Source organism: Macrotis lagotis, chromosome 4, assembly GCF_037893015.1.
Source record: "Macrotis lagotis isolate mMagLag1 chromosome 4, bilby.v1.9.chrom.fasta, whole genome shotgun sequence".
Classification (NCBI taxonomy): Eukaryota; Metazoa; Chordata; class Mammalia; order Peramelemorphia; family Peramelidae; genus Macrotis; species Macrotis lagotis.
The window spans coordinates 93,793,106-93,937,284 of NC_133661.1; the positions used below are offsets into that span (position 1 = coordinate 93,793,106).

Here is a 144,179-nt window from a genome sequence, read left to right on the forward strand (position 1 = left end):
GTGCCATCTAAATGTATATTAATTTATCAACTTAGTGAATGACTAGGGAGATGGAGCAGTCAGACTGAAATTTTGAACCTTATGATGACTGACTGGAGGTAAAAAATCATTCTTGTAACATAAAAATGAAATCAGTAAGAAGAGTTGATTTTGGTTGAGAAATGATAACTGATCAGAAATGTCCATCAGATAGTTGGAAAAGTAAAACTAGAGCTTGGAGAGAGGTCAGGGCTTTAAACTTTTCAAAGTACTTTCACACATCACCTTATGTAGTGACCAGGTTAAACTTTTGAGGTAAGGTTTAGTTAAGGAAACCAAGGGAACAGAAAGGTTAAATAACTCACCTGTCAAGCAGTAAAGCTGAGCAAGGACTGGATCCCAGGCCTTCCACCATTTTCTCCTCTTTTTCCTCTCAGGACTCACCAAGTGTCATATATTTGATGTTCTCAGTTAACTTGTATGAAATGAACTGTCCATTTAGTTCAATTACAATTAGATTTTCAAACAGTTGATTGTGTTATAAAATCAGATTAAAAAAACTTATTTTAAGTTAAGATTGAATGTAAAGATTCATGACACTTCTAGTCAGTCTTTTAGAAAAATAATTGTTAAAATTTCACAAATGCTCAGCATAATTCTTCCCCTTTTTGCTAAGGTAGAATGTATAACTGGTTATTCTAACCACCTCCCCCCTTTTTAATAACTGGCTATCTTAAGGGCATCCAGAGTATCCCTCTGTCCTGTACCAATCGATGTCCACAGTGTGGCAGCCTAGCCCAGTGCTCATTGGGTCACAAAGCTCAGATGGAAATAGTGCCAGGTCACACTGAAGTTGCAGCCCAGGTGGCATTGTAGCTCTTCTCCAAGAATATTTGGGCTGAATGATCCCCATGTCCTTCCCTTCTCTCCTGCTCTCCACTGCAGTTTCAAAGGTAACCTCTTTAACAGATCTATTTAGGAATGGAACTCAAGGTCAGAGAAATGTTCCCTTGTCTTTTGGGGAAGAGTGAAAGGAATTTAGTTTTTGTTTATTTGTAATTCAGCATTTATTTTTCTTTATTTAAAATATTTATTAAATTTATACTGATATCAGTTGTTTTCCATCACTTTTATTTCCCCACATATGCTTCCCTGTACTCCAATTACAGGGTCATTCCATATGACTAAGAAGAAAAAAAGCAGAAAAAAAGACAGATGAACAAAACTAAACTACACACATATTCACAAAGTCCAGTAGTATATGCAGTGTTCCATACTCATAGTTCCCCACTTGGTCTATTATATTACTCCCCCCCCAAGGCTAAGTTCTATCATTAAAAGTAGACAGCATTTAATTTCCTTTTCTCTCCTATTTACATTGTTGTCATTTTGCATATTGTTTTTCTGGTTCTGATGACTTCAGCAGTTCATATAAATTTTTCTGTGCTTTGTTTTTTCATATTAATTATATCTTATGGGATTTAATATTCTGTAACATTTATATACCACAACCTATTTTGGAACAGATAGGTAGCACAGTGGATAAAGTGCCCAGTCTGGAGTCAGGAAAGCTAGTTCAAATCTGTCCCAAGACCCTAACTGTATGACCCTGGACAAGTCACTTAATCCTAGTTTGACTCAGTTCCCTCATGTCTGGGTAGGGGTAGTCTGGTAGACACTGGAAAATCCTTCATGTCCGCAGCAGCATTGTCAATAGTCTGGTATTGCCAAAGGTGTTTCCTTGTCTCCAATGGGATTCCAGTGTAAATTCAGTGGGATGAAGAGAATGAGAGAAGCTCTTCTGCAGGGTAGTCATTTTCTTCCCTTACTTGCTTCTCCACTCTAGTTTTTTCAGCTTCCTAACTTCCCATAAAGTCTTTTGATAATGTCAACTCTTATGGTATATCTGTAATAGGGAAATATATTTTCCTTTGGGGAAAGGAAAGCTCTAATCCCATAACTTTTCTCTCTTTTCCTTCATTGATTCTTAGAGATGGTAGGATTCTAAAGGGAGATAATTGATTGGGAAAAATCTTTGCATTAAATATCTTTGATAAGGTCCTGATATATAGGGAATTCACAGAAATATTCAAGACAAAGAACCTTTCCCCAATGAATAAGCTGTCAAAGGATATGAACAGATGCATTTCACAATAAAGAACTGCAAATTATTGACAAATAAAGGACTGCTTCGAATCATCAACAATAAGAATTACAAAATGAAACAATTTTGAGGTCCTATCTCAGATCTAACAAATTGGTAAAATGGACAAAAGATGCAAATAGTTGATGTTTAAAGTCTATGGAAGGACAGGCACTCTACATAGCTTCGAATTGGTTTGAACATTCTGATTTGATTTGAGACTATGCCAACAAGTGACTAAAATGTCAATACCTTTGAAACAGAGATTTCCCTACTAAGTATATGTCCCAAGGAGGTAGCAGACAGAAAGAAAACTCCCATATAAACCAAAATATTCCTAGAAGCTCTTTTTGTGTGTACTAGCAAAGACGGGAAAGCAAAACAGATGTCCATTAATTGGGGAATGACTAAATAAATTGTGTATATGTATATGATGGAGTTTACTATGCTGTAAGAAGTGATAAATATAAAAATTTCAGAAAAACACAGAAAAAGATTTATTCAGAATAACAGGTAGAGCCAACAAATCTGTATTTGTAATGTCTAAACTTGATATCCTATGGACATGAAGTATTGCATGTACTATCAGATATAACTGATATGTTGGAGATTATTGAACTATTTTATTTTTCTTTTAAAATCTTTGTTACAGTGAGGGTAGGGGAAGAATCTTCAGAAATGAATACAAAAATGTAACATAAAATGCAATGTAAAAATGTAGTACAAATGCAGATGTAATGTAAAAAAATAGTTTTAAAGAAAAGGAGGGGGCTGCTAGGTAGCACAGTGGATATAACACCAGGCACTTAATAATTACCTAGCTGTGTGACCTTGAGCAAATCACTTAATCCCATTGCCTTGCAAAAATCAGAAAGGAAAAAAAAAGGAGGTGGATTGCTCATGTGACAACAAACAGGTAGATACCTTCACTGGTACTTGTGAAATGTCAGAAGACATAGAGGAAGGCCAGACAGCAAGAAGTTCATTAGGTGGTTCTTCCCAAATGATCTCCCTGCTGATAGAGATGACAGGTTGTTCTTGGGAGGTCAGGGCAGGTATGGGTGACCTTGGGGCAATCACTTAACCTCGGGATTGCCAGTCTCATCTGTGAAAGGAGAGGGTTGAATGATTCCTCATGTCTTTTCCAGCTAGGGCTCCTATGCTTCTGGATCTGGGATGTATTCTAAAGGGATCTGATGGTAAATATGATAAAGACAAGGCTGTAAAATGACTATATGCCAGCTCTCTCAGAGGAGTCAGCTCTCTCAGCATTGTTTTTTAGGTACCAGCCGTGTCACAGTCATTGAGCTTTCCTTGGCTGCCACTGATCACAGGGTCATCCACCCTAACCCCACCATATCCTCCTTCCCAGCATGGACCTCTTTATCAGTAATTAACCCCTAATTACTAAAACTGGACATGGAGCATTAGTATTACAGGTATCTTTACCTAGGAGAAGAGTAAGAGCAGATTTCTCTGACTGTCTCTCTCTTTCAATGCCAGCTATTAAAAGAATCACTTAAAAGAAAATAAAGCCTCTGAGAAACCCAACTGAAATAAGGTGTTCCTCCTTGGCGAATTTCTTATTTGTCTTACTTGTCTGAAGCTTATAGTTATCCTTTTCTTTAACATGCGGTTCTTTTTTACCTGGTCCACTGGAAGACCTCACTCTGAAGGCTCTTCTCATTATTTTTCACAGAATTTATTGAGCTGAGTCTTTATATCTCTTCTATCTCTGTTGGGGAGCAGGCTTTCACTTATGATCAAGGGTGCACCAACACACTCTGACATAAAAAGAAATAGACCAAATAGAAAATGCTCCCCCGAGTGGTTACATGTATAAATTGTAAGTAATAATCTTCACAAGGAGCTTTTGAATTTTGAATTATTTACATTTTCATACCTTCTAATCAAGATCATTACAATAGCTTCAGAATCAACTTTCCAACTGTATTAAATATTTGCAATTAATTTCTTTGTCAGTTATTGTATTGGGAACTTTTACAATCTCAGTACATTAAAAACACACACAGACAGAGTTTCATCCTACTGATTATTCTCTATTGTCTCTCATCTTTATTACCACCAAAGACCATGTTTTAAAGTGGTCCCTGTCAATTCTTACACTGTTATGTCAATACAAAATGGTAATAAAAAATATTAAGAAATTAAACACAAATGTCTTTCACAATCACCTTTTAATTCAGTTTGATTCTTTCTGCCTTATTTGGGATATGATTATTCACTCCTTCATTCCTTAAGTCATTTGTTCAGGTCCACAAGTATTTGTTAAATCCCTATTTTGGAAGTACCATGGTGAAGCAGGGATCCTAAATACAAAGAAAAAAAATATAAATCCTGATCTCTAGGAATTTGTATTGGAGGGAAACAAAATGGACAGTGATAAATACAAAATAAAAAACAAATTAAATTGGAAGACATTCCAAAAGCAAAGGCACTGGCACCTGGGAGAATCAGGATGGGCCCTCCTTTAGGAACAGGACTTGACCCTCAAAGGAAGCCAGGCATTCTCCAAGGATGCATTCCGGGAGGGGGATTGTGCAGAAGCATGGGGGTGGGGGTGGCAAATATGATAGGGTGGCCGGAATATAGAGTACTTGGAAAATAATGTCCCTGGGAAGACAGTCAGGAATCAAGCTAAAAAGGATTGTTAAACTCATCCTAAAGACCAGAGGCAAGCTCTGGAGGTTCATGAGCAAGACCCTCAACTGAAGAACAGTAAATGTTGATTACAACTGTCTAAGAGAGTAAATATCTTTGAGTTCCATTTAATTCCACAAATATCAAGTACTTATGGTCAGGAAGAGATCTGAAGTTTAGATGAGACACCATACACACCTTCCTGGAGTTGAAAGTCTAGTAAAGAACCACATGTGAATATAACAATAACAGAAATTCACATTTATATTGTGTTTTGAAGTTTGCGCAACTCTTTATAACCACTCTAGGAGGTAGGGGCTATTATAATTCCCATTTTACAGATGGGGAACTAAAGGCTGACTTGAGGTTAAGTGATTAGCCCACGGTCAGATAGTTGGTGAGTCAAGATTTGAATAAAATTCTTGCCTACACACCAGATTTAGCACTTTCTCCATGTGTGTATGGAGAGGGTTAGAGAACGGGAGGATGGGGAGGTGGGAGGTGGGAGAAAGATACACTTAAATCAAAATTGGAGGGATAAAATACATATATACACACATTAATTTGTCAAAGTATACTATATACAGGCTTGCAGGCAGCACTTTGTCCCCTAGGTGCCTTCTAGCTGAACAATGTAAAAGTATAAACCAGGTATCAGACAGTCTGAGAAAGGGAAGGATGGGAGGGAGGTTTGCTCCACTGAGCTAGTGAAACTAAGTGAAACTGTAGCCGAGCCCTAAAGGATAAATAGGAATTGGGTAGGTAGAGACAGGAATATGGAAAACGGGAGAGTGTGAGCAAAAATGGGAAGCCCTGGCCTCTGGATTTTGTGGAGCAGGGAGTAAGGAATCATTTAAAAGTGTAGGGGAGTACACAAGCATATTCTGCTGGCAGCAACGCTGGGGAGGGTTTGGGTTTGGAAGGGCAAACCTGAATCATCAGGTGGGAAGACTGTGGTGATGGAGACCAGGGCAAGGTGGTGGTGAGCAGAGAAAGGACAGAGGGAGAGAGAGTTCAGAGGAAGAGAGAGGCCTGCCGCCTTGACCACTGTCTGGTGAGGGAGGTGAAGGAGGCATGAGAGGTAAAGGCAGCAGCCATGGTTCAAACATGGGCCATTAGGTGAGTGGTGGAGCCAAGAGTACAAACAGGGAAATCAAAGGGAGGAGGAGATAATAATGCTTCTTAAAACTCTTCTTCCTTTTGGTTGTCATTCTCTGGGCCATGTGACCTGTTTGTTCACATCCTAGGATTAGATGTAGAGATTGAAAATTTCTAAAAATAAATTTTGCTTTTTATTAAAACAGAATATTATTAGAGATAGCAAAGGGAAAAATGAAACCAGATTGATGAGACAGATGGGAATAGTTAATTATTAAAGTGCTCTTTTTGCATATGTACTTTTCTTTTTGCTTATCTTTTGTAAAAATTATTGTAAAAAATATGGCTTACCACTGTTAGGAAACAAAAAGACAAAATCCAAGAAATTCATACTAATTCATTAGGCTGACTCTGAGACTGTAGAATATCAAATGTTTTTAAATGTCCAAGCTTTCTTTAAGGGTGCCTCAAATGAGGCAGACTCACGACTAGGTTCCTGCAGTGATGAGTCTCTCTGGACCTTGGCTAGATTAATCCTCAGACAACAGGATGTTTTATTCTTGCTGGGTTCATACTCGAGGTCTTTCCTGCCTGGCAAGATCTGCTGGTGTTTGTGCTCCACCTTTGAGAACCCAGTGCCATCTCCATTCCATGATTAAGGCCTTGGAGTAGACATTGGTGAATATATGCTATCTAATGTTATGGTATTTAAAGCAATGGGAATACTATTTCCTATTTTTAAATTTATTATTTTTTTGTTTTTGCAAGGCGATGGGATTAAGTGACTTGTCCAAGGTCACACAGCTTGGTAATTATTAAGGTGTCTGAGATGGATTTGAACCCAGGTCCTCCTGACCTCAGGGCTGGTGCTCTATCCCCATACTATTTCCTACTGATGCAATTTTCTTGCTCTTCTTCACGCCTTTTCTAAATTAAAATATTCTATTAAGCCTCATTATATATTAGTTCAAATCCAGCCTCAGACACTATTAGATGTGACTATTTGCCTCAGTTTTCTCAGCTATAAAATGAGTTGGAGAAGGAAATGGTAAACCACTGCAGTTTCTTTCCCAAGAAAACCACAAAAGAGTTAGATATAAACTAAACAACCAAAATTTAATGTAGAATGGGGGGGGGCACATGTAACACTTGGTTCTGCAATGAATTATCTGTGTGACTTTGGTCAAGTCACTTGGTTTATTTAGGTTTCAGTTTTCCTGAACATATTGGGACAGATAATATCCTCCTCCCTTTGATTTCCCTTTTTGCACTCTTGGCTCTACCACTCACCTCTACTAATTTATGATTTATAATTATGTCTTATCTCTTCAAAATTTTATTTTTGAGGGAATTCAGAGACAATTGGAGTTGAACCCAGGATTATGGACTGAGAAGGTTTTGGGGATTCTGCAAAGTGGAGTCTTTAGATACAAACTGCAGCAGGCAATAAAGTCAAATGGTGGTTTTTGAAAGTTAGAGGAGACCTATGTTTCAAAAGAGAGAAAGGGACCAAAGGAAAGAAAGAGGTCCTAGATACTGGAGCAGAAGAATCAGTCTGTCAACAAACATTTATTTCACACTTATGAGCTAGGTAACAAGATAAATGTAGGGATATAAATAAAGGCAAATATAATCTGTCTTCAAGAGGGTCACAGTCTAATGGGGAGATGATGTTCAAACCAGGTACATATACCATAGATTATAATCAGATACCATAGATTATAATCAGATACCATAGATTATAATCAGAGAGAAGATAGGATTAAGAGAGAATCAGGAAAATTTCTTGTAGAAGGTGGGGATTTTAGCTGAGACTTGAAAGAAACTAGGGTAGTCGGGAGGCAGAGATAAAGAGGGAGAGCATTCACTGCTGGAGGCACAGGCTGGGAGATGAAGAATCTTGTGCAGGGACCACTGGATGGAAGAGTATATGGATGGGAAGGAATGTGAGGGATGAGAAGACTAGTAAAGAAGGAGGGAGAGGTCAAGTCATGAAAGGCTCTGAATACCAAACAGAGAATTTTACATTTGATCCTGGAGCTGTCAGGAAAACCTGGAGTTAACTAAAGTGGGAGAGGAGGTAGCACTGACATGGTCAGCCTGTACTTTAAAACTACCATGACAACTGAATGGAAGATGGACTGGAGTGGGGTGATCTTTGAGGCAAGGAGACCAACAGAAGACTCTTGAAAGATTCCAGGGGTGTGGTGATGGGGAGCCTGCACCAGGTTGACTAGAAGAGAGAAGGGGGTGTTTGAGAGATGCTATGAAGGTGAAATTAAGAGGAGTTGAAAACAGATTGAATATGTGAGGAGAGAGGCAGGAGTCAAAGATGCCACCTCGGTTGTGAGTTGGCTGTTGGAAGAATGGTGGTGCCCTTAGTAATGTTAAAGAAGTTGAGAAGAAGGGTTTGGTGGGAGAAGATGAGTTCAGTTTGAAGATAAGAATAGGAGAAAAAGGATGGAGAAGGAAGGAATTCATGGCATAGTAGGAAGGTTTAGCTTTTAAGAAGGGGGTTACCATGAGACAGGCAGGAAGGAGAAGTAAATAGATCGCAGAGAGAAGAAAAATGTTAAGTGAAAATGAGAGTGGTTGAGTGAGAAACAATGGAGAGCATCAACTTTTTAAAAGAAGGTGACAGGCAGTCTGGATATTTTACTGTTGAGAATGAGGATATGAATCTAGGTCTTGCCAAAAAAAAGCATCAAATTTGGAACAACTACACAAGCAGATAGTTACTGAATCTATAAGATACACACAAAAATGTGTCACTGTACTCATAGTACAGCTCAGATTAGACAAAATGAATTTGGAATGGATCCAGTTTGGATGGTTCTGAGTATTAGTTATCTTTGCAGTCACAGATATACAGGTAGCAGCACCAACAACAAAAAAGCTCATTAGGTAAATTGCAATTTAATTCCATAAATATTCATTATAGGCTTATAATGAGCAAAGTACTGTTCTAGATACTAGAAATAGAAGGAAAAAATGAACAATTCATTGCCCCTAAGCCTATATTCCATTGGTAAGATAAAACATGCTTAGATGTTGCTAAGTCAAAGTATAATCAAATCATATGAAGTAAATTCAAAAAGAATCAACATTATTAACTAGAGAGATCAGGAAATATCTTGTGAAGAAGGAAGCAACTGAACTGTGCTTTGAATGAAGCTGAGGATTCCAAGAGAAGTGAAAAGGGAGGGTATTCCAACATGGGGGAATCTTAGTCATCTGATTCCTTTATATGTACACAAATGCTACTCCTCCATGTTCACCTTCTGACTATTAAGCCAAGCAATTATTAAAAAAAGCAATTACAATATATTTTAAAAATAAGGAATACTGTAGCTCCCAATGAAGGAGCAGTAGGTACAGGGCTAATATAAAAAATTCAATGAAATAGAGAAAATCCTAGAAATGTGAAAGAGTTACTTGTTTTAACTTGTATTACTCTTTTTGTTTTTTTGATTTCTTTATATAGAAAATTGAATTCACACTCCTTTTCTTCAACAAAAATGAACAGATTGAAATAAAAGCAAAGAAAAAAAGCAAAAAAGCAATAATTATATCATAACAAATGACTGTGAAGAAATGCATTTTCTTTAAGGGAGGTAGAGAAATCTAAGACATGAAAATCACTCACTTTTTGGAGTACATATATAACATACATGTATTTGTATGTATACACATATACATGCATACATTCAATTTTATCAGGTGTATTATTACTCCCACTTTATAGATAACATTGAGACCCAGAGAACTCAAATGATTTGCCCTTGGCAGTCACTCAGTATTAGTATAAGGAATTATATAACCAGGTTTTCTAACTCCATGTATGATGTTGCTATTTCCACTAAGCCTTGCTGCTTTTCAGAAGGAGCTCACCAAGGTTGAGTTATTTATTCTGACAAGTTACCTTACCCCATTTAAAGTGAGTGATAAGATGCTTAATCAGTCAACCAATCTCAACCAGGTTTTAGATTTAGTAAGGAAAATCCTTAGAACTGGATTTACTGTACAGGAATCATTTTCAAATTGGTTGAGGAAACTTGGTTTTGCCATGGGCTCTTCTTTGGTGAGCTAGTTTAGAACCAGAGACATTTGAGATGTTAGAAGATGCATGACTTTCCAGTAGACCTCCTGAAATGGAACTGCCTAGGGGCTGGGATGATTTGGGTGAAGGAGATTCTTCAGCTTAAGCTCTGGTCCAGGTCTCATTCATTTGCTTCATCCCCCCTCATCTCTACCCCCTTGTTTCCAGCTGTGTTCTAACAGCATCCCCCAGTTCAGGTGACAGAAGCCCAGGGACAGGCCAGAAGTAGATTCACAGCTTTCCAAGGAACCCAGCAAAGAAGCTATACCATCTCTAAAGGGAATGTCTTATGTTCTCTATGGGGAAAAAGGGACTTCTAGCACCTTTGACAAATTTGAGGTTTTTTCCTGGGTTCTGTTATGTATTTGTGGGAAAATGTATCAGAGGCTCTTAAGGTGATGCTTTGTAGCTACTTAAGGCTGAATGACTAAATTCATCTCCAAGATAATACTGGGAGAGCACACTGGTGGGGACCAGTCTTATGGTATTAGAGAATTCTTCCCATCTCCTTAGGGATATCCCTAGGACCTTAATGGCAAGGTGTGGTCTTGCATGAGACTCATCTGTGAGAATAGGAATTGGGATAAGGATCCTCATAGCTCTTATGGTTTATTATGGTTTTAATATAATAACAAACTGTAAATAAATATCCCAATTAATGTGATAATAAAGCAATAAACAAACATTTATTAAGCTCTTGCTATATATACTGTGCTATACACAGAAAACAAATACAAAGAATGAAACAATCCCTAACCTATTTCTAGGACTACTTCCAGTATGTAAGTATATCCACAAAATTTCTATTCAATTTATCATGGTTTTAATGAATGCTTTCTTTGTAGTTTTGTATCAAAGAAGGAGATAAAGAGTCCCTGATATTAAGGTATAGTACTTACCCAGGTAATTTGTGATTTACTAGAATAAGAAATAGTCTTTGGGTCATAAACAGCTCTAGTCCCATCCAACTGATTCATTTTAAGAAACTTCTGTTAAAGTTTGAATTTCTTAATTTGTAAAATGAGAATTAGTAATACTTGTCCTAATTAAATCTTTGAGTTAAGAAAATAATAGTTTTCAAGAATATGAGCAAAAGAAGAAATCTTAGGTATCATAAACTAAACCCTTTAAAGATGAAGAAACAGAACAGACTCATTAATCCTTAATACCTAAGGTCATTTAGCCAGTTAGTGACAGAGTTGGAATTAAAGTCTCCAGATTTACAGACTAGTATTATTTTTCAATTATTTTTTCCAAAACTAATGTGCTATAGTTTATTCTCATTGTGCTATTCAATATTGATATAACTAAAGTGATAAGACATAAACTCAATAAAAAAACAACTAGAGAACAATTGTAAAGTATGTGTGTGTGTGTGTATATATAAAAACATTCCTTATATATCTTATTGTTGCACATCTTTTGTTTTTGAAGAGAACCAAGGATGTCATGGAGTGACTTGCCAGTGAATGAAATTTAAGTAAGGGAAAGCTGCACAGTCTTCAGCTTCACTTTCTTTTCCTGAGTCATCAAAACCCAGTTTCAAGACAAAAGTCAAAGGACCAGCAATGGCCAGGGATGGAGGCATCTTCCATGCCTGACCAACCTTTAAGAACCTTCGTGGCTCTTGGAACAGATTGTTCTCATTTGCCTAACCCATCCCGGGAAGATGTTGCTCTAGATCAATGGGTTTGAGGCTCAGCTTCACTCAACCTGCCAAGATGGTTTACTAGCACATGGCTGCTGTGCATGCTACAGTTCTTGGGGCCACAGGTGAGAGTTGGACATCATATCTACATATAGTCTAAGTAGTTACATATAATTGGATGTTGGTGGAGCAAAGATTGCATATCTTAGGTCCTAAGAGATATTCAAAGTAAGGGTTAGGGTTAGCATGGGGGGAAAACTTTCATGACCAAGATCAGTTTCAAGCAATGATTTAAAAGATTATGGCATTCTAGATAGATGGCATGGGTATTGGTGAATAGAATGAGCAAAGGCAGCAGAGTGCCTTGAAATATTTGTTGTTTAAGTAAAATTATTACCTAGGGACAGTAAGCAAATCAGCCTATAGGGATTAACAGGAATATAGGTTGTATTTGTAAAGCAAGGCCCTGGATTATAAAAGTTGAAGAATTTTAGTCCTGGCTTTGTCACAGAAACATGTGTGATCCTGGCTAAGTTGCTTCATCTCTCTGAGCTCTCAATTTTTCTCCTTTTTCTTGATTTCTAGGATTTGGCCCTATACACAAATAGGGAGTAATTTTAGTTTTTGAACAGGGGAACAATGTTTTTCAAAATATTATTCTGGAAACAGTACATAGGATGGATTAATATGGTGAGACTGGAAGCAGTGATGATGTTATTGCAGTCATTAAGCAGCAGGGGGTTTAGGACCTGAATTAATAGCTGAATCCAGGTAAATAAATAAGTACTTGCTGAAAAACAATTGTAAGGACTGGATGACTAGTTAGGAATGGAAGGGAGGGTCAGTCAATCATGGATGTTGCTCCAGGGTTCCCCCTTTCTATATGTCACAATTCTATGTGGTGCAATAGATAGAGCACTGGCCCTGGAGACAAGAGGACCCTAGTTCAATTCAGTCTCTGATACTTACTAGCTCTGTGTGATCCTGGACAAGTCAATTAATTCTTGAATGCCTCCAAAAAATTAAGTCAATAATTAATGTGAATTAAGTCTTGTCTGAAAGAAATCATGGACTTTATTTATATTCATGTTCTACTTCACAGAAATACTTAGGAACATAAGAAGGAAGTAAAATAGGTGGATCTGAAAGAGGTAGAGCAAAAGGAGACCCAGGGAATACAAAGAAGAAAATGTGATAATTTGGTTATTGTGATGTCCTCATACCACCATCCAAAATGCTGAGATTTCTTTCCAGACCATAACTATTCCTTCTATCTTTGTACCTATTATCACTTCTCCCAAACTATTCTTGAAACTCATTGGCTTCAGTAACTCATCTATCTGCTTTCTCAGTCTATCTTTTCTTTGACTTCCCATTCCTCGCTTTCCAATTTTGACGCTACAGCTACCTAGATCAGCTCAACACTACTCTAACCCCATTCTCTTGCTCCACTGTTCTATCATAGCACATTGTTTAAGCCTGATGCTGAATTAGCCCCTCTATCTTCTCTGCTGGATTTGCAGGCTGCTCAATGTTGCTGCAGGAATTGCACAATGGTGGTACTAATTTATTTTTCATTCAAACCATCTAGACCATATTCTCATTCCTCCCTTCCTGCAGATATCACACTATATTGAGAAAATGGAGTTCATTTGTCACGAACTCTACCTCTCTCCAATTCTATACTCAAGTCCCCTCATTATCTATCCTTCATTCTCCCCTGCTTTGCTCCTGTATCAGAGGAAACTGTGATCCTTCTTGCCAAGGTCAATCTCTTCCTGTACCCTCAATCCTAACCCTACTCCCCTTCTAAAGGGGTTTGGCTTTTTAATCATTTCCTTTCTAATCTTCAATTTACTTTTATCCATTAGCTCCTTTCTTGTTGTCAACACAAATGCCCAGATTTCCATCCTTAAGATACCTTCCTTTGTCTCTGGTAGTCTCACATTATACTATATTTCTTCAAGTATAAGACACATCCTTTTTTTGAAAAATTTGAGATCTAAAAACTGGGAGTATTTTATACAGTGGTTGTAGATTTTTTTTACTTGCATTTCCTGCTTTGAGATTGTTGTCTTTGTGCTCATTGTTTCACATTTGTTACTGGTGTATTAGGTTACATTTTGCCCAGAAATGACTCAGAAAAGGTTTTCATCCAGGGCTGAATTCAAGTTCAAAGTGATCCAGTTTGCAAAAGTGAATGGAAATTGTGCTGCTGAATGTCAGTTTGGTCCTCCTCTGAGAACACAATCTGAGACTGGCTACAGGAAGAAGAAACCCTACTGAAGATGCCACGGCAGAAGAAGGTCATGAGAGGCAAGGCAGCCAAATGGTCTGAGTTAAGAGAGGATGGATTGAAGAGCAAAGGGTCATTGGAATTTCTGTGTCCACAAAGATGGTTCAGCAGGAGAACAGAGGAATTGCTGATGAAAAAGAAGTGACTGATTTCAAAGGAGGACACAATTCGTGCTTTAGGTTCATGAAACAGAATGGACTAAGCATGTGTCCACACACCAGACTTGCCCAAAAGCTAACTGAAAACTATGAGCAGGTCCTTGAATTTCATGATAAATATAACTTGAGTTCTATAACTTTATGTAATACATTTCTTTTCAAATTTTGGGACCCCAAATTAAGGTGCATCTTATACATGGGGAAATATGGTAGTTTCATGACTGCTCTTTTTCAAGTCAAACACTTACAAAAAGCTAATTTTGATAATGGAGTTGCCATTACTCATTTCCTGAACTTCATTTTCTATTCTCTTTGTAAAAAATATTTAGTATTTTATTTTCTCCTCTAGTTACATGTACAATTTTTGAAAATCTGTTTTTAAAATGTTGAGTTCCAAATTTTCTCCTATCCTCCCTCTCCCTTCTTCCTCACTGAGAAGAAAATTTGATCTAAGTTTACATGAACTATTTCCATAATAGTCATGTTGCTTCCACTTTCTTTGTAACCCTTTTCAGGCTGGCACCAATCTAACCTGGTTTTCTTCCTAGCTGTTGACTATCCATCCATATTAGTTTCCTCTGCAGGATCTTCAGCTATCTGGTACCCCTTTCTTGGGCACATCCCTGGAATCCAGCTGGAACCCTCTTTTTTTTGACTCTGATCTCTTTCCATCTCTCAATCTAGGTGGTCTCATTAGCTTTCATAGATTTGTCATCTCTACACAGTTTACTCACAAATTGATAGAGCCTACTTTCATCTCTCACCTGAGCTCCAAAGCCATGCCACAAACTGCCCATTGGACATCTCCAGGGGGATGTTCCATAGATCCCTGAAAGGTAGCACATCTGATATATGGAACTCATGGCCTTTCCCATAAATCCTTTCCCACTTTCTATTTTTATTACCAGATTATTTATAACTGTGGGATCACACCCAACTATCCCTCCTTCCTATAGGCAGTTACATATATGTCTAAATCCATTTAGCTGCCAGGCCTTGATCCCACCTTGATGTTGACTTTTGCGTCCACCCCCATCTCTTCACTCCTACCCTCCCCACCCCACCCCCACCCCCACATCTAATTCACTTACCTGGGCCTGGTCTGGTAAAGCAGTCTTCTTACCCCTCCCCCACCCCATTCTCCACAGAGCTGCTGAAATAACGTACGATTGCTTCATTTCCTCTCAAAAAGGCTCCAGGAACTCTCTATTGACTCTAGGATAAAGCGCAAATGACTCTATTGGAAATTGAAAGCTGCTCACAATGTGGTTCCCTCTTTCTAGATTGATTTTTACAATAATGACCTTCACATGCTACAGTCCAGGTAAACTGGTCTGATTGCTTTTCTCTATACAATACTGTCTCTGCCATTCTCCCATGCTAGTGTAAGGGAGGGGTCAAAACTATGCCACCCCATTTTAGCCTGAGTATCTTAGTGAGATCATGGGCTTTGGTGCAATGGACGGAGTACTGGGCCTAGAATCAGGAAGATCTGAGTTCAAATCCAATTTCAGACAATCACTAGCTGAAACTATGGATCATAATAGCCCCGATCTCCCAGGGTTGCTGAGAGGATAAGATAATAATTGTAAAGCACTTTAGAAACCTGAAAGTGCTATATACATTCTAGCTGTTACTATTGTGACATTGCACAAGAAAAGATCATCCTTAAATGACTAAGCTAGTTAGAACCGGATGCATTTGGAAGTTTAGGACAAGTGTGCATTTACCCAGTCCCCTGGAGAAGGAACTTCTTGAGGGGGAAGGAGAGGACTCCTTTCTGGCTTGGGTCCAAGTCCTTCCTCTCTCTCCCACTCTGGTCAGAGGAGGGTCTTGGGAGGTCTGAAGGATCCATCCACAGGATGTTGAACTTCCCATCTTCCCTAGAATGTCCCTGGATCATCAGTCCAGCAAATAAACTGCACTACACTAAATGGACACAGTCAAGTCAGCAGGACTGTGTGTTTGCCATATGCCCTCTAAGCTCCTACCCATTTTGTCCTTGATTCTGTATGTACAGACTTTTAGGGAGACCTTTTGCAATAAATGTTTTTTACTGCACCACCACTTCAGTAAATACCACTTTTTAGTTGACTGACAAATATTTTTTTTCAATCAATAACCTTGGTGAGAAGGTCAAGACTGAAAGGATCACCCTTAACTTCTCCCGGCTCCTCTAGAACTTTGATGGGAGATAGAGTCAAGCTCTGGGAATACAATTCATCAAGGAGTTGGGATAAATACACCCTGAGCTTTCATGGGCAATACTCTTCCTCTGAAACTGTTACCTCCCTTCCTGGCTCATTTAAGAGCTACTTCCTTCATTAGAGGCTTTTGCTAATTCCCCAAGTTCTGAATGCCCAAAATACAAGTATTATGTGTGTGTGGAACCTCCTTTTAGCAGGACCTGAGTGGTCCAGCTTCCTTGATGCAGCCTCCTGAGCCTCAGATGTAGTGGGTGCCTAAGTCCATAGGACTTACATTTTTAGATGGAGACAAGAAGGGGCCATTTCCATAGAGGCTAAGAGTCCCTATATACTTGTTACAAATTCTTAATTTGTTAAGGAAAGTAAATCTCCTTTGTTAAATGTTTAATGACTTTTGAGAGTCAACATTTATGCTAAATGAAGAGAGTGCTAATGTTGGAGCTCCTTCCAGCACTCCTCTTATGCTATTTCCCAGTCTCTTGTTCAAACTGGCTTCAATTGCTCTATCACTAGACTGGTTTGCTGTGTTACCCATAAGGTCCAGAGATGTGTCTGATTCCTTCAGCAATTCATGAGATAAATGTTGTGTGATTTCATCTTCTTCTAATGAACCAAATATTTTAGTCTTTCCATACTCATTAAGGATTTACAAGTACTTTACACCTCTGATCTACCACAAGACTAGAGAAATCTGGGCCTTCTGCATTTACATTATGGTGGGGGTATCCCATCCTTTTTATAATCTATTTTCTGGATCTTTACTAGTTTTTCAAATGCTTGTTAGTGATCTTTTAATTTACATTGTTGAAGTCATTATGCATATTGTTTAAATTTAGTCATGCTAATTTCAGTCTGTATCAGTTCATAAATATCTTCCCATGTTTCTCTGAATCTCATATTCATTTTTTCTTATTTAGAAAGTCTCTTTTATATTCATATACCAAATATTTTCAATCATTTCCCAATGGATACCCGTTTTGTTTCTAGTTCTTTGCATGCTGAAAGATTGCTGCCATGAATATTTTGATGCTTGTCAGACATTTGTTTCTGTCTGACTTTTGTGGAGAACTCCAAGCCCACATCTCTACCTTAAAATCAATATATACAAAAAAGAACGTATTTTACCTCCAAATCCACCCCTATCGCTTTTCTTATCAAGAGCACCGCAATCCTAGACAACCAAGTCTGTTAGTTCAGAATCATCCTGGACTTTTCATAATCACTTACCACCTCCAATCATGACTCTAGTTTTGATTCTCCTCCCTCTCTCTCTCTCTTGTCCTCTTCTACTTGTGTAGTTTCTACTTTAGATTAGGATTTCCTATGCAAAGTCTTTCTCTTCTCTAATATGTCCCCCACAGTATAACCAGATTGTTATTTTTTTTTTTTTTTTTTTTGCAAGGCAATGGGGTTAGTGGCTTGCCCAAGGGCACACAGCTAGGCAATTATTAAGTGTCTGAGGTCAGATTTGAACTCAGGCACTCCTGACTCCAGGGCCGGTGCTGCTCCAGATTGATATCCTTAAAGCACAGGATTGACTGTGTCACTTCCTTGCTCTAAAAGTTCTTGGTGCCTTTCTATCTGCTAGAGGATAAAATACAAATTCTGCTCTTTGGCATTTAAAGTCCTTCACAAGCTGGTTCTAGACTATCATATTATTCTCTACCAGCCAAACCAACAAATGCAGTATTCTATCTCCAGCCTCTTTACGGCTGTCTTAAGTCCTAACTCAAACCCAGCTTCTTCCTGTTCTCACTTCCTCATCACTTTATATTTGGCATCTGTGGTATATATGCATACACCGTTCTCTTTGTACACCTGGCAGTTTTCTCTTTCACATCCGCAATACTGGGCCTAGTGACTAGCTCAGTACTGGCAGGCCCAGGCGAGTGCATAGTTGGACTATCTCTCAATGACTTGTCTTCCTTTTCTTGATCATCCTCGACAATTTTCAAGGTGTGCAGTGAAACCTCAGAATTTTTTTAAAATTTGCATCTCACTCACTAATTGGTTTTCATAAGGATCACTTAGGGTTTACACTTTTTATTTTTGATGAATGTTCCTATCTAGAGGAAGCGGGCCTCCGGCGGCTCCTTTTTAAAATACAGGAGCCGGACTAGACTCTAGATGATCTAAGGTTCTTCTGTCTCTAGATGTCTGAGGAATCCCACCACCACACCACAGCCCCTCACTCAAATCCTCTCCATGGCTTGTCAAGGCGTCAGCCCTGGTGTCCCGGTCTTCAAGAATGAAGGACAAACATCAGGGACATCAGCAGCCTCAATAAGCCGCTGGGACTTGGGTAAAAGGGGCAGCTAGGATAGAGCACCGGCCCTGGAATCTGGAGGACCTGAGTTCAAGTGCGGCCTCAGACACTTGCCACTGCCTAGCTGCTGTGACCTTGGGCACGTCCCGTGGCTTCGCCGCCTCCCCTCCTCCCAGCCCCAGGTCCCATCGGCGGGACTTGGATGCCCTGAGACGAAGGGGGGTGATGGCAGATCTGGAGCTCCGTCGCTACACAAACTATCAGCCCGGACTGGCGCCGCAGGGGTGACGGCCCCCCGAAGCGGCAAGGCAAGCAGGGAGGGGAGCCTCTGTGTGGGCGGAGCTGTCCAGGCCGCGTTGTCCCGGCAACCGCGGGGGACGGGGCGGGGCCAGAAGCCATCGAGCCCCCCCCCTTCATCGATTTCCAGCTCCAGGGATTGCGCAAACGCAGTTCGCTTCCTCCGTCACGTGCCGCGGAGCTCGTCGCGGGCGGCGCCGCCGGGGGGCGGAGCTCCGCCGAAGCCGCGCTACGCCGTCCCCTCGACACGTGACCCCCGCGAAGCCTTCCTGCCGATCCGCCCGCCAATAGTGTCCCGGGGGGGGCGGGGCGCACGATGGAGGCCCGGCCCCTCCTCCTTTTCCCTTCCGCCCGCACCACGTGTTCCGCCGGCCCGGCTTCCCTCCTCCCTTCCTCCTCTCGCCCCTTCCCTCCCCCCCCCCCGGCCGGCCGGAGCTGCTGTAAAATGTCGTGAGCGGCCCGGCGGCTTTACGGCTCGGCCGTTCGGGACCCGCCGCCAGCGCCGGTCTCCCCGAGTCTCCCCCGACGCCCCCCGGCCCTCCCTCGGCCTCCCGGACTGCTCGGCCCGCCCCCCCGCCCCTCCGCGATGTGAGCGCCGCCATGAGGCTGCGGCGGCCCCCGCCCCGGGCTTGAGGCGGCAGGTGTCGCGGGCGGCGGGCGCGCGGAGCCGGCGGAGGGCGCGTCCCGCGAGGCGCCCCGGGGCCGGAGCCATGGAGGAGAGCATGGAGGAGGAGGAGGGCGGCGGCGGCGGCGGCTACGAGGCGATGATGGACGACCAGAACCACAACAACTGGGAGGCCGCCATGGACGGGTACCGGCGGCAACCGCCGCCCCAACCGCCGGCCCCGGCCTCTTCGTCCTCGGCCCGGGAGCCGCCGGGGGCGCCGCTGCTGGCCGTGCCGGCCGCGGCCCCCGAGAGGAAGGGCCCCAAGGAAGGGCCGGGGCCGCCGGCCGAGCCCAACGGCGTGACGATGATGATGCTGAAGGGCTGCGACGCGGCCAAGGCCGCCGCGGCCCCCCCGGGCGCCACCATCAACATCAACACGTCCACGTCCAAGTTCCGTGAGTCCGCGCCGGGCCCCGGGGCCGCGGCCCGCGTGTGTCCCGGGGTGGGGGAGGGCCCGGCCCGGCCCGGCCTGTCTGGCCCGGCCCGGCCCGCGCGCGGCCGGCCCTGGGCTTGGCGCTCCAAGCTTGACCCACCCGGTACCCGACATGGGGGTCCTCGGATCTCCTCGGTGTTGGAAAAGCGCCTTCTCGAGGAGAGGCGCCCGTCATAACGGGGCTAGTCTAGTTTGGTTCTTTTTGGCCATTCAAAGGAGTTTGTTTTCAGTGGCATCTGGCGAAGCAACTTTGAGACTAGGTTCCCAGTTACTGATTAATTTTCTGCAGCTGTGCTATAATTGCCCAATTTGCTATGTAGAGCAAATATTTGACTGAATTACAGTGCCTCATTATAGCATGATACAAATTTTACTGATAATGGATCATATTGCTCCCCCCCCCAATAAAGATGATGTTGATTGTGGTGGAAAAAATCCTTGAATTTCTAATAAGGTCCACGGAAGCACTTCTCACAGTAGGCAGGTTGGCTGAACGACTTGTACCACAGCTAAGAAAATTTTCTTTTGATGCTTAGTGTTAACACATGAATATGAAAAATACTCAGGTTGAAGATAAACGAAAACGAGTGCAGGCAAAAGCGTTTTTGATTTCATTTCATTTTGTTCTAATTAGGAGATGTTTGAAAGTCATTTGATTTGGAATTCAGGGGATTTTTTTTTTCCTTTGGTAAGTCCTGAATAAGGTTTTGCCACATCATTTTGTAGGGGAGTTGTATCTATTTGCAAAGAGGTCAGTTAACGCAATCAGACCTTAATGAACATATATGTATTCCCTTTTGGCAGTTTGTCTTACCGGTTGCTTAAAATGCTTGCTAGGACTGAACTTCATTTCTGAGTGATAAATGATAGGTTTGTGCACCGGTTGATCTCATGCAGAGGTATTTTATAGCTGTAAAGCACCACTGACGTTGTCTTATGTCTTTACGTTCTTGGTTCCAGTCTATCCTTGTAGTTGCCTCTTTTCATCACTCCCTACAACTGATATTTTACCGTTAACTATTTCTGCGTGTTTGGTCCAGTGGAGCTGTGCCACCACAATCATTATCCTTTTTAAAAAAGTAGATTTGAGGGGCAGCTAGGTGGCGCAGTGGATAGAGCAGCGGCCCTGCAGTCAGGAGGACCTGAGTTCAAATCCCATCTCAGACACTTATATTTACCTAGCTGTGTGGCCTTGGGCAAGTCACTTAACCCCATTAGCCTTGCAAAAAAAGCCTAAAAAATGTAGATTTGAAAAAAGGCAAGTTTGAAAGAGGCTGCATTCTAAGACATTGTTGGTGATCCTCTGCCAATCAAGCATTACTTTAAGGAAATTATTTTATTGATTTTTTTTCTAATTCGATAAACACATTTCAACATAATTGGTTTCCTTGGTAATCCTCTGTATTTTATTTTATTTTTATTTATTTTATTTTTGCAATGCAGTGGGGTTAAGTGACTTGCCCAGTGTCACATAGCTAGGCAGTTTTTAAGTGTCTGAGGTCAGATTTGAACTCGGGTCCTCCTGACTCCAGGGCTGGTGCTCCATCTGTTGTGCCATCCTTATTTTATGCATTTAAAAAGATTACTTTGAGAAATGGTCCATAGACTTCTGTAGGGTTCCATGACACAAAGTTAAGAAGCCCTGCTCTAAGATGACACTGATGAAACTTCCTGAAAAAGCTGGATGTATTGTTTGCAGAAGGTCCAATTCCTTGTCTGTAAGCTTTATGGATCCAACTTGACCTGGAGCTAATTATGTTGATCTCTGCTTGCTAGTTCCAAAATGCAAGTTTTCCTAACATTTCTTAATCTTTTTTCACTCTAACTTTTGGCACATTGTTGTAATCTAAATATTAGATGTTAGGTTGCTAGCTTGACCTCTTTCAGTCTTGTGTAACTAACACCAAAGATTTTCATGTCTTGCTTCTCTGGTTTAGGCCAATATTTGACTTCGTTGAGGTTTGTCAACTGAAAATGTAGATAGACTCCATTCACTATTGGTATGTTTAGTCTTACTGTAGGATAATTGTCAACACCTGCTTCATTGTATCTTTATGTACAGTGTCTAAGTTTGACTAAAAAAGGACTGACTTCTTCACTCATTGATTGTGTTATAAGAGGGAAGGATTGATTGACTTTGGCTATAGAGAATTCCTTAAGATCCTAACCTTTCAGATTCAAAGTTATAGAAACATCAAATCTTTTTTAGTGAATTTTTGATAGGAGTTAATGTTTCAGATTTACTCTGCAAAGATTTATTAGATTGTTACTGCAAAGCCCTTGAAAGTACATAATCTCACCATAGTTTCAAGTAGTATCATTTTTATTTTTCCCATTTTACGGATGAAACAGACTTGTATTGAAGTAACTTTTCCATCACTGTACAAGTATTAAATAACAAAGCCAGGGCTTCAAATCCAATTTGTTTCTTACTATTTAATTTTTGGACAAGATCTATAATTTCTCATTGTAGAAAACTCCTACCAATGGAGAAAAGAAGTTTCTCTGCATCTACTAGTTTTAGAGAGTTGCCTGGGGCAACTGGCTTAAATCTATCCAGGAAGTGTCGGGAACAGGACTTGAACCTATGTCAACCTTGACTCAGCCTATTTCTCTCCCAACTTAACTGTCCTGTCACCTCTAAATTAGTACTATGAAAGATAAGCAATTATCAGAACTTTAAGTATGACATCTAGCAATTCAAATGATGAATCAACTTTTAGTAATTTTTTTTTGCTAAATTTGATATTTGAATTGAACCTTGGTATCTAGTCCATACAAAGGTTGATGATCCCGTGCTTTTCCTTTAACTATCTTGTAGAGATTGTGTTCACTTCACATTGCTACATTACAGTCTAAAGAACCATGTTGTAACTTTAGAAGTACATAGTTGTGTCATACAGTAGCTGTTCCAGAAGAACTCAGATGATGATCTTGCCAATTGTAGAAAGTGGCAGGCTCTCATAAGCAACTTTCCATTCTTAAAAATACTTAGTGAAACTTTATCAAATTCCAAGACTTCTCCTCAGCAGAAAACAACCATATCTAAGTGAGACCTGCAAACTTAAAGGAAAAGACTGGACAAGAACATGTTTTCTGTGCAATTTTCAAGTGTATTGTCTTCTGAAGTATCAGTTGGAGTGAGGGAAGTCTACTGAGGCCTTTCAAGTAGCTAGAATATTAGACTGTCGGAAATGTAGATTATATATGATATTGATATGGAAAAGATTTTAGAAATGTTGTCTAACCTCTGCATATTACATCTGAAACTTAAGGCCCCAAGAGATTGGGACTTTTGCCAAAATCACTAAATAGCAGAGTTAGAATTTGCTCCCAGAACTTACCTATTATCATCATTGGTGGGAGAAAGGGTATAGAGAGGACTAAAGGAATCTGATGGAAGAGGAAATATGTAAATTTTGTTTAATCTTGTCAGATACCCTGTGCTCTTAGGAAACATTTTGCTTGAACCAAGTCTTTACAATAAATTCAGAGATTTTTGCTTTGTCCAGAATTTCTATATTCAATATTGCTCAAAAAAAAAAGCAAAAATAAATACTAAGAAACCTCTTAGAATAGTCTTTCTTAGCTTACTTTTAACTGTTTTTGTTTCCTTGGGACTTAGTAACATATCTGCAATGATTTGGTTTGTAACTTGGCAAAAAAGCAAGAGCAATAAGTGGGGCATGATAGTGTTTTTTTTAATAATGCAGAAAGTAGATTTAAATGATTTTATTTCCCTTTTAGAAACAATTATTAATCCCATATTGTACTAAAAATGTCAAAAGAACTTAGTTTTCATTATCAGAAAGAAACTGAAATGATGTAGATTTTAAAGACATTTAAAACATATAAAATATAAAAACAAATATAAAAAATTTCTACTTTTAAAATTCTAATAAATTTGAGGGTTACCCTAACACTTGACTTTTGTGCCTTGAATATATCAGAGCAGTAGAATATTTGGATTGTTTAAGCTGTATATAAAAAACTATGAACTACATGTATAATAATCATTATTATACATATCTATTACTTCATTTTTATTTTTTCTAAAAAGTCATTGTTGACTGATTTCTTTATAAATTTAGGAAACTTTTCTTATTTTTCATTCTCCTCTATGGCAACTGAAGTTGACTAATCCACTCCTCATTGAAATTCTATAAAGTTTGAAAAAAAAAACGAGGATAACCAAACATTCACAAAACTGTGGAAGTCAAGTGAGAAGAGAGTTTCAAGGAGGAGTGGTTGGTTGTCAGAGAGGTCAGGAAAATGAGGACTGAGAAAAGTGCCCCTAGAGATACTGCTGAGACAAAGTCTAGTGTCAGGTTAGTGGTGGGCTTAAAAATGCAGAAGATTTATGCTCTAGTTCTACTTCTTTACATGTATTACTTTGAAACTCCCTAGTCTTTCTCTTTCTCTACTAAGACCTTATGTAATTATACTAAAGTTGATGGAGGAGTTGTCTCATGACAGAACCAGAGCACATTCTTGTTTCTCCTTTGCTGGTAATTTTTTTTTCTTTCTCTTCTCTGAAGATCTCTCCTAAATTTCTATCTCCCATACTTTAATCTGTGTCCCTATCCAGTTTTTTTTTCAGCACCCTGTAAGACAGTTTATTTGAAGAGTTTGAGATGAATTGGGTTCATCAAGGAACAAAATAGAATTTGTATTTTCAAATTGCTTCTCTCCTCAGAAACCATTTCTTCTTAGGTATTCCAGTGGTCAGTTTGTCTTTTGTCTCCCGGATTAGAAATCTTGGAAGTTCAGGATCATGAATTTAGAGTCAGAAAGGAACCTTAGGTTCATCATAAAGTCTAAGTCTTTCATATTATAAACAAGAAAAACTTAAAGTCCTACAGAAAGTAGAGCTGGGATTACTTCCCATTTCAATTTATTTCAAACTTTTTACTAGTACCTATTTATCTCTTTTGGAATGTGTCCAAACCCTTCTTATTCTTAGTGCTGCCACTCCAGGCCAAATTCCTATGCCTTAGAGTAGGAAGGGACCTTCCAGCCTTTGTTTTACTTAATATTTATATTATTGTAGTAATCTTAATGGTCATCCTCCACAACCTCCTATCTGTGTGTGTGTGTGTGTGTGTGTGTGTGTGTGTGTGTGTATGTGTGTGTATGTGTGTGTGTATATATATATATATATATACATATATATATATGTTTTTGACTAATCCTTCTAAAACATTTTTTCTCATATTTTAACTTGCTCAAGAGGCAGAGTGGAGTAGTGGGAAGAATATTGAAGTCAGGAACTTGGGTCAATTTGTGTGACCATGGAGTCTCTGCATCCATTAAATGAGGGGTTTGGATAACATTATTTCTAATAGCCTATTGATTTAAGTTTATGAATTTATGTTGCCTTTTTTTGGGGGGGCTTAACAACTCTGTAATTGACTGAGTTGCTTGCCAATCTTTTTTTCCTTTTTGTCTTTAACTTATATTATTTTATTTTGTTTAGGTAGATCCTTCTCCCTTGTATGAGAAATCTGAAATACCCAACCTCTTGGGATTTTATTTACAATTGAGAGGGCTATGTTGAAGTTTTTGCTTGAGATCATAAAAAGCAAATCAGAAACTAAACTCTTTCTGGTACATTATTATAGGATTGTAGATTTGGAACGGGAGGGAACCTTGAGACCAATCCCAATTTCCTTGGCATGCTATAGATGAATAGAATTGATCTGGATACTCATCACATTTGTGACAATGATTGTAGGATGAGCCTAAATAAAATTTCGGGCCAGTATTAATTTGCCTTGAGTCTAATGTAGCTAAAATTATCATAGCCCCATTGTGTACTTAAAGGTGACACTTGCAAATTATGGACATTTAAAATTTTTTTTTAATTTTAGAGGGGATGAGTGGGTAGGATTTTGTGGCTCTCTAAATTTGACTAAGGGAATGAAGTGATATTGCCAGGGCCAAAATAGTAAAAATAGCTTCTAGTGGCTCCATTCCTTTTTTTTTTTCCTTTGTGCTTGCCATTTAGGAAGAAGGTATGCTTTTGCAACTCTTACTTGAAGTTTCATTTGAAATTGTTTAGACTTGTCTGAGCTTTGCCTGATGAGACATGTTGATGATAGTCAAAAGATTTCAAAGATTAAAATTTGGAGTTATGATATTAGTTTTTCATGGAATATTTAACAGTGACCACTGGCTGACTTTTCAGGAGTTGCTGAGATTGAGTAGAATGATATAGAAGTAAATTGGCAGTGGCAGTGGCAATGAGTCCACTACTGTAGTTAAGACCGACCAAGTCTGAATTATTAAAATTTTCTATGATTTCTGAACCAGTTTAATTTAATCCCTGTGCTAAAAGTTGAACCAGCCAATTTGAATCTTTTAAAATTTAAAACTGATAAATTGTGAAAATCTAGGCAATTACAAAAGATATTATGGACTCTCATTGTTTTCCCAGGTAACTTGGTTTAACAGGCAGGACCAAACTAGTTAGCTACTTTACTGAATGGCTTCAACTTACATGTTGATATCTAAACTCAGACTGTTTGATATATAAACATTTAATTTGGCAAGGATTTCTGAAGTTGTGTGGGAATTGAGAATGCTTTTATTTATGTTGGAATAAATTATATTTTAATCGTTATCTAATTACTAGTAATCTGGTTTTTCTAAAACCTCATAAACTGCCAAATGTATTTTAACCAGTTCTACCTACTCCCAAATTTATCATATGATTTCTGGTCTGAATCACTTGAGTGATAAGTAAGTGTATTATATTTGAAATAAACCATACTTTTCACTTTATAAAATATCTATTTGATACAAACTCCTTGAGAGTAAGGATGATTTCATTGTTTGTGTTTGTATCCTAGGGTCTTGAAGTCTGTTGTAGACAATAAATATGTTTCTTGCTATAACAGAAATATTTTTTTTACTAAGTACATTGCTAATCATTTTTGTCAAGATTCTTATTACATCATGCTAGACTAAATGTATGTACATGTATGCATATATTTGGGATCAAGGAAATGCTGTAAGTATAGTTCTTAAATTTTATTAAAGAATTTGAGAGTTATTTCTTGAGCATCAGTAATATACTTAGGTCTATTTGAAACTGGGATAATACTTAGACTTATTTGTTAATGGTTGGGAGCAAGTTTCTGGTGAAGTGCTTGGACCTGCACTGCTTAACATTTTTATAAGTGACTTGGATAATTAATCCAGATTTAGCAGTCAAAAAAAAAAACCTCAAGAAGCTTGAGAGAACTGTCCCAGAAATCCAAGTCTTTTTTTTCACTTAATTTTTAAAATAATGAAGTCTCCATTATGTAAATTATAGCTCCCTTTTCTTTTTGAGAAGTAGTAAACCCCCCAAAAAAGCCTTTTGTGGATAAAAGTCAAAGATTTTTAAAATGTCATGAAATTAAAATCTTGGTATAAAATTCAAAACTGTTATTCTGACTGAAAATATTGACTATAAAATTGCATGAGCTAGGCTAGCAGATTTTAGAAAATCAACTATCAAGTTAAGATTAGAGAATGAGGAAATGATACACACTCTTTACTGTTACTTTAATTTTATTTTTACTCTAGAGATTTTGTCATATAGAACTGAACCCAAATTGATAAGTATTTCCTTTGGGTAGCAATACTGTTCCCATCAACTAAGCCATGGGAAATAAACCATGTTGCTGTGTTTGTGATACTTGCCATTTTAAGTTCTGCTGCTCTGATAACTTTTTCAACAATCAATCTTTTTTTACTTTTTAAAATTGTTTTTTGAATTTTACAATTTTTCTCCCCAATCTCACTTTCCTCCCCTCACTCCCCACAGAAGCCAGTCTGATTGTCTTTGCATTGTTTCCATGCTATTATTGATCAAAATTGAATGTGCTGAGAGAAAAATCATATCCTTAAGGAAAAAATAAAATATGAGATAGCAAAATAACATATTAAGATACCTTTTTTTTTTAAAAAAATTAAAAGTAATAGTCTTTGCTCTTAGTTTAAATGCCACAATTCTTTCTTTGGGTACAGATGGTATTCTCCATTGAAGATACCCTAAAATTGTACCTGATTGTTGAACAGGTGAAATGAGCAAGTCCATTAAGTCCATCAACCTCATGTTGCTGTTAGGGTGTAAAATGTTTTTCTGGTTCTGCTCATCTTGCTCAACAACATCAGTTCATGCAAATCCTTCCAAGCTTCTCTGAATCCCCATCCCTCCTGGTTTCTAATAGAACAATAACATACATATGTCACAATTTGTTTAGCTATTCCCCAATTGATGGACATCCACTCAATTTCCAGTTCTTTGTCACCACAAACAGAGCTGCTATGAATATTTTTGTACAAGTGATTTTTTTTAACCTTTTTCCTGATCTCTTCAAGGTATAGACCCAGTAGTGGTATTGCTGGATCAAAGGGTTTGCACATTTTTATTACTCATTGGGCTCAACAATGAATCTTGATGGTTTTACTAAGAAGAAAACTTTAGCAGGGCAGGGGTTAGCTTGGAATTTAGTTGACATTTATAATTCATTCACAAAAGGATCACAAACCTAAGAGTCAGAAAATACACAATCTAACCTTTTTGCTGAGTGGGATACTGGCCCAGTCAAATTGATTTCCTAGCTCTTGGGTAGTAAAAAAAATATTGAGGTAGTTATCAGCAATTAAGTATTTTTTTTTTTTAGCTTTTGTTTGATGTGGAATTAATCATTAAAGTTCTCGCTTCCTGCTTTTATTTTTAAAAGTAACTTTGGAAATATCCCTGAAACATAGCAGTTGTGAAAATGTGATATACTTTTTGAATTTAGAATGAAATTTAGAATGTTATAACACTACTATAACAAGATTTTAATATATTGCTTCTTAGTAAAAATCTATCCTCAGTAAATTTGTTTTCTTATTTAAGTTGTAGGTTTTGTTATTTGAGAAGAAATGTCTTTTAACATGATAAGATATTGTCTAATTATCATGTAGATGTTTAAATAGGAAATTTTGTGCTTAGCTCTACCTTTTTTAGTTTCATTTTGGGCATTATCCTCTCACAGTCATCTCATCTTTGGAGCAGAACTAATAATGATTCACCTTTTAGAATTGTGTGTGTGGGGAAAAAAAAAACTTGGAAAAAAATGTGAAAGCTTGAAGTGAAATAGTAAATCTAAAGGAAAGGGTTATCTGTCAACAATACTGTCAGAGTAATATTATTCTTATTGACTTTTTCCCTTGTAATATTAGTGTTAATCACTGTAAGGGCTCTGAGGTATTTGCTTCAGGTTCTGTCACAGATCTCAGCAGGATTCTTGAAGACTATCTCTAAATTATCATGGACACTTAGTCTCCCCATTCCTGCTCTGAGTTCATTTTTGGGTATTTGATCTTACCTTCTTTTGAACTTTAAAGTATACCAATAGGAGTATATTTGCCTTCTTAGTTATAGTGAATGGATTATGAATTAGAGTTTGAGAACATTTTAATGGCATCTGAAGCTTTGGGAAAAGGAGCAAGAGAAACTAATGATATCAGCCGAATTTGCCAAATACTTTAATTGTCAAAGATGAACTGTTTAATTTCCAGGATATTATTTTTTTGAAGCATAATTGATAGCTATTTTAAATCAATGATTTGACAATTTTTCTTTTTTGTTGAAATGGGATGGATATTAGGAATGGAGTCATGATTTGAAAATACAGGTCAAGTTCAAATGGGGAGTAGATCAGATATATCCAAAAGTATCATAATGAAATTGGTTCACAATTTTAAATGCCATATTTGAAAATGATTTTTTTTATTTTTAGTAATGAATGTTATAACTATTGAAGATTATAAGAGCACATACTGGCCAAAATTGGATGGTGCCATAGATCAGCTTTTAACTCAGAGTCCTGGTGACTATATCCCTATATCATATGAACAGATATACAGGTAAGACCATCTTTAAAGGACTGAATTTTTTTTTAACCATGATGTATTTATTGGTCTATTTGTAATTTAAATGAGATAGTTTTTAATTCATATTTGTAGTGTAATTTGGTCAATTTCACAAACTACAAAATTATTATCTGTCCTCATCCAAAATCTTTCTCAGAGGTGTTGTCAGAATTCTACTTCAATCTAGGTTTCATTCCCCCCCCCCCCCGCCCCCCGCCTTGCTCTACTTTCTTTGCAGATATCAGAGTTCCTCACTCTAGATTGAAGCCCATTAAAATCTTAGTGTTCTTTGCAGTGAGTTATCTGGTGACTGACAGATTTTTTTGTTCCGAGAAAGTTGGTTTCTTTCTAGCCCTCAAGGGTACAAGAGTCAAATTCTTTATTCCCAGATTTATAGGAGTAGCCATTATGGACATTTTTTAAAATTTATTTTTATTAAAGATGTTATTTGAGTTTTACAATTCCCCCCAATCTTACTCCCCCCCTCCCCCACGGAAAGCAATCTGTCAGTCTTTACTTTGTTTTGTGGACATTTTTTCTATCTAAAATGTTTGAAACATGCATCTTATTAGCCTCACATAGGCTTAATATACATAGATAGTCTACTTGCCCAGCACTGTGCTAAAGGTTGGTGAAACAAAGTAAAAGCATTTAAAGAGTTGTAGACCCTAAGGGATCTTATATTCTGATGGGGGAAGATGACTTCTTATAGGTGGAGCTGAGCAAAGGGAAGAAGGGTTTGTTCTAGAGTACTAAAGCTGCAGATAAGAAGTGTTTGAGAGAGTTTGGTCAAGAATGAAGTGAAATGTGGCACCAATAGGGAGGTACTGATTAAGCACCTACTCAGACACTGTGCTAATAAAACTCTGGGGATACAGAAAGGGGGAAAAGAAATCAGCTATTATGATTTGGATCCTGCCAGGATTTTCACTTCATTCTTGCCAGTCTAATACTAACTGCTCTACAAAATAGCCTTGCTTCCAAACTCCTGGTAGCTAAACTTTATAATCACCTTCTAACTTAATTGACAAGAGTTGTCAGAAATTGTTCACTTTCCAGCTTTGTTCCTATTAATTCCTTCCCAATTAATTCATTTTCCAAAGGTTTGTTGTCTTATACCAATGCTATTTACTGTCTTCCTCAGTTAGGAGGTAGGATAGGACTTAGGATGGGACACTTTTAACATCTTTATGTTCAGTTTTCATGGGAAATTAAGAGAAACTGTAATTCCTCTTAAGGCTAACTAGTAGGGCTAATATGCAGGCACCTTCCTAGCAAGTTAGGCAAGAAAGGTTGTTGCTTTATAGCCACAACTTCTGTTGTATAATGGATCTAGATTAAATGAAATTTGGATGAAAATTTTAATAGTTGCTTTTCAGTTGCAAGTGTTTTACATATATATTGAAGTAAAGTAATAAACAGTTTATCTGGACATCAATCTCCTTTCCCATCCCCATTTCAACTATCTAGAATGTTGTTAAAAACATAGATGAGTAAAAAAATAACCCCCCCAAAAAGCTGCTACAAAGACCATTCAATTACAATTTATCAACATAAACATAAAATTTACAAACATAATTACTATGTTTAAGGTGATACAAAGATGAAAATCTAACATAACCCCTTCTAAGATTATAATATATTAAAGGATATATGCCACAAACACATTAATAAACATTTCATTGTAGGGAAGGTACATACAGAATGACATGAGATGTAAGTGGATTTCTAGTTGAGGGATCAGGGAAAGCTGCATGGTGGAGTTTGTGATTGAGCAGGTCTTTCAGGGATGGAAGGATTAAATAATTGAAGATTAGGCATTTTAGATAAGTCACATCTACAAATGTATAGAGGTTATGGGTAAATCGAGATTGAGGAATGGTGTATAATCATTTGAAACCTAGACAAAGTAAAAGGGCTAAAGTGTGACATAAAGACTATAAATAGATTGGCTTTAAAAGTTCAGACTGAGAACTTTGTATTTTGTTTGATAGGCAGTGGGACCTCCCCACAGGCTTTTGAGATGAGGAAGAGTTTTGTTGGGAGTGGAGGATAGATTAGAATTTTGTTGGGAGTAGAGGATGGATCAGAGAAGTAAGTGGTGGGAAGAAAGGGAATCAGAAATTTACTTCATTTTCCCAAGATAATATAAGGGCCTATATTAGTTTGGTGGCCCCTGAAGTGAAAGGAAAGAAATAGTTGGGATAACTATTGCTGAGGTTGAATTGAAAGGATTTCAACTTCCTTTATATGTAGGGGATTAAAAAGAGAAGGGGCAGTTGATTCTCACTTTAATCTTGTTGAGAATAATAGTGCTATTAATAGAAAACTTGGAAATTAGGGTGGGGGGGACATGAGTGGCAGGGGAGATGATCAAGTATTCTATTTTGGAGAAATACAGCAGTAGAAATTATGATTCTTTGCTTTTTTTCCTATGAAAGTTTGCTCTGATTCTGTTGACCCTTCTCTACCCAGATTTATCAGAGCTACAAGTAGTCTGATTTCCTGATTCTTTACAATTTAGAAGCAGTAAATTAGAGTGGTGGAGAATGGAGGTGATAGGCAATAGGTATTGCTAGCAACTATGATAGCTGACAGTGATAGAAAAATTACAAAAAGACACAGTTATTAATGCATTTAAATGCTCATCTTCATGGTCTTAGACACTTAATAGCTGTGAAACCCTGGACAAATCACTCTATTTGCCTCAGTTTCCTCATCTGTAAAATGATCTGGAGAAGGAAATGGTAAGCCACTCTATAGTATCTTTGCCAAGGAAATTCCAGACGGGATCATAAAGAATGGTATATACCTGAAAGACAACTGTAGTCCAGAGCCAGAGCTTGTTCTGTGCCTTCCCGTAAACTGCTATACATTTAATTTTTAAAGTATAAAAATATGTTTACTTGTAAACTGCAAATTGGTTAAGCTGAGTTTCTTTTGGGGTGGGGAGATGAACATTATCATTTTGGAACACAGATTCCTAGCATTTGAAACTATTTGTTTGAATTTTAAGTGTATTTCTCTTTGAAAACAAATATTTTAAGATCATGCTATGTACCAAAAGTTTGTGACTTGAGAATTGCTATGTAATAGTTTGCATCCTTTCCCACTTACAGATGCTGTTCTGGTGCTCTTGAAGGGAGAAAGTATAATAAGCCTTTTAGTGACATTTACAAATTTAGATTTCCCTTCCAATTTATTGTCAACATCTTTGCAAGTCATAACCTTAGATTTAGAAACATTTTGGTCTAGTTGGAAGTTGCTTGAGGGCAAAAGTCAAAACTTATTTGGGCCAGTTTTTTAAGGTTTCAATTAATTTTCTGTTGGCTGCTGTCCATTTGCATAGTTGCTTTAAGTTTAAGTTGCTTGTAGGCACTTCACTGTTAAAGGTTTTTTTTTTTTTGTTTTTCTGCAGCTGTGTGTATAAATGTGTATGCCAGCAACACTCCGAACAGATGTATAGTGATCTGATTAAAAAGATAACTAACCACTTAGAGAGAGTCTCAAAGGAGCTGCAGGTAAGGAATCACTTGATCTCTTCCCTGCCCCCCCCCCCCCCCCCCCCCCCCCCCCCCGCCAAATTCATTGTAAATGGTACAGCATGCATAGTATAGTTTTAGGGAAATATCCATTTAACTGGGCACAATGCACTGTCATTATCAAGGCTTTCAAAATTGATTAAATCATATCATTCTTATTGTGGGGATGTACATCTTTTTTTTTCTTTTTTGTGTACATCTGTTTTTAAAGAGTTGAGCTATAGATGGTGATGATTTTTATATTAAGTCTTTCTTCTCTTGTCCTTCCCCTCCTCATAGTCCAAAACAGCACAGGCAGTTGATAAATCGAGTCTCAGAGAATTACTTTTTGACCCTGGACAAGTCACTTCATCTCTGTCTCAGTTTCCTCATCTTCAAACTTGGAGAAATAATAACACCCACCTCCCAGAGTTCTTGTGAAGAGTAAATGAGATGTTTGTAAAGTACATTACAAATCTAAAATGCTATATAAATGTTATTAGCATTATTAACTATTTTTTTTTGCTGTAATTCCATACTTTATAGTTAAGCTGCATCCTCCCTGTACCCTTTTTATTTAATCTGCTTTAGAACATGATGACTTTCTTAAATACCTCTGGGTATAAGTCATATTGAGGTCCATATCATCATTGTATCATAGATATTAACTTGTAATTCAACATCAAACAAATCAACAAGCTAAAATTTGCTTAAGACCTAAGTGAAAGGTACTGAGTGAGTTGGTCCTACAAATATAAGCACATCCGACTTCAGACAGTTACTGGATGTTCCATGGTCCTGGAAAAATCATTTAAATCTCTTTTCTGCCTCAATTTCTTCATCTGTAAATTGACAATAATAGTATCACCTACCTCCCAGGGTTGTTATGAGGATCAACACAGTGCCTGGCACTTAATAGATGTTTCATAAATCCATATTTCCTTCTTTTATCCTTCTCATCGTTCAGGGTTTTTTGAAAAATTTTAAAACAAATTATGACTTGTGTTCTAGTATCAGATTATTTTTGTATTTGGAAAACAGTAAAACTTTTTACATAATAGATGCATACAACATCTCAGAGTAAGTTGGGCAAGTTACTCTGCTGTGAGGAGTCCACCTAAACTTTATTTTACTGCTACCATGGTAAAGTTTTGAGTGATAGGTATCATTTTCTTCCCCCAGTGCTACTTAAATGTATACAGTAATTGAACTTTCAGAAAAGTCTGCAGTTTGTCTGTAGTTTATTGCTTCATAACTATATTTAAAGTTTAAAGGCTATTGAAGCATTTCAGCACTTGAAGAAGATTCATTGTACTGGAGCAAAAGTGTTAACTAGCAGTTTTTGCTCTATAGAAGTTTATGTATGCATAACCTAGGTGTAGACTATTACAATTAGGAGGATGGTACCTATCCCAGTATTCTACATTGATTAGGGGCCAGGGAATAACTGGCTTTCTAGGGAACTTAAAATATGGGGGGAGAGAGAGAGAGAGAGAGAGAGAGAGAGAGAGAAAGAGAAAGAGAAAGAAATGAGAGTGGAATGAGAGTGAGTGTGTGTGTGTTGGGAGTTTGGAGAGGGGTGGGAGGGATGGTATTAAGTATCCTGTGATGGTATTGTTAACACTCTCTAAATTTTCCCCTCCTGGCACCCATTCTGATTGGACTGTTTCCATTCTCCTGATTATCTTTAAGGACTTTATTTTTTTAGGTTAGAGATAGCCTCACAGTCTATTATTCCCTTACATTTGCTCACTCAAATAGCCATTGTGATCTTCAATTACTTTATATCAACTATAGAAAGCTATTATTTTTCTCTACAACTTTTACATAACATCTTTTTCTCTTAGTTGTATTTTCCCCCCTTGATTGTTGGAAATTGTTTATAACAACTCTAAATTTATTATTTTTTTCGTAAGGCAATGGGCTTAAGTGACTTGCCCAAGGTCACACAGGTAATTATTAAGTGTCTGAGGGTAGATTTGAATTCGGGTCCTTCTGACTCCAAGGCTGGTGCTCTATCCACTGAGCCACCTTAGCTGCCCCTCTAGATTTAGTTTTAATGAGAATGTTGACTTTTATGACTAGAAACCTAATTTTTTCATAAAAATTCAATATATAATTATATAATATTCATTAAATTTGCTTCCCAGGAGATAGTTCTTAATAAAATGATGAAAATTACTACCTTTCTAGGGTCAGTGAAATATTTTAAAAATAGTAATTTGCTTCCATGCTCTATTTTGTATAAAACGTTGTAATTGAAAACTTATAGACAAAATACTGTAGTTTGACATGCTTTCTTACATATTTTATTTGCAGAAAAGTAAAAATTCCTGTTTTACAGTTGTTTGTTATTCTGGCTGCTGAATTGCAACATACTATTATGAAGTTACTATTAGACTATAGTCTGTTAGTAGGGGTGTGTGTGTGTGTGTGTGTGTGTGTGTGTGATTATGTATTAGACTTATTTAAAAAAAATTCTTACAGTTAGATGGCACTATAGTACTATACAACCAAACTCTTCCTTTTGGAAGGATACATTTTCAAAAGACTTTCTTGCAAGGATTTAGATTATAATAACTTATTTGTGCTCTATTCTTTAAATCAGTGTAGGGACTTGATAGCACTTATTCAGTAAACATTTGATACTATTTAATTATTTTTAGAAATATCAATCATTTTTGCATTTTCTAAATTATTCACTTTGAAAATTCAATTTTAGATTATTTTTCATAAAATTGAAAATTCTATATTTTTTTTGTGGTTATTATAGTAGTATAAGGCACACTTGACTGGAAATAAGGAGACTTGGGTTCTAGTTATGGCTTTTCCATTATCTGACTGTGTGATCCTTATGCAAGATATTTTATATATTTTATGGGTTGCACTTTTTGACTCTCTAAAATAACATAGAGTTAACTACCTTTAAGTTTTGTTCTGGTTCTTAAAATTTCTATGCTTGAGTATTAGTTAAGGAATTATTTTAATAAATTCACATTTATATAGTGCATTAGGATTTACAGAACACTAATAACAATCAATAAATACATTTGTGAGATAGGTATACCAACTGGCAAATGAGAAAACTGACTCCAAGAGGTTAGTCTTATTTTTGAAGCATCAGTCAGTAAGAATTCAAACCCAGATCTCATGTCCTCAAATTGAACAATATTGTGCTGTACTGCCAGCATAGTGGCCTTTGGGTTACACACACACACACACACACACACACACTTCTGTGTTCTCTAAATTAGTAAATATTATGTGAAAGGTCTTAAGGCAGTTTTTGTGTTGTAATGCTGGTGCCTGTTATCTCTGGGTTCTTCGTCAGTCTTTCTGTCGCTTCCTCATCTCTGCCCCTCTCAGTTTGTGTCTCTTTATATTCTCTTCTATCATTTCGTTCTTCCCTCTCTCTTGGTTTACTAGAGCATATATGGAGGTTTTTCTTGGGGGTAGGGGGAAGGAATAAAAGGAAGAAAACAACTTTATTATTATTATATTGGTTTAGTTGCAGCTGTATTTCTTTGCTTTCAATATTCTTATCCTAATATAAGTAAAAAGGTGAGATAAGAATTGCAATTGCATCTACATTGTGTCACCCCCTATCTGTCATGCAGAGCAGTACTTAGTCATTTTGGCATGTGGGCTATGTGAGCTTGCTTATTGTTGCTCCCTAAAAAATATTTTGTTGGAGATTACTGAACATTGAAACATTAAATGAAGAAGTCCTGAAATAGCACTCTAAGATATTACCAGTTTTCCCAAGAAAGAGTTTCATTTTTGTATTCCATTATATTTCATTGAATCTTTCTTTTTGTAAACTGAGAAGCACTGTCTATTTGAAGTTTAAAATTGAAGCAAATGAGGAAAACTTTGTCATCAGCATTTTTTTTCCTCTATGGAGGATGATAACATATTAAAGTTTTGTAAAAGATTTTAAAATCTGTAATCTAACTTGAAGCCACTGCAAAATCCAAGCAAAAATTGGGGGCAGCTAGGTGATGCAGTGGATAGAGCACTGGCTCTGGAGTCAGGAGTACCTGAGTTCAAATGCAGCCTCAGACACTTAATAATTACCTAGCTGTGTGGCCTTGGGCAAGTCACTTAACCCCACTGCCTTGTTAAAAAATAATCCAAGCAAAAACCATTAAAGTTAATTTTCAAAGTATATTGGCTCACTCCATCCTTTCTAGAGTTTTTAAGGTAGTATATTTTTAACTTGTTTACAACATTTCACAAGTGTCAAGTAAAGTGGGTCATTGTTGAATAGAACATTTGAAAGTTATGCCTTTTGTCAAAACTTGAAACCAGCTATCTTAGAAAAATACTCATTTTGCTTAAAAATTATTTAAGTCTGTTAAAGAGACATTAAAATAGGAATATCCATGATGAGGGCTTGTATGAATTTCATGTGGGAGAATGAGTAAAAGTGAAAATGTAATAATGTCTTATTTATAAGTATGCTTACTACTTACATCATCTCTCCTGTTTTGGTATCAAAGATTTATTCCCCAGTCAGTTTCCAGTAGAAAATGCTTAATTGTATTTTGTCAGTTACTTTAAATCCACTCTATACATAGCAAACTGAAGGTGATAGGTTTACATCTGCTCTCTAAATTAAAGTTAGAGAGGCAAAGCTATAAAATTACTCTTTAGGAAAATGAAATGACGAAGATTAAGTCTAATCACAAAGTTAATTTTTGTATTTTTTATATATTTATTTTTTTTGTTAAGATTGTATTACTTTTTGTTAGACTATTTTTCAGTTTCATTATGCTCTATCTTCTAGTCTTGAAAATGTATATTAATACTATTTTAACATACATGAAAATTAAAAATATTTTTATATTTTTCAAAGTACATTAATATTTATAATGATGAATCTGGAGTTATGGAGAAAAGGTTGAATTATGCTAATTGTATTGTTTAAGAAGACAGTAAATCATTTATGTTAGATTTTTCCTTAAAATCAGTTTAAATTGAATAAATTTTCATGATAAAAGAGGGAAAAACTAATTATCTGGAAATTGCAATTATTTTGTTCAATTCAATTTCTTTGTAGAAATGTATTTTCTTTTCATTTTGGGGTATTTGTGTAATACAAAATGCGTGGGCTTAACAGCTGATCTAAATTCTGTGGTTGATATTTGTGTTGTACCATTAAAATGATCTTTGCTTTTTGAGGACATGTTTTTATGTTCTCCTATAAAAGCAATTGTGTTGGCTTCAGACTCCATAGAATTTTTAATGAAGTGAACTTGAGGACATTTTCACTCCTGACATAGCATTTTAAAATTGAAGTAAAACAGCCTAAAAAATCTTTACTCCTTTTATGGTATATGGTTGAAAATGCTGATGCTGCTGTTATAAAAGTTTAGAGGTTGAGTTCATTGCTAACTGAATTACCTAAGGCTTATATTAATGTGAAATAGTTTTTCTGCCCCTGCAGTGGAGAAATTAGAGAGAGAAAATTAATAATTGTGTTAGTGACATTTTAAGTTAGAGTTTGGTGGAAAAGATATCATTTTTCATGTCATTCTAGTGTTTTGCTCTACTGTAATAATTCAGATTTTTATTTGGCTTAGATTTTTATTATACAATATTAGTTTCTTTATACTAGACCATAATTATATTTCTCCTAATACCAGTTGTTGTTTATAAAGGGTGTCACTTTTTGCAAACAAGAATTGTCAAATAAATTATGGTAGCCATATCTGACTGGGAGAATAGATTGACAATAATTCGGTGAGAATGAGTAGACAACTGTATAGAATGGTGTATTGAAATTGTCATGACATTAAAGGGAGAATATTTCAGTGAATTGGACAGATTCTTCTTGGAGAAATTAAAGGAAAATAGCAGAGAAAATTGGACAGTATGTGAAGGCATACAGGAGTTGGGAGGTTTCCATGGGAGAAAGTAGAGTGGATGCCATGCTGATATAACTGACCTGTGACCTTTTATTTTATGTAATAGAATAATTTGAAGTCATTTGGTAGAAACAGAATAATTATTCATTAATAATAATAACAGCAGCTAGAATTTATATGGCACCTATTATGTGCTAGGCATTGTATTAAACTTATATTAGCTCATTTGATCTTTCAACAACCTTGGGAGGCTTTTATTATTTCCATTTTACAGTTAAAGAAACTGATATGACAAAGGGTAACTGACTTGCCCAGAGTCATACATACAGCTAGTCATCTTTCGGAGGACTTTGAACTTATTTTGAACTTCTTGCCTTAAAGCCTAGTTATCATCTAGTATCTAGCTTAGTATCATCTGGGTACATCCCTATTAGTTTTCCTATCTCTTTACTTTGGTGCTTTTCTCTAAAACGTCTGTGAACATCTCATTTATCCTTTAAGACTTCTTTCCTATGTCACCTAGTCCACAACTTATCCCCCAATATCTCTAATATTTAGTTAGAAAACTTAAGTTAGACTTTCTTTAATATATTTGCCAGGATTGTTCTGAAGCTTAAATTAGATAATATATGTTAGATAATTAGTTAATATATTAGATAATGTACTTTTTTAGCCACCAAGTTATATTTTTATTTGAATATATGACCCCCTACTAATTTATAAATTTCTTGAGGGCAAGGACATTGTTTTATCCTTAGGTTTCTCATATCATAAATTAATATGTAGAAGATACTTAAAATGTATGTGAGTTATATGCTAAAGGAGACCTCATAGTTGTGGTTAGCTAGTTTAATTTTGTAATGTTAAACAAGTGGGATATTTTGAATGCCAACTAACAGATTATTTAACCCTATTTTTTAAAAATAGTTTAGATATTCAGTTTGAATTCCAGAATTTTGAAAATGTAATAATTTAGATTTAAAACTACTGATAAAACAATTTATTAATACTGCAAGAAGTGGGCAATAACAAGAATGTCTTGTTTATTAGTTTTTGTCATTTATTTTTGTTCCTTTGTCATTAACCTCATCCGGCTTAGAAGAGACAGGCACTTAGTGTTTTGTTCAAATTTGCTATTGTAGTCCTCTAGGTAGTTGCTTGTAGTATGAAATGTAGAATCAAAATAATGTATTTTTTTTTAAGTTTGTAGAAGGGCCATGAAACTTCTTTTCACATGAAGAAAGTTGTGTTTAAATGACTTCCCTTGCTTCTTAAACAGGATTATAGACCAGTGAGTGACCTAGAGACAAGGTCTGGTTCAACTCCCTTTAATTAAGAATAAAGATAGAGAAATTCAGTTTTAATTTTCAGGAGTAGTCTAGGGTTGATAGTGACACTAGTTAAATCCAAAATAGGATATTAGAATGCAAAATATATAGACTGGACCTGTGATTTTATTAGTATAGAAAACTCCTCTCTATCAGAGTGGGTTAGCAGCTTCTTTAACGTTTTCAGTGAAACTAAGACAATAGCGTAGAACACTGAGAGGTTTAATGACTTGGACAGGGTCACACAACCAGTAAGAATCAAAAGATAGAAAGAAAAGTTCAGTCTTGTTTCCCTTTCACCTTTCCTTACTCCTCCCTTCAGTTGAGAAACAAGAAAACAAAATCTCTTAAAAATAGGAATACTTAAAGCATTAGCTATGTTCAAAAATTATGCCTCATTCTGTACTGAGGTATCCTTAAAATGGATAGCAGGTTTCATCATGTTCTCTAGATTTAAAGTTGGTCCTTGTATTGATCAAACCTAAATTTTGTAGAGTTACTTGTCCTTATAATATAATATACTATAATTAGAACTTATTGCCTAAATTGTTTTCCTGGTTCAGCTCACATCACTATATTAGTTTATACAAGTCTTGCCAGATTTCTTTAAAACTTCACCCTTCATCGTTTCTTAGAGCTGAGCTGTATTCCATCACATTTATATATCATAACTTGTCAGAAGAAGCATTACTGGGATATCTTGAAGGTCTCTTAAAAACTTTAGAATTGATCATACAGCATGGGAGACACTGGCACAAGACCACCCAGCATGGCATGCCCTCATCATTGAGGGGCTGTACTCTATGAGGAAGGCAGAAAAACAGCTCAAAGGAAACATGACATTAGTAAGTTTAGAGTAAGCATTCCAGGTGTTCACATGGATTGTTTGTGCCCAACTTGTGGTAGAGAATTCTGACCTCATCTGATCAGCCAGAGTTGGACACACTATGATTCATCTCAAACATAGTATGTCATTTTGGTCTTCTTTGATAATGAAGGATAAACAACCATATTGTAAGTTATTGAGCCATTCCCCATTTGATGGACACCTTTGTTTTCAATTCTTTGCCACCATGAAAAGAGCTGCAATAAAAATTTTTGTACTCTAGAAACCTTTCCAAAAGGGCATGAATGTCTGGTAAGACTCTTTACTATTTATTATTGTAATACACCTTCATATGACCATTACTATTAAGTCTCATAGTAGACGTGCTACTTTATATTAAGGTAAGAAAAAGAAATGGATCTTTTAGAGGTTGTAGACTTATTGGTGGCATATTGAGTTAGTTTTTGAAATGTAATTCCAAATTGCTTTCCAAAATTTCTGGACCAATTGACAGGTCCACCAACAGTGTGTTTTATGTAACTGTTTCTTATCACCCTTCCATATGTCACTTTCCTTTATGCTAGTTTTGCCCATCTAATGGGTGTGAGATGGTACCTTAGAACTATTAGCATATTTTTAATTTATTAGTGATTTAGAGCACAACAATCAATAGAATGGATTTCTTCCTCTGAAAACTGTCTCTCTCTATAATCTTTTGACCATTTATTAACTGAAAAATGGCTCTTATCATCAATTTGAGTCAATTCTTTGTGAATCTTAGAAATGAGACTTTGATCAGGGAAATTTGGCTGTAAAGTTTTCTCCCTCCGCTTCTCTTCAATTTCCTGCTTCTCTTCTCATTTTAGCTGCATTGAACAGTAATGATGGTAATGGACATTATTATTTTTCCTGATTATTTCTGAGAGGTCTTTAGGCTTATTTTCATTACATATTGTGCTAGCTTTTGGTTGTAGATAGATGCTACTTATAATTTTAGGAAAAGCTTCATTTATTTCTGTACTTTCTAGTATTTTTAATATGTATTGTGTTTTGTTGAAAGTTTTTTCCTTTATTAATGCAGTCATTTGGTTTTTGATTTGTAGAGTTTCTCTTTTTTTTGCCTCTTCTTGATTTAGGTATCAAGATCATATTTATGTAATAGAAAGAAATTGAAAGGAACTGTTTTTTTATTCAGACAATTCATGTAGTATCCTAATTAGTTGTTTTTCACACATTTAGTAGAATTCACTTGTAAATCCTTCTGGTGCTGTGTTTTTTTTTTTCTTTGGGATTTTCCCTTTCCCTCTCATTTTCTTATTGAGGTAGGGGTGTGTGTGTGGGGGGAGGTGGGGGATGTGTGTTTTCTCATCTTTTCCTTTAGTTCAGATGAGAATGAACTTCAAATGTTTCTGTCCTTCCCCTTTTATTGATTTCTACTTCTATATCCATTCATGTGTGAAAATTTCCCCATTCTTCCTCTCTCTGTCCCAGTGTATTTTTTTTTTTTTTAGGTTTTTGCAAGGCAAACGGGGTTAAGTGGCTTGCCCAAGGCCACACAGCTAGGTAATTATTAAGTGTCTGAGACTGGATTTGAACCCAGGTACTCCTGACTCCAGGGCTGGTGCTTTATCCACTACGCCACTTAGCCGCCCCTGTATTTTGTTTTTTACTCTACTTTTTTTTTGGCAAGGCAATGGAGTTAATGACTTGCCCAAGGTCACATAGGTAATTATTAAGTTTCTGAGATCAGATTTGAACCCAGGTCCTCCTCTCACTCCAGGACCACTGTTCTATCTACTGTGCCACTTAGTTGCTCCATCTATTATTGTTTTAAAATCATCAAAGAATAAAGAAATCACTCCTAGGCCTGCCGTCTAATTAGAAGTATGTTATGACTACTGATACTGAGAAGAGTTGTGAGAAGTTACATACATCATCTCTCATAAAGGAATATAAACAGTGCTTTATGATTGTATGCTTAAATATTTAAATTTATACTTCTTGACTCCTTTGTCAGATTATTTTTTTGTCACATTTTTGTCACATTTTCATCAGGACTGTGTGCGATAACAACCTCAGAAATCAAGAGTATGGAGTCTGAGTTGGAGAGTGGAAAAGGTTTTTAAAAATTTTTCTTCTCCTGAGAAGGGGGCACCCCCCCCCCAGTTGTTCAAGCAGCATCATCCAGGAAGTATCCAAAGATAGAAACTTGAAGGCTACTTTTATACTAATCCTACCTCTGAATTCTGTTTTATCCCACCATTGACTGGTAGGACAAGCTTCTTAGTAATATTCAACTTATGCAAAGCAAATTCAATTCTCATTATCCTAATTATTCATAACTAGTCTCTATCCTTTTTAGAAAGTTATAGTTTTCAATCCCTTATTACCATAATTATTCATAACTAATCTATACCCTATTAAAAGTGATGTTTCACAGAACCTTGTGCATTTCCTCTGACCAAATTTGGAGGCAACTAATCAGATAGAAAGCCAGTTCAGTTCTTCTTGAAATTGCCTCATTTTCTGAGAATCATAGGTACTGTGGAAACCAGACAGTTTTAGCTTCCAAGTAAAGAGTAAAGATAAAATGAGGAAGCTTTACTGAAAGTCATTTTCACAATTGTGTATAAAAGTGTTTTTATGAGGAAACCTCTCTGAAGGCCATCTCTCACAGGAATGCTTGGCAGCCTTCTATTTCATTAAAGATCCATTTTTTTTTCCCCTCTGAAGGGATTATACTCAGTTTTGTGGAGTAAAGTTATCCTTGGCTTTAAGAATAGACTCATTTTCTCATTTTCCAAGCTTTCTGCTTTTAGGATGGTGGTGACTGCTAAATCATGTGATTTATGATCACATGATCCTGACCGAATTCTTGAAGTACTCGAATCCTTTATTTCTGGTTGCTAGCAGTATTTTTTTTTTTCTTGGACCTGCTAGTTCTTGTTTTTTGCAATAGAATTGCTGGGTTTTTTGGTTTTTCCTCCTTCCCTATAGCAAAAGATTTTTTTTTAAAAGGGGTTATGGTTCTTTTTGGTCCTAGATTTTAAGTTTATTTTAAAATTTTTTTCTCCTTGATCTGTTTTTTTTTTCTTTTTTAAAATTTGTTTTAGTTTTATTTACTTAAGACAGTGGGGTTAAATGACTTGCCCAAAGTCACACAGCTAGGTAATTGTCTGGGCTTGAATTTGAACTCAGGTCCTCCTGACTCCAGATTCAGTGTTCTATCCACTGCACCATCACCACCACCACCTCCTTGATCTGTTTTTTAGATTGTTTTTTGCTATGAGATACTTCAGATATTTTCTATTTTTTATTACTTTGAATTTTTAAAAATTTTTTTATATTTGATGGAGTCACTTTTTCTTTGGTCAATTTTATTTTTAGTGATTTATTTTCTTGGATGAGGTTTTGTATCCCCTTGTTCAAAGCTGTTAATTCCCTTTTCATATTTTTCCCATGATTCTCCTTTTTCTCCTTTTTTCTTCTATTACTCTTAATTGATTAAAAACAATATTTTAAGTTCTTTTTTTAAATGCTTGCTTTAACTGTAAAAGTACTTCTGGTTGGATTTATGTTCAAGTTATGTTTTTCTTGAAAGCTTTACTTTTCGGCACTTTAGTTTGTATCTTGAACCTCTCTATTGCCATAATAGCCCTTTATGTTGGGATTTTGTTTGTTTATTGGTTCACTGAATTCCAGGTTACTTTTTCATTTTGGATTTTTATGTCAGGCCTGAGTTCTGTGCTGGTGTGGGGGAATGTCTCCTGAGCTTCTATCTTGCATTCTTTTTCTGCATTCACAGTTGGGGCTGGGAAGCCTGCAACTCCTCAGTGGAGTCTGATCATTATCCCCTGATCCAAATTATATATTGACCTGGGTTTGAGTTTGTCAGTGTTTTCTTGGTTGGCAATTTCAGTAGTCTACTAGTGGGCTCAACCATTTTTTTGCCCACTGGGAGACTTTTGGTTTAGTGACTGAGTTACAAAATTCCTTTCGGTCAAAGACTTTTGCTCTGACTATTCCACTACAGTTTTCAGCCTGACTAGAGGTTAGAAACAACACTACCAGCTCTAATTCCAGGCTGAACCCTGGAATGTACTACACATAGTGTTCTCCTGACCAGTGACCAAAGATTCCTTTCTCCTAAACTTGCTTAGACTGGAAAAATGACTCTGACTTTTTCTTGAATTTTCCCACCAGGATGTGGTACATTTTCTTTCTTTTTAGTTTTTGCAATGGGGTTAAGTGGCTTGCCCAAGGCCACGCAGCTAGGTATTAAGTGTCTGAGGCTGGATTTGAACTCAGGTACTCCTGACTCCAGGGCCGGTGCTCTAATCCACTGCGCCACCTAGCCACCCCCATTTTCTATCTTTATTGGGGAGGTTTGGTGAGGAAGCTAGGCTGTTATTTTTTCTGTTATACCATCATTTTTTACTCTGCTTCTGAACTTAATGGGTTGGAATGTAAAATTCATGAAGAAGAAGAATATTAGAGAAATCTGTATGAGTGGGTTAGAGCTAGATTTTTGAGGACTTTGAATGCCAGGATCAGTAGGAGTTTATATTTAATTTGATGTGCAGATGGGGACCAGCACAAGAAACAGGAGAAATGGTCAGATCGATGGAGAACCATGAGGTTGATCAGTTTGAAATTTAAAGGAATAGAGAGAGATCAAGAAGTATTGGGTAGCAGTACCCAATAGTCAGCAGTGTTAGCTGCTATATAGAGATCATTCAGGATGAGAATAGGAAAAAAATGCCATTGGATTTAGTAAGACTATAGTGATTAGTGATTTTGAAGACAATTTTCTCTTAATGGAAGCAAAATTTCAAGAGATTCAGACATAAAAACACCTTTCCCTTTCCCCAAAGAAAATAAAAGTCGAACTCTCATATTCAGTAGATGCTTGCTTTCCAAGTGATGCTTACTGAACTTTTGAACCAGCAGTTCAATGTGCTGCTTTCACCTTTGTTTTTTTTTTTTTTTTTTTTTGCCTTTTGGGTAATCCCAAACTGTCCTGGACTTTGATAGTACAACTGTAGTTAGTTGTTTAGACTACTAGTCATAGGGATTCTATCCTATCCAGCCAGGTTTGTACAAGAATCTCCCCTAAACCTTACCTCTGACTGTCTGTCTGTCTGTCTGTCTTTCTTTCTTTCTCTCTCTCTCTTTATATATATATATATATATATATATATATATATATATATATATATATATATATATAAAATGTATTATCCCTTTCAAACTTCTCCACAGTTTTCTTAGCAAAATTAATTCTTTCCATGCCATAGCGAAGTGATAAATCAATTCACACAAAATATAAAAAAATATTTTTGAACCATTAAATTTGGACACTCTGGAATTAGAACAAAAAACTCACATTAAAATACTTAAATGCAAAATGTATTTCTTGGATTGAAGTGGAAGGGAACAAGATGAATTGAAAAAAGATCAACTGCTTAATGTTTTCCTTCATTTTACTCTAGGTTTCTTGAGAACAATTTTCTTCAAACCTATTATACTAACAGTAGTGATGAAAGGCTATCTGATCTTGAGGTAGGGAAGGTTATTTCAGCTACATTAATAGGACAAATTTTTTAGGGAGTAGAAAAAACTACAGTTAAAGAATTATATCCTTTGATTTACTGTTTTTACAAATGACATTGTATCCTATTTAAGAATGTTTGAAGCTGTGTGTGTGTGTGTGTGTGTTATATCGTACTTAAGATTTTGATCAGCAATAAGAAAATCATGAATTAGGTAAATTAAAATCCTAGATCAATAGAGTATGATCTTAAATTTGTTTTACAAGAGGTGAATTGTACAAAGCAAAAATATTTTCAGGTATTTTATAAAACAATATATTGTACTGATAAGAAGTGATATAGTACTTGAAGTCATAGAACCTGAGTTCAAATTCTATCACTTTCACTTATTATTTGTGTTACCTTAGTTCAAGCTGTATTTTATTTCTTAGATTCTTTCCAACTTTAAATCTGTAATGCTTAAATCCTTGTGATTTTCATTTCATACTTCCAAGTATATATATGTAGCATATAGGATATATTATTTTACCACCTTTCATATAGTTGAATGAATAGCTATGAGACTTAAACCCATTTGATCTAGCTTCCTTGTTCTATGCATGAGGAAACTTGAGATCTGTGGAAAATGTATCTTGCTCAAGGTCAAAGCTGAACTAAATAAACTAGATCTTTCTCCAAATTCTGTGCTTTTCTTATGTAATATTTTCTTAGGTGCATAATTAGATTGAATCTAACAATCCCTTTACATACTAGATTTTACATACATACATTTCTAGATGTTAATCTTGACTTGACTTACAGAGAAAAATACATATGTCCCTGCTTTAATCTTGCCTTGAAACCCAAATTATGAATTGAAAATAGCCATAGGAAGTTAAGGAAAAAAGGTTAGATTAAAAAAAGATAATTGGTTAGGCCTGCATCTCTATTTAGTCCAGTGTCTCTGCTTATGGTAAGCATGTGAGTTTTAAATTTTGAGAGCAGAACAAATAAAGCAAATGTATGATAAATGGATAATTATTTTAGTTCCAAGTACTTGACAAGTAATTTAGGACTTAGAAGAAAGTTTTTAGATTGGAATTGGTTTTATAGTAAAGGAAAAATTTTATAAAGAATAGCCTTTAACTTCAGTGAATAGAAGATAATGAAATAAATCCTTTTTTATATACTAAATAAGATAAATATATAAATATAAATATATATATATATATATATATTTTTTTTTTAGGTTTTTTTGCAAGGCAATGGGGTTAAGTGGTTTGCCCAAGGTCACACAGCTAGGTAATTATTATTAAGTGTCTGAGGTCAGATTTGAACCCAGGTACTCCTGACTCCAGGGCCGGTGCTCTATTCACTGCTCCACCTAGCTGCCCCCGAGATAAGCATATAGTGGTGTAATATAAACAATTATAGAACCAAAAGAATTTGGGCTATAAATTTGAGTAGCTGACAACATCTCTGTTCTTTGATGCCCACAGGAATTAATTTCATGGACTTTGATATTAATTTTAATTTTCAGAAGTCTAAATTCTAAAAATTGTCATTTTTTCTTTTAGGTTGTGTGTGTTTTTTTTTTTTTTTTTTTTTTGCAAGGCAAATGGGGTTAAATGGCTTGCCCAAGGCCACACAGCTAGGTAATTATTAAGTGTCTGAGACTGGATTTGAACCCAGGTACTCCTGACTCCAAGGCCGATGCTTTATCTGCTACGCCACCTAGCCGCCCCAAAATTGTCATTTTTGACCTTTTCAAAGGTCAGTGCTTTTCAAAGACTAATTTGAAGAACTATGAAAATGAAAAGTTAAAACTAGAAGCAGCATATATAATTGCACAATCTTTTGAGACTTTAAAAATATCTTAGGAAGTGAGAAAATATTTTGTTTTTGTGCATATGCACAATGTGTGTGTTATGTGTATGTATGTATATATGCCTATATGCACAAAATCTAGAAGATAATTTTAAACTTATATTGTGATATTGGCATAAAGGAAACCACCTTATAGAAGGCTTGGCAAGAGATTCAGAAAAGCAAGGTCAACCTGAGGATATTTAAAAGTGGAAAGTAGACAAAGTCAGAAAAAAAAGGCAAAAATTTTTGCAATGATTTTCAGAATCAAGGAAATAAAGCCACAATGGTGTTATGGAAGAGATAGAGACGACACTAGCAAGAAAGAGGACAGAAGAGTTTCCACTTGGGGATTAAGTGGAATACATGGTCATTGACAGAGAAGTTCCATTCACTTGATATTTGAAGGATACTGAAAAAGTTCTTGAACTTTATTAATATCAATAAGAGGAAACCAAGAGAATATTAACAACTGTTGAACTATATTATTGTTTTATGCACTGCACAAAACATTTGAGGCTCATATACCAAAGATTTCATGAATGTTATGGCCTTAGGACAAAGGCAGACTTTCACAAGCTATATTGTGCTCTGTACCACATTTTTATCCTTCATACATTTGCCTGAGTGGTGTAGAAATACATGATCCTTCTGTGCTTATTGTGGATAATGAAAATGCTTTTGATTGAGTAGAACAAAATACCTTTCTAAATGCTGCCTTCCAATAATTATATGGAATATTCTTTTCATATTTTTTGAAAGCCATGGTAACCAAAATAACTGTCGAATGACATTTTGATCGCAAACATCAGGCAAAATATAAAATAGGGAAATAGATATATTTCTGTTAAGGATGGTTGACACCGATGAAGGAGATTAATTCAGGATTTGACAAGTGATTCCCTGTAGGTTGTGAGGTTCCCTAGATGCTTCTGTTTGTGGATTATATTATATTGTGGATCATATAATATCATATATCCTATTCAGGTCCTATTAACTCCAGGGCCAGTGTTCTCTCCATTGTGCCACCTAGGTGCCCCAAATATAACCAAATATAGCCTTATGGCATTTATGAGCACTAGGCAGCCTTTTAGCACTATGTTTGAGGGTCAGTTTAAATAGAGACATCTCCAACAAAAACATGAATTTTAAGACATGGCACTAAATACTACAAAAAAGACACTTGTTAACAGTGTGATAGCTGAAACAAGAAGACAGAATATTGCCATGTTTGATTTCACCTGGGAATGTACCCATCATCTGCAAAGTTTATCACTGTATAATTGAAAACATTGTATTGATTTTGGGATTAAAAATTTTAGTGAGTAGATGAATTTGCAGCTATGGGGCGGCTAGGTGGCGCAGTGGATAAAGCACTGGCCCTGGAGTCAGTACCACCTGGGTTCAAATCCGGTCTCTCTAGCTGTGTGGTCTTGGGCAAGCCACTTAACCCCATTTGCCTTGCAAAAACTTAAAAAAAAATCGCAAATATGGAACTTGAAAATAATGAGAATTAACTTAGTTTTGTAATAATTGATGCGTGAAGTTTTTGTCTTCATACTGGGCATAGTTATTCTTTAATTTCTTTTCTGTAGTTATGGCATAATATATCATACTTTATTAATGAATAATTTATCAAACTCTTGTATATGTAGATGAATAGGTCTTTTCTAAGAAAAATTTCTATGCAGTCTGCAGAACTGCATGTTTTGATAACACTGTTTATAAAAATGCATTATAACTCTAACTGTCATATGAAAGGGTAGCTAGTAACTATTTTAGTTTTTTATATGAAATAACTTAGACTTAGGGTATTTAAATACACTTTATGAAGTCATATGTCAAGAGTTGAAAGTGAAATTTTAACAAAGATAGATTATGGCAAACTAAAGCAGATAATGACAACCTCAATTAGCCAGAAGTTCTTGAGGAGGACAGTTCCCTTTTGTAGTTTTTGAAGGGTGTAGAAGAAAGTACAGGACTTTGTAGACAGAGGAACAAAGTTTTGATTAGTTTAAAGAGTTGGACATGGTGAAATCAGTGTGGAGACAATATGATGGTTGGAAATTGAGAATAAAGGGCTAGCAACAACTTCCTTCCCTCCTATGACTAAGAAAGGTTCATTGTTTGAGTCCATTTGCAAGGTTAGAGTTAAGTGAACCAGACTTTGTATAATAAACCAGCTATAGGATAGCATAAAGATCTTGTACCAGACACCCTGGTATCTATGCATATCCCCCTTCCTTAAGGCAAAAATCGAACTTGAATCAATTATTATATACAGCTTACTTTTTTAATAGTATCTGAAAAATTAGTAAAATGCCCACTAATTTGCACAAGTGATTGTCTGGCCTCTGTTTGAACACTTCCAAGGAGGTGTAATCCAGGACCTTTCAAGGCAAACCATTCAGTTTTCCCCTCACATTAAACCTGGATTTCCCTCCTAGCAGCTTTCTCTCCATTCCTTTCTTTTCTTTTTTCTTTTTTTTAGGTTTCTTTTTTTTTTTTTTTTTTGGCAAGGCAAATGGGATTAAGTGGCTTGCCCAAGGCCACACAGTTAGGGTAATAAGTATTTTAGCCTGGATTTGAACTCAGGTCCTCCTGACTCCAGGGCTGGTGCTCTATCTACTGTGCCACCTAGCCGCCCTTCTCTCCATTCCTTATTTGGCCCTAAGGGTCAAGTTAATTCTTTCTCCAAAATTGCATCTCTTCAATGTAAATACAACTATCATATCATCCCTGACTCATTTATTTTCTCTAAGCTAAATATGTTTAATTCTTTTAACCAGTTCCTAGCATGGACCCAAGGATCTTTATCATCTTGCTTGTCTTTCTCTGGACACTCCCTTTATCAATATCCTTTTTATGTTGTGTTACCTATACTTGAAAATAATCTTCCAGTAGGAGTCTGAAAAATAAGAGTTTTCACTTTCCTAGTCATAGGAGCTGTGCAACTCTTAATGTAACTGAAAATTGCACATTGGTGGTAGTGATTTTTTTAGCGAACCTTTATGATTTGTTTGCCCAGAATGTAAGTGCATTTCAGACTTTGCCTATATTTTTTTCTTTTTCACTCTAGGATAGAGAGATAATAACTAAGACAAATTGAGAAGTTATTGGCCATTCACCTTTTGGCAGAGACAGAGCTCCAGCAGATAATTTGAATAATTGAAGTCTCCTAACCTAAGTATGCCATGCCTTTATTTCAGGACTGGTACTCTTGCTAGTCTATTTCAGTACAAAATCACTTGGGTCTCCCTCTATGACTTTTGCTCAAGTAATTTGCATTAAGTGTCCCTTTTCTGACTCTTAGATTTCCTCACATTAGTAGACAGTGCTCATCCCTAATTTTACTTATCCCTTTTCTGGTAAACACAAGGTCTGCCTAGCCAGAGCCATGGTCAGTCATTAAATATTAAGCATATACTGTGTGTTAGGTACTGTGCTAAACCTTGGGGATACAAAGAAAGGCATAAGACAGTTCCTGTCTTTGAGAAGGTCATTATCTATTGGGGAGACAATGTACAAACAAGTTTATAAATAGAGAAATGGGAAATGATCAGCGGGGGAACTTTCTAGAATTGAGGGAGATCAGGAAAGGTTTCCTGTAGAAGGTGGGATTTTGGGTGGGACTTGAAGGAAACCAGGAGGTAGACATGAGAAGGGAGCGCATTCAGGGCACAGGGAATAGCCACAGAAAACTCCCCAATCTAAGACATTGGATATAGTGTTAGAATTAGGTCAGTATGACTGGATTGAAAGAGGGAGGGATGTAAGGAACCTGTGTCTTAGAAACCTGGTGCTAGACTTCGAAGACTGAGTATCAAATGGCAGATATTTAATGCTTGAGGTGATAGGAAACCTCTGGAGTTTTTTATTGAATTGGGGGTCTGACATGATTTTAGCTTTAGGGAAATCATTTTGACAACTAGTGGAGGTTGAAAGGGTTGATACTTCTGTCAGGAACATCAGCTAGGAGATTTCAATAGTGTGAAGAGTAGGACCTATACCAAGGTGGTAACAGTATTTTTACAAGTAGAGAAGGGGATACATTTGAGAGATAAAAATCAGTAGACTTGGACAATGGATTGGATATAGAAGAAGGGGATGAGAGTATGAAAAGTCAAAGATAATTCCTAATTTTAGCTTAGGTGACTAGAAGGGTAGTGATACCCCTGATAGTATCAGGGAAATTTGGAAGAGGGGAGGGTTTAGAGGGAGAGATTATGAGTTCAGACATGTGAGTTTAAGAAGTCTTTAGAGTATATAGAGATATCCTTGAAATGTCTTGGGACTTGAAAATGTGAGACTAGAAGTCATCCAAGAATTAAAGCTAGAAAATTAGAATCAGCATAGAATCATCATTGAATCCATGGAAGCAGATGAGATAAAGTAAAATAGTATGAAGGGAGGAAAGAAGGGGATCCAGCATTCAGGTCCATTTGGAAAAACTGCAGTAGGCAAATACAACAAAGGAGATTTAGGAGCATTCTGGTAGGTAGGAGGAGAACCAAGAGAGAGTAATGTCACAAGTGCAGAGAGCAGAGAAAGTATATCAAGGAGAAGGCAATTGACAGTGTTAAAACCTTCTGAGAGGTCAAGATATCTGAGGATTGAGTAAAAGCATTAGAAATCATGAATAGCTCTGGAGAGAGCAGTTTGATTTCAATGATGAGGACAGAAGTTAGACTGCAGAGAGTTGAGAGTGAGAGTAGGGAGGCATCTCTTGTAGATGGCCCTCTGAAGAAGTTTAGCCACAAATTTCTGGGAAATTAAGGATGGATGAGTCAGGTGTTTTGAGGAGTGGGAGACAGGGATATGTTTGTGAACAGTAAGGAAATAGCAAGTGAGGGCGGAGATCATAAGGAGGGCAGTCTATCATAAAGAGAAGATAGATGGAAGTAGAGGCCTAGTACATAGAGGTTTTTTACTGTGGCAAGAAGGGAAGGATAAAAAGGTGGAAATAGTAGAAGACATTTTAGTAATGGGAGGAGAAAGGAAGGTATATTTCAATTGTTTTCCATAAAATATGAAGCAAGGTTTTCTTTTGAGAAGGGTAGAGAGGGAGTCATGGGAGGTTTGAAAAGGGATGAAAAGATTTGGAAGAGCCACTTTACTGAGTGGGATTAAATTAGGGAGATGTAAAAGGATTATTTAGTATCAGTTGTGGTTATGTAATTTAAGTTTCTAGTGGAATTAATCAGGATGTGCATAAGATTTTTCTCCACCTTCATTCTGTATCTTGTGAATGGGAGCACAAGCAGTGGATGATGGGAATGTTCCAGGGCTGAGACTTGGCAGAGTACAGTTGACAATATTATAAGGGAATAAAGGACTTGAGAAGAAAACAGTATATAGAGTTGAATTGCTTCTTCAAGGGGATAACATGAGGAAAGAAGGGGAGTATATATCTAATGAAGGGGCAATGAGTTGGGAGAGAACTGGGGGATATTCTCGCAGTGATCTTACATTCTAATGGGAGACAATGAGTACACATGGAAAAACCATAGCATAAATTCAAACACAAAATAGTTAAATAGCATTACTTAGGGAGGCAAGGCAGGGATCTCAGAAAAAAAGACTTCATGAAGATGGTGCTTGAGGTGCATATTAAAGAAATAAAAGGACTCTTGAGGTAGAGCAAATTCAAAGAGGTCTCAGTAAAACCTATAAAATTCAGATTTCTCTAGTTCCTTTTGTTCATTTCTTAAACTTTAAAAGTTTGTACATAGATATATAGGAAGTCATGATTGTACTACCTAACTCCTTTCTTGGATTTTGTTACCTGTGAATTTTTGAGTATTTGAACCACTCCTCTTTGCTCTTTGGGTTCTTTATACAGTATCTAATTTGGGGGATTTACATAAAAAAACCATCCTTTTTTGTTTTAAAAGTCTTTTGATTAGGCTTGCAAAACAGTTGGCAAATTCCCAACCTTTTTTAGGCTATCTTTGAACAGAACTCTGTTAACCTTTTGCCCTAAGCTGTGATCTAGGAATCCCAATGCCATTCTCAGAAGAAACCTCCTTAGTCAACCACTGAGTTCCCAGATACATTTTTTTTCTCTTCTTTATGCCTTGCTTTCTCCCCCCTTTTATGTTATTTGAATTTTTTTCCATTTCCATTTGAGTTTTCAGCATTCATTTTTTACAAAATTTTGAATTTCAAGTTTTTCTCCCTTCCTCAAACCCTTTTACTTCCCCAAGGTGGTAAGCAGTCTTAAATAGGTTTCTATCTCTTGCTTTCAATCAATCACATTGAGGAAAATAAAATTTCTGCCCCTATGATCTTTAATTTCTTGATTGAGATGTCATAAACAATAGTAATACTTTGAATAGTACTGTGGATTTGTACTGTCATTTGTGCCCTAAGAATCCCCAGAAGTGGGTAATTGGGTGATTTTTCTGTTTTGATAAACGTTGGGAGGTTCTGTTAATGTTTTAGATACCTGCTTTATGAAAAGACATTATATTTTAAACAAATAACTCTCAGTACTTCTGATGAGGGAAATTATCAACAACTACTAATTTCTTATTAACCTTCTTCTTAGTGGATGATCTCTTTCACCTGAAAGCTGTTGTGACTGTCATTCTTAGGAGGACAAACAGTTTTTATTTCTCAGAGATTCTGGTTCTCTTTTTTTTTCTTCAAATTCCCTTAATTTATTTTTTCACTCTATGAGTTCCACATTTTTCCTCCTTCCCTTCTCCCCTTGATAGAGAGTAATGTAGGTTTTACATGTATAACTGTGTTAAGCATAATTCCATATTAATCATACTGTGAAAGAAGAAGCAGAACAAAAAGAAAAAAAGCCATAAGAGAGAGGGAAAAACCATAAAACAAAGTTTAAAAATTGAAAATAGTATGCTTTGATATGCATTCAGTCTCCATAGTTCTTCTGGATATGGAAGGTATTTTCCATCACAAGTCTTTTAGAATTGTCTGATTATTGTACTGCTGAGAAGAGCAAGTCTGTCATAGTTGATCATCGCACAGTGTTGCTGTTAATGTGTCCAATGTTTTTTCTGGTTCTATTCATTTCATTCAGCATTAGTACACATAAGTCTTTCCAGGCTTTTCTGAAGTCTGCACCATTTATGATTTCTTACAGAACAGTAATACTCCACCACATATTTATATACCACAATTTGTTTAGCCATTTGCCAACTGATAGACATCATCTCAGTTTTCAGTTCTTTGACCACTTCAAAAAGAGCTGCTATAAATATTTTTGTACATGTGAGTTTTTTTTCCCTTTCTTATTATATCTTTGGGGTACAGAGTTAGTAGTGATATTGCTGGATTGGGCATAATTTCAAATTGCTCTCTGGAATGGTTGGTCAGTTCACAATTCTTCCAGCAATGTGTTAGTGTCCTAGTTTTCCCACATCCCCTCCCACATTATCATATTGGCCAATCTGATAGTGATATCTCAGAGTTGTTTTAATTTGCATTTCTCTAATCAGTAATGATTTAGAGCATCTTTTAAATAAGACTTTTAGCTTTAATTTCTTTATCTGAAAACTGCCTGTTCATATCTTTTGACCCTTTAAAAATTGAAGAATGACTTGTATTCTTACAAATTTGGCTCAATTCTCTGTATATTTTAGAAATGAATCCCTTATTAGAAATGTTAGCTATGATAGTTGTTTCCCAACTTATTGCATTCCTTTTAATTTCAATTGCATTGATTTTATTTGTATAAAAACTTTGTAATTTAATGTAGTCATAATTATTCATTTTGCATTTTATGTTGGTCATAAATTTCTCCCCTTTCCATAAATCTGACAAACTCATTCTTCTAACTGACTTGTGGTATCACTTTTGGTGTCTAAATCACGTACCCATTTCGACCTTATCTTGGTATAGAATTTGAGATATGCCTCTATGCTTAGTTTCTTCCAGATCTCTCCCCTTCAGGAAGACTCTAAAATCTCTTTTTAAGTTCAAATCTTACAGCTGTCCTTTTTCTTCCTTTTCTCTTCTTTGTAATATTCTTATATTCTTTGTTATTGTGAGGAGGGTCAGATCTCCCTCCTTCATTTCAGATACTGTTCACTGCTTTGAATCCTTCATGTTTTCTTTAGGAAACTTTAATTCTCCCTAAGAAACTAGAAATGTAGAGATCTTTTTTGAGACCCTTCATCTACTCTAGGAGGGACATGAGCCTTCATTTAGAACACAACAGAATAGTAATATTTTGTACAAGTGACAGCATGTACACTTTCCTCCTATTTTCTATTCCTTTGAGACTTTTTCAGCTCTTCATTGCAGTTGAATCCTAAGCACCTGGCTAAAACTTTTTATGGATCTCATTCAAATTTCTTTGTCTCAACCCCATAGTAAAACCTACCTCCTCTTCAGACTTTCCTTCAAACTGTTGATAACATTTTGCCTTATCCATCATTCTATCAACTTCTTTTAAGTAGCCTTTCTTTATTGGAACTTGGTATCAGTGGATAGAGTGCTAGATAAAGAATTGCATTGAGTGCATAGTCATCTGCAAACAGAAGATCATGCACCGACACTCCCTCCACTTTGGTCTTGGTTTGTAGCCTTTGAAGCAACTTCTGAAGCCGAAATACAGCAAAGTATGGATAAATTCTCTGTTGCTTGTGCTAATTTTAGTTTAACAATTAACACCAAGAAAACCCAGGTGCTTCATCAGCCAGCACCACATCATCCATATGAGGAACCATCGATTGCAGCAAATGGAGAAGTTTTGAGCACTGTGGACAAGTTCACTTACCTTGGTAGTGTCCTTTCCTGAACTTTACACATTGACAATGAGCTTGACACACCATTGCCAGAGCTAGCTCAATATCTGGGAGGCTCTGAAAGAAAGTGTGAGAGAGAAGAGTTATTAGATTGACTATCAAACTAAAGGTCTACAGAGCTGTTGTGCTGATCTCATTGCTGTAAGCCTGTGAAACCTGAACAGTTTACCAGTCCTATGTCAGGAAACTGAATTACTTCCATTTAAATTGTCTTAGGAAGATTCTGACGATCACCTGGTGGGAGAAGATACCAGATACTTAGGTCCTTTCTCTAGCTAAACTGCCTGACATTCCAACACTATTATAGAGAGTGCAACTACAATGGGTTGGACATGTTGCTATGCCAGATATTTGCCAAAAAAACTATTTTATGGAGAACTCACACAAGGCATGCCCTCACAAGGGGGTCAGAAGATGCGATATTGAGACACCCTGAAGATTTCATTGAAGGACTTTAGAATTGATTATATAGCCTGGGAGACACTGGCAGAGGATTGCCCAGCATGGCATGCCCTCATCAGCAATCTATGAGGAAGGCAGAGTTGAAACAGCTCAAAGGAAACATGACATCCGTAAGTTTAGAGTAACCACCTCAGGTATTCACATGGACTATTTGTGCCCAACCTGTGGTAGAACATTCCAAGCTTGTACTGGTCTGATCAGCCACAGTAGGACACATTGTAATTGTCTCAAACATGGTGACATGGCCATTTTGGTCTTCTTTGATAATGAAGGACAAGACAACCAACTAACCAGATAAATAGTTAGGAAACTGAATTCAAATTTGGCTTTAGACACTTGACTAACTTTGTATCTTGGGCAGTCTTCACAATTTCAGTTTTCTTATTTATCTACTGGGATTGTTGTAAGATAAAATGAGATAAAATTTGTAAAGCTCTTTGTAAACTTTATATAGTGCTCTCTATATATTAGCTATTATTGTTGTTAGCATGTTTCTTATCCTTTTTGCATCTTCCCCTTAGGGTTCTATTCCTTAATCATTCTTGATTATCCTTAACTTTCCTTTGTCCTTTAACAGCCTCTTTAATTGTCCTTGAACTTATTTCTCTAAACCCAACTATAATCTGAACCAGTTTCTGTAAATTGTTTTCTAAAGTTTTGCAAATTTCTCTTTCCCCAAATTCAACCTAGGACTGTTTCATTATTCCAAACCTCTTCACCTCATTTACATGGTTTTCTTCTTTTTGTTAAGCTAAAGTCTTTTCTTTTCTCTAGCATGTCTCCCACAGAAACTAGAAGTAAAATCTAGATGGTGCAGTAGATAGAACACTGGGAGTCAGGAGGATGAGAGTTCAAATCCAGCCTCAGATACTTGACACTTACTGACTCTGTGACCTTGGGCAAGTCAGTAAAAATTAAATCCTGATTGCTTCTCCTCCAGGGTCATCTCCAGTCGTCCTGATTCCTATCTGGCCATTGGACCCAGATGTGTCTTGGGGAGAAAGTGAGGCTGGTGACTTGGCACAGCCCCCCCCCCCCCAATCCAATTCACGTGCTTGTCATACTATCACCTCCTGATATCATGGTCTTTAGGAATGAAGGTCAAACATCATCATCAGAAATAAATCAAAGTAATTGAAAAATTCAATATGACAATTTTGGAGTTTCAAGCTTGTCTTTTCTTTGTCTCCTGAACTTTTTTCTGTTTCTTCTGAACATTTTTGAAAGTTATATTATTTTTATATTTTCTTTTTAAAAATAGTATTGCCATCATAAACCTCTACTGCTTACCCCCAAAAAGAAATCGTAGGTTATCAAATTTATTTTCATAAAACACAGATCTCACTCATGTCACCCTCCTCCCCTTGCTATAAATTCCACTTGCTCCCTGTTAAATTAGTATTTAATATAAACTCTCATTTGCCAATTAAAACCTTTTATAACCTGATCCATTCCTACCTTTTTAGTCTTCTTACTCCTTTACTCCCTTGATGACACTGGAACAATAACTTTCCTACTCTATCCATTTTTACTGACTGCACAGGGCCTTTATTGAGCCTGCTTAATGCTGGTGTTTTTCTTTTGAGATGACCTCCAGCTTGTCCTGTATATATTTTGTATGTACAAAGTTGTTCACATAGTTTCCCTCATTAGATTGTGAACTCATGGAGTATAGGAACTATTTTTGTCTTTATATCACCAGTATCTGTGGATGCTTAATCAGTATATCTTGAATTGATTTAATTCCAGATTTACTTTTTTTCTAGTTTTGTAATGGTAGTTTGAATGGCTTGGCAGTGAATTTGTAAGTTTTTTTTAGATATCATTTTATTATATTGGTAAAGCTCAATCAGGCATAAACAGTTACTTTTACTCTGATTATTTAAATTTAACTTTTGTAATATTTTATAGCTAACATTATTATAAATCCTGTGAGTGACTTATTGTAGATGGATTCTTGGGTATTTTGCAAGTTATGCATTTGTTTAGAATGGGACTTTTTTTTTTCCTGTTTCTTACTGGGTTTATTGGTAATACACAGAAAGGTGGTGATTTGTATGGATTTATTCTGCTTTTCTGAAGTTAGAAATTATTGAATTGCTAGTGCTCCAAACTTAAACCATTATCATCTGTAAAAATTGATATTTTACCCTTTGCTATTGTTTGTTCTCCAAAATTCTTTTTCTTGTTTTATTACTGCAATTTGTATTTCTAGAATTGCATGGATTGAACTTTATTTTATTGCTGATCATTTTATTGGAAAAACTTTTACCTAGATATAATTTGCATTGTTAAGGATCAATTTATTCCTATAACTTAAATAAAATTATTTATTTAAGGCAGTGATTTGTCCAAGATCACACAGCTAGGCAATTATTAAGTGTATGAGGTTGGATTTGAACTTAGGTCTTCCTGACTCCAGGGCAGGTGCTCTTATCTACAGGGTCGCATAGCTGCCTGTTCCAATAATTTTAAATATTTTTTTTTTTTAGGTTTTTGCAAGGCAAATGGGATTAAATGGCTTGCCCAAGGCCACACAGCTAGGTAATTATTAAGTGTCTGAGACCAGATTTGAACCCAGGTACTCCTGACTCCAAGACTGGTGCTTTATCCACTATGCCACCTAGCTGCCCCCGATTTTAAATATTTTTAATAGAAATGGATGTTTTATCAAAAGCATTTACTGCCTTTAATTACATGATCATATGGTTTTTCATGTTTTTTAGACAGCTAGTGCACTGGATAGAAAAAATTTCCACTTCAGTTTGTTTATTGTTTTGGTTTTTTGATACTAGTTCAAACCTGGAGTCAGGTGGATATGAGTTCAGATTCAACCTCAGACACTTTAGCTGTGTGTGACCCTGGGCAAGTCACTTAATCTCTGCTTACCTCATTTTTCCCCTTGTGTAAAATGGGGATAATAATAGCACTTATCTTCCAGGGTTATTAAGAGGATCAAGTGAATTAGCATATGTGAAAGCACTTTCCAGAATTTAAAGTGGTATATAAATACTGTACACACACACACACACACACACACACACACACACACACACACCCATATCCATTCTTTCCCTTCCCCACCCCCTCAGTTTCCCTAATATTGAACCAATACTGAATTCTTGGATCTAAAGTGCAATTTGCCCATAGCATATAAATCCTTAATATACATAGTTGTAGCTGCTTTGCTTTATATTTTATTAAACATTTTTGCATTGATATTCTTTAAGATTATTCTATACTTCTCTTTTTTTTGCTTTGTCTCACATGAATTTGCTAGGATCATATTTATTTTGTTGAAGTAATTTATTATGGTCACATTTGTTTTATTTAAGTAATTTATTATGGTTCTCTTTTCTCTGCTTTGGCAAAAAATTTGTGCAATATTTTAATTGCTTTTTGAATCTTTGATCTAATTCATTGGTGAATCTATCTAGTCCCAGGTTTCTTTGGGAGTTCCATTTATGGTTTGTTTTCTTTTTTCTGATAGTAGACTAATAAATTGTTTATCTTTATTTTGGATGGTCTAGGTAGTCTGGGTTTCGAAATGTTCTTTCATTTCATAGGTATTTGTTTTGTTAGCTTGTAATTCAGAAAAGTAGTTTATAATTTCCTTTTTTCTGCATTTATTGTAAATTCTTCTTTGCTTTTTTACATTGGAAATTGGTTTTTCTTTTTCATCATCAGATTAGATGACAGTTTTTTAATTTCACTAAAAAATTCCACTTCAATTTGTTTATTGTTTTGATTTTTTTTTATTAGCGTGTAGTTTTTTGCTTTGTTACTTTTTCCATAAAAAAAATATTTCTGGGGCAGGTAGGTGGTGCAGTGGATAGAGCATTGGTCCTAGAATCAAGAGGACCTGAGTTCAAATTTGGCCTCAGACACCTAAAGTTATTACCCAGTTGTGTGACCTTGGGCAAGTCACTTAACCCCATTGCCTCGCAAAAAAACCCCCCCAAATTTCTGTGTTCAGTTCGTTGATCAGTCCTTTTTTTTTTTGCTATGAAATTATTCAGATATAAATGTGACCCTTAAAAGCTCACATCCCCCAAATTATTTTTATTTCCTTTGTTATTTGTCTTGATGAAATTATGCATGATTATAAATGAAGATAGAGAAAATCATCTAACCTTTCTACAATTTTTTTTTTGCATAGTCTCAGTTGTGCTTTCAGTGCCCCTAGGCAGTACTTAATCTATGAACTCACTGCGCCACTCTCCATAGTGACTCTTCCAAGCTTTGTAATCCCTTCTCCAACCTCCACTGACTCCCCCCCCCCCCCCAATTGCTAACCTTGCCTTCTATTTTGTAGAAAAAAATTGAGGCCATTTACTGTGAGCTCTTTCTTTCTTCTTCATCTTCTGTCACTCTTGCACAAGAGGGTGGTTCTCTATTGTTAGGGCTTGTCATGTCTCCTCTAACATTGCCACTCTTGCCACTTATTTTCCATTTCTCTCTGTTCATTGGCTCATTCCCTACTACACACACACACACACACACACACACACACACACACACACACACACACACACACACACACACACACACACCTCCCTCATCTTGAAAAAAAATCCTTCACTTTGATCCTTCTATTCTTCTATCTTCCTAGTCTTTATGAAACTTCTTACTCCCTGCCAGGTAAACTTTGATCCAATGACTTTGTCTCCTGACTGGTCCACAAACAACATGCTTCATTTCTTGACTCTGGGCATTTTCTCTGCCTCATCTCCTTTCCTAGAATGTTTTCCCTTCTCATTACCTCCTATTCCTTCTGGACTTTTAAGTCTCAACTAAAATCGTGCCTTTTACAGGAAGATTTTTTTTTAACCCCTCTAAACTCTTTTTTTTTAAAGTTTTTGCAAGACAAATGGGGTTAAGTGGCAGCTAGGTAATATTAAGTGTCTGAGACGGGATTTAAACCTAGGCACTCTTGACTCCAGGGCAGGTGCTTTATCCACTGCACCACCTAGCCACCCCACCTCTAAACTCTTAATGCCTTCCCTCTGTTTATTACTTCTTATTTATCCTGTCTGTTGTCTCCCCTATTAAATTGTGTATATTAAATCCTGCCTTGGACTTTCCTTGTGCTTAGCACTGTGCCAGGTACACTTCATAAATGGTAATTAATTGGTAATTTCAATCACCAATCTTTTAAATTATTTAGTCTCCTATTTAATTTTGAATTCTTACAAGAATTATTTCAGTATCATTAAATAAATCTTGTGTTTAATATTTCTCCTTAATTTTGGAGTTTTAATGCCCCCACATATGCCATTTGTAATAAATGTGTCATTCATTGCTAATGAATATGAATAATTCTTTCTATTGCTACTTTGTGGTTATTCAGGATTAGTTATATCTGTAGTATCAGAATTTGATTTAGATCTTTACCTTTTGTCTTATTTTTGTTTAGATTTATCCAAGTTTAAAGGAGGTTCATTTTCATCTTCATGTTTATAGTCATTCTATTTGTCCATGTATGTCAAATAAATTTCTTTCATATACTTAGATCCTGTACTATTTGTTTCCTATTTATTAAGTGTTGATATTATTTCTGTTTATATTTGAGCATAATGCAGAACTTCTTTTTTATTGACTATTCATTTTTTATTTATTTCTTCTCTGAGATCATGATTATTATTTTGCTTTCATCTGAGGCACAAATAAATTATACACTATTCTGTCATTTTAATTCAGTCTTTGTTTCTAATGTATTTGTTATAAACAGCATATTATTGGATTTTGCTTTCCAGTCCACTCTGCCATCTTCTATTTTGTAGCTGTTTGTCCTGTTTTATATATGTGACTATGAATAATTGTTAATTTCCCCCTTAAACATTTCCCTTTATACTTTTTTGTTCTTATGTTTACTCTTTTCTCCTTGTTTTGTCTCCTTGCCCTGCCCATTCCCACCCCCCGCTTTTTTGGCAGGACAGTCAGGATTTAGTGACTTGCCCAGGGCTATATAGCTTGTAAGTGTTAAGTATCAGGTATATACTGTGTCACCTAGCTGTTTGATGAAGTTAATAAAAAACTGATATATTTAATACATACTGATAATCTATAAACTGATATATTCCTACTTTTCACCTTCTTCCTCTATTCATTTAGTTCAGAGCTTGCCCACTTTTTTTTTAAAGAGAAGTTTTAATATTTTCTGTGTCTAAAATCACTCTGGTATTCTATATATTCCTCTGCTCCCATCCCCCCAGCCACCCCATGTGACAAATAGTATTTTTTTGGGGGGGGAGTCAACAAAACTGAAAAATACATTAAAAAAACTGAAATGTGCAACACACATACACACACACACACACACACACACACACACACACACATTACCCCCACCTTGACAAAAAGGGTAGGTTGAGGTTGTCTATAATTTTGTTACATTTATTTTTAAATTTTTCATGTATTGTTCTTTCTGTTTCCAGTTTTGCTGTTAGTATGTATAGTATTTTTTCTTGGCTCTGCTTACTTAACTCTGCATATGTTCATATAGATTTTTCCATGACTCTCTTATAGCCCAGTAATATTCTATTGTGTTCATGTTATGTGATTTGTATAGGATTCTTCAGTTGAAGACTATTGAATTTTATACTTTCTTTTTTAAAAAATTTTATTTATTTAAGGCAGTGGGGTTAAAAGTGATTTGCCCAAGATCACACAGCTAGGCAATCATTAAGTTTCTGAGGTTGAATTTGAACTCAGGTCCTCCTGACTCCAGGGCCAGTTCTATCCACTTGTACCACCTAGCTGCCCCCTATACCTTCTATCTTTAAAAAAAAATCACCTTTATAATCTATACTCCTAGGTTAAAAGTTTGTTTTTTGGGGGGGCAGTGCTGCCCTCTCCTTCCTTCCTATTCCTACCTATTTCTCTTTTGAGTTTATTGGGGTTTTTTTTTAGATTTTTTTTTTTTTTTTTTTTTGCAAAGCAATGGGGTTAAGTGGCTTGCCCAAGGCCACACAGCTAGGTAATTGTTAAGTATCTGAGGTCGGATTTGAACTCAGGTACTCCTGACTCCAGGGCCCGTTCTCTATCCACTGTGCCACCTAGCTGCCCCAGTTTATTGTTTTTCTACACAAACTTTGTATATGCTCAACCTTTGTCTGGTTCAAATAAGAGTAAAGTTTGCGAGAAGCCTATTTTTCTCCATTTCATCTTCCATGCTTTTTTATACTCTTCTCATGTGCTCCATTTTATATGGATTAGCTGGTTTCTCTCTTCCTTGTTTCTTCCCTAGTGTGTATTTCTTTTTCCTTCCTTTTCTTACCTCTTAAAACCATTAAAGCAAATGAAAACCACTTCTAGGCCTTGGATTTAGTCTTAACTACTTCTTTGACCTATAAGTAAGAGGAATTCTAGAAGTTTACTTGTCTCCTCTCTCCTAAATATTTTATCAAATTTTATAGTCCCTTATGTTTGTTTGCTCAGTTGTTGTTGCCCTTCTTGGTTTGTCTTTATTCTTGTATTTGTATTTGAAATTGTACTTTTTCCTGTTTTCTTGTATGTATGGGTGTACATACGAAAAACTGTAGATAGAAAAAGATAGATAGAAAAAGAAGTTGCCTCAGTTCCTGAGGCCAAGGTCAGACTTCATTCATCTACTCCCATTGTTTATTTGCTTGTTGTCAGACTTTGTTTGTTCCTGTCCCCATATCTAATACCTCTTAAGAGAATCCTGGGCTTGGAGTCAGAAAGGCTCAAGTTCAAATTTGACATCAGATGCTTAATCAGTTCTATGATCCTATGCAAGTCACTTAACCTCTCTTTAACTCAGTTTCCTCATCTGTCAAAATGAAGAAAATAACTTCCATCTCAGAGTTTTTCTAAGAATCAGAGGAGATAATTGTAAAGTGCTTAGTACAGTGCTTATCACATCTGGTACTATATAAATGTAGTAAAACAAATATTGTTAATAATTACTGTTGTTGCTTTGCTTTGTGCAGACCTTCACTGGATAGAAGAGCTTAGAATTTTGTTTGGGTATCTTAATCATTAAATTAATATGATAAGAGTGAATGTGTATAATATGTGTGTATAAATACACACATATATATCAGGGTGGTGGACCTGTTTTTAGGTACTTTTTAGAATTAAAGAATGTTAGCATGGGAAAAGATTTCAGAGTTCATTTCAGCTAATCTTTGTATGTTTTATGGGTGCTGAAACAAAAAGATGTTCACATTAGCTCCTTCAGTTGGTGTTGCATTCATACAGCTTTTTGGAGACTCCCAAATGGTCTCACTAGATGTGAACATTTTTTTTTCTTTACAATTTCAGCATAAACTCAATATATACTCTGTTCTATTTAAAAGTACTTATTTTCAGAGTAGTAGCAAGCAAATTTTATTTCCTTTTATTATCTATTGTTTTTGTCACCCTTATTTTTGTTTTATATAGCTTTTCCTTCACCAAAGTGTTACATATTATATTAAGGGATAAAGAAAACAAAAAAAAGGAGTATAGCAGAACCAACAAATAGTTAATTCTGAGTATGTACAATGTTCCATATCCATAATCCCTTGTTTGCAAAGTAGAGGGTTCCAGTTTATCATTACAGAGTTTGATTTTTATTTTAATTATTGTTCTTTCCATTTAAATTATATTAAGTGTATCTACTTTTCTTGTTCTGTTTGCTTCATTTAATAGTTTATTGTCCATTAAGCTTGTTTGACTTTTTCAGAGAATAAATGTCTAGGATTAGGATTTATGGGACATTTTAGTCACTTTCTTAGGATAATTTCCAAATGCTTTTTAGAATAGTTGGAGTTAGGGGGGCAGCTGGGTGGTGCAGTGAATAGAGCACCTGCTCTGGAATCAGGTGGTCCTGAGTTCAAATTTGACCTCAGACACTTACTAATTACCTAGCTGTGTGACCTTGGGCAAGTCACTTAACCCCTTATTACCTTGCAGAAACCTAACACACACACACACACACACACACACACACAAAGAATAGTTGAATAAATTCATGATTCCATTGGCAGGGATATTCATGTTCCTATCTTTAGATGATACTTATGAAATCCTTGTTCAAAATTTTTTTTTCTACCATTTACTTTTTAATTCTGGTTGCATTTGTTTTTGTTAATGTAAAAGCAAATTTTACTTCGGTAAAATTTATCTTTATTTGTTTAATACTTTATACCTCTCAAAGTGCTTTTAAATATATATATATATATATATATTTTTTTTTATGATGATCATAGCTATATTGTGAGTCAAGTGTAGTATGAAGGATGTGCCTTGACCCATATCATACAACTAATAAGTGAAGGAAACAGGATTCTGACCAGTTAGTTTCCAGAGAGAAAGTGTGATATTGTAGTGTTTGATTTGGAGTAAGAAACCTGGGTTTGAATACCATTTTGATAACTGTGTGACTCTTACCCTCTATGAACCTCATTTCCTCATCTGTAAGAGAGAAATAAAAGCACCTATTTCATAGCACTATTAGGAGAGTTAAATGAGATAGAAATTGCATAAATATGAATTGTTATATTTTCTTCTAACTATAAAGAGTGCAAGTTTTTTTCTGTAGGAGATATGACACAAAACTTATATTCTTTGATTCAAGGAAGAAAATTTTATGTTTTTCTACTTTATATTCTCATCTCACTTTCTTTGAATGTTTTGTGGTTGAGTGTGGTTTAAGGAGCAAAGACCCCTCAGTGAGCCCCTGAGTCAGGTGATATTAGTCTGGTGTGGCTGTGCTTGGTGATAATTGGAGAAGTTACTTAACTGCTTTCTGTTTGTTTCTTTATCTGTAAAATAATGACTCAAACAATTTCCTCTAATCCACTGAGGTAGAGAGGGAGGTAAAATGATTCCTGTTTTTATGAGATAAGGGCTCATATTTAAGGAATATATAAAATACAGGTGGTATTGATATATTTCACAAGACAGGTTTATGAATTGGGATTTCAAATTGTATGAAGTCTTTCAAATTTCACAATTTGACTTTTTTACCCTGCATTGGGCAAAATGAACTGTTGGAAGAAATCTATACAGTTCAGTAATAACTTTGAACCTTTAAGCATTATTTCATCTAAACATTAATACGTATTTTCAGCCAGGGAGAGATTAAGCTCTTTTTTTTATTTTTTTATTTTTTTAAATTAATTAATTTATTTTTTAGGTTTTTGCAAGGCAAATGGGGTTAAGTGGCTTGCCCAAGGCCACACAGCTAGGTAATTATTAAGTGTCTGAGACTGGATTTGAACCCAGGTACTCCTGACTCCAAGGCCGGTGCTTTATGCACTATGCCACCTAGCCACCCTTGAGATCAAGCTTTTTAGTGAGCCTTTTAACATTATCCATATGTTTAAGGTCTCTCAGCTGAACTATACAACTTGTTACAGTCAGATTTAATAGAATTCCAATCTTTGCTCTAATGTTTAATCTTCAAAATTAAAATTTCATTCATTGCAGTCATGGTACCATTTTGGATTTCTTTTCACTTAATGGTAAGGGGCCATTTTGTAACTATTAACCTTTATTACCTTTCCTCCCTAGGTTTTTGTTTTTACTCACTATCCAGACAAGAAAAAAAGATGACATTTTTAAAATTGCTTCCTACAGGCCAGCCCTCCGGAACTCTATATTGAAAGGTTTAACTTAGCACTTGGACAGTATATGGGAGCATTGCAGAGCATTGTGCCTCTTTTCATATATATGGTAAGTTTTAGGCCATCAGATAAAAGACTCCGAGAAAATTGTATAAATTAGGACTATAATCTTATCAACAAGAGAATAACTTTTGGGATATTTGTGGCATTTTAGTCGTTTTTCTTTTTTTAAAATTGATAAAAAAAAAACTCCAGAATTTGAACAAGCCCCTTGATAATCAGGTAACAACACTTGAATATCTTTTAAAAACTTCATTTTTCTTCTCAAATTGAATATAGTTTAGTTAATGAGATAAGACTTGTAGAATAATTAACAATACCAGACAACATGTTAAGTATTAAGTGAGGGTAGTCTTAAGTGCCATAAAATAAAGATAATTTAAATATTGTTCTGGTCCTGTTGGTTGATAGTAGTCTGATAGAATGTCAGACTTTGCTCATTTAAGTTAAAATTGTCAACATGATTTGGGCATAATAATAATAAGTAATAACCTATTAATTTGGAAATACTTCTGTTCTCATAAATAAAACTCATTATTTCTACTTTAGAGAGGATGGATCAGAAGTAGATTGCAGGGATAGAGTATATTTCTGGTTGTGAGAATTGGAAGTGAATAGATGTTAAAACTTGAATAAGGTCTTTTGTTTACATAAGTTGACAATGACTTTGTATCAAGAAAAAAATATGCTAGCTTAAAGTTCTTATGATCTATCAGTGATCCAAGATCTTACAGTGAATAACTTGGTTTCTTAAACTATGAAATGAAGTATTAGGCTTATTGTTTCATTTTAATGAAGGAGACAGTGTTTGATTGTCAGAGTTTGTTATATAATACTTCATTATATGTATGAATCCTTCCAGTGTTGTGAATCTCAACCCAAATATCCTTCTAGAATTGTATGATTCTTGTCTATATTGTCAAGTAAATTTTTAATACAGGGTAATCCAGAGTATTGGGGGGACATCTTCTTGACCTCTTAACATTTTGTGAGTGTTCAGTGAATTGTGATCTGACTAATTGCTCTTGTTAATAATTGGAACACTCTCTTTTCCAGTTGATATTTTTCATGGTGATTTGTGCATAGGGAGTCTATTTAATATTTTGAAAGAACAAATATTGTAAACAGGTTATTCTTTTTTTTTAGTAAATATTTTATTTTTTTCCAACTACATACAATGGTAGTTTTTACCAATCTGTTTTTACAAGGCTTTGAGTTTTATAATTTTTATTTCACCCTTCCCTCACCCTGCGCCGACAGAAAGCAGTCTGATACAGGCTTTTCATTTGTAACCATGCTAATCATAGATCGAAATTGAACATGTTGTGAGAGAAGAATCAGATCCAAATGATAGGATGAAGATATTAGAGATAACAAAATTATATAGTACACAAGAAAACTTTTAAAAATTGAAGGTAATGAGCTTTAGTCTTCATTTAAACTCCACAGTTCCTTCTCTGGGTGTGGATGGTATTTTTCTGTCACAAGTCTTTTAAAAATTGTCTTTTTACTGCTGAAATGAACAAGTCCATCATGGCTGATCATCACCCCATCATCATCCCATGGTTGTTCATCACCCATATTGTTGTTAGTATGTATAATGTTCTTCTGGTTCTGCTCCCTTCACTCAGCATCAGTTCATGCAAGTCTTTGCAGACTTTTCTGAAACCCTGTCCCTCATTTTTTTTTTTTTTTGCCTAAACAATGGGGTTAAATTACTTGCCCAAGGTCACATAGCTAGGTAATTATTAAGTGTTTGAGGCCAGATTTGAATTCAGGTCTTCCTGACTCAAAGGCTGTTGCTTTGTCCATTGTGCCACCTTGCTGCCTCCCCCCCAATGATTTCTTATAAAACAATAGTGTTCCACCACACACATATACCACAGTTTGTTCATCTATCCCAATTGATGGACATCCCCTCAGTTTTCAATTCTTTGCCACTACAAAAAGAGCTGCTATGAATATTTTTGTACATGTGAGATTTTTACCCTTTTTTCATGATCTCTTCATGATAAAGACCCAGTAGTGGTATTGCTGGATCAAAGGGTTTACACATTTTTATTATCCTTTGAACATAATTCCAAATTGCTCTCTAGAAAGGTTGGATCATTCACAACTCCACCTACAATGCAATAGTTTTTCCATGTCCTCTCCAACATTGATCATTTTCCTTTCTGATAATAATGACCAAACTGATATAAGGGCAATCTTGAGAGAGAAGATGTGATGAAATGGAATCACTTATAATTGAAAAGGTTTTAACTTGGAAGCAAGGAGAAGAGCAGCCACTTCATATAAGATGGGGGTGAAGATACACGTTGCTTGATGAGGGAAGAGAAAGTAGCTCTCAGCAAATGACTTCAATTTTTTTCAGAGAAAAATTCAGTTTCTCAGCTGGGAAGGTGGGGCAGGTGTGAGGGAGCCATGAGAGGTTTGAGGAGAGAGAAAAAAGTTTGGAAGAGCTGTTTTGTTGAGTGGTATAAGGAATTGGGAAGGTGTGAAAGGGCTGCTTGGCCAAAGGTTCAGTTGAAATGATGTAACATAAATATGTAGTAGACTTATGAGCATGATTTTATTATTTTCTTTGCTTTTATTCAGCAGCATGTGAGCAGAAGCAAAGGTAACGAATGGTAGGAGTGATGCAAGTCTAAAAGTGGAGGAGATCTTGAGTCAAGGGACTTGAAAGAAGAGGATGATGTAAAATTGAATTGTTTCTTCAAGGTGTCAGAATGGAAAAGGGGAAAATATGTAGTCAGGGTTCATGGCCTGGTAGAAGGGTTGATGGCCTGGAAAAGAAAGAAGTAAAGGATGGAAGGATTTGTGAGGACAAAGAGCAGAGTTTGGGATTGCAAGGCAGGAAAGGTAGAATGACCACAGTGAATCAGATAAGGGAATTTCAGAGTTCAGAATCATTGTAGTTGTGTATGATGGTAAGATCAAGAGTATGACCAACTCTTTGTGTAGTTGTGGGTGAGAGTGAAGGAATAAGCCATGAGAAAGAAGTAATTTAAGAAGTATATAACTTACACTACATGCTTAAATTATAATAATAGTGCACAAGAGAGCTATCAGAATGGTCCCAATAGAATGAGAAAGGAAAAAAACTAGTGAATTTTGGAACTGGTATTGAATTTAGGGATATATATATATATATATATACACACATATATATATATATATATATATCCCAATTTTTTTACTTAAGTGTCTTTGTGATTTATTTCCTTATCTGTCAAATGCAGAGATATTGGACTGGATTTTTTTTTAAGATTCTTTTGAGCTATAAATCCTCTGAAGCAATGATAATGCTTTTTTATAGTACTTAATAGCAAACTGTAGCATAAACTAATTACAGTATAATTGTCATTATTCTTCGAAGAAAGAAATTTTATTACACTAAATTAGTTATAATCTGATTTTTTCTGCCAACCAAGAGATGACAGTTCTATTTTTGAGTTAACAATTTTTAATATTCTCAAACAATAGACAAATTTCATATTTAAAATTAAGTAAGATGAGTCTTAAGAGCAATATTACACTTTTTTAAATGCTTGTTTTCCTAAAACAATTCAATCCCTCTTTTTTATTATTCTTGAAAATTTTCCTTTGCATCTCATCAAAGTTAATTAATTTGCATGAACTGAAGATTCAGAAGATTTCTTCCTTGCTCTAATATGGTCAGTGTATGGAAAATGAGAGTGCTGTTTTTACATAGATCAATCAAGAGCTTCTTGCTTTTATAGAGTCACCCTTGAAAAAGATGATTACATGTATGATGATCAATTATGATAGACTTACCTCTTCTCAGCTATATAGTGATCACAGACAATTCTGAAACATTTATAATGGAAAATACCATCTACATTCAGAGAAAGAATTTTAGAATCTGAATGCAGATCAAGCAACTGTTTTCACTTAGAAATTTTGTTTTTCTTTTTCATGTTTTTTCCCCCATTTGTTTTCATTTTCCTTCACAACATGACTAATTTGGAAATAAGTTTAACATGATAACCTCTATCAGATTACTCACTGCTAAGGAGAAGGGGGGAGGGAAGGGAAGAAGAAAGAAAAATTTTAAACTCAAAGTTTTACAATTCATTGTTGAAAATTTATCTTTGTATGTAATTGGAAAAAAAATAAAATGAAATAAAAAAGAAGAAAAAAGTAATAATTTTTTTATGAAAGTTTAAGTATTGATAAGGTTTTTTAATTCAGGTTGTGGCCAAAGATTTTAGATTAATATATTATTTTGCAATGAATAGCCTAAAGATTTGGAAGTGGGGGGTGGAATAGAGACCAGAATGGGGTTAGAGACTAGAATGGGGAAAGAGAGAAAAAGCCTATTCTGTATCTTTAGTTATTTTTCTGAACTTCTTTGGAACACCAAAGTTAAATTATCTTACACAAGCCCAATACAGATATTTCATCTCTGGCCCTCTTCACTCTTTCTCTAAAGTAGTTTTTAACCTGAGAATAGTTGGAAAGTTACAACTTCTTCCCCTGTTTTCTCCTCCTGAGAAGTCTTCATTTCTATTTGCTTTGGTCCTTACGAAAAGGACTGTGAAAACGAATCAACAACAGCATTATTTCACTTAAAAGTTTGTGGGTTTTAACATTATATGATGTTGAATTAAGTTATACCTTTAAAACTAAAGATAATTTTGCTATTTATGGTGGAAACTACTTTTAGAGATTTAGCACATCTTATTACTTAAAAGTAAAAATATTATTAGTATTTTAGTGAATCTCCACTGGAATGGTTATTTGCTTCTAAATGTTATTTTTTTAAACTTATTTTTCAGAATAAATTTTACATAGAAACCAAGCTTAACAGAGACTTAAAAGATGATCTTATAAAGCTGTTTACGGAACATGTTGCAGAAAAGCACATTTACAGCCTAATGCGTAAGTAAATGAAGTCTTAACTTTTGGAAGTTGAGGAGACTTTAAAATTATTCTGGCCAAGGTTTCTGCTTAAAAACTAAATCTTTTGAAAAAAAATTATGGTTTTGTGATTATATCATTTGCTTTTTTTTTGAGAATATAAATTTTGGCATTAAAGGCAAAAAAAGAATAGTATTGTCTTAAAACTAAAATTAGGTCATCTGAGTAAATGAGAATGCTTCTAATATGAGAATGCATGGTGGATTTTATTTTGAAATATCTGGACATATTTTTCATTTTTTGCCTTATTTAATACCCAGAATACTTGACTTTAATGGTCAGTTCATAAACATTCTTTTATGTTTTTCATTGTATATCATTTTATTTCATGCAGCTCCATCACTTATTAAGAATTTTTTAAAATATTAAATGGTAACATAAATATACTGTGAATAGAGTTGAAAGGGAATAATTTTTAGAAAGCAGTGCTTTAGTTTTTCATGACATTTGGACAATATCTTTCTTTTTTAGCATTTTTATCTTATTTACAAAAGCTTTGTGAGGTAGTATAGACATTATTTCCACTTTTGTAGATATGAGATTGAGTGACTTGCTAAAAATCACACAGCTAGTTATTATCTTAAAAAAAAGTTAGGGGAAGCACCATTTATGTCTGGTAAATATTTTGTTGATATTTTCCTGTTTCTTCTGTTGTATTGTAATTGTAAGTATTATGTTGAAAATCTACACTGCCAAAATCCTAGAGAGAAATTATACCTTCTGAGAAAAAAAACTTATTTAGTTTGGTCATTTATCACATCTCTTAAGACATTTCAGAGATTTTAGAAGTTTAGGTCAAATGAAGAAAAGATTTCTTTGCTTATTTTCATTTACATGATGCTAATGAGACAATGGTCTTCTAAAAAAGATGGGCATAAATGAATGTTCCCCCCTTAATCAGTACTTGAAATTCTGAATAGCAAACACAACCCCATGAACACTTTTTAAACCTATGAATGTATGGCAACTACTGGTTAGCTGTGGGATAATAGGGCATTTTGTTCTGCTCTTTGAGCTTTGCTTAGTGAATATAGGCAGCACCTGAAGGTTTATTTCCCATTATCTGCCTATAAATTTTAAATATATTTTCCCAGTGTTAAGGAAGATGTCACTCTTCTATTGAACCTACCTATTTTGTGCAGTTGGGTTAGTAAGATTTTTTTTTTTGTTTTGATATTTCAGTGAATATAGGAGTTTATTCATTAATAAGGCTCATGTCACCTAAAATGGGGTATAAAAATTTATAGAAATGGTCTGCTACAAATTCAAATATTCTAAAGAATCTAAACAATAGTGATGTAGTTATACTTGTCAATTTTTCTAAGACAGAAGGAAAAAACCTCATGGTTTATGGATCTAAATCCATTATTTTTATTTCCTCCTATCAGTTCATCTATAAATTTCTCTAGAAGTAGAAATATAAAATATTTCCCATTCCCTTCACCCTCACTCATGGACATATTTTCTTCAATGGGTAGTGGATTATCATGTCAATTTGTCTTTTTTTTTATTTTTTTGGTTTTTGTGAGGCAGTGGGGTTAAGTAAGTTGCCCAAGGTCACATAACTAGTGTCAAGCGTCCGTCTGAATCTGGTTTTGAACTCAAGTCCTCCTGACTCCAGGGCCATTGCTCTGTCCTTTATATCACCTAGCCACCCTAGCAACTTGTCTTGTAGTTTGATGTTTTTATAGAGAAATTTGGTCATTGAAGGCATATTGCCATGTGCAAAAAATATTCATGGCCAAATGCCAAGTAGAGCGTATTTAGTTTATTTCATGAATAATTCCAAACACTAACCTTTGGTTTTTAGTATAAACACAATACTATTATTTGAATACCTGACTGAGTGGAATAAAAGATACCTTCTTCTGACTGGTATAAAAATTGTATTCTCTTTTGAAAGAAAATAGTTATTTTGGTTTCAACTGGGAATATGCTTTTGCATAAGTTACAAGTCAAAAGAAACTACATTGTGATAATCTTGGAGGAATAAACAAGCTAGCTAGGTAAATATGCAAAGTGTTTGGGGAGATGAGTATTTTGATTTGCAAAGAGCTTGATGTCAGTTTTCACATCAAAATTAGGCAAAATAGTTTACTTGAAGAGAAATATGAGTTGGGGAGCAAGAGAGAGAAAGAATTGCAATCTTTTTAAAACAGCTCTCAAAGAAAAATGCTATGTTAGACAGAAATTCACAGTTCATCTGTGGTTATCATCAGTGATTATAACAGCTTCCATTATGTTAAACTTTTAAATGTAAGTAACCTAAGCATTGAGCTATAAAACACTTCCACATTTATTTTATTTTATTACCATGTTATGAGCCCAAAATTACAAAGTTCTTCCTCTTCTTTCCTTTCCTACCACTCTGGAAAATAGGCAATGATTATTATTCCCATTTTATAGATAATGAGAACTGAGAGTGGTCTGATGACTTAGGTAACAGAGATAGTGTACTTAAGTGTTGGAACTAGTTTTTGAATCTACCTTCTTTGACTATGGTATTCTTTCTTAAATCATGTTATCATCGTTTCTTGATGAATATATCAGTCTTATGTAACATTTTGGTTTTCTTAATTTTAAAAGAATCTTTAGATAAATTTGTATTTCTTGTGCTTAACTCAAAGCTTTCAAATTGCTTAGCACAATGTATTTTGAGATGCACAGTATTTGTATCTAGGTATTTATGTTATTTGGCAGCATAATTTGGGCATTTGCCTTTCCCTTTACTGAAACATTTGAATAGAGAGAATTTGACAGCAGTGCTTATTTGAATGCCTTTGATGATGACTCTATGAGTGGAATAGAGGTGACCTCTTAACGTTTTTGGGGACCTTTAGCTAAGACTTAAAATCTATCATTTGATTTAAATATCCTGGAAGAATGTTTAACCATGAATCTTCAATGTATATAGAATTTACCTTTTTTGAAAATTTGTCATAAAATTGAATATAAATGTAAAAGCATTAAGTATAGTCATAATTTTTTCCAGATGAAATTATATGATGATGACAACATACTTCATTAGGTTAACTTTAAGTGTAACTCACTGAACATTTTTTAAATTACAAAAAAGTTTAGTCTTTCAAGTTTCTCATTTCTGTTATGGAAATTCTCATTTAAAAAATTAAAAAACAATTATCTTTTTGTGTTTATTGGTTGTGAAAAAATTTGACTTGATAAAAAATCTTTATAGGATCTTTTACAATCTATATCCCATCCACTCAGCAAGATAATTTAGATTTATTAATAGATATAACAATAGAAATAATCTTGTTCATTGACCCCCTGATAATAAATGTCAGGTGAGGCATAAAACAAGGAAATTTATTCCCACCAATGGTATTTACCATTGTGATGGAAGAGATCCAGAATTCATAGTATAGGTTAAGGAGGGTTAAGAATCTCTGGAGGATGAAGACCTCCAAATATTACTATCTTTGGATGGCATTGTATTGGTTGCACCTCCTCAAAGAGATCTGTAACCATTCAAAGAAGTTTGACCTGTTCTTCCACTCAGGAAAGAGTAAGATGAACAATATCTATTGTTTTATATATTGGCATGGTATTTGAATAGATTCCTTTTGGAATTTGTTTCACAGACCTGAGGAGGAGAGCAGACTGGATTACTTTAGGGAAACTGCCACACTCTTACTGTTCCCAAACTTCTCATGAATGCAGAGGCCCGTATTTTTATACTAATAGTTTAATGGTGTTACTCCATTACATGAAGAACTAAAAATGAATATCATGGGGCACATGTTGCCTGCAGCATGCAACCAAGAAGAAACTTGAGAAATAGGAGTTAAGGATGTCTTCAAAGAATTCCATGACCATGGCAAAAGCTGGTCATAGAGCAAGAGAAGGGAGTGTCAGATAAGGAGCCATTGTGTCCCACTTCTACCCCTGTGGGGAAAGAGGGTAAATAAAGCCTCTGGTAAATTGAATGAAATCTGTTTGGCAAGCCTTTGTTGAGGCCAGGGACCCGAGTAACATGAAATAGACAGATATTGGGGGTGAATTGCAGTCTTTCCTAAAATAAACTCCCTAATGATGAAATCAAAGATCCATTTGACTATGTATAAATGAAGAATTGCTTTCTGTAACTTTATACAGACTATAGTAAAACTCTGCTATTGATTTATTTGAAAGACTTTAGCTACATATATAGTGATCATAAATAAAAATAATTCATACTTATTGATTCAGACTGTAGTATCTGCCATAAATTAAGAACATACTAAACTTTAATGGAAAAATAGTTATAATTCGTATCTGTTAGTGATGGTTATCTGGAGTAATCATTTTTATTATTTTTTGTAATGAATACATTAGTAATTAACCTCAATGAATTCTTAGTAACAAAAAGAAAGCTTAGAACATTTTATCATTTTCATTTAGAATTATTAAAACCAGGTAAGTTGTTGACTCAGTTGCCTTGCTCAGAATAAACTCAGCAATCCAGAAATTTTATTTTTGTTAGGATTTGACAGAATTTATTGATTTCACTTAATAGAAGGCATTTCTTTTATGGAAAGCTAGGGAATAGGGACCATATTGAAGTTATTTATTGTGTAAAACTCAAATCTGAAGAATATTCTACTTAATGCTCAATTCAAATTAGCAACTTAATGGAAGAACTTTTAAGTTCATTCATTATAGTAACATTGAGTGGTATTAATATTCCATTGTTGTATATGCTAGAATGTGTGGGAATTGGGTTGTTTTAGACATTTCCACAGACCCTCATGTTTACTAGTAAGCCAGAATTTACTCTCTCTTTAGTTATATGTAAATCTTTTGTAGAAGTTTTGATAAACTTTTCTTAGAGAAGCAGGTAAAACAGGAAAGTCATAAACAGCAGCCTTTGGGGACCAGTAAGGATTTTAGCTTTTGTAACATTTTTTTTTTCTTTTTATTTCAGCTTTACTTTTAGAAGCCCAATCAACACCATTTCAAATAACACCTTCAACCATGGCAAATATTGTGAAAGGCCTGTATACACTTAGACCAGGTAAACATTATATTTTTCCTTTAAAAATATTGAAAATATTGAGGGTCAGCCTCAGTCAAGATTTAAATGACATAGCTTTTAATAAAATTAAATGATATTTTAAATCTTCTCTTTTATGAAGCTTAATACAATATTTGTGTCTATTTAGTTTACTGCTTTATTATAAGATTTTTCTAATGGTAGCTATCATCAAGCATTTATTGGCACTTTTAAGATTTGCATGTTCTCTCACTCATGCAGTACTCACAACTTTGGGAGGTAATTGCTATTATTAATATTTTCATTTTATGGATGAAGTAACTGCAACTAAAAAATTAAGTGCTATATAGCTGCCAAAGTTCTGAAGTAATTGCTTTGAAAAGATTTGAAAATTTCAGTGCAGCTTTTGAGGATAAGGTGAAGTAGCTCCATAACTTTGATTTATTGGATTATGGAATGCTAGTTGAGGAAATTTCCTCTACCATATCAACATACTACTGTTCTTCCTCCTATGGACTTAGAAAATTGCCTGGAGTCAGTGACTTGGCCAGGTTCATCTAGGTAGTGTGTGCCAGAAGCAGTACTTGAACTTGAACTACTTGGCTCTCTGGAGAGGTATTGATCATTGTGACATGAGAACAGTGATCTAGGAAAAAATTGCATTCTGATTTAGGTATTTAGGATTTAGGAAAAGAAAAAGTTAAATGGCAGCAAAAAAAATCTTTTGAAGAAACTGATCTAATGTTTCAGGATTTAGCTTTAGTATTTTTATATACTTTTAAAGAGTCTCTATATACATTACATATACACAGAAAGCTGTATCTTACCAGGAACAAATATAAACTGCTGGTCTGGAAGTATCACAACAACACTGCTAGTTTTGAATAAATATTTCCAGAGGATATATGCATCAAAGCAACTAAGACTATATGTTTATAGTTCTGTTTTTGCCTGCTCTTCTAGAATATCTGTCTTGAAATAAGAGCAGCAAAGTATAAAAGGAATCCCAAGAGACTTTCTTGTCTAAGAAGAATTTAATAGGCATCTCAAAGCAGTTACCATATCCAGATTACTATATTAGGGGAAATGCAAAAAACATGACTTCTGATGTCATAGAAATTGTTAGTAAGACTGTCATTGTTCAGGCAAACCCAGTAACCCAGAATCACTCTAAAACTCAGGTTCATTTCCATAAAATGAGACTAGTAAGAAATGTTGTAAGAATGTGAAGTAGAGGATTGTTTTTCACCCCCCTCATTTTTATATTATAAAGAAATTAAGACCTGGGTAGTTTTGCTTTATCTAAGGTCACACAAAGTGGTGAGTTATCGAAGGAATATGAATCCAAATCCAGTTCTCCACTCTACAACAAGAAAATGTTTATTATTTCTACAAGAAAATACAATTCCATACTTTTGGCATTCAGGCCCTCTTCAAATGTTTCTAGACATCTTTCTACATTATTTCATATTATTCCCTTCCATGCATGTGTTCCGGGCAAACTGAGCCCTTCCTGAACTTGACATAATCTTCTGCCTCTGCATTCTTGTCACCCATCACTGTGACTAAAATGCTCTTTTCTAAGGTTGGCCTTTTAGAATCATCAGGCTCCTTCAAGACTCATTTCAGGTGCAGCCTTTACCAGAGCAGCTCAGTAATGAGTTTTTCCTCCAGCTTACTTTGTAATATACTTTCGTATGTATGTATTGCATCTTCTTTGAGGTCAGAGACGGTTTAGTTTTTTGTTATTGCCTCCCTAGTGCTGGACCTGGAGACAAATGTAGCCTTAGACACTTTTTTAGTGGTGGGATCCTGATGAAATCACTTAATTTTTGTTTGCCTCAGTTTCCTCATCTGTAAAATAGGTTTATTATGAGGATCAAATGAGATGATTGCCAAGTGTCTGACACCTACCAATTGCTACATAAATATTAAGTCATCATTATTATTAGTTCTATTATCTTATTCATGGGTACTTATTCAATGATTATTGAATTTTTTTTTCAGAATATCTATTCATTTTTTTCCCACCAACTACATGCAAAAAACAAATTTCAACAGTTACTCCCAAATCTTGAGTTCTAAATTCCACTCCTCCTCATTGAGAAAGCAAATTGCTTGGAGTAGGTTAAAAATGTGTAGTCATAGAAAGTACTACTACAGTAGTCATGTTGTAAAAGTAAACATAACCCTCTCCACAAAAAAAAAGAGAAACCTCAAGAAAAATAAAGTAGGAAAAAAGCATGCTTCAGCTCTGTCTTTGGGATGGATAGTATTCTTTATCATAAATCCTTCAGAGTTCTCATGGTTCACTGTGTTACTGTGAAAAGGTAGGTCATTCACAGATGATAATCCTGCAGTAGTGCTATTTCTTTGTACATAGTATATTTCCCATTGCATCATGTTGGGTAAGTTACTGAGAGCATACAGTTCATCATTTCTCATAACAGAACAGTTTTTCATATCAAATCGCATACCCCAATTTGTACAACCATTCCCCATCATTCCATCCCCTCAATCTACAGCTCTTCCCCACCAGGAAAGAGCTGCTATAAGTAACTATATACATATAGATTCTTTTCTTCCTGCATTTCATTTCTTCTAGAATATAGATCTAGCAGTGGCACCAGTAGGCCAAAGGGTAGGCATGGTTTTATAGCCCTTTGGGCATAGTTCCAAATTGCTCTACAGAATTGTTGAATCATTTCACAACCCCTACAGTACATCAATGTCTCAATTAACCTACATCTGTTCCCAACATTTGTCATTTTCTCTGTCTCTCCTATTAGCCAATCCAATTAGGTATAAGGTATTATCTCAGAATTGTTCCAAACTACATTTCTCTTGTTAATAATGAGGTAGGACATTTTAAAAAAAAACTTTTTGAATAGATTGCATTGATAATCTCATCTGAAAACTGTTCATATATCTTGATTATTTATCAATTGGTTTTTATTTTTTATAAATTTGACTTAGTTCTCTATGTTTGAGAAGGGAGTTTATCAGAGAAACTTGTTTCAATATTTTATAACTACAATTACTATTGCTAGCTGTATTTCCCTCCATACTATTCCTCTCACTCCTATTTATTCCATTCTGTCTCTTCTTTCACCTTGTCCCTCCTCAAAAATATATAGTATCTGACTAGCCTCTCCTGCGGTTTTCCCTCCAGTCTATCACCTATACTGACCCTTCCCTCTGTCCCCTTTCTCCTATTCCTTTCCTCTCCTATTTTCCTCTATTGTAAGATAAATTTCTATATCCAATTGAATGTATATTTTATTCCCTATCTGAGCCATTTCATATGAGCCTCCCCTCATCTTCCTCTTCTTCCACTCGAAAAGCTTTTTCTTGTCTCTTTTATGTGAAATAACTTAGCCCATTCAAATTCCCCCTTTCCCTTTCTCCCAGTACATTCCTTTCTCTCCATTAACTCCATTTTTTTGAATTATATTATACCTTCAAGTTCAACTCCCACCTGTGCCTTGTCTATATATATGCTCTAAGAAGTGGGAAAGTTCATATGAGTTATCAGTATCATCTTTCCATTCAGGATATAAACAGTTTAACATCATTTAAGTCCCTTATGATTTGCCTTTCCTATTTACCTTTTTTATGCTTCACTAGAATCTTATATTTGAAGATCAAATTTTCTGGTTGTTTTCTTCAGGAAAGTCCCCTATTTCATTGAATGTCTATCTTTTCCCCTGAAAAAATAAATTTTGTTGAGTAATTGATTTTTGGTTTTATCCAAGTTCTTTTGCCTTCAGAATGTCATTCTAAGTCCTCTGATCCCTTAATGTAGAAGCTACTAAATCTTTTGTTATCTTGTATATTGTTTCTTTTTTGACTAATTGCAATATTTTCTCCTTGACTTGGCTATTTGCTTATATTATTCCTGGGAGTTTTCATTTTGGGATCTCTTTCAGGAGGTGATTGGTGGATTCTTTCATTTTCTATTTTACCCTCTGCTTCTAGAATAGCAGGGCATTTTTCCTGGAGAATTTTTTGAAATATGATATCTAGGGTCTTTTTGACTTTCAGGTAGTCCAATAATCTTTAAATTATCTCTTCTGGATCTGTTTTCTAGGTCTCTTGTTTTTCCAATGAGAGAATCCACATTTTCTTCTAGTTTTTCCGTTCTTTTGGTTTTATTTTATTGTTTCTTGATTTTTCACATTTTCATCTGCTTCTCTTAGCTCCATTCTACATTTTAAGGAATTATTTTCTTCAGAGAGCTTTTGTATCCCCTTTTCCATTTGACCAATTCTGCTTTTTAAAGCATTCCCCTCACTGGCCTTTTGGACTATTTTTTTTTCTCATTTGACCCAAACTGGTTTATAAGATATTATTCTCTTCAGTATTTTTGGTAATTCCTTCACCAAGCTGCTGACTCAATTTTTCATGATTTTCCTGCATTACTCTTATTTCTCTTCCCAATTTTTTCTGTCTCCTTTATTTGATTTTCAAAATCTTTTTTGAGCTCTTCCATAGCTTTAGACCAATTCCCATTTTTCTTGAAGGCTTTGGATGTAGCAGCTTTGAATTTGTTATCTTCTGAGTATGTGTTTTGATCATCCATAGGACCAAAGTAATTGTCTGGTCAGATTTTTTCCGCTCTGTTATTTGCCCTTTTCCCTTAGCCTGTTTAGGAGGGAGGACATACTCCCAAGCTTTTGAGAGTTTTTGCGGTTCTTTGGAGATGCCCCCCAGAAACCTGCAAGTTCTCAATTCTTCCAGTCTTATGAGAAGCTATGACTGCTCTTCCGCCCTGTGATGTGGTCTATTGCTGACCACTAGTGCTCCTTTCTGTCCTGAAACTGAGAGGAAGGTCCCTTGCTTTGTTGCAAGCAATAATTTCTGTTGTGCTTCTGCTCCTTTTCCTGAGACTGGGTCCCAAACTGTGACCTGGATCTAAACATGGAGTGGTTTGGGGGAAAACTCATGAGAATTCCTGCCTTCACTCTGCCATCTTGGCTCCTGAATTATTGAATTTCAATAACGTCAGTATGCCAAAAAGACTGCATGCAGTATGTTTCTTGGAGTTCAGTGTATTTTGGAGAGTTTATTTAGAATTCAAGAATACTCACAGAACAGACTTCACAAACTTAGTAACTATATTGTACTAGCATGAGTTCTTCCAGTGAATGCTTCCTTGAAGTATTGGGAGTTTGTGGATGTCTCTTCATGGGGAAGTTTTCAGACAAAGATTGAATGACTGCTTATTGAATGTGTTTTCTAAAACTTTTTTGCTAGAATTTGGAGTAGATATTCACAGATATATTGTGCAATGTCAATTCTGTGAATTCTACCTTGGAATAACAAGAGCAGAGGAAGGCTTTGTGGAAGAAACAGCATTTGAGTAAGATCTTGAAAGATTTTATCAGTAAAAATGGGGATTAAGACCATTCCTAGGGGGCAGCTAGGTGGCGTAGTGGATTGAGTACTGGCTCTGGAGTGAGGAGGTCCTGAGTTCAAATCCAGCCTCAGACACTTAATAATTACCTAGCTGTGTAGCCTTGGGCAAGTCACTTAACTCCATTGCCTTGCAAGAAACTCCCCAATAAAGGGCTATTCTTAGTCTATGGGATGACAGGAGCAAAAGTACAAATATAGAGAAGTACAGAAGATAACTGGAATCATTGAGTTATTAGTTTTTAGGTTTTGTTGTTGTTGTTGTTGTTGTTTTTTGCAAGGTAAATGGGGTTAAGTAGCTTGCCCAAGGCCCACACAGCTAGGTAATTATTAAGTGTCTGAGGCTGGATTTGAACCCAGGTACTCCTGACTCCAGGGCCGGTGCTTTATCCACTGTACCACCTAGCTGCCCCCATTGAGTTAGTTTTAAACTAAATTAGAAATTTAATAATGGGAGATCAGCATGGGATGAAATTTTTCTAATAATGATAATCGGCAGATTATGAACATACTTGAATAACAACCTAAAAAGTTTTGAACCTTTGTTTCATCTGAGTGGAAAATATCTCAAACAACATCCTTTCTTAGCTTTAAAAAAAAAAGAAACTTTAAAAATACTCTCTAGGAACATTTTTTTTAACTTTCCCAATATGGAACATTATTTTATAACTCCAAACAGATGTTTCTTAGGATGAATCTGAAAACATTTAATAACTATTTGTATATAAAGTGTTCCTTAATTGGTGAAATGCCATAACCATCTAATTTATTTTAATTACTATATTTTAGTTGAGGATTCTAATTCTGGTCAGCCTAAATATGAAGCACATCATGAAACTCCTGTCTCATTTCTGATTTTCTAAAGTTCCTATTTCTTATTGTCCGTAGACAATTATGAATTATCAGTGGCTCCCTAGTTGTTTATAAAGCTTAATGTGACAAATGTGTATCTTGGTTTAAAAGTCATATAACTCAAAATTTTTGACCCAACTTCCCCAAGTAATATGCCACACATCTTATTTGAACTGAATTGGAGCCCCCCCCCTTTAATTAAACAATAGTGTTGAACAGAACTCATGTGATTTCTGGGGATTAATTTATGAATAATATTTTCATGTTGGAAGGCAACCAAGTTACTTAATGCATTTTAGAGTTCAATATGCTGAACAGACACACAAGTATTATCACAAGTATTGAAGAGAATCTTAGAATAAAGTTAATCTTTTAGGTTAAAAAGAAACGTTGGTACAAGTTTCTTCAAAAGCTGTTTTATGTAGGCTGGAGCTCATGTAATAGAATTCACAGTGAATTGACCTGTTGAACATTTTTTTTTTCCATTTAGACAACATTTGCTCTTCTGAATATTTTCTGAGGGATTTATTTTTGGTACTTTTATGTTACTAGCAGTAGCCATAATGGAGGATATCCTGAAAATGTTTAAATGTTAAATTAAAGTTTTAAAACTTTGATACTTTAAAATTGCACTAAGACTTAGGATACCCTGTGTTTCTGTTTTCTTTTTTCTTGAAGGGTTTTTAATGTATAAAGATTCAAATTCTGTTTTAAAAAAAGCATGGTTTATGGTTTTAAGAATTCCCAAATCCTCCCTTAACCAGTAGTTGACTGTTAACATCACTTATTGCATTGTACCTATTTTCTTTGTTTTAGGAGGGAGAGAAGGGTCTAAACTTTTGATTTAATGAGTAAAAAGATTTTCTGATCTGCCAGGTTACTTTCCCTATGCTGAGCAACAGCTGTTTTTTGATGTATAGTCTTAGAATTGTTTGGAGGTAGTGAAAAGTTAAGGACCACACAATCAGGATGTATATATGTCTGTATGTATATTTATATAAAATAATTTTCATGATGAGTGGGTTAGGGAAATAAGGGGTGTGAATTCTCCTGATTGATAGGTAAACAGAAACTCAGATTTACTCCTGTCTAGAGTCACTTCTTTGCAGACATCTCCTCAAACACCAGGGGCTTACCCAATATGAGCATCTTGTTATTTACTCTGTAACTGTGTATATAGGCATCTGGGGCAACACAGTGGATCAAGTGCCAGGCTTGGAGTCAGAAAGACCAGAGTTCAAATTCAGCTTCAGAGATTTACTATGTGATCCTGGGCAAGTCACTGAACTGTTTGTCTCAGTTAACTCATCTGTAAAATGATCTAGAGAAGGAAGTGGCAAACCACTCTAACATTGCAGCCAAGAAAACTCCAAATGGGGTCACAAAGAGCTGAACACAACTGAACCATTGTGCATGCACCACTCCCCCTCTTCTACCTCTTACTCCTAATTTGTAAGCAGTTAACAAATAGAAATGTAGCATTAATCTACACTGTTGTCTCCACTCACAATCCCTGTGAGACCAGAATTCTTTCCCTACCCATTATTTCCCAAAAGGTGTCCTTATCCCTACTAAAATTCACAGTATTTTGTGCCTCTTTTCCATACATATTCTATTTTGTTCCATTCTTATTTGTGTGTTTTCTATTTTGCCTAATTCTGGAGGGTAGTCACTCATTTTTGGTAGCCTCTATCACATGGCTTACACATAGATAGTCAAGTTTTTGAATTTAGTAGTAGAGAAGATCTTTTAATGATAATTTTTTTCCTTTTAGTTTGCTTTGATGTAGATTTTGCTTTCTGACAAAATAAACTCCCAAACTCCCCATTTCATTTAACTTTTTTTTCCCCTCCTTTCACAGAGTGGGTTCAGATGGCACCAGCTTTATTTTCTAAGTTCATCCCAAACATACTCCCACCTGCAGTGGAGTCAGAGCTTCAGCAATATGCAGCTCAGGATCAGAAACTCCAGAGAGACCTTTTACAAAATGGATTTGCAAGGTATATTGAGTTATGCTTCAGTACCAACTCTGATAAGCTAAGTCAACAGCTACAACTCAGTATAAGGAAGACCTTTTCTGCAGTTTGATCAGTGTTAAACATGGGTGCCACAAGATAGGAGAACATTTATAATATTAAAATAGGGAATGGGTGCCATTCCACTGTTTTAGAAGAGATGGTATTGCATTATATGAAGTTCTTTATCTAGAGTCCATGAATTTGCTTTATAATAGTTTGAATACTTTAGTTCAGTGTAATTCATTTCCTTTGTAATACTTTATATTTTATTTTCTGCACTTAAAAATTCTGAGAAGGGATCTATAGGCTTAGTCACCTTCTAAAAGGATCATGGCCTCTTCTGGTTCCTTTATTCAGAGCTGCATATGAATGCACTCTTGGGAATAATGACTTCTCAAAGGTTGTGGTGGTTTCTTGAGCCTTTGGGGTAACCTTGGCTTAGATAACAAGTTTTTTATAAATCTATAATTATATTTGATTTACCTTTAGTGATAAATAATAAATATGATCATATTCTCTTTAAAATGTTTTTGATGTGGAGCTATTCAGAATCCTGTTTTTCTTTGTAAATGAAGCTATGTTATTGAGACTTACAGGTGCCTGGAAGAGATATGGGGGAGAAATGGGGAGAAAGAACTATAATTCCTACATTGTTTCTGGCTGCTTGTCAATTCACATTATCAATCTATGTGGAATGACTTGGTGAGCCTCACTGCTTAACTGCGTGTGAATAGTATAAGCATGAGTTAAAGTATTGTTGCCCCATCTTTGGTTCCCTCTAGTGGCCAGGATTCAAAGAAGATTTACACTTTGGTTCATTTTCAGATAAAAATGGTTGTCTCATTGGTTAGCAATTTATAGATTACCATCAGACTAACTGATTAAAAGCAAAGATCAAAATATACACCAAATTATTAATAAAAAGGATAAAGAGAAAACATTACATGTTATCTTAATTAAATAAGTTGTTGATGAAAAATGATAACTAAATGATCATTAGCTTTTACTATTTAACTTGTCCATCATTACTATTTCTTAGAGAAATTTTACTGAGGTAGATAAGTAGTCACAATATGGAATCTGAACAACTCCCAAATCACTTATACTGGTAAACTCTTGGTCTCTTTGTCAATGGAGACAGAGAATAGCGAAGGATAGCACTGCTTTTAAATACAAGATTGATTAATTCAACAAACACTTAGCAAACATAGTGAGGAGTTTCTGCAGATACTCTTGTTTGTGGATGGCATTATGAAGATAGAGACAAGTCCCAAGGCCCTCTGTGAGATCCACAGCTCCTAAAATGACAATAAACTTGTTAACATGTACAGGAAAAATAAAGTAGATGTGAGGATACATTCTGTTCAGATTATGGCATAAAATTGGGTAGGCAACTCGTGTTTAGCCTGTCTCTATCAGTACATTTATCTGGAATGATAGTATTAGGTGGGCAATGAGCTGGTCCTAAAACTGAAGAGAAGGAGAGTTAGCTGGATTACTTTATGGGAAATTACCAGCGTTTGGGTCCCAAGCTGCTTCCTGAAATACAAACTAATCCTTTTACTATCAATATTCTCGTGGTGATGATACAAATTTGGTGTTAGAAATTAGAACTCATCTTCAAAGAATCTAAATATAAGATAATGGAGGGCAGTAAAAAGGAGCAAGTTGTGTGAAAATAGGGTGAAACATTGCCCATAATATTCAGAGAAGAATTAATGTAAAAGATCTGCAACAGGGCTTTGATGAAAGGGAAGCTGAACTAATCATTTGAGGACAAATAGGTGGGTAACTTAGATACTGTGAAAGATTAAACCCTAAAGTAGAAGTTGAAGTGCATAGGATAAATCCTTTTGTGGGGACTATGGGAAGACACAGACCGGAATGATAGGATGAGAAGGCAAGCGGCACTGCTATTGGTACTGGCAGAGTGCCTGCAAGAAATCACAAATACATTATCTGAAATTAGTCTTTAAAATGGAGGTGGGGGATGGGGTGGGTTAGAATTTAGCATTTAATTTTTTTAACATCACATTTATTTTCTATGTCCCTCCCTTCTCCATGAAAGCATTTCTTCAAACAAGGAATAAAAAGAATAAAAAAAAGAAGGGAAATAAAGAAGTTCAGCAAAACCTCATATCAGCTATGTTGCATTTTCTGCATTGTGGCATTCAAATGTTTTGATTTATTGCATTTTTGGGGAATCCATGTGACTCCTACATTGTCTCTGGGTCCTCCTGTAATGTCTTACAGGGTGGGCTTGGAGTGAGGGAGCACTCACCCAGGATTGGGTCCAGTCAGAGCAGGGAATGCTTTACTTGCCTTTACTGGCCTTCCTCCTCCTGTGTCTTACCAGAGTTCATGTTTGCTACCTATTATAAGTTGTGGGCATATAAGGGAAAGTAGGAGGCAGAGCCTCAGCAGCAGGAAGGATCCCAGTATGCAGTGGGCCTCATGCCCAGCAAGCTAGACACAGGTAAGAGAGGGATTATTTCATAAGGATTTTTACCTTATGGGGATGCTTTCTTTGAACTGTGGATTTTGCTATAATTACTTTATCTGAAATCTTTTAATTAAAGTGATCTAGAGAAAGACCCAGAAGCATTTGTACTCACTTTTAGAGATCTCAAAACTATACCTTTTTAGCTAAATATGCTGGGGGTTTTTTGGATATGTTTTGGATGTTTTCTTGGGTTTTTTTGGTAAGGCAATGGGGTTAAGTGACTTGCTCAAGGTCACACAGCTAGTTAATTAGTAAATGTTTGAGGCTAGATTTGAACTCAGGTCTTCCTGGGCTGGTGCTCTTATCAACTGCACCACCTAGCTGCCCCTAAATATGCTCTTAAAAACCATTGCTTAGATGGTTCTGGATTTTCATTCATATGGATATTTGTTCCACTTAAACAAAACACAGTCTGTTGATGTCTGCCTTAAATCCTACAGTGGATAGTATGCACTTGGGGGCCCTGCTCAGGATCTCTTGACATTGCAGGATCCCAGTGGGGCAAGAAGTAGTTCTTAGGTGAATTTCACTTAGTCTGGGTCTACTCCTTGGGCCCAGTGTCTGGCACTACAGTTTTCTCTGGGTGGTTGGTGGTGGCCTTTGTAGACCTGGATTGTGCACTGGCATTGACCTTTGGAGGATTCTCACCATGAATTCTTTGGACTGTTTGACTGTTTAAAATATAGTCCTTGGTTTTAAATAGACCCTTGGGGTGAAATTAGGACACTTTTATAGGGGTTTAGGGGGAAGGAGGGAAGAAACATGGATTAAATACCTGCTACATACCAATTCTATACTCTCCTATTCCATGATGTTTTTTTAATTTATAAAAGCTTGTGCCTTTACTTGCTATATCACTTTGACAAGGAAACCTAGTATCTCATAAACTGTTTCTTTGTTGCTTTTGGATGCATGAGTAAAACAACACCAATTCCTCTGTTTTCCTCTTTAAGAACCCTTGCACCTTAATTCCATTTATCTGAAGTTTTTTTCTTTCCCATTATCTTTTATAATGGAATGTCCAGATTGATAGGATTCAATTTGTTTTATGTCTTCTCTTTGGTCATTGGATAAGTGACTTAGATTTAATGTACTTTTGAAGTGAGAGATGGTCTAAAAGAATTTTTAAAAAAAAACCTGGGCACCATCTTTTTTTAACCATTTGATAACCACATTTTGATATAATTGGGTTTTTTAAAAAAATAATCTTAGATATTTATATATGTACAAATACTTTTCTTAGAAGGGGGATAAGTAGGCTACACCAGATTGCCAAAGGACACACACAAAAAGGATAAGAACTAAACCCCTTGACTAAAAACTAAATTTTTCTAACCATATGAGACTGAGAATCACTTATTGTTTTAAAAATTTTTTTGTTTTTTGAATTTGAACTGAGGGAAAATAGTGTAAGATTGTAGCTATTCCATTCAGCAAATATTCATTAAATACCTTTGGGTACTGTGTTCTCTGATGGGGAAATGAAGACAAAAATGACACAGTCTCTATCCACAAGGTGCTTTCATTTTATTGCTTCTCTGAAGAATGAGCATGCTGTGTGCTAGAACAGTATATTAAGATAAGAGAATGTACAGAACCATTTCTCTAGTCCTTAGGACAAGATATTTTAATGTTTGGGGTTTGAAGTCCTTAGGAATGTTATAAATGCCTCATTGAACCTTTTTATAAATTCTGAGTATATTTTGAGGTACAGTATCATTTTAAACATAACTGAATCATATAACTAAGACCAAATCTCTTACATCCATAAAAATGATTAACATTTTTATTTTATATGGAAAAACTTCTTTCAGCCTTTGACTGAAATTTAGTACCATAGAACATTCCAGGACACAATAAAATTAATAAATTTTATTATAATCAAGTTAATTGTACTTTTTACTGTAAGGATTTAACTTTCCTCTTATATTATACTGACAATGCTTTGGATACAACAGGCAATATAAGCTCGTGTCATCATCTACAACTATTCCAGTCTAACTTTTTATCCTCCCACTACTATTCAGAGAGGATTTGTAGAAAACATTCTTGGGCCAATGCAAAAGCCACCCTTTTACTACTAAGAGCTTAGTGATGAGTCTTATAAATTATGCTCTGTAAAACTCAGTGCCTTCTTTGATCATTATTTGGCCAGAGCAGTTTTTGAAGAAATTGTATCCACTGATGCGAGAAGAATCAAGAATATACTACAGTTATCTAATAATAATTCTGTTACTGGCTATTCTGATATGAACAGTCATTTTATGGTTTATGCTCAGCCAACCACAAGATTATACTGCACAGCTTTGCAAACTACTTTTTTCATTTAAGATTATATTCCCATCACATTATGTTGGAGTCCAGCTCTGTGCACAAGATTTAATAGAGTGTACCACAGAAGTCTTTGCAATGTTTTGTCTTAATAATAAATGCTGCATTCATACTATATTATTAGTTGCTAGTGAGCACATTCACATTTGAGCTGAGTTTTTTTGGTGAGTTGGAAAAGACATTTGTAAATTCAAGAATGGCCTTGTTTTTTAACACAATTAATATTGTGAACTCGAGTCAACTTTTTCCTGTTCTTTAATTGAATTAACTTTGCAGGTTCTGTTTTGTCATCTGAAATCAAATAATGGAAAGTAAGCTTAACTCTGAGCTTTTAAAATATGTGTTCAGCTTATAAAAGTATTGAACCATTCCTAATTTACATCCACATTTGGGGTCCTTGGAGGTATTCATTTACTTTTAATAGTAAATGAAAACTTCTAATAATGTAATGAACAATTTATTTTATAAAAGAAAATTAAACCCCTTAATTGTATTGGTCGATTTTCCTTCATTGTAATTGAAACTTAAAAAATAGTGTTACTGTGGTCTGGTGGTATTTAAGGTTATAGCCTGAGTAGCTCACAGTTTGTCTTTAGTGTGGATTAGATGGCATATCATTGATTGTATATTGCTTTGATGGATGGACAGGTTCCAGGGATTATAGTTTTATTCCCAGAGTTCTGTGTTTGTGGTCTTTCTGCATTGTATGCATTGTGTGTCTTCCATGCTATCTTTTTAATGTTTTTAATTGTGTCTTTTGAGGTTCAGCAATTAAAATTTTTCATGAAAGTTTATATCATGTCTTAAGTCCTCTTTTATTCAAAATTTCCTATAGTGTCATGATAAATTGAATAATTTGACTTTTAGTTAAGTTATAACTGATAAAATTTTACAAGCTTATTTAATTTTTTTTTGCTAATGGAATCTTTTTTCTTAATTGATAACATCTGAATCCAGATTATCCATTGAATTTTTCAAAAAAGAATGCATTTTTTTTTTTTTTAGAAATTTTAGGCTTAGAAAAGATAACTAGATGTCTACTTTAGTTAAACTTAGTATTTTCAGATCAGGAAAATTTGTATATTTGGAGATGATTCAAAACTAGAAAATTTATGCTTATGTTTTAACAATTCATAAGTAATGACTACATAAGATAAAAATATTACTTAAGAGATCTTAAACATAAAAGAAACTACATACATTAACTAAAATAACTGGATGAAGGCAGAGAAGAATGTGGATTATAAGTGATGTGTGGTCCTGGCTTTTGTCACTAACAATGCTCTGGATTGGCCAATTTTAGCTTCCATATTTTTTCATCTATAAAGTGAGGAGTAAAGAAATCTGTATCCCCATTTCTCCTGCATATGTTTTAAGGTAAATTAGATAATGTTCAAAAATCTTCCTTTTCTTTGGAAGAAAGGCATTCTGATCCATTGGAGTGATGTTTCTGAACTTTTCAAAATACTTTAGCCATTTTGTGTAGCTTCATTATAGATCTCTCAGATAAACCTTTCCAATATTCATTTGACATTTGGAGAATCTTGAGGATTTGCCTAAGTTTGTAAAAATCAGCAGTGCTGACAACCCAGTCACTTCTCAAAACATATGACAGGTTTTTTGGAGGAAATCAAATAGGGACAACAAGGAGGAGAAGAGGGTTGTTTTACCTCTGCCTGTTTCATAAATTCATGGTAAATACTTTTCCTTTCTGTCAGAATTGATCTAATATTATGCAAAAATCTATTCTAAAACAAAACAAATTGTCATATTCATTGTCCTTCCATTAAATGTAAATAATTGAGAGTTGGATGTATTTTAAAATCCATATATATGTGAATTTTAGTATTTTCTACAATATTTTTATTTTCTTGATTTAAATCTCTTGCCTGGATTAGAGCTAATTAATCAACATTGTGCTAAGCAGTGGGACTATAGAGACAGAAGAGAATTTGACCTTGTCCTCAAGGAGCTTTCCTTGTATCAGGGGAAATACCATGTATATGTATTAATAATATATGCATGGTCATGGGAGAACAGAGTCATTAGAAGGTAGCAGGATCACCAATAGTCTCATGTTGGTGATGACACTTGAGTTGTGTTTTAAAGAAAACTGATTTCCAGTGGATTGCAGTGCATGGCTAGGCGTGGGGACAGCCTGTGAAAAGGAGCATGCAAGACTGTATCTGCCATATATACATATATATATGCACTCTTTCACATATTTATATCATGATTAAGGACATATTTTCCCTTGTATCTCTCTGCCAGTAAGTCAGTCCTGTTTACCCTTCTTGCTTTTGTTTTCATAGAGGTGATCAGTCACGTAAGAGAGCTGGAGAAGAATTAGCTTATAGTAAGTAATAATATTTTTGTTGTTATTTCCAAAAGTGAAAAGTTATGTGACCCAGTACAAATAGCATTGATAGCTATGTGATGAAGTATTTTAACATTGGTATGTTTCTTGATGAAACAGGTGTCCACATAAGGACCAACTTTTCATGAAGTTCAAACTGACTGTCCTGCAGGTAGTTTCAGAGGGGAAATCAAGTTGTTGGTGGTAGGCATTGGTGGGGGTGGTTGTGAAGAAGCTGCCACTGTTCAGTTTCTCACCAGAAAAAATGGTGACCCAGATTTACATCCTAATGATCCTTAGCACCTTTCAGAACCCTTATATAATCAATACCATTTAGTCCTACTCAAAATATTTTTGTAAAATCCTTCCTTTGCAACATGGGGATTGGAGAGGAGGTCATGTGGACTAGGGGATTAGCACCAGCCCCCATTGTTCTATTGAGTGGTGTTTTATGTGCATAGCTGCTTACTATTCAAATGTTTTTTTCAGATGGCTCATCAGCATGTGCCAGTTCCAGAGGGTGCAGATAGTGAATGTGTCCTGGATGTGCTTTCATTCCTAAAAGGAGACCCTGGAGGAGCTGGAATGGTATCCAGAGAATCAGCTTGGGCCCTGCTAAGACTCAGGAGCTCTGTCGCCAAGGTAGACTTGGAAGAGGAGGTTGGACTTCATACTTGGTTTTCTAATTTTTCTTTAAAAAGTCAGTTGCTACTAGACCTGGGGATGATTTTGAGAAGTGACAATCTTTCAACATATTTACTCACACCTCTTCTGTGAAGAACAGGTTATCTTGAGAAGCATTACTCAATGAAAATCAGCAGCCCAAATCAGCAACTTTCTACAAAAGACCAGAAGAATCTTTTTTTTTTTTGCACTTATTTTTTGTTTATTTGTGGACTGTTAAGTGTGTTGGTATATATCAGTTTCATATGTCAAGATATCTTTTACTTAAAAAAAAGAATCATTACAATACAGTATTTTTTGTCCATAACCAAAACAAATTCCCTTTTTAAAGAGTTGGTCCTTTGTTTAGCATTAGAAAGTGTGTTAAAAGAAATTACTAACTCTGATTTGTTGTAAATTTTCTGAATTCTCATTGGTTCACTTTTCTCCACTCTGTGCCTTGAGCTTTTGTGCACTTTGCAACAGCAGATTTCAAACTCAAAGATGCTTCCTGATGATGCTCCAGGGTCACATACAAACCCAGGAAGACCCTGACTGCTGCTCAGCTGGCAGGGTGCTAATTGGGAGAGGGAGGAAGAATGTTAATTTGTGGCAGATTGGTCAGAAATTCCATCTGCCTTAAAATGTGTATGTTTATATTAGTGTTGGGGACCAACTGTTGGAGAAATTTCCATTCCCTTTATCACTTAACCATGAATATGTCATGAATATGCTGCAGTGATGTTAATTTTTGAACCTCAGAACTAACACCACTCCTATGTTTCTAGGGTCATCAGAACAACTAGCACCATTTGAAGTTTGAGTTAGATTTTGAATCCAAATAGAATCAGTGATGTAGGGTTCCTGATCCATTTCTCTTTAAATGGATGAGATGTATTTGACAAAACAAAGCATTTTGGTACCCATTTCATACTGACAGAGCTCTTTGACATGGTGGAGGTGGAGTTAGCTCTACTCTGCTGTCACAAGGACCTTTTCCCAGCAGAGGCAAAGGAGCACTTTTTCTTCTACTCCCCTAATACTCTCTCCTGGCCAAAATTCTTTTAAGTTTGAAAGGAGGAGTATATTGCAAGATGAGGCAGGGAAAAGATAACTTTCTTTCTTTATATTCAAACAGACTGTATTGCTTTGTGTTAACAGACTTCAGTTTTATGTGGCTATGTCAGAATAACTTTTCCTCCTCAAAAGCTGCAGAGGTGGCAAAGAAGCCTTTAGAGAAATCTTTTGGGTTGGTCCACTCACTCCTGTTTTGAAGCCTTATCTCTTGAAGCTTCTATAAATTCCAGCTGTGACTCTCTTTGGGAGAGAGGTAGGCAGTTAAGACATAGGGTTGAAAAGAACGATCCAGAGGAGCAATTCAATCTTTCAAAGGAAGTGTCCACTTTGGGAAAACTTGTTTCATTAGAGTAGTAAGAATTGAAGATGTTAATGAATTTTCCAGTTGGTTAGGATCAGTGGTTAAGGAGAACCTTCCAATCTTATGGAGCACTTTGAGCAGGGTCCATTTAACCATCCAAGGATCTAGATAGGTTGTGGTAATATTGAATTATTGTAAAAATATGTATATTTAAAAAAATACACACACACACACACACACACACACACACACACACGAACAAAATGTGACCTGAGAAATTGATTTGCTACATCAGTAACATTCTAATTTAGAGTGTTGAAGAATTCTTTCATCATGCTGTTAGAATTTTACTTTGTTTAATAAAAAGTTTGATATTGGGCTTGTAAATAGTACACAGAACTGCAGTCTCACATTTGAGAAGGCAGTTATAACAAATTTTCATTAGGAAGTAAATTTCATATTCTGCAAGAAGGAAAAACTGAACATTCCTCTTAATATAGATGAATGCATAAGCACCCTAGCCAGTAGTGAAAGCCTTTTTTCCACAATGTAGCATTCTTGCTTGTCCAACAGTATGTATGAAATTCCTTTGTAAGAAAAAAAATACTGTATTATGTTGTGAATTGGCATTAAAATTTCTGTATGTTTTTGCATTATTTAATGCAGAGGTATTTTTATACTGTCTTATTGTGTGTGTTTTAACATAATAATCTTCATTTAGTTTTCTAAACTTTACATTGAATAAAACTAACTCCTTTTTGAGTGCTGGAACAGTGAAGACATGAGGATAAGGTAGAACAGAACTGGTAATTCTTCTAAACAGCATAACTGGCTTTGATTTCTTTATTGTTTCCAGCTTTACTCCACTCCTGAAATGAACTCATCAGTCACAAATATAAATTTTACTTTGGAACAGATTTTCTATAGTAATATTAAATGTTTTTATTTAATTTGTTGAGTTGAATAATGTGATATTTAAATTTTAAGATTATACTGAATTCTTATTTTTAATTTACTATGAGATATGCTAAATATTAGCAAAATTTGCCATGAGATTTAAGTTAATAACTGTAGGGGGCAAGGGGGAAGGGTAGGATTGAGAGGCAAACAGACTTATAATTTCCTTGATGCTGTAAAACTTTAGGTGAGAAAATGCCTCTCTACCAATGCACATTGCTTCCTTCTCTGCAACTTTCTGCCTTAGAGCTGTGTTGTAAAACTCAAATAGAAATGAGGCAATATTAGACCACATCTTTGGATCCTTGTGGGGCTTATGTTAACTTAGAAAACCACATATTAACATTGTGATCTATTATAGTTTTATTTCTTTTGTAAAGTATTAGCCATTTATATTTTAATCTGATTTGCACAATGATTCTCATGTTTGATAGCAAGAAATTGTCCTGTGTCTCATAGCTATCTATTTCAGAACTGTTCCTCCAACTCAGGTCTTCATGACTCTAAGACTGACTGTTTATTACAACAGGATGACTTTTTAGACAGTTATTCATCATGAAAATATTATCTTGAGATGCTTTTTGCTTATCATTTTTTTTTATCAACATCATATTATTACAGATGTCTGATAATTTACCCTAATTTAACTTTGTGCCCTGGATGAAAAATAATTGAAGTTTTCAAAAAGTTTTAAAATACTGGCTTAAAGTTAATCAAATGAATGCATTTTTATAAGGATTACTTGTTTTAAAAATTTGCCTTAAGTTTTAAAGATTTGCCTTTAGTACTAGCCTTATCTTGCTGTCTTTCTGTCTCATCACTCACCCTAATCCAGAAGGAAATGTTACTCAGTTTTCTTGTAGAAGTAAAAATGACAAAATGGCAATTTCAGAAAAGCTGAAATTAGCATAAGCTTCAACTAGAAAATGTTTTTAAAATATTTATCTGGTGCATCCTTAAGTTTTACACAGTTGTTGTTCTTTGTATCATATCAGCTGGGAATTGTGGGTTTTTTCCCTTCCTTCCAAGCAGAGTTAGAGAATTTATTTTTGCCCCTTAAGATAAAATGCCACCTAGAACCTGATTGAATTGTGGTGCTAAGATTTGAGGAGGTTTATTTAAAGAAAAAAAAGAAACAAAAAAGCATACTATGTGTGAACATATGGTCTTGGTAGTATGAATATGTAAATTTCCCTATTTTGTCCAATATATGAGTCTCTTCTGTATTCCTCAAGAATACTTTACACATGGATGAAGTAGCAGGGTGTTAGACTAAATGAACAAGGAACAGGTGTTTCCCTGCTTTTTTCACATAAGACCTTTGGTTTCCTTGAGAGGGGAGCAGCTGTGACTTCAAAACCCCACTTGGCCTCTGCTACTCTAAACTGAATAGTAGCTTTGCCTCTAGCTCTAGAACTCTTACTGTTCTATTTCACTTTCTGTCATCTGCTCTAGGAAAACAATAACAACACTGTACTCCTGTCATTAAGGTTGGTGTTATTTCTTCCTCTTGTTTACTTTGCTACAGAAAAATTAATAATTTTAGTGATTATTGTGGGAATGGCCTTGCCCTCAGGATTAAAATTAAAATATTTTGTCTAAGTGCAGTTACTATTAATATTTCTAAATGGGTTATGCATATAAACTAATCCAAGCTATTAAAAGCTGTAGTATTGAAATGCAAACTACAAAATCCACATGGAACATTTAACACTGATTTTTATGGTCCCTGACTTTCTTAGCTTGGTCTTTTTTTTTTTTTTAAGTTTTTTTTTGCAAGGCAATGGGGTTAAGTGACTTGCCCAAGGCCACACAGCTAGGTAATTATTAAGTGTCTGAGGTTGGATTTGAACTCAGGTCCTCCTGACTCCAGGGACCGTTCTCTATCCACTGCACCATCTAGCTGCCCCTTAGCTTGGTCTTTAACAAAGGATTATGAGACCTCACCTTTTAGTAGCAAACCTGAACATGAGTACATTATATATGGTTAGAACCTGTAAGAAAAAGAAAACCTTTTTAGTGGTAAATTAACAATTTTAATAAGATTTCATGTAATTGTAGGAAGAATTAGACATTACAAAACATAATGGAGAAATAGCCTTTAAATTTTCATTGCCTTGGCCTCGCCTTCTAAATGCTACATATAGCAAAGGACTACCCTCCGTACTTCCCTTTACCCTCATAAAAATTTTAAAACACTTTAGAACCCTTTTTTATATACTATGTTGATTAAAAAAATGACATCAACTTCTGTCTTGTGTTCATGAGTTTTCTGAAGATAAATTACTTACATCTATGGTTCTCACTTAAAGGCACAGTCCTCCATTTGCTGAATGATATTATGAGTCCCTAATTTACAGTTAGTCTTTGTATCTGTTCTTGGAGGACAGTAAATATGTTTAACAAATCTCTCTATTTTTATTGGAGGATTTATAAGAGAATTATTTAAAAAATGCTACATCAAGAGTACATATTTTAATGCCCTTCTCTCTCTCTCTGTATATATTGCAGATTTGAAATGATTTGAAATGATTTTAATCCTTTTTTGCCTGAACTTTTGTTTTTTAAAAAAACAAGCAAATATAGTGACTTTCAATTCTGAGAAAATAGATCTGCAGTTAATAGTTCTATTTTATCACTGATATGTTGTTATGTGCTAAGTTCAAAATTGGTGGTGATTTTGTGACATTTTTCTGTTTTGATTATTAATCAATTTTGTAACCATGGTATTTTGAAGAAATTATTAGCAAATGTATTTGCGAAGAACTGTGGTTGAGAAGAGGGAAGTTCACATGGATAATACCCCCTGCACCAGAGGAATCAAGGCAAGAGACTTCCATCCACCTACCTGCTAATCATAATGATGGGCATTGGAGGATTTTATTCAAAGTTCCTTTGTGGGGAGTAGGGGTGGGAATGGGGGATGAATCTTAACATACCTGATACTTCACTTTGTCTGGCATTCAGAATTTATTCCAGTTTGCCCTTAAAACTTATGCCAAAACCTTGACTGTGACCTTTTATTTCACAGTAGGTCTTTTCTGTTCAGGGAATACTACCTTTTTCCCATGAATATTAATCGTTGATGAAATAAAGCTTGTAAATCTGTCTTGAGACTTGCTTTGTTGATATGAACTAATATGATTCTTATATCATGGTTATACTGTGGGTCTGATTACATTTTTCTAAAATAAAGTTTGTTACTTGGTAAATGTGTAACACACAAACTGGATAGCCAATAATGTGTAGGATGTTATTAATCTTGTCTCACAATACCAGAGTTATAAATTCTACTTCCTTTTTTTGGTTACTCATTTAATCTTACCTACTTTTCAGTTTGTGTTTTTACTTTAGCTTATTTTTTAAATTTTATTCCCTTTGCTTGAAATTGTTATGAATAGCAATTTGAGGTTGAGATTTGAACTCTGGTCCTCCTGACTCCAGGGCTGGTGCTCTATTCACTGCATCATCTAGCTGCCCCGTAACTTGATCTTTCACCTTTTAGTGGCAAACCTGAACACGAGTATGTTCAAGTCTCTTTTGAAATAGCAATTTAGATAATGTTCTCAGAATGTTAATTCCCAAAAGCTCTTCTCTTATCACCTGGGTTACTACTCTTCAATTTTATCATATCCAATCTTCTGGTACTATATATATATCTTTGTTTAGAAAGTCTCCCTATCCTTCCCTCTTCAAGTCTTATACTTTTCTCTTATGCTTCTTTATGTGATTTTTTTTAAAGAAGTTGTCCTCACTTAGCATTTCCATGGAACACACACTTCTTATAGATTCAATTTTGCCTTTCTTTTGTATCACAAATTTTTTTTTTTTACTGTTTACCACTCTGCTGACCTATTTCCTAATATGCCAAGGCTGTATAAATTTTGTACTAAAATTCATTCTATTTATATTTTCTAAACATGAACTAAGTTTCAGCATTTTTTAAAAATCTGAACTGTGTATAAAACCCAGAACACTTACTTTAGCCTGTTTCTCAGTTACGCTCAAATTTGGATATTCACAATTGAACCCTAAATCTCCTGTCCTGGCCACATTTGAAGTTACTAAGCACCATTCTGTGTAGGCAGCCACTAAACATGATTGTTGAGGGATCCCAAGAACCTATTTTCTCATATTATCTCCTGACCTAATAAACTGATAACAATTTAAAGTGGTTGTTTATTTCATCCAGGCAGGGTAGTTGAAATAATTAAAAACAGTCATGGCAATGCCTCCTTTTACACTTAAACAAATAAAAAGTTTGTTTTATTTCATTTTAATTCATTTTTACCTTCTCTGGGTGATGAGGCACATTTCAATCTATAGCAAAGTAATGTGGAAACTCCATGTTACTCTACATTTCTTTTATAAGGGATACATACATTAAGACATTTTACATGTCTCACCTCAGATCATTGTTAACCGTTCCTAATAAACTGTTCCTAATAAAATAAAAAATTGTAATGACTTGCTTTTAGTATCCCTAATGATCTCATAGAAGCAAAGATTAGGCTAGAAGAAACTTTAAAAACATGGAAGCCAGGACAGGGACAGGAGAAATGACTTGTCTAAAGCATAATTGGGACTAAATAGCCCTGATCTCCAGAGAAGGCTTATGCAAGTCCATGGAAAGTACCCCTAAACCTTTTTGTTTCCTGAACAGTAATTTTAACATTCTTTACACTACAGATCCTGTTATGCAAAGTTATTTGGAAGTTTGTGTCTTATTTTAGACAGGTAGTTTATCTTCAGGGCACTAATCATAAGTGTGCTATTACCTTTAATATAGTGACCTTCAAAAGTTATTGGTTGTTTGCTCTTGTGACTCATATTCACTTACTGATTCATATCCTATTTAAAATGCTTGAGAAAGCTAAGAAACAATCTTTACAGCAAGTATCACTGATAAAAACCTCCCTTCTCAAATATAGAGAACTGATTCAAATTTATAAGAATGTAAGTCATTCCCCAACTGGTAAATGGTAAAAGGATATAAACAAGCAGTTTTCACACAAGGAAACCAAAGTTATCTTTAATCATAGAAAAAAATGGAAATCTTTGTATATTAAAACAAATCTCACACCTATCACATTGGCTAATGTGAAAGAAAAGGAAAATGATGAATGTTGGTAAAGATGTGGGAAAACTGGGACATTAATACACTATTAGTAAGTTGTGAAGTGATTTAACCATTCTGGAGAGCAGTTTTGGATCTAAGTCCTTTTGATCCACCTATGCCACTACTAGATCTGAATTGAAATCAATTCAGGCTTGTCTGAAATTCTGTCCCACATGATTTCTTGTAGAACAGTAGTGTTCTATCACGTTCAGCCTTTTTCCAATTGATGAGGATCTGGGGTACTTTCTTTTACCCCATCTCCTTTCCTCATACTGGGACAAGTGAGGGACAGGGTGATAAAGCTGTAAATAAGGATCTCAGCAGGTTGAATATTGATTAGTTTTCAAAGGAAATGTTATTTGTTTTACTGTATTTTATTTTGTTAATATTTTCCAGTTATAGTCCAATCTGATACAGTAGCATTCTAGTGTTAAATGGTATGCATGAGATTGGATATGTATTTGACAACTGGAGTCTTTCTCCATGCTCTAGATTTAGGGGATGGCTGAACTAGAAAACTTTTTTTTTTTTGCCAAGGGCCATTTGGATATTTATAACATCATTCGAGGGTCATATAGAGTTATCAACTTAAAAATTAACTTTATTTTTGAAAAAAATATTCAATTTATCCCTAAAAAAGCTCTTAGATTTATTGAATTTTGATTCCTACCAGCGTTTGCCTTGGTAGCACCAGACCAAATGATTTCCCAGATTTTATAACATTTCATACCCCTGTTCTAAATGATTGCCTGGCTTCAAGACCGCAGTGTGATGGGAATACACTTTGGACAAGTAGGGTAGGAAACTATAGAAGTTCCCTCTATTGTTAAGTGATAGATGTCTCCTCAGTGTATTCCTGGAAACTGTTTTAGCCCAGGGGGGGCAGGAGGCAATTGATAGCTTATATTTTTTCCTTCTGTGGCTTTCCCTCTCCCCCACCAAAACCCCCCTGGAAGGCTAGCAAGAATCATAATTTTTGAAACAATTATGATTTGGGAAGGGGGGGGAATGAATCAGATTGAGAAACAGCAAGCTTTGCTGGAATTTGATAAAAAATCATTGGTATATTTTGATAATTTACACTTTTTTGATATCACAGATTATGTTATAAAAGGAGAAAATCTAGAAGAGATATTTGGGTGTATGCTGAAATGATGGATGTACTTGGCTCCCATAGAGAAGCAATAAGTAAAATGAGGAAACAAGTACCTCTGTCTCCTGTGTCCCAGTAAGAGTAAAAGGCAGATATGAGTCTACAGAGAAGTAAAGACTGATGGTCCTGTCTTTCTCTACCCACCTCAACACCTCTTTGGGCTAAAAAAAGCTCTGTTAAGACAGCAACTTATGTACCAGGCACTGTACTGGGGATATAATTACAAAGAATAAAACAATTCCTGCTTCTCAGAAGATTACATTTTAAAAAAAAAAATTATTTTGTACAAATTTTTTTATATATTACTAAAATATTCTTTTTTTAAGAGTAAACATAATACCCCCCCAAATATAGACCCGCATGAGAGAGAAAGTAAAGGGGAGAGAAAAAATTAAAATAAAATAACAATTGTAGGTATGGCCAGGTGGTGTAGTGGATGGAGCACCAGCCCTGGAGCCAGGAGCACCCGAGCCCAAATCTGGCCCCAGACTCCCCACAATCACCCAGCTGTGTGACCCCATGCAAGCCACCCCAACCCCATTGGCCAACAAAAACCAAAAAAAGAAAAGAAAAAAGATGCAAAATAAAATAGTAATGATAATAAGTAGGGGTGGCTGGGTGGCAGACAGATCACTGGCCCTGGAGCCAGGAGCACCCAGGTCCAAATCCAGCCTCAAGACACTCAAAATCACCCAGCTGTGTGGCCCCAGGCAGGCCACCCAGTCCCATTTGCCCTGCTACACCCCCCAGAAAATTATCATAATAAAAAATGTGGTTCAGTCTGTTCCAACACCACCAGCTCTGTCACAGGTAGATCACATTCTTTAGGATAAGTCCATCATAAAAGCTACTTCCATATTTTTCCACTGTTGCCATTGCTGGTCACAACTCCCTCCTTTCGTATTTCTCCACGGCCATGTACTCTTGTTTTCTCTCTCCTTTCACTGTCCCTGCCGTAGCGTAGTTGAGTGGCGCAGCAGACAGATCCCTGGCTCTGGGACCAAGCGGCCCTGAGCCCACATACTACCCCTTACCCAGCATCCATCCGGCCCTATGGTCCTGGACAGGCCTTCCAATCCCAGCCCTTTGCAAGAAGTAAAAGAAAATGTGTTCTATCTGACCACTCTCTCCCCATGGTCCATCCTCTCCATCACTCACATCCCCCGCTTCCCCCTGTCCCCTTTCTCTTTACTCTAGATGTCTATATCACATTGAGTACATATGCTGTTTCCTCTCCTAGCCACCTCTGATGAGAGCAAAGGTTCCCTCATTCCCCCTTGCCTTTCCCTCCTTCCATATCATTGCAATAGCTCATTGTAATAAAGAAAAATCTTATATAAAATATCTTGGTCCATTCCCCCTCTCCTTTTTCTTTCTCCCTTTACATTTCCCTTTTTTCTATTGACTCCATTTTTAACACCACATTATATCTTCAAACTCAGCTCTCTCCTGTACTTCATCTATTAAAGCTCCTTCTACCTGCTTTATTAAATGAGAAAGTTCATATGAGTATCCTCAGTATCATTTTTCTATACAGGAATACATGCAGTTCATCATCAAGTCCCTCATATTTTTCCGTTCTCCATTCTCTATGCTTCACCTGAGTCCTGTATCTGAAGATCAAACCTTCTGTTCAGCTCTGGCCATTCCAACAGGAACATTTGAAATTCCCCTGGTTCATTGAAAGTCCATCTTTTTCCCTGGAAGAGGACATTCAATTTTGCTGGGTAGTTCATTCTTGGCTGCATTCTAAGCTCTTTTGCCTTCCGGTATATTGTATTCCAAGCCCTACGAGCTTTTAATGTAGTTGCTGCTAAGTCCTGTGTGATCCTGACTGCAGCTCCATGATATTTGAATTGTGTCCTTCTGGCTGCTTGTAATATTTTCTCTTTGACTTGGGAGTTCTGGAACTTAGCTATAATATTCCTGGGGGTTGGTTTTTTGGGGATCTCTTTCTCGGGGAGATCGGTGGATTCTCTCCATTTCTATTTTGCCCTCTGCTTCTAGGATATCAGGACAATTTTCCTGTAATAATTCTTTGAAAATGATGTCAAGGTTCTTTTCCTGGTCGTGATTTTCAGGTATTCCAATAATTTTTAAATTATCTTTTCTAAATCTGTTTTCCATATCTGTTGTTTTTTCAATGAAATGTTTCACATTTTCTTCTAATTTTTCATTCTTTTGGTTTTGAAGTATTGATTCCTGATTTCTTATAAAATCAGCAATCTCTCTGAGTTCTATTCTTTGTCTGATGGATTTGTTTTCCTCAGAGAGCTTTCTTATCTCCCTTTCCATCTGGCCAATTCTGCTTTTTAAAGCTTCTTCTCAATAACTTTTTGAACTGTTTTATCCATTTGACCTATGCTGGTTTTTAACATGTTATCCATTTGACCTATGCTGGTTTTTAACATGTTATTTTTTTCAGCATTTTTTTGGATCTCCTTGACTAGGCTGCTGACTTCTTTTTCATGTTTTTCCTGCAACTCTCTCATTTCTTTTCCCAGTTTTTCTTCCAACTCCCTCACTTGATTTTCAAAGTCTTTTTTGAGCCCTGTCATGGCCTGAGCCCAATTTCTGTTTTTCTTGGAGTCTTTAGATGTGGGAGCTTGTGCTTCCTCATCTTCAGATTGAGTGTTTTGATCCTTCTTGGGATCACAGGCAAAGTATTTCTCAATGGTATTCCTCTTTTTTCTCTGCTTACTCATTTCCCCAGCCTGTGCCTGGTTTTGGTTTTGTGCCTGAGCTTCTGAGTATTAGTGGGATACTCCCACAAGGATGTCAGTGTGTGAGTCTCTGTCCTCCCTCCTGGTCTGTGAATGACCACAAGTGCCCCCCTCTGCCACGGGGTTGAGGTGGGGGGCCCCTGATGTTCTATGTGGGGCTTAGACTGGGATCAGGATCTGAATGTGGTCAGAGCCCTAGTGTCCTGTTCCAGGGGCAGAGGACAGAGCTGCATAGTCTCTCTCTCTTCACTCCCCTCCCTCAGCTCAATGGGCTCATGCCCTGGGGCTCCTGCTTACCGGCTCTGCCTGCTTCTGGTTCCTGGATCTGGGCTGCCCTGGCCATGCTGCTCGCTGTGTGCCCTGAGGGCTGGGCTTCACATGCTCTCTCTGGCAGAGGTCCCCTGCTGTTCCCCCAAGTTGTGCCTGGTACTCCCTGGGGTGTGGCTCAGGAAACTGCCCCCGCTGCTGTGAACCGCGGCTCCCAGCACCCTGGGGCTGCCTCCAGAGGCTGAAGTTCCTTCGCCCTGGCGGGCAGCCTCTCTGGTGGGCTGCCCCTCCAATCCCATGGAGCAGAGCCTTTCCAGTCTTTTCCAGTTTACCTTGGGTTGGAGAATTGCCTCACTGGATCCCTCTGTGGGTTCTGTCTCTTGAAAATGTAGTTAGAGTCCTTGATTTATAAATTTTGCTCCAGAGCAACTAAGAGACGGTCCTCTCCTGTTGACATCTTGGCTCTGCCCCCAGAAGCTTGCATTTTAATGAGGAAGACAATAAATTTAAAAATATGTATGCAGGTATGTGTGTATGTAGCATGACTCTAATTGCAAATGCATTAAAAGTTGATACGGTAGTTTGGGAGGGGGAAGGACACTAGCAGTTGAGGGAATTGTGCAGAATATGGGACAACCTGCATCTTGAAGAGAGGGGTTTAAGGTAAGGAGAGAGTGCATAGCAGGAGATTTACAGATTGGCTAATGCAAAGGCAAGGAGGTGGGAGATAAATTTATATGGAGTGCAGAGAGAGGCCACTTTGACCAAATTGTGAAGTTGAGGAGAGAGAAATATCCAGTGTGAATAGATTAGGACCAGATATCAAGACTTAAAACTAATCAGTGTTTGTATTTGATCTTAGAGACAATAAGACACAGGGGGAGTATCAGGAAGATTATTTTGATGCTCCTGTAGGATGGACTGGATTGGGGAAAGATGAAGCAGGGCAACCTCTAGGTGAGGCATTGAAGACTTGGGTTATGGAGGTAGCTATGTTAAGAGGAGTCATAGGTAGGAGCTATTGTGAATTGAAAAAGTGAGCTTTAGGTTCTGATTGAATGAATGCCTTTGACAAAAATAGGAACTTTGAAAGAAGATTCAATTTAATTTTAGATGTGTTGAGTTTAAGATTCCTTTGGAACATGCAATATGAAATATTCCATAGGCTTTTGGTTATTAAGACTTGAAACTCAGAAGAGAGTTTGGAGATGAATATAGAGATCAAGAAGTCTTCAGCATAGTGTTGATAGTTAAATCTATGGGAGCTGATGAAGTGAGAACAGAATCTCAAGAGCACCTTCATTTAGAGAGTATGATGTGAATGATGAACCAGCAAAGGAGGCTTTGAAGGATTGGCTGGACAGATAGAAGATCAACCAGGAGAAATTATCCAGCAGGAATATGGTCAACCATGTTGAATACAGTAGAGATTCAGAAGGATCAGGATTAGGAAAATATTAAATTTAGCAAATAATGAATCAATATTGGTACCTGGATAGAGCAACTTTTCAATTGAGTGATAAAAGTTGTAAGCCAAATTGAAAAGTGTTGAGAACAGGAAGTAAAAGGAGTTTAAACAACTTCTTTAAATGAATTTGACTAAGAATGGGAGGAGAAATGTAGGCAGATGCTTCAACAAATGGTGTTTTTTTTTTGAGAGAATGGAACATTTTAAGGTAAGGAACTAGTTCATCATTAAATATTAAAGATTCAAGAGAGTAGAAGAATGATTGAAAGCACAGTCTTCTGGAGAAGATAAAGGAATTGACTTTGACAAGGAGAAAGGCTCCCTACTTGTCAGAAGTCAGAAGAGATAGTGAGAGATGTCAAGGACTTTTTTTTTTTTATGAGAATAGGAGAGGAGTGAGCCCATATTAAAATGGTCTTCCCCCCCTCCTCTCCTTCCAGTAAAATAAGAGGCGAGTTCAATTAAGAGGATAGAAAGGGAGGGAAATTAAAGATGGAAGGGTTTGGGATAGATTCAGCAAGGTGATATGAAATGAATTAGGGAGGAACAAAAGGACTGCCTTTTAGTAAAGGGCCCAGATGAGTTTGGATACTGTGAATTTGTAATGTACACATTATTGTGAGCTTTATACAATGTCTTCTGATTAGAAACAGAACAGCTCAGACCTAGGTCTTGGTGAGAGAGATGTGATAATAGCACAAAAGGTCAAGGGAAGAGCAGAGAGTGTTGAAATAGGAGAAATAGTTGAGTTGATTTTAGTGAGGGAGGAAAAGTCAGCAGGACTATGACCTGAGATAGAACTAAACCTATTGATTTCTGCTGAGATCTTTTTAGATTAGTTTATAAAATCACAGAAAAATAGTTGCAAGCAATCTTTGGAGTTGGCTAATACAACCTCTGTCCCCACACCCCTTCTTTAGGGAATTTTTGTAATGGATGTTTATTTTTAATATTTAATATATTAGCTATTCCTCCTAGTTTTGGATCATCCATAAATTTCATGAAAATAACATCTAAATCTTTATTCAAGTCTGATAAAAATCCAGGTCAGAAGGCAAAAAAACCAAAGAGACCATTAGTGGAACTTGAAATTGTGCAAACACACTCGGAAACACTTTTAGTAACTTTCTTGTATGTTTCCGAGTTGTTTATATTCTTTAAACCAGAGGATGCAGTCAGTCAATGAATGATTTATCACTTTCTGTACTAGTTGCTAGGGGTACATAAATAAAAAGCAAAAAACAGCCCCTGCCCTCAAGGAGCTCACAATCTAATGGAAATAACAACATGCAAATGAATGCAAAGTAAATTTTTCCTGGATAAATAATTTACAGAGGAAAGGCATGTGAATTAAAGGGGGTTGAGGAATATTTTCTGTAGAAGGTGGAATTTTAGTTGAATTTAAAGGAAATTTAGGAGGTCAACAGTTGGAATAGGTGATGGAGAGCAACCACAAAGAAGACCCACAATTGAGAGATGGAACAAGCTGTTCATGCACAACAGGACTGAAGAATCTGGATGGGGGAATAAGGTGTAAGAATCCTGGAAAGGCAGGAGTGGACTGGGTTATAAAGGAGTTTGAATGCATTTTATATTTTGTATGGGGGTGGGGGAGTGGAAAGCTATTGACTTGATTGAACTTGAACTTCCAGTAAAATTACTCTAGTGGCTGAATGGAGCATATGTTGGAGTGGATGGGGAGACTTGAGTCAGGCCAACACCTCCCCCCACCCCGGCTCTGACAGTAATACAGATGTTAGGTGTTGAGGACTGGCATTAAGGTGACGTCATTGTCAGAGAAGAGAAAGCAATGTTTTCCAGCAAAGTTGCAGAAGTAAACTCTATAGGTCTTAGCAACAGACTGGATATGAGGGTGAGAGGAGTCCAGGATGACTCCTAGGTTGTGAACCTGTGGGACTGGGAGGATTGTGTTGCTCTCTAATGGGGCCAGGGGGTGGGGTTGTTAGAAAGAAAGGGGCATATTATTGGGACATAAGTTTAAGATGTTTACTAGACATATAGTTCGTGATGTTCAGAGCTGTGAGGTCAGCAGAGAGATTGGGGCAAGAGAGGTAGATTCGAGAATCATCAGCATAGAGTTGGTGAATAAATCCTTGGGTGCTGATCATATCATCAAATAAAGGAGTTATAGAGGGAGAAGAGGGTCCAGGACACAACCCTGAGAGAGAGATAGCATGATTCAGCAACAGTGACAGAGAAGGAAATACTGGGTAGATCAAAGTCCAAAAAACCCAAAACAATCAAATATACCAGCATATTCATAGTAATACTTTTTATGTTGGGGGGAAAAGACAATGCAAAACTTTTCCATAGTGGAAACTGCCCATCAATTGGGGAATAACTGAACAAATTGTGATAATGAAGTATGATGGAATATTGTGCCACAAAAAATAAATGTAGAATTCAGAGACACATGGGAAGTTTATGAACCAATCAATGCAGACTGAAGCAGAGCCAGGAAAACAATATATATTATTACTCTAATATAAAATGTTAAAGCAAAATGCTTTATATTTATATAATATATAATAAAGATAATCCTAGTGTAAATCAGACCAATCCTGTCAAAACTTCTATGACAAAATTAAGTCAGATGCTATTTGTGAGGCCAAATCTAAGTTTTTATCTAATTGAGGGGAGCAGAATGTTTCAAACAAATCCCATCCCTCTTTGTTTTGCCAATTCTTCATTCAGAAAGACCAAATGCTGAGGAGGCTTGGATTTATTTATACCTTTTTAATTGTACAGTCTTCATGACTGGAGGCTGCTGGGTCAAGTTCTCACATAAATCTCTCTGCATAGCCCAAGTTTGCTTATCTGTTCCCCAAGTTTCTAGTTTGCTTCTTCCCCTTGTCCACTCATGGCTAGTTCACTTATCTTACTTCCATGGCCCCATTTCCACACACTGTCCTGCTTGCTTGCTTGCTGTCCATTCCATGCTTTCCTCATGGTTTGCCTGGACCAAATCTGAGATTTACAGAAGTATCAACAACTTAATATAATGGTAGCTACTTCTGAATTCCATTTAAGGACTGTATGTCCAGCCTGATTATGTAATCATTACTAAATGAATGTCCAAATATAGCCCTTACATTCAAACCAAATGGTTTACTTTACACTTGGCCTTAGAGAATTCAAAAAGAATTTTTTTAAATCCCTGCTTTTGTTAGAGAGTAGGGGTAACAGTCTTCATTTTCTCTGCTCCTGTTCACTCACTACCCTGTGACTTACTGTTTTGTCACTTATTTCATGAAAGAGGAAGGGATGTGATTGTGATTACAGTCCTCCCTAGAATTTAAGAGCGAGGTATGGATACAGTCCTCCTGTGTTTGAGTGACCCAAGATCTAAGTTATGGTTCCTGATGGGGTATAGCTATAGAGATCTGAATCACAGCTATTGAATTAGCACTGAACAGAGGAAATCAACTATTTATTCTGTGTTCCAGGAATGGTGTAAGTCTGTTAATTAGGAAGGGAAAGGATGTGGCTGCAGTTTCATGTTTAGAGAGGAAAAAATAGGAGGAAATCGCCTTTTCTGACTAGTCTGAGCTTTGCCCTTGGGCCCCACTCCCCACCTCCAAGGAGGGAGCAGTTGCCAGAACCTTCTTGAAAGTTGGAAAGGAGAAGGCATATGACCCATCTTGGGAGGAAAGCTCAGTAGAGTGATTGTGCACATGCAGTTTCAGCCTACATCATTTTCTGTAGTTTGAGCAATTGATAAAAGAATGATCTCTGGGACTCTTTAAGCACCTAAATTGCAACTAATTAGCACCTTTGCAAATGTGCCAGCAGCATTCATTAACAACCAGAGCACCAGCATCCGTGGGGTTCAGTGCTCTGAGAGCCAAGATTTTGCTCATGGGAAAGAGGCAGATAAACAAGCTACAGGTAAATTGCTTCTAGACCCCAAAGGGTTTCTGGGGCCTCTTGAGAGTAATATCATTCTTGGGTCAAAAGGAGACTTAGAGGTGAAAGATATCAAAGCCCCCCATGTCTCAGAATAGAAAAGGATGACTGACCTCCCCTACACAGGCCTTCAGGGGTACGTGTAGAAGTTTTAAATGTTTAACACACTCCAGCAGTGGATTAATTCAGCTGACATCTGTGCCCTCACCCTTTCTCTGCACCTGACCCTTCAGTGGGCTCATTGTCGGAAGCCTTGCTGCTTTGTAGTTCTATAATGAAAGCAATGAGGTCTGTGCATGATTAATCATAATTTGACCCTGAAAAAAGAGAGGGGGAGGGATTTGTGGAGGAAGAACCCAAGTATTTGTGGTTTTGGCTCTGTGGTGAATCATCTCACCCACAACTTGAGGCTTTTCCATGAAATGCCTATATGTGGTGGAAAGATAGCAAGATTGCCAGGCAATAATTATGCACTTCATGTATGTATCTTGTTCAACTAAATATAGGTAGGTGTATAGAGATCTTGGCTCTACCTCTTCTAGCTTCTTGGGGAAGTCATTTTACTTTCTTTGCCCAGCGTCCTTCATGACAAAAAGCAGTTACTGTCATGCTTATTGATATAAGAGATCTCTTTTGATCCTTAAAACTATAAAGTGGTACCAGTCTTATCCTCATATAAGAGATGAAACTGAGATTCAGAGAAGCTGATTTTTTATCTATGATAAAGCTGAAGAAGTGAAAAATGCAGGATATTAACCCACATCTAACTCTTGTCCAGTGCTCTTTTCAGAATCAATAATAGCACTTTTAAGGTTTGCAAAACATTTTACACATAGCTTCTCTTTTGATTCTCAGCAACAATCCTATGAGGTAGTTGCTTTGACTGTCTCCATTTAAAGGTGAGGAAACAGTCTCAAGAAAACCTAAGTGACTTGCCCAGTTACAAAGTGGGGAAATGTTGAGGCAGGATTTGAACTCAGGTCTTTCTGACTTTGGATCTAGCCGTGCTCCATCTTAGTTGCCTCTGTAAATTGAGCATGTGACCTCTCATAGCTTTAACACTTTATGATGCTGCCAAGTACTGCATCCAAGGTAGTGAATAAGACGTAATGGGTGGGGTTGGCTAGGTGGCGCAGTGGCTAAAGCACCAGCCCTGGAGTCAGGAGTACCTGGGTTCAAATCCTGCCTTAGACACTTAATAATTACCTAGCTGTGTGGACTTGGCCAAGCCACTTAACCCCATTTGCCTTGCAAAAACCTAAAAAAAAAGTAATGGGTGAGGAAGGGTGTGTATGGCACAAATTATGAGTTATCATTGCAGATTAGATGAAGTCAAGAACTGGGTTTAAATCCTTCCTCTGGCCTGTGTGATCATGGGCAAATTGCTTTGCAAGCTTGAGCATCCATTTTTTTTCAAAAGTTATTTACTGGAGCCATAGTCATCTGTGTTGATGGACACACACTTGAAATGGATTGTACTTTCATGTTGTCTAAAGGATAAAACTGGGACCTGGCAAAAACCTTGGGATTGAATTGTTATAGTTGGGCAGATAGATAGTGCAGTGGCTAGAGTACTGAGGCTAGAGTCAGGAAGACCTGACTTCAAATCCAGCCTCATCTAAATACTAACTGTATGACCCTGGCCAAGTCATTTAACTTCACCATCTCTGTTTCCTTCTCTGTAAAATGGGGATAATCATAGTATCCACCTTTTGTGGTGGTTGTGAGGCTCAAACAAGATATTTGTGAAATACTTAGCCCATCTTATAGTAAGTGCTTAATAAATCTTCATTGATTGATTGAAATGAGATAATTGTAATTAGCTAATATTGTAGTTAACTATTACACGAAGATTGCTTACCTTTCTTCCCTTGTAAAGTATGTAAAGTGATTTCCCAGAAAGATTGTATACAAATACAAGTTCTTTTTCCTGCCAACTAACAATTTTTTAAAGCCGTTCATTGATGGAAAAAGTATGTTCTTGGAAAGACCAAAAATGATTTAGAATATGTATAAACAGTACCAATAGGAGTGGGAGACAATCTGGTTTTTAGAAATTTCATTAACTAGATATAACGGATTCAGAAAATGATATATTAGTTTTGGGATTTACTGTCTTAAGTCATTCTGGATCTCAGTCTTTTGATCTATAAAATGTTTGGATTGGACTAGTTCATCTCCAAGATGTCTAACCACTCCATACTGTATGATCGTCCAGTCTGATCTCAACTGGATAGCTGTGCTGCATGGCTTCAGATCTAAGGGAAAATGGTGGTGGTGAGGGATCAATTTATTTCTAATTCCCATTTGGAGATTCCTTTGACATAACAGAATGAATTATACCTTGAGGAGCTTCCAAGAAGCAGAAGGCAAAGTCCCTTGAAAATAAAGTAGAGGGATTCTCATTCCCCGAGAAGAGATTTCATCTTGGCCAGTCAGCTTTGCCTTCTAGCACCAGCCGTAGGCAAATTTTTTCCACTTCCAGCACACAATCAATATACTACCTTGCTGCTCTTCTTTACCTCTTTGTGCCTGTTCTTTCCTGCTCTTAGGTAGAGTATAATCCAGGCTGTTACCTTGTGAGTTTAAAGAGAAAGAAAAGTGAGCTGTCCAAGGTCTGGAATCCAGGGTCTATACCATAGTTTGCTATTAGTAAATCTCCAAAAAGGGACCTATGAAATTCCAGCGAATTAATAACTGAAGCAAGCCAAGAAAGTGAATAGGGAATGATCTATTGGCTATACCACATTTGGAAATGAACTAGATGGGGTAAATGCAGTATAGAAACTGCTTTAAGTTTGCTCTTATTCTCCCCCTGGGATTGAGGTAGTATAGAGGATACCATACCACAGATGTTGTTGGGAGATGGAACATTTGTATTTCTATTCTTGTTATATTTTCTTAATAAATATTGATTTGAAAAATTTTAAAGGGAAAGTCCATTAATTATACTCCTTAATCTCTCCAAGTGCAGACAATTCTTCCAGAAGTTACTGGCTTAAGGAAGGGAAAATATTGGTCTGTAAATCTGAAAAAAATAATACTTGGCAGAAGAGGTTAAGCATCTTCCTCATTGTCACTTAAGTATTTATGACAGAAGTGGAATTTGAATCTAGGCCTTCCCAACTCCAAAGTCAGCCATCTATCCTATTATGCCATGTTCTCTCATGAAAACATTTTTTTAAAGGTAAAGGATCTCAAAATCCCTCAGTTCCTAGCTCTCCTCCAGTACCCTTCCACCTCTATGTCATTCACAGTATCTGAGTATCCTCCACAGCTCTAAAAGAAGGAAGCTTGATTATGCCAATCATGGAGAAACTTGGGGAGATCCCCACAGGTAGCTTTTTCCAGGGTTACCCTCCTGAAGCACCCACATGGCCCCTACATTTTAGTCATTTCTCTGAAAGAATTCAGACTCCCCCCCCTTCCCCTCTTATTTATGGAACCTCTAAGACAGGCTGAATGACATATCAGAGATGGTATTAGGAGGTCACAGAGCTGCCTTTCATGGGAAAAATCCCACAGTTTTGAAAATAGAATGAACCTAGCCTTTAGTTTGAAAATGCATTTTCTTCCTGCTAGACTTCAGTGAGAAAGCAATTTATGAATGTCTGGAACCAAGTGGAGGCTCTAATGGACTGTCAAATTCTTTGGGAAAAAACTTGGGTGAATTTTTCTGAAGGTGTACCAGAAAGGACTTAAGTAGGGAGTCAAAAGAGTCAGCAAAAGACCTGTCCAAATGTCTTTAAAAGCCCTTGTTCTTTCTGGGTGAACACTGATTTTCAGATCAATCTGTTCACAATTCACAGCTGTTCCCTTCTCCCTGGGTGGTGACCTGAAGAATACACACACATACACACACACACACACATATGTACATACATGCATACATAATGGTGGTCCCTATTTAGAGATAAGTTTGCAATTTTACTCTCTTCATGTTCAATTATTCAAATGCTGGTCATTGAGGGTAGAAATTGTTTTTACCTTTCTATTCTTAGAATAATTATTATCTTCTTATGATGCTTTTAGATATTGGTGGAATTAAAGAGAAGACCAGTAATTGTGAAGGGAACTTGGAATTAGTCTAGCCAATCCCTTCATTTTAGAATATGACCTCTTCTCAAAGTCCCACAGCGAGCTGCCAAATAGTCTTAGCCATGGTTTCCTCTTTTTTTTTTTTTTTTTTTTTTTTTTTTAGTTTTTACAAGGCAATGGGGTTAAGTGGCTTGCCCAAGGCCACACAGCTAGGTAATTATTAAGTGTCTGAGGTCGGATTTGAACTCAGGTACTCCTGACTCCAAGGCCAGTGCTTTATCCACTACACCACCTAGCTGCCCCCCATGGTTTCCTCTTTCACCTTCCTGCTATACCATCTATAGGGGAAGCTAGGGTGATGCAGTGAACAGGACACCAGCCTGGAATCAGGAGGACCTGAGTTCAAATATGGCCTTGGATATTTGACATTTACTAGCTATGCAACCTTGGGTTAATCACTTAACTCTATTACCTCACAGGGCATCTGATTCATATCTGGCCACTGGACCCAGATGACTCCAAAATGAGACTGGTGACTTAGCAAATTCCCACTCACTCAAATCCAATTCACTTGCTTGTTATGGAATCACCTCCCTGGTGTCATGGTCTTCTTCAAGAACAAAGGACAAACATCATCATCCATCTAAGGCCTTTGAATTTTGACTAGAATCTGTTCTAGAAAAGAAACCAGCATGTGTCCTTCCTTCTCCCCCTTCTCCACCAATGGTGCCCTTTGAAGTCATTTCCATAATAGCTTTATTGATAGTGTTGGGTTTTTTTTTGCCATTTATAACATTGTTCCTTTGAATACAGCCTCCTGACCCATATAACATTGTTTTACTTCTCCTTTTCTTTGAACCAACTAAAAAAAGCTAAGATTTCCATTCTTTAAATACAATATACTTCATCTCTCTTATTTTACATGATGAGGTAGAGCTGAGAGAAGTACAATAAAGCTAATTATTTACAGAACTAGGATTCAAACTGGAGCACTGAGTTTTGATACACTACAAGATCTTTGTTAGCAAATTCATGGATTAAGTTTCTGGTAATTGGTGTGTTATAACAGGAGTATTCCTTTGACCTACTCCTCCAACTTACAGTGCAGTCTGGCTTCCTTAGAAGATGACTCCAGGGTTAAGGTAGATGGGGGCAGGGAGGGTCTACATCCCCCCCCTTTTTTTTTTGGTTTTTGCAAGGCAGTGGGGTTAAATGACTTGCCCAAGGTCACACAATTAGGGAATTATTGCATGTCTGAGGCTGGATTTGAATTCAGGTCCTCCTGACTCCAGGGCTGGTGCTCTATCCACTGCGCCACCTAATTGTCCCTGGGGTCTACATTCCTAAAGCCATTTATTAAATATCTACTATGTGCCAGATACTTTACTAAATCGTAGGAATACAAAGAATCAAAACCCAAACCAACCAAACAAAAACCAGTCCCTGTTTCTCAAGAAGTTTACAAAATAATGATGGAGACTATATGAACAACTAGGAACAAATAAGACATATACAAGATAAATTGGAGATAATTCCTTTAAGAAGTATTAAGATCACAGAAAGGATTTCTTACAACAAGTGGGATTTTAACCTAGACTTTGAAGGAAACCAGGAGGTACAGATGAAGAGGAAAAAAATTCCAGAGACTAATTAGTTCAAAGCAATGGCATTTTGGGGGGGGGGGGAAGCATGTAAAGAATCTATATTCCAGTAGCATCTTCCCTAAACTGGAAGTTTTCTCTCCCACATGTATATCCAACATCAGCAAGGAAAGTGGACACGTGACCAAAACACAGATGCTATAGGGCAAAGATATCTTCCTCACCTGGAAGACTCACTTAAGCTAGGTGAGACATCTCTTCTGGCATATAAGTCCTAATGGACAAAGTCATGGTTTCTTCCAGCAACCCAGCCCCATTCCTGATCTTTTTTTTGTTTGTTTTTTGCAAGGCTTTGGGGTTAAGTGACTTGCCCAAAGTCTCACAGCTAGGCAGTTCTTGAGTGTCTGAGTTCGGATTTGAACTCAGGTCCTCCTGACTCCAGTGTTGGTGCTCTATCCACTGTGCCACCTAGCGGCTCCACTTCATCTTTTCATACACAAGATGTAAACACTAAAAGGGACCATGTTTACATAGGATAATAATTCCTTCACTTAAGTGAGACTGTCTTCCTGAGAACTGCTGTTTTGGAAACCAAGTTTCATTTTAACTTGCAATTTACTTATGAAATTCTCACTTTTCCTCTTACTCTGAGACCAAGAAGAAGTGGTCGATTAAGGGACCTCAGTTTAAATAAGTAATAATAATGAGGTTTTTTTTTGGAAGAAGTGGTCGATTAAGGGACCTCAGTTTAAATAAGTAATAATAATGAGGTTTTTTTTTGGTCCTTCATTATTTTTTTTTAAAATTTTTATTTATTTAAAGCAATGGGGTTAAGTGACTTGCCCAGGTTCACAGAGCTAGATAATTATTTAGCGTCTGAGGCTAAATTTATAATCAGGTCCTCCTGACTCCAGTGTTGGTGCTCTATCCACTGCATCACCTGGCTGCCCCCTGTCCTTCATTCTTGAAGAAGATTATGACATCAGGGAGGGGACACCGTGACAAGCCAGGGAGATGTGCAAAGTCACCAGCCTCACTTTCTTCTTCAGAGTCATCTGGGTCCAGTAGCCAGATATAAATCAGGATGACTGGAGTTGGCCCTGGATGTGAGGCGATCAGGGTGAAGTGACTTGCCTAGGGTCACACAGTTAGAATCAAGGCCAGTACTCCATCCACTGTGCCACCGGGTAGCTGCCCAATTTAGAGAAATGATCTAGATGACAGTATAAAGGTAAACAAATTTCTGATTAGTGACTGATCCCTAAGAGCTTTTCTGTTTTCTGAACGGAAGCCAAAGTCTAATTCTCCACTAGGACACATAAAAATTTCTTTACCTCTTGTAAATGCCTCTTATTTGTGTTCACAGTCCAAGGGAAATGTTTATGATTTTCAGTGGAACAATGTAAGAAATCTTTTTTTTTTTAAGGTTTTTGCAAGGCAAATGGGGTTAAGTGGCTTGCCCAAGGCCACACAGATAAATAATTATTAAGTGTCTGAGACTGGATTTGAACCCAGGGCCTCCTGACTCCAGGTCTGGTGCTTTATCCACTGTGCCACCCAGCCACCCAAGAAATCTTTCCTAGAATAACCCTATGAACTTTTAAACCAAGGTGCCGTAACATTTCCTGACTCCTGCATCCAGGATCTCATTTCACTACCTTCCCTTCCCCCAACAAGATCTGGGGACTCTTATTTGCTCCTCTCTGCAGTTGTTGTCACAACTGTTCTGACTTCCCATGAGATCCATGAAAAATGTAGCCAAGCTACCCTCTGTTAATTTTCAGTTCTCTTCCTTAGAAATGCATTTTCCATCAATCTTGTACTGAACATCTGAATTTCATTTTGAATTTCTCCATTTTGCATTCTAAGGGTTGCTGTGTGGCTGGGTTTCTTAGACCCTAATCACATAGCTTTTGGGGGGATGGGGAAGAAAACAACACTTTCATCCTAGAATTTCCTTCTTTGATGTCCCTTCCTACCTCAGCCTCTGTATTCGGTGGCTTTAATCTTTTCCCTTTTGCTGCAGTCATACTTTTTAAGTAATTTTCAACCTCCCTGCAGAGTTGAATTAGTTTGATTCCTTGTGATTATTTCAGACTAGTCAGAAATTACCAAGTCTGTTGGGGGACCTGTGAGATTCAGACCACAATTATGTTGGTCATTAGAGAAAAGGAATAGGACATATAAGACCTTGGTGCGTGTGTGTGTGTGTGTGTGTGTGTGTGTGTGTGTGTGTGTGTGTGTGTGTAAAGAGAGAGAGAGAGAAAGAGCACGCGTGAGAGAGAGAGAGAGCTCAGTTTAGCTCAGGAAGTACCATTCCTATCCTTTGCCTGTTCCATTGAGTGCCCCCGATTGTAGAGAGTAGGGGAAATATCAAAGTAGTACCATTGCCCCACAGGTGGCATTTGTTTATTCATATTGTTTTTATTAAGTATCTATCTGCTAGGTCAGGCAGGCACATAAAGGTATGTAAATGAAATAGTCTGCCTTCGGGGATGATTACACAGAAAAGAAAACATAGTCATATATAACCATTTAGAGATAGAGGCTACAAGCAACTATAAGGCTCAGGAAAGGTCTCCTTTAGAAGATGCTCATTTAACTGAACCTCAGGTGAGGGATTTTAAGAAGCAGAGGTGAGGAGGGATTTGAAGTTAAGGGGGATAACCTTAGCAGAGAAATAGAAATGGAAAGAAGAAAAAGCTGATCTGGGGATGCTTAGTATAATGGGAAGTTTTGACTTTTTAAATTTCCTTTGTTATTAAAGGCCATTCTTCTTGCATTTTTAGTTAATCAAAAGGCTGTCTTCTCTTAACATTAACCTTAACTGACCAAAATCTGACTCATGAAATAGGAAGAACTGATGTCCCTCAGATAGAGACCAGAGGGAAACTAAAGTGATTTAGTTATCTCCCCCCCACCCCAGGTAACTGTTGAAGAAAAACTTCCCTGAAAAACTTCCCTGATGCCAAATGTTCTTGGTTATCTTGGTGATGTGAATTGTCCCCATCAATCAACATATTTGTGAATCCTTTAAATGTAATCTGACTTAGTTTACCTGTTGAGTTTGTTTGATTAGATTTGCTTCCTTAGGAATGTATCAGTTTATCACTCTTGTTTAAATTTGTTCAACTTTTATGTCATTGAAGAAAGTATGGGATTACATGGGTCTATCTTAACTTTAACTTTTATGATCTTGTATATATTAGAAAGGATGTACAAGATTACAATATGTAAAAGAATTATTTCTCTGTCACTCTTCTGTAATTTGACCTATAAGAAATTTAATTAGAATCCTATTGGGGATTCAAGTTCCTTTGAGGCCTGAACATATTCTTGAGCATAATAATAAAACTCAAGTTTTTGCCCCTACAATTTCTGTGTTATGATATTTTGGCAGTAGCTATCTATCACATGAACTCAAAAGAAGAAATTTCTCTGATAACACTAGAGAAATCCATGGAAGATGAATCACAGAAACGACTAAGAAGGCTGGTGTCAGATTGTAAAGGTATTTAATTGACCATCCTGAGGAATTCCTGTTTGATCCTAGAGGTAAAAGTTGTAGTTTTTCATTGGAGCTTTGTGAGCAGCAAAGTGATGGAATTAGGAATTTCTTCTTCTTACTATTGTAAGAAACCATGAATGGTTGGACGCTGAAGAATCGTGGAAAGAATTACATGAACTGATGCTGAGTGAAGGAAGCAGAACCAAGAGAACATTCTACATATTAGCAATAACATTGTGAGTTGATCAACTAATGGATGCAGCATCTCTCAGCAATTCAGAGAGCTAGGACAACCCTGGGAGACCTGTTATGGACAATGCTATACACATCCAGATGAAGAAAAACAAAAGAAAACAAAATGACACCCCCCCCCAACAAACTACGGAATCTGAATGAAGCCTATGTTCACTTTTTAAAAGTTTCTATTTTTGTCCCTTCCTATCTTATGATTTTCTTTCTTTTCCCTTAGTCCTAATTCGTCATACAGAAAATGACTAATCTGAAAACATGTTAAACACGAATTTATATGTACAATGTTCCCCAGACTGTTTGCTTCTAAGGGGAAGGGAATGGGAAGGGAGGATGGAAGGAAATTTTGTGATTTATAAATATGCATATACAAGTGAATGAATGTTGAAAAACCTTGATAACATGTAATTGGAAAAATAAAATATCAATGGAAAAAAAGAATATCCACTTAGCAGTTATGGGATGGAGAGAGAGAGAGAGAGAGAGAGAGAGAGAGAGAGAGGAGATGGTTTAAAAGGTCTGGGATATATATATATATATATTATGTATTATGTATTATGTATTATGTATTATATATTATATTATATATTATATTATATAGTTTATGGGTAATTTAGTCATTTTATTAATAAGACCAGTAGGTTATTAGTAAAAGAATGATCATTTGACTAGTTCTTTTAGACCAAAGACAATCATGGCAGCAGACTCACAGTTTATAGACCCTTCAAAGCATTGATGAGTTTCTAGTGATAGCATGTTGCCCTTGGACAGAGAAATCATCTCTACAATGGTCACCCAGCAACCTTGGGCTATCTAAACAAAAGAATCTTTCTCCATACAAGTTTGAGTAGAACCAATTAGCTTCCCCATTTTAGATGGAGTTTCTTGTAAGATTGGGTGGAGTCTGACCATGATGAAGAGAATTAATGTATTCTCATCAGTAAACTCCTCCAAGAGACAACTTAAATCAGGACTTTGAAATAAAGGGAGAACTCTGAATCTCTCTAAGATATTGATCATTAATGAGCATTTCTCATAGAGGGGAGACCGTTTCTGAGACTATTATTGTAATAATTCATGTGACAAGTGATGAAAGTCTGAACTGGAACAGTCAGGTAGATGATGGTGATGATGTTTGTCCCTGACTCTCAAAGAAGACCATGATATCAGGGAGGTGATACCATGACAAGCAATTTAATTGAATTTGGGTGAGGGATTGCTGTGCTAAGTCACCAGCCTCACTTTCTCCTCCAGGGCCATCTGGGTCCAGTAGCCAGGTATGATCCAGACCTATAACTGGAGATGATCCTGGATGTGAAGCAGTCAGGGTTAAGTGACTGACCCAAGGTTGCACAGTTAATAAGTGTCTGAATTCAGATTTGAACTCAGGTCCTCCTAACTTCAGGGCTGGTGCTTTATCTACTATGTCACTAGCTGGGTCTGGAGTCAGGAAGACCTGAGTTCAAATCCAGCCTCAGAAACTTTCTAGCTGTGTGACTGTGGGCAAGTCATTTGACCTCTATTTGCCACTGGAGGAGGAAATGGAAAACCATTCTAGTATCAGGAAAACCCCATGAATAGAGGTCCAGAGGTTACAAAGAATCAGACATATCTAAAATAACTGGACAATGGGCATTCTAGTGGAAAGAGGGGAATAGATATAAGAGATGGTCTGGCCTAGTACTGATAATTGTTCAAGGAGAACAGACATTTTGCATGAACAGACTATGTCTGGGAAAGCAAAGGATAATGAATTCTTTTTTAAAAAATTATTTTGAGGGAAAGAGTGGCAAAGAATCTTTTTGATTCACTATTCAGGATAGCTGGGACCGAGATGATAACTGAAACCAGAGAAAAGTTAGAACTATTTAATTCTTGTTTGCCTTCTGTTTTCTTTGCCAAGGAAAATGTTCTTCAGACTGGAAAGAATAAAACAAAAATGAGAAATCTGAAATTGATATCCAAGACAAGTAAGACCATATAATAAGTAGCCACCTATTTTCCCAAGAGGTCAAATCTCTTATTCCAAAATGAACAACATTCCTAAATCCTGAAGGAGCTACCAACATGTGATTATGAAACACTATCATCACATAGGCAAATGTGCAGTTTTTCAAGAGGGGAAGAGAATGAAATCTGAAAATTATAGACCAACAAGTTTGATTTACATTCCTAGAAAAATTCTAGAATGGATTATTGAAAAGATTCTTAGTTAACATCTAGAAAATGAAATGGTGATCCCTGGGAGATTTCTTGATCTCATTAAAAGTAGGTCATCATTAATTGGGGAATAACTAAATATTCTGGTACATGAATTTAATAGAATATTAATGTATTCTATGTTATCATAATGATAAATTTAGGGAAGCATAGGAAACTTTATGAACTGTTAGCAAAATAAAGCAGAACTAAGAAAACATCAACAATTTAAATGGAAAGAACAATTACCACAAAATAATTGAAAATGAAGGCTGAGGAATTACAAAAGAAGGAAATGAGAATACCTTTCCTTCCCTCCTTTGTAGAGGTGTAAAGTCAGGATCAGAATTTTTTTTTAATGTGCTGATTAGTTTGGCTGAATTTGTTTTTTATTCTCTTGTCCTTTTTTCTGTTATAAGGAATTAATCCCTTTGGGAGATGGAGGAGGGAGGATATGGGGAAAATATAAACAATATAAAAATAAAAGGGACAGCTATGTGGCCCAGGGGGTAGAATAATGAATCTGAAGACTGAAAATGTTATCTTCTTGAGTTCAAATCTGTCTAAAGTCACTTACAAGCCTTGTGTGTGACCCTGGGAAAGTCACTTCACCCTAATTACTTCAGTTTTCTCATCTTTAAAATGAGCTGGGAGAAGGAAATGGCAACTCATTTTAGTATCTTTGCCATGAAAACCCCAGTGGATTCATGGAGTTGAACACAACTGAAGTGGTTAAATCTGAAAAAAATAATCAAGGATATAAATGCAAATCTATTTAAAAATAGATAATGACAGGCTGATCTTTGTTTCTTTATATGTTTCCTTCTTTTATCCTTTTTTTTGACAGTTAATATACTGGCAGATCAGAAGAACATTTTGGTTTAGTTTATTCATATTTTAGAAAAATAGGCTGTTTTTGAGAAAAAAAGTGGAAAGACATGGCTGGATGATAGGTAAAATAGACGAATACAGGGTCCAATAATACTCAATGATGATTTTCTATTCATTTGGAAGAAGGATTTCAGTGGTATATGCTAAGTCTCTGGGTTTAGCCCTGTGACTTTACAGATTTGTCCATGACTTAGGAAAGAATGAAACAAAAATGGCTAAGCAGAAATTGGAATCCTCTTCTATAAAATGAAGGAATAGGACTAGATGATCCATAAATGGGAGAAAGGCTCTTCAGAGGAATAGAAAAAGATATTGTTAGAGATTGAGAAATGAACATGGATATGGTATATTTGGAGAAACAAATAAACTCAGTCATCTAGGATGCTTTCCTCATTTTACAGATGTGAAATCTGAGGCCAAGGAAGATACTTGCCCAAGATCATCCAGAGTTCAGTAGGCATCAGAATTAGGATTTAAATGCAGATCATCTAACTTTAGAGTCAGTGCCCCATGAAAGGGAACACTGAGATGTTTGGAAAGGTAATTTCAGGTCAAGAATAGACTGGCAAATTTTATAAACTTAAGTAAAAATTCTATATATTTATATAGATCTATATAATTAAATTATTATAATAATATATTTTATCTAATATAAAATAAATCATATATGCATATATTTGTATGTGTATGATATATATGTGTATGTATATATACACACACACACACACACACACACACACACACACACACACACACACATATATGCATTTTGGAGGCAATTGGAGCTAAGTGATATACCCAGGATCACATAGTTAGTAAATGTCTGAGACTGAATTTGAATTCAGGTCTTTCTGGCTAAATAAATTTTTTAGCAACTGTTTATGCAGGGTGGGGGGAAGTATGTTATATTTTTAAGCTTAATCTGCATCATTAACATTTTCTCCATAACTTTCTTAAGTATTCTTATTCAATCAAACAATAAATCAAGCCCTGATATGTAGATTTCTGGGGGGGGATAAATGCGCACACTGAAAATGTAGCCTTTAGTTCTCAGCCATGTTTTAGATTCCTGAAAACTTATCTCCCTTAGCTCCAATCCTTGAAAACATTATTGTTATTATTATTAATTATTATTATTACCCTTGTGAAGGAAACCTTTCTAAAATGTGTTTTACATTTATTTCCTTGTCTCCTTAAGTAGCAAATGCCCTGTAATTGAAATTTTTCTTGATGACTCAGAATTCCTGCTGGCTGATTTCTGGAGATGATCTCAGGAGTTAGAGACCCTCCAAGACTCCAGACACTATAATTATCGATTCTTTTCCTTTAGCTCTTTTTGCTCATTTCCCACTGTTTGCTTCTCATTTCTAATTGACTTCCAGTCTCTTACACTGTTTCTAGGCTACTAGGTGATATCATGAAAGAACTCATGACTGCCTTGGGAAAACCAGACCAGTAAAAGATTTCTCCCTAGTTCAATCAGTTGGCTTTCCTACTGAGTGAAGATGGCACACCCCTCTGAGGCAGTAAAACTCCTTGCCCCTTGGCTGTCATGATCCAAAGCTGTAGATGCTAAAATTCTTTGTTCTTTCCTTTGCCCCCATTATGCCCCCACCTTGCACTTTTATGTGCTCATAGAATCAGAAATTAGAGCTGGAATGTATAGAGTCTCCCAACATATTTTATTCTTTGAACATTTTTCAACAACAACAAAGTTATTAAGCCCTAGAATAATTTATTATAATACTCAAACTATTCTACATTTATTTACTACTTAAGGCACCATTCAATATATTTTAACTACAGCCCCTTGGATTATTTATGAACCATTAAATAGGAGCCACTTACCATTTTAGACTATAAGCTCCTTGAGGGAAAGAATTCTTTCATTTCTGACTTTGAATCTCCAAAGCTCAACAATAACCTTTGAACTTTATTTTTTCTTTTGGCTGTGATTTCATCATAGAAGGAAACTGAAACTTGTTCTATGAATTTAGACCAACTTTTTTGTAACTTAGAGCCTTAGGGAAATGACTGGAACCCCATGGAATTAAGTGATTTCTCTATAGTCATATGGTTTCCTAGTGAATGTTAAGCAATTGAATCTCTGAAAAAAATTCATAATACATTTTAAATTGTATCCTGTATTATTAAGATTTTTCCAGTAGGTTTCTTAAATCTAGATAGTCAAACAAAATAATAAATCAAGACCTGATTTGTATGTAGTTTGCTGATTTCCAAAGTGTAAATGCTTACTCAGAAAACTTAACAATCAGTTTTGTTGGCACTGGCTTCAATATAACCTTGAAGGAGTATGCAGGAGTGGCAGAAGATAGATTTAGAGGTGTAAGGATCATCTCACCTATCTCCATGATTTTCATGAGGTAACTGATACTCAAAGAAATTAAGTCTCTTGTCCAAGGTCCCACGGGTAGTAAGTAGCAGACCTAGGCTTCAAACCCAGAGCCTCTCACTCCAAATCCAATACTCTTCACCCACTCCATGCTGCTTCAATCCTCCTGGTATTGGAGTCTTCCATAATCTGAGATCAGTCACAGCAGGTACCTCCTTCCTTGCATTACAGGTGTTGAATTCAATTGAACAGCTATTTTCTGCAATGCTCAGAAGTCTTTTCCCACTTATTTTGTTTTGAGATCCTGCTTACTGTACCAATTGTTTTGATCCTATTCTTTAACCAAAAAAACAGACTAGGGGTTGACAAAATATTATTTTTGGGTACACAATGTTGTTGCCACTATTTTTACATAAATATGCTCTGTAAGTTTGCAGTTTCCCTTATGGAGTTTTGAGAGATGACTTCAAAACCATCAGGTCTAATCTTATAACACTGGTTTCCATGCATAAATTCTAATAAGCTACAAGCCTCTCTTTAAGAGGAAACTATTATTGCATTTTCAAGACTATTAGGCCTAATCTTATAATAGAGTATGACCATCAATGGATGTTACATTTCTACTGGTATTTTTTAAGTGATCAAATAGGTTTAATCATTCATCTAGCATTTATTAAGAAGAGGAATAATACAAACCATTGGAGATATAAAGATAAAACTGAAATGGCCTCTGCCTTCATGGGAAGCAATGTGTATATGAAAAATGAATCTAGATCATCAATATAAAATGTATGCAAAGTAAATATAGAATAATTTGAGGTGCGGAGCACCAGCCTTAGTTCCTGAAACTTCCCTTAAGTCTGATAGTTGCAATATTTTGCCTGAGACATCTTGGAAAGGTTCCAATTTTCTTTGGTGAAGGGAGCACCCATGTTAAGGAAATCTTGGATCCATGAAGGTAATAATAGACATGTCCCAAAAGGCTTAGTGTAGTTTAAAACTATTTAAAGTATTAAAGCTTTTAAAAAGTCATAGTGCAGTTGGTGGAGTGGTGAACCAATCCACCCAATCTGGAGAGCAATTTGTAACTATGACCCAAGGGCTATAAAATTGGGCATATCCTTTAATTCAGCAGTACAACTGTTAGGTCTATATCCCAAAGACATACACACACACACATACACACACACACACACACACAAACACACATATTTGTGCATGCATGTGTGTGTGTGTGTGTGTGTGTGTGTGTGTGTGTCCTTGGGACATAGATAACCACAAAAAAGGAGAAAAGTATCCTTTTGTTAAAAAAAATTATAGCAGTTATTTTTATGGAAAAAATCAGAAATTGCAGGTGACCTATTTGGTCACTTAAAAAAAATTCCAGTAGAAATGTAACATCCATTGGTGGTCATACTCTATTATAAGATTAGGCCTAATAGTTTTGAAATCACAATAACAATTTCCCCTTAAAGAGAGGCTTGTAGCTTATAGAATTTATCCCATTCTCCTATCAATTGGGGAATGGCTTCAACAAGCTGTGGTATGTGATTGTAATGCAATATTATAGTGCTATAAGAAATGACAGGGTGATTTCAGAAAAATCTGGAAAGATTTACATGAACTGATGCATAGAGTGAACAGTACCAGAGAATAATGTACATAGTAGAAGCAATGTTGTTTGTTGAAGAACTATGAATGATTTAACTATTCTTAGCAATACAATGATCCAAAATAACCCCAAAGGGTTAATGATGAAGCTATACTATCTATCTTCAGAGATATTTATTGAATACAGATTTTGATTAAATGCTGATGTTAATTGAATAAAGACTGAAGCATGCTATTTTTTCACTTTCTTTCATTTTTTTCTTTTATTTGGGTCTTCTTGTACAAAATGATAAATATGAAAATGTTTGCCATAATTGCACATGTATAACCTATATCTGATTACTTACTATCTCAGGGAGGGGGGATAAGGTTGAAAGGAGGAATTGGGAGCTCAAAACTTTAAGTAAAAATGTTAAAAAATTGAAAAAACTGTAAAGATTTAATAGCTTATAAATAGCTTTAAACTGCACTAAGACTTTTGGGACACTGTATATGAATGACGAATGACAAGTTAAACTTCTCTGATGGACTTATGATAAAGAGTGCGATACTTCCCAGAGACAGAACTGACGATATCTCAACACAGACTGAAGTACCCTTTTTTCTCTCACTTTATTTTTCTTAAGGTTTCTCTATCTTTGGGTTTGGGAGGGGGGATTATGGTTACTTTTACGACAAGACTAGTAATGTGAAAATAAAGAAACTTAAAAAAAAGAATGATGCTGTACACAAATGGAAATAAACCTTGTAAATCAAGTAAAAAATAATGACAGCTTATATTTCAATCCCATTTTTTTTTGGTTTCTAAAAACTCTCATAATCTATATCTCGTTTGAAGAGAAAAGATGGCTATCTTTTCATGATCCGTGTTTCAGGTACATCAACAATAACTACACTCCAAATAAAAGGAGTTATAGATAATAGACTCTGTGAGGTCCAAGGGGAATGGGAAGGGCAGAATTTAAACTTCTTGAGAGATGGCACCATTTGTACCTCCTCTGCCTGGCATAGCACCACATACATAGAAGATATCAGATAAATACTTGTTTTTTGATTGATTGTGGATTGAAAATAAGGAAAGAAGAAGGAAGGCAGTAAGTGCTTTACTTTGATCCTGATAACCCCCTGTGGTAGGTGCTCTTATTATCCATAAGTTACAGTTAAAGAAACTGAGGCAGACAGACTTTAACTTAGCTACCTATTTGGAATTCAGAATAAATGTAAGAAAAATATAAAATAGTTAAAAACAATAGATACAAGGGCAAACATCTGAGAAGCTTCCAGTTTATGAGGTGGAATCTGACAATGAAGCATAATGACTGTACAATTCAGAATGTGCTTTGTTCATGAGAACGAACAGGAAATGCTTCTTGGGGAAGAGGGCACTGAAAGAAAGGCAAAATGTCCATAGCTGGAGAATGCCTTTCTGATGTAAAGATCAATGTTGATGGCAAGCTCTTCCTCTGGTCTGGTAAGTTGGGGGGTGGTGCCTAACCCTAGCCAACTGTTTAGTTAAGGACCAGGTGTGTTCCTTCTGTAGGTCTAATGAAGGATGGTGATCCTGGTTCCTTGTTCTGAGATACTTAAGCAGTACACTAACTTCCCAGTTGTTCCCTCATTCCATTTCCTTCTCCAAAGCTTCCCCCTACCACTGTCAGTTCATAAAATCTCACTTGGGAACTGGAAGTAGAAAGAGACAGCAGGTAAGGGTGCCCATGTGACTGATAAAGTTGGGAGCCCAGGTTCAGGCTGGTGGCAACCAGCAATGTCATTCTAGATTCCAACATATCATATACATCAAGAGTCAACAGCACTAAGTTCATGCCTGGCATAGCCTCCCCACAAGGGCTTGCTGATAGGACTGATAATAGCTTCTTCTATCCTTGACCAACACAGATCCCTTCCTGCAGGAAGTGGAATGGGGGGGGTCTTTTAAAATGTTTTATGAGATGCCATTGAATTCATTTTCCCCTTATGTTGAGTGAACACATGAATAGAATCATAGAAAGTCACTGCTGGAAGGGGCAGAAGCTATCATTGAATCTCTCTTCCTCACTTTATACTCTGGAAACTGAGTCCCAGGGAATTATAACATCACAGAATCTTGGAGCTATAAAAGACCTCAGAGGCCAACTGGTCTAGAATTCCTGAAACTTAAGTCCCTTCTGCAGCAGTCCCCACAATATCCAGGGTCATTGTGAAGGCTTTTAAAAAGTCATAATGCAGTTGATGAAATTGTGAATTGATCCACCCATTCTGAAGAGCAATTTGGAACTTTGACCAAAGGGCTATAAAATTGTGCATATCCTTTGATCCGGCAACACTACTAGGTCTATATCTCCCAAAAAAGAGAAAAGGACCTGTTTGTTACCAAAAAAGATAGCTACTCCTTTTGTAGTGTCTAAGAACTGGAAGAAAAAGGGATGTTTAATCAATTGTGGAATGACCAAACAAGCTGTGGTTTATGATTATAATGGAATATTATTATGCTATAAGAAACCCACTGTCTCACTAGGCACTTGTCTTCAGAGTTGAGGGGTTTTAAAACTGGAGTCTGTGAACTTGCTATCTTAATAGTTTGATAATTATATGTCAATTTTATTGAGTTGTCTTTTGTCTTTGTATGTTATGCCTTTAGAAACATTCTGAGAAGGGATCTAGGACAAAAAAGATAAAGAACCATAGCTCTATGTCTTTATTTTTTTTAATTTAATATTTATTCTCATTTTGTACAAATAATTTTTTTAACATTAATAAAATATTCTTGTTTAAGAGTAAACGAAATACCCCTCCCCCTATAGATATAGACTTGCTTGAGTGATAAAGCAAAGGGAAGAGAAAAAAATTAAAATAAAAATAATAGTAATAATTGTAGGTATGGTCAGGTGGCGCAATGGACAGAGCACCAGCCCTAGAGCCATGAGCACCCAAGCCCACATCCGGCCTCGTACACCCAACAATCACCCAGCCATGTGACATGCAAGCCACCTGAACCCCACTGCCCTGCAACCCCCCCCCAAAAAAGGAAAAAAAAAGACCCAAAATAAAATAAAATAGTAATAATAGTAGGGGTGGCTGGGTGGCAGACAGAGCATTGGCCCTTGAGCCAGGAGCACCTGGGTCCAAATCTGGCCTCAGACACCCAACGATCATCCTGCTATGCGGCCCCAGGCAGGCCACCCAGCCTCATTTTCCCTGCGCCCCCCCAAATAATAATAATAATAATAATAATAATAATAATAATAATAATAATAATAATAATAAATGTGCTTCATTCTTTGTTCCAACACCAACAACTCTGTCGCGGGTGGATCACATTCTTTATGGTAAGTCCATCGCAAAAGTTACTTCCATATTTTTCCACTGTTGCCATTGCTGAGTGCAACTTCCTCCTTTCTTATTTCTCCACTACCACGTACTATATTTTCTCTTTTCTTTCACTCTGACTCTGCTGTAGGGTAGCTGAGTGGTGCAGCAGACAGATCCCTGGTCCTGGGGCCAAGAGGCCCCGAGCCCCCATACCACCCCTTAGGCGCAGCATCCACCTGGCCCTATGGTCCCGGACAGGCCATCCAATCCCAGCCCCTTGCAAGAAGTAAAAAAAGAAAATGTGTTATATCTGACCACTCTTCCCCCATGGTCCATCCTTTCCTCCATCATTCACATCCCCCCCTTCCCCTGTCCCCCCCTCTCCTTACTCCAGATGCCTATACATCATTGAGTATATATGCTGTTTCCTCTCCTAGCCACCTCTGATGAGAGCAAAGATTCCCTCATTCCCCCTTGCCTTCCCCCCTTCAATGCTAGAAAGTTCAAGTCAAATCAATTCAATATTTGTGAAGTGCCTACTATGTGTTAGGTAATCGCTGACTTCAAGGGGTCTTATATTCTGTTGGGGGAAGAGTGACATAACATGTTCACAATTTAGTAAATGCAAAGTATAAACTAAACAGTGTAATTGCTAAAGGGGTAATTGCTAGAGTGGTAATAATGGAAGGAAGCCAGGGATTCTGAAAGGCAGAGGGGAGGAGAAAGTGGGTAGGGGTCAGGAAGAGGGGGAAGAGTTATTTATACAGAGATACAGAAGCATTAGATACATTAATTTGCCACTCTGTTTGCATGAATGGGAAGTATGAACATAACAAAATGACATAAGACTGGAAAAGACTGGGAAAAAAGACTAGAAAACTAGGTTGTGGGGGGCTTTAAATTCTGGGCTGAGAATTTTGTCTTTTATTCTAGAGGCAATAGGGAGCCATTGACCATTCTATGAAGAACATGTTTAAATCTGTGGTTAGACTTTTTTATTTGGTAGTTGTGTGAAGAATAGATTAGAGAGTAAGGAGCCCAGAGGCAGAAAGACCAAAAATAGGCGAGGACACAGGATAGAAGGATGAAAGAAAAAGGCATTTAAAAATTTTCTTTTGACTGCATCAATGACTTCATTGGAATAGTGAACTTCAATAAGGAAACTCAACCAGTGCAGATGAGGACCTGGTCTGTTCAATTTAGGAGTTTCAGAGACTAGATCACTGGGAAATTAAGTAATTTTTTTCAATGTCAGATTATGAGCATCAGTTCTTTCAGATCTTAAACCCAGGTCTTCCAGACTTTGAAAAAGATGTCTCCCCTTAACGCCACCCCCCCAGATTAAAATAAGCCCAAACTAAGCCCTATTTATTGTTTTTGAACTGGAAGGTGCAAACATAGGAGAAAACCGAGGCTCGGAGTTATGAAATGGGTCTATGCCAGGTAATGAACTCTGGATCATGGTTAATCATTTTTTGTGTCTTGAAACCTTTTGGCAGTCTGTTGAAATCTACTGACCCCTTCTCAGAATAATACTTTTTAAATGCCTAAGATAAAATATATAAGATACAAAGGAAATCAATGGTACTGAAATATAGAAAAATAGAAATATGTATATATATGTGTATATATATATATATATATATATATATATTTAAAATCCACAGTCCCCAGTTCAAATCCTTTTCTCAGACACTTATGCACTGTGGAACTCTGGATATGTCACTTAATTTCTTTGAATCTCAATTTCCTCATTTTAAAATGGGGAGAGGGCAGGGAAGAGGACCCTGACTTGATGGATTTCAAGATTTCTTTCATTTCTAAGTCTATGATCCTATAACTTGTGGGAGAGAATAGCCAGAAAAGAGGTTTTTTCATCTATTTTAATTGTTCCACAGAGAAAGAAGGAAAAAGTGCATTGGACAGACAGACATTATGTTTGATTTCTGAATACTACTCCCCTGCCCTTTGGCTAAGAGATTTTGATGAGCTACTTTAGTTGAATGGTGTAATCTGCTAATTGGAACTGATGGGACACTAACTGCCGTATTTCCCATTTGTTTAGCGGAATTCACAGAGAAACGGGACTCATTTCTGTCATTTATGTTGTTTAGCTCCTGATTATGTCTCCCTTTGAATTATCTTGTATGTTCTCATTATAGAGAAAATCAGGCAGCTGCCAAATTTCTAATCTGGCATGATTGACAGAGAATTTGGGGAGTTTGGGGAAAGAGATTTGGGGACCCAAGCTGCTCAACATCACCCGTGATTCACTGGGTCAAGGTTTGGAAGGATGAGCAGATGTCCTCCCTATTTGAATTTTTCACAATCCAAATGCAAGTTCTTTATAAACTGGGTTACCTTTCAGCCAAAAGCTCTTAACTGGGAGTCTGTGGATTTTTTTTCTAGAAATATTTTGATAACTATATTTCAGTGCACTTAGTTTCCTTTGTAATATTGTGCATTTTTAGCTTATATAAAATGCTTATTTAAAAGCATTATTCTGAGAAGAGGTCAAACAGGTACCAAAGTGGTCCTTGACGCATAAAAGGATGACAAGCCTCTTAATCCTACCAGTAGATGGCACTTTGAGGCAAAGTTTGGGAGGAGATAGCTGTTGTGACTTTACCTTCCTGTAGGCAAAATCCTACAGATTATTTTCAGATCATATTTTGTCTTCACATTATGAATGCCCTTACCTTGTTCCCACACACCTATCTATTTTCCTGGAAAATTTCGTTAGAACATCAATGACTTGCATCTTTTTCATATAATGTTTCATTTTTTTTCTTTCTTCATATAATGAGCTCTCTCTCTCTCTCTCTCTCTCTCTCTCTCTCTCTCTCTCTCTCTCTTTCTCTCTCAATCTGTCTGTCTCTGTCCTTCCTTCTCTCTCTTCCTTCCATCTATTTAGGAATCAAAATTATTAATAAACATCATCTTGAAATTCTCTTATAATGAACTCAATCCCAACTTGAGATAAAATACTATTTTAGATTGCACTACAGATTTCTGTCCTATTTAAATCCTGTCAATTTTAAACTAATCACTAGTATCCTCCACATTAACTTCTGCACCTACCCCCAAACTCTTCACCTATACAATTAATATACAGGTATACATCACAAAGAAGTTATGATAGTGTGTAGTTAGGAAATCAGAAAATAAAATAAAAATCCAGGAATAGAAAGATCCCAATAAAAGAGGGAAATCACGTAAAAATATTTGTTATTAAATAGTCAATAGGGAGGGTGAGTTGAGGGAATTAACCTTTTGCTCAGTCACTCGAAATGAATGGACACAACTATCTCTTGTCTAAGAATCTGTATCACCACTGTCTGCAGAAGCTTCTCTTTCTGTCTAATTGCTGTCACCATGCCCACCTCGGTGGCCACTGCCAGTTTCTCACTTTTTGGAAACTATTTGCTCCCCTCTTTGCTCTTTTCTCCCTACAGTCTCATTAAAGATCTTTTCATTGGCAGGAAAGTCTATCTTTGAGGAAGACAGATTGAGACAGATTTAATTTTTCCCAGAATGGCAAGAGATCACTGTGTCTTTGGGACTAAAATTCCCAGAATTTATAGTTAAGTTTGTATCTTAATCGCTACTTTAGGGAAATCAGCCTGACTATATCTGAACCCTTTATAACATCTGTGCAGGGGTGTGCTGCAGCCAGTTTGAATTAGTGATGCATTGGATAGAACACTGATCTTGGAGTCAGGAAGAAGAGCTCAAATCCAGCTTCAGACATTTGACCTTGGACAAGTCATTTAACCCTGATTGCATATCTGGCCACAGGACCCAGATGATTCTGGAGGAGAAAGTGAGATTGGTGACTTAGCACAGCCCCTCCTCACTGAAATCCAATTCATGCACTTATCATGGCATCACCCCCAGATGTCATGATCTTCTTCAAGGTTGAAAGACAAAAAAATCAATTATCTATCAGTAATAAATAACATATAATATGAATTTATATTATGTTACATATAATATTGCCAATTTTATTATAATTTTATATTATTATAAATTCTCTAGAGAAATATAAGTGAACAAAAATTATATATTAAAATATATATATGTATATATACACATACCAAATATATATATATATATATATGTATTTGATATATAATTTGTGTTCTCTTATTTACATACTTGTCCTATCCTCTCTTTAGAATGTAAGCTCCCTGAAAGCATTTGTCTTTGGATACCTACTATAATGTATATAGCAAGTACTTAAATATTTGTTGAATTGAATTGAAGTTTAGTGACTTAGCTAGTTATTAGTTAATAGCTCTGGATCTATTTATAACTCACTTAATCACTAAACTTCAATTCTATTCAATTCAATGAATATTTAGTTAATAGATAGATAATATCTTCATTCCTTTACAACCATGGTGTCTAACTCAAATTGAAATGAGCCCACTAAACCCAATATGAAGATCCCTATGGGTTGCATATCAACTAAGAAAATGACAAATTAATATTTATTGTATTTCTACATTCTTTGTTAAATATGTCCCAATTTATTTACAATCCATAGTGTTGTGGGCTGAAAGCCAACTATAGGAAGCATATTTGACTCTTCTGTATTCTATATCCTACAATAAATTCTGAGCGAACATAAGATCTTAATAGTAAAGATCATACCATTAAAAATTAAAAGAACATTTCACATATTTTCCATAGTTATAGAAAGATATGTATTTTTAACAAAGAAAACAGAGAAACAACCTTAAAAGATAAAATAAAAAAACTGATTATAAGATATTGAAAAGGTTCTGCACTAAAAAAAATAATGTATCTAAGGTAAGAAAGGAAGTAAATAAAGAATGGAAAAGTCTTTTTCATATTTTTCTTGTATAATTTCTCTTAAATTTCTCATATAACAGTTTCATATATGACACATAAGCAGCAAATATATGTATATGTGATTTATATGTTGCACCATGTTACATGTTACGCACATTACATCATTTCTATGTTACATATTATATGACCAAAAGTCATTTCCTATAAGTGGTCAAAGGATATGAACAATTCTCACAAGAAAAATTCAGAACTACTGACAGTCATATGAATGCTCCAAATCACTAAATACTGAAATGCAAATCAACACAACAGCCTACATATTGGCAAAGATGATAAAGATGTCAGTATTGGAGGGAGTGTGGGAAGAGAAAATACACTAGCTCATTGTTGGTGGAGCAGTGAATCAGTGCATCCATCTTGGAAAGTTGTTAGGGACTGTTGTGTATGGGAGCACTGTAAATTATCTTCATCTGGTGTCCTCAAGTACCAGAGCTTTATCTTACTAAGTGTCATGGGAGTGGGAGTGGGAGTGGATTAAGGGACTGGGAAGGTATTTAAGCACTGGTATTTTGGTAAATAAATGGAGACCTTAGAGTACTTGGGGATCTTGGAAAACTTGCCATCCTTGTCTTCCTTGTCTCCTGCCCCTTCAATGCTCACCTGGGGAAGATTGAGGGAGTCCAGAAGTGAGACTCAGTCCAGGAAAGGGACTCAACATAAAGTAATTTGGAATGATGCAAATAATATGATTAAAATGTCCATACCTTTGATGCAGAGATTATGTTACTAGACTTATCCCCCAAAGAGACCATTAATAAATATATGTGTATGTGTGTGTGTACATATATGTTTATATCAAAATATTTATAGTAGCACTTTTTGTGATTGCAAAGATTTGAAAACAGCATAGGTGCCACCAAACAAATTGTAATAGACTATTACTGTACTATGAGAAATGAGGAGTCTTATGAATATGGAGAAGCAAGAGAAGACACTTGAACTGATACAAAATCAAGTAAGTAGGACTTGGAATACAATATACATGACTATAACAATAGAAATGTCATGAAGAAAACCACAAAGCAATCAAAAGTGAATATTGCAAAATTATAATGAATAAGTGTGACTCAAAAAATAAATATAAAGATTTACCCCCACTCCACTTCTTTGCAAAGGTGAGATGCCCAAAAGTGTGGTATATTACATATATTTTCATACTTTTTCAATATTTCAATCAATTTTGTTCCTACAGATTTGAATTATGATCCAAGCTCTGTTACTAGCTACATGACTTTGTAAAAATTACTTTACCTCTCTTTATCTCAGTTTTCTCATCAGTCAATTCTTTATGACTTTGTCCATATGGCTTCTTTTTCCACTGATACAGATTGTGAACTCTTAGTAGACTATGACTGGAAAAGTCACAGTTCCTGTGACTGGAAAAAAATTAATCTAATGCTAACTTTCCTATTGATGAATTTTTTGGAATGTGAAAATAAGAGTCTTTCAAGCATGAAGGGATGCTCTAGAAGTTATAGTCCAAATCAGAGCCTTCTAGAATGTGGAGTCATATTCATTCCATGATAAGATATATAAAAAGTCGAATTCCCTCTATAAGGCAGAATCAGGAACAATAAAAAAGAAGTGGCAAGGAGACAAGGGAAGGGATAAGGCTCCCTAACAATAAGACTTATTCAAAATTTGAATTGATATCTTAGGAAGTCCCTCTTACTGGCAGTTTTCTTTTTCTTTTTTTTTCTTTTAAATTTATTTTTTATTCTCATTTTGTACAAATGTTTTTTTACATTAATAAAATATTATTGTTTACAAGTAAACAAAATACCCCTCCTCCCCCATGAATATAGATAGACTTGCTTGGGCGAAAAAAGTAAAGGGGAGAGAAAAAAATTAAAATAAAAAAAATAATAGTAATAATTGTAGGTATGGCCAGGTGGTGCAATGGATGAAGCACCAGCCTTGGAGCCACGAGCACCTGAGTCCATATCCAGCCTCATAAACCCAACAATCACCCAGCTGGGTGACATGCAAGCCACCTGATCCCCACTGCCCTGCAAAAACCAAAAAAAAAAAGGAAAGAAAAAGACCCAAAATAAAATAAAATAGTAATAATAGTAGGGGTGGCTGGGTGGCAGACAGAGCATTGGCCCTTGAGCCAGGAGCACATGGGTCCAAATCCAGCCCCAGACACCCAAAGATCACCTCGCTATGTAGCCCCAGGCAGTCCATCCAGCCCCACTTGCCCTGCACCCTCCCCCAAATAATAATAACAAAAAATGTGCTTGAGTCTTTGTTCCAACACCAACAACTCTGTCATGGGTGCATCTCATTCTTTATGATAAATCCATCACAAAAGTTATTTCCATATTTTTCCACCATTGCCATTGCTGATCACAACTCCCTCCTTTCTTATTTCTCCACTACCATGTACTATATTCTCTCTCTCCTTTTACTCTGACTCTGCTGTAGGGTCGCTGAGTGGCACAGCAGACAGATCCCTGGTCCTGGGGCCAAGAAGCCCTGAGCCCCCATACCACCCCTTAGGCCCAGAATCCACCTGGCCCTGTGGTCCTGGGCAGGCCTTCCAATCCCAGCCCCTTGCAAGAAGTAAGAAAGAAAATGTGTGATATCTGGCCACTCTCCCCCGCCATGGTCCATCCTCTCCTCCTTTATTCACATCCCCACCCCTTCCCCCTGCTCCCCCCCTTCTTACTCCAGATGCCTATACTCCATTGAGTATATATGCTGTTTCCTCTCCTAGTCATCTCTGATGAGAGCAAAGGTTCCCTCATTCCCCCTTGCCTCCCCACTTCCATATCATTGCAATAGCTCATTGTAATAAAAAAATCTTATTATGTGAAATATCTTGAACTATTCCCCCTCTCCTTCTTCTTTTTTTCCCATTCCATTTCCCTTTTTTTCTATTGACTCCATTTTTACACCATATTTTATCTTCGAATTCAGCTTTCTCCTGTGCTTCAACTATAAAAGCTCTCTACCTGTTCTATTAACTGAGAAGGTTCATATGAGTATTATCAGTGTCATTTTTCTATGCAGGAATGCATGCAGTTCATCCTCATTAAGTCTCTCATATTTCCCCCCTCTCCTCCAATCTCCATGCTTCACCTGAGTCCTGTATCTGAAGATCAAACCTTCTGTTCAGCTCTAGCCATTCCAAAAGGAACCTTTGAAATTCCCCTGGTTCATTGAAAGTCCATCTTTTTCCCTGGAAGAGGACATTCAGCCTTGCTGGGTAGTTCATTCTTGGCTGCATTCTAAACTCTTTTGCCTTCTGGTATATTGTATTCCAAGCCTTACGAGCTTCCAATGTAGCTGCTGCTAAGTCCTGTGTGATCCTGACTGCAGCTCCATGATATTTGAACTGTGTCCTTCTGGCTGCTTGTAATATTTTCTCTTTGACTTGGGAATTCTGGAACTTCGCTATAATATTCCTAGGGGTTGGTTTTTTGGGATCTCTTTCTCGGGGGGATCAGTGGATTCTCTCCATTTCTATTTTGCCCTCTGCTTCTAGAATATCAGGGCAATTTTCCTGTAGTAATTCTTTGAAAATGATGTCAAGGCTCTTTTCCTGATCATGACTTTCAGGTATTCCAATAATTTTTAAATTATCTTTCCTAAGTCTGTTTTCCATATCAGTTGTTTTTTTCAATGAGATATTTCACATTTTCTTCTGATTTTTCATTTTTTTTTTGTTTTGAAGTATTGATTCCTGATTTCTGTTAAATTCATCAATCTCCCTGAATTCTGTTCTTTGTCTGAAGGATTTGTTCTCCTTAGAGAGTTTTCTTATCTCTTTTCCCATCTGGCCAGTTTTGCTTTTTAAAGCATTCTTCTCCTCAATAACTTTTTGAACTGTTTTATCCATTTGACCTAAGCTGGTTTTTAGTATGCTATTTTCTTCAGCATTTTTTTGGATTTCCTTGACTAAGCTGCTGACTTCATTTTCATGTTTTTCCTGCATCTCTCTCCTTTCTTTTCCCAGTTTTTCTTCCAACTCCCTCATTTGATTTTCAAAGTCTTTTTTTGAGCTCTATCATAGCCTGAGCCCAATTTCTGTTTTTCTTGGAGTCTTTAGATGCAGGAGCTTGTGCTTCCTCATCTTCAGACTGAGTATTTTGGTCCTTCTTGGTCTCATTTGCAAAATATTTCTCAATAGTCTTCTTTTTGTTTCTCTGCTTGCTCATTTTCCCAGCCTGGGCCTGGTTTGGGGTGTTTCTTGAGCTTTTGGGACACTCCCACGAGGGTCTCAGTGTGTAAGGCTCTGTCCTCCCTCCTGGTCTGTGAATGACCATAAGCGCCCCCCTCTGCCACAGGGCTGAGGTGGAGGGGCCCCTTGTGTTCTATGGGGGGGCCTAGACTGCAATCAGGATCTGAATGTGGTCAGAGCCCCAGAGTCCTGTTCCAGAGGCAGAGGACAGAGCTCTGCAGTCTCTCTCTCTTCACTCCCCTCCCTCAGCTCAATGGGCTCATGCCCTGGGGGCTCCTGCTTATGGGCTCCTCCTGCTTCTGTTTCCTGGATCAGGGCTGGGGAAAGACCCTGCTGCTTGCTGTGTGACCTGAGGGCTGGGCTCCATGTGCTGCTCTAGCAGAGGTCCCCTGCTGTTCCCCCACTTTGTGCCCGGTGCTCCTCGGGGTGCAGCTCAGGAGACTCCCCCGCTGCTGTGAGCTGAGACTTCCAGTGCCCTGGGGCTGCCTCCGGGAGGCTGAGGTTCTTTGGCTCTGGCCGGCCACCCCTCTGGCGGGCTGCCTCTCCGATCCCGGGGAGCAGAGCCTTTCTGCTCTTTTCCAGGTTACCTTGAGTAGGAGAACTGCCTCACTGGGTCCCTTTGTGGGTTCTGTCTCTCGAAAGTTTAGTTAGAGTCCTTAGCTGATGAATTTTAACAGAGAGCTCCTAAGACTTGATCCCTTTTTGTCGCCATCTTGGCTCCCCCCCCCCCCAGTTTTCTTTTTCTTAAAAATATTTTATTTCCCTATAATTACATGTTAAAACAACTTTAACATATTTTTTTTTAAGATTTTGAGTCCCAAATTCTATTTTTCCCCCTCCCTCAAATCCTCCCTCCCTGAGATGGTAAGCAATCTGATAATAGGTTATACATATACAATGTAAAACATTCTCAAGTTAGTCATTTTGTAGAAGAAAACGAGAATGAAAGAAAGAAGGAAAGTGAAAACCAACTTGATTCAGATAGTATTCAGATAATATCAGTTTTTTTTCTCTTTAGGTGGATGACATTTTTCATCATGAATCATCATAAATTTCAATCATGAACTTCTTGGATTATTTTATTGCTGAGAATATCTAAGTCATTCACAGTTGTTCATGATACACTTTTGCTATTAGTGTGCACTAGTGTCTGGTTCTGCTCACTTTATGCTTCATCAGCTTATCAAGGTCTTTCCAGGTTTTTCTGAAGTTATCATACTTGTCATTTTTTATAGACCAATAATATTCCATTACATATCACAATTTGTTCAGTCATTCTCCAATTGATGTATATTCCCTCAATTTCCAATTTTTTGCTGTCACTAAAAGAACTGATACAAATATTTTTTATACAGATAGGTTTTCTTCCTCTTTGCCCCCAGCTTAAAAAGAATCTCATTGAGAAATAGATTTAGCCATTCCCCAACTGACAAATGGACTGACAAAAGCAATTTATAGATGAGGAAATCAAAGCAATCCATAGTCATATGAAAAATTGCTCTAAATCACTAATTATTAGAGAAATGCATATTAAAATATCTCTGAGGACCCACCTCACACCTCTCAGACTGGCCAATATGACCAGAAAGGAAAATGATCACAGTTGGAAGGGATGTGGGAAATCTGGGACACTAATACATTGTTGGTGGAGCTGTGAACTTATCCAACCTTTCTGGAAAGCAATTTGGAATTATGCCCAAAGGGCAACAAAAATGTGCATATCCAGCAATACCACTACTGGATCTATACCCTGAAGAGATTATGAAAAAGGGTAAAAACATCACCTATACAAAAATGTTCATTTGTGTGGCAAAGAAGTGGAAACTGAGGGGAATGGTTTAACAAACTGCAGTATATGTATGTGATGGAACACTATTGTTCAATTAGAAACCAGGAGGGATAAGAATTCAGAGAAACCTGGAAGAATATGCATGAACTGATGCTGAGTGAGATGAGCAGAATCAGAAGAACACTGTACACCCTAACAGCAACATGGGAGTGATGATCAACCTTAATGGACTTGCTCATATCAACAGGGCAACAATCAACAATTTTGGGATATCTGTGATGGAGAATGCCATCTGTATCCTTAGAAAGAATTGTGGAGTTTGAACAAAGACCAAAGTCTATTACCTTTAATTTAAAAAAATGAATTGTCTTATTATGTAATTCTGCTATATCTCATGCTATTTTTTCTCCTTAGGGATATGATTTCTTTATCATCATATTCAACTTAGATCAATGCATACTATGGGAATGATGTAAAGACTAACAAACTGCCTTTTGTGAGGGGTGGGGAGAGGGAAGAAAGATTGGGGGAAAATTGTAAAACTCAAAATAAAATTATATAAAATCAAACAAAATAAATAAATAGAACAAAACAAAATAAATAAATAATTTGAAGATTAAATAAAATTTAAAAAAGAGAGAAATATACAGCATCTCTGGACCAAAATTATGTACTTTTATAACCCTTTGGGCATGGTTTTAAATTGCTCTTCAGAGTGGTTGGATCAGTTCACAACTCCACCAACAGTGTGTTTGTATCTCACTGGCTATTTTCAAACAATTTGAAAATGTGTATAAGGATTCTTTTTTGATTCAAGTGGGACTAAAGTGTTGCTGAATTCCTTTCCAAATCTGAAATTCTGTTATTCTGTAAAATGTGGATGATAATTCCTATCTTCTCTACTCCAAAGAGCTATTTATTGTAAAGAATAAAAGGGTTAACTGACATAAAGTCCATTTGGTCCAAAGGGCTATTTAAGTCTAACTGAAGGTATTCTGAGAATGTCAGGCAAGGAGGCCAAAAATGCCACTATGGTCTCTTAGTTGCAAACTATTTTCCTCAAAATAAATAACTTTCTAACAGCATGATTTTACTTCACACCAATTGAAAGGTGCTGCAGAAGTTGAATTGGGAGTGACTCACACAGGGCAGCTGTTAATGCTTGGTCCTCAAAAAGAACTGAAACCTGTGTTTGATTGTCAGGAAATGGGGTAGCAGTCATGGAGAGATGTGGAATAAAATCATAATATCCCAGAATCTCAGAGAGGAGAGGGACCATAACTTGCTCAATCTACTGTACATAGCATTGAGTAATTATCTAGAATTTACTTGAAGATGTCCATCTATTACTTCCCAAAACAACCCATTTCACTTTTAGATAATTCTAATTGTATAGAATTTTCTTTTTTCCCTTTTAATAATATTTTATTTTTTCCAATTGCATGTAAAAACAATGTTCATTATTCATTAAAATTTTTTTGAGTTCTACATTTTTTTCCTTATCTTCCCTCTCCCCTTTGGGATATAGCAAATAATTTGATAAAGATTACACATGTGTGATAATGCAAAATCTATTTCCATAATACTCATATTGTGAAAGAAAACAGACAAAAAACAAAGAAAATGAAAAATCATATGCTTTGTGTTTGGGATAGGCAAGAGAGATGGTAAGAGCTTAAATGTGATTACAGACATCATGTGAGTGGAAGGAAAGGGATGCATAAAAGAAATATTGTGTAGTTCTTTACATGCACTGTTTTTTATGGTGAAATAATATTTCATGATAAATTACAAACAACAGAAGTAACTTGGGAA

At 36.2% G+C, this 144,179-nt stretch overlaps 1 protein-coding gene across 4 annotated transcripts; it reads left to right on the forward strand.

The window, feature by feature from the left end:
- Window positions 1-19,490: 19,490 nt before the first annotated feature.
- On the forward strand, window positions 19,491-100,209 carry CACUL1 (CDK2 associated cullin domain 1). Of its 4 annotated transcripts, XM_074233551.1 has the most exons (10): window positions 19,502-19,914; window positions 29,735-29,861; window positions 33,286-33,388; window positions 68,639-68,734; window positions 73,488-73,590; window positions 78,554-78,643; window positions 86,751-86,889; window positions 94,054-94,097; window positions 94,218-94,269; window positions 94,587-100,209. In XM_074233551.1, exons 1-9 carry the CDS (start codon window positions 19,563-19,565, stop codon window positions 94,244-94,246), a joined length of 1,083 nt encoding a protein of 360 aa, XP_074089652.1. In that variant the 5' UTR covers window positions 19,502-19,562; the 3' UTR covers window positions 94,247-94,269; window positions 94,587-100,209. The 4 variants fall into 4 exon arrangements, 3 of the variants coding, with proteins under 3 accessions (XP_074089653.1, XP_074089651.1, XP_074089652.1); XR_012477870.1 differs by lacking the exon at window positions 86,751-86,889 and having other exon boundaries at window positions 19,493-19,914; window positions 94,587-94,625; XM_074233550.1 differs by lacking the exon at window positions 94,218-94,269 and having other exon boundaries at window positions 19,496-19,914.
- Window positions 100,210-144,179: the final 43,970 nt, after the last annotated feature.

Coding starts and splice junctions, on each gene's coding strand:
- CACUL1 (XM_074233550.1), top strand. CDS start 19,563: ATGGAGGAGAGCATGGAGGAGGAGGAGGGCGGCGGCGGCGGCGGCTAC. Junction 19,915..29,734: donor CACGTCCACGTCCAAGTTCC/GTGAGTCCGCGC, acceptor TTTTATTTTTAG/TAATGAATGTTATAACTATT. Junction 94,098..94,586: donor TGGAGAAGAATTAGCTTATA/GTAAGTAATAAT, acceptor TGTTTTTTTCAG/ATGGCTCATCAGCATGTGCC.